This window comes from Antechinus flavipes, chromosome 4 (genome assembly GCF_016432865.1).
Source record: "Antechinus flavipes isolate AdamAnt ecotype Samford, QLD, Australia chromosome 4, AdamAnt_v2, whole genome shotgun sequence".
Lineage (NCBI taxonomy): Eukaryota > Metazoa > Chordata > Mammalia > Dasyuromorphia > Dasyuridae > Antechinus > Antechinus flavipes.
The window spans coordinates 41,679,498-41,823,676 of record NC_067401.1 but is presented as its reverse complement, the minus strand read 5'-3'; the positions used below and the strand labels follow the sequence as shown (position 1 = coordinate 41,823,676).

The 144,179-nt window shown below is 37.7% G+C and overlaps 2 protein-coding genes across 3 annotated transcripts in view; both read right to left on the bottom strand.

The window, feature by feature from the left end:
- ACP6 (acid phosphatase 6, lysophosphatidic) overlaps positions 1–122 on the bottom strand; it is a 19,143-nt gene extending 19,021 nt beyond the window's left edge. Inside the window, exon 1 of the mRNA XM_051992848.1 lies at positions 1–122. This exon is cut by the window's left edge and continues 230 nt beyond it. The gene's annotated coding sequence lies outside the window, so the exon portion shown is untranslated.
- Positions 123–75,455: 75,333 nt separating this feature from the next.
- Positions 75,456–110,586, bottom strand: GJA5 (gap junction protein alpha 5). Of its 2 annotated transcripts, XM_051992847.1 has the most exons (3): positions 110,386–110,586; positions 87,545–87,653; positions 75,456–78,381 (listed from the first exon to the last, which is right to left on the bottom strand). In XM_051992847.1, exon 3 carries the CDS (start codon positions 78,345–78,347, stop codon positions 77,271–77,273), a length of 1,077 nt encoding a protein of 358 aa, XP_051848807.1. In that variant the 5' UTR covers positions 78,348–78,381; positions 87,545–87,653; positions 110,386–110,586; the 3' UTR covers positions 75,456–77,270. The 2 variants fall into 2 exon arrangements, with proteins under 2 accessions (XP_051848807.1, XP_051848806.1); XM_051992846.1 differs by lacking the exon at positions 87,545–87,653.
- Between the last annotated feature and the right edge of the window lie 33,593 nt (positions 110,587–144,179).

The window sequence follows — 144,179 nt, the reverse complement described above, 5'->3', positions numbered from 1 at the left end:
CCGAGGGGAGCGTCGCAACAAGCTGGCGGACGCGGGCTCACCGCCGGACGGCTCGCGGGGGCTCAGCGGCACCAGCTGCGGCGGCTCGGGAGAGCCGGCATTCAGCTCGAGGCCCCCTGCTGTGCACTCACAGCGAGCGCTTAGAGGACCGACTCTCGAGCCGTCGCAGGAGACGTCCCGCCACGGGAGCGCAGCCCGCCGATCCTCCGCCGTCCAGCGGCCTGGGAGCTCCCCGCGCCCGACGTCTGCCACAAGGGAGCCCGAGAACGTGAACACCAAAACAGCCCAGAGCCGGTCAGCGAGTACAGCGGAGAATATCCCGGGACTGCACTTTCTAATAAGAGAGCGCCCACGCCCACACCAATAAACCGGCGGGGCGGGGCGGGAGCGGCCCACGCGCGGCCCGACGGGAGATGGAGTCCCAAAGCGGACCCCAAATCGGAAACTCCTGCAGCGGGATGAACTGCAACTCCCAGCAGGAAGCGCGCTCGGCCAGGCCTGACACGCGGAGGTTTTCCCCCAACACCCCCCTAGCTTACACTTGGCTCCACCCCTCTGGTTTGTCCTATGGGACTTTCCCCTACGAACTCCGCCCACTTCGCTTGATGTTTCTATCCAATGCCCTGCAACGGGATGAGAAAGGAGAGTCATTATCCAAGTGAAGGACAGATTGATGCCCCGGGCTTCAGCCAATAAGAAGTCACGCCTGATGGAGCGCTGGGCTTGGGAGCCGGGAAGAAGAGGAGCGAGCAAACTTCTCAGCACTTAGCCCATCAAAGAGATCAAAGGAGAAATACGCTGCGATTCAATGGACAGTCATTAATTGCCTATTTATAAACAATACGCTAGGGATACTGAGATAAAACGAGGCTCGCTCCCCTGCACTCTAGAAGGTCACAGTCCATCGGGGGAGGGAGAAGCAACGAGACAAATCCACAAATATTTATAATGCAAATTATATGTTGATAAATGGGAGGGGTTCGAGGAGAAAAAAAAAAACCTTTTCAGCTGGAAATGCGTGGGGTGGGGGGGTTGGGAAAACAGTGCCCGGTTTAGATTGGCTCGATTAATGTGGGAGACAGCTAGAACAATTTGTGAGGCTTTAAATGCCAAACCAAGGAGCACAGGGAATCTAAAACTATTCCTAATGATATACACCTTAGCGTGTTTTAATTTGAACGCGTGATACATTTCTCCTGTGTAGATGTCAGTTTCTTATTTCTTAAAATGTCACTTCCCTTTCCCTCCCCCCTTGACTTTTCCGTTTTAGTTCATGTTCGAGTTCTGCAGAGTAAAGTGATTTGCTTAGAGTCACTCAGCTAGTGTCAAGTGTTCGAATCCGAATATGAACTCGAGTCCTCCCGACTCCAGGTTGGGTGCACTTTCCCCAGCTTCCAGGTTAATTTAGGATAAGTCTGTGGAAAACTCCATGGTACTTCCTGTTTACTGTTGTCTACAGAATAAAGTCCGAACGCGTTAGCCCGGCATTCAAGGCCCTCCTCAATTAAAATACAACAAATGCTTTCTGGCTATGTGTCCCGTGACTTCCTTTCCCACCAGAGCTTAGCTAGAATATCCATTTGTCAAACACACTGGGCCTTCCTGCGCCTCCACGTCCATCTTTCTGCCTAGAATCCCTTCTTCTCTTCTATCTACCCAAAGGGATCCTGCTCACCCTTCAAGGCTCACTGTTCTGGGAAGCCTTACTTAATCATCTGAACACTACTTACACAGCCGACAGGGTACATACACTGCTTTCTTTTGTGATTATTTTGTACCTGCCCTATTTCCACTGTTGTACCATCTCCTTAACATCAACGACATCAAAAAACAACTTCGACAAAAATGCTGCAGTCTGCTGGATTCAGGGCAGGTGATGGGGAGAAACAAGACTGTGAACCAGGCATTGACACATCGGGAAAGGTGGAAGAATGTCTCAGGAGCTGTTGGACACAATCACCAGGATCTAAATTAGATGATAAAAGACAAGTGAACTTCAAAGGAGAAATTGCTCAGGGATTACAGAGTCTGGAAGTGAGACCTGCATTCAAATTCTGCCCCTGGGGGCAGCTGGATGGCCAAATGGATAGAACACTGGGTCCAGAGTCAGGAAATTCAAATCCAGACTCAAATACATAGTGGTTGTTTAACCCTGAACAAGTCACTTAACCCTGATTGCCTATTAAACAAAAAAATCTGTCTCTGATAAAAAAGCCCCTTAAAGGAAGAAGCCTATCCTCTTTTATACATTCGTATCTCCTACAAAACCCTGGTAGAATAGGAGATCAATAAATATCTGTTGAATGAAAGGGACCTTAGAGTAAATGCACACCACCACAGTGGGAGTAGTCCTGCTCCCAGAGCAATTTCTCAGAGGCCAGTCAACCTCACCAACTGCCAACCAACTGTCACCTACAGAGCAGGCAGACTAGTCTAGCTGCACCAGCAAGGGCCGCTGGGGGGCCTTGACCACCACCACCTTGACCATCATCTGACCCTGGTAGAGACAGCTCAAGACCCTAAATCAGTGGTTCTCAAAGTGTGGTCTAGAGAATCCTGGGGATCTCTGAAACCCTTTTAGAGGGTCTACAAATTCAAAAATAGTTTTTATTTCCAATATGGTAAATGTCTATAAATATAATCCAGATAAACAAAAATGCTTTGGAGAGATGCTCAATAATTTTTAATAGGATAAAGATACTGAAAACAAAAGTTTGAGAACCACTGCCCTAAATCAAGAACCCTGAGGATGGCAATGCTCAGTCTCACAATCATCATCCTAGAAATTGAAAGATTTGGCACATGATGGAATCTCTTTAAATATTAAGGCCTGATAACATTTTTATCACTTTTCCAGTGACAAAAATGTTGATAATTTCACATTAAAATGCTGGTCATTATATCTCTAGAAGAATGCCGAGTAAAGTATGGTTATAAAAGAGTTACATTCAGCTCCTACCCACCCACCCTCATTATCACTGACTCCCACTGAAGCTTCTGGTCTCTGATAGAACATAAGATTGTAAAGTCAGCCCTTCCACAGCTGGTAGACAGCTGACATCAGGGACCAGGTCAGCAGTGCTGTATTTTAAAAGCTGTTATACTCTACATCTGTTTAGGTACCTGCAAAGCTATTAAATCATCTTCCTTATTCAATAAATGACTTTGTAAAACTGTACATTGTTGTTTGGATTGTGTTTTTGTTATTTATTCCTATATTGTGAAATTTCCTCCATCAATATAAACTGAACAGGAAACTGCTTGTGATGTGTAGGTATGTGTGTATACACACGTATGTACATGTACATAGGCATAAATACATCCATACATAGATGCACGTATATAAACATATACACATATGTCTATATACATGTTATCTATGCATATATGGATACATATGTATATATGTGTCAAAGTTAAGTGACTTACTGAAGATCACACAACTAATGAGTATCAGGGCAGAATTTTTTTTTAATAGGCAATCAGGTCAAGTGACTTATCCAGGATCATACAACCACTCTATATCTGAGGCTGGATTTGAACTTCCTGACTCTAGGCCCAATACTCTGTCCACTTTGCCACTTAGCTGCTCCCAGCAGCAGAATTTGAATGCAAGTCTCACTTCCAGACTCTGTAATTCCTGAGCAATTTCTCCTTTGAGGTTCACTTCTCTTTCATCATTTAATTTAGATCCTAGTGGTTGTATCCAGCAGCCCTTGAAACATTCTTCCTCCTTTCCTCACATGTTAAATGCCTGGTTTACGCTGGTTTTCCTCCACCTGGCCTGAACCTAACAAACTTCAGCATTTTTGTTGATGTTTTGTAAAATACTTTAGCCTCCCAATTCCTTAATCAACTAAATTACATGCTCTATGTTTCCACTCCATCTCACTTCACTTCATCTGCATACAGAGATGGACACTCCTTTTGTCTTACTATTACCCACAAGGGTTCTATGATTAAGAACCATGAAATTACTACTTGCCATCTAGGGAAGGGGGTGAGGGAAGTGGGGGGAAGGGGGAGAATTGGAACACAAGGTTTTGCAAGGGTTAATGTCTTGAAAAATAAAAAGCTTTAATATTAAATAAAGAGAACCATGAAATTCCTTTAGAGGTGGATAAATGGATAGATGGCTTGTTGGGTTTGGAGTCAGGAATACCTGAATTCAAATCTGGCCTCAGACATTAGCTGTGGGATGCTGAGTAAGTCACTCAATCACAAAACCACTGACCTCAGGAAATAGTAAAATAGTAGTAATACACCTGCATCACATGGTCGCTATGAGGATTAAATGAGCTATTTGCAAAGCTAAGCAGTAGATACTATGTGAATGGCCATTTACTTCCCCTCCCCTTGAGATCAGAATTTCCCATCATGCCATTTCTTTCTGGACCTTACTCCTCTGGAACCACTTCTTCAACCAAGACCAGCAATCTCTCTTAGTCCTTCGTCCCTTGTCAGGCCATCATCTCTACTAGGGTTACCCTGCCTCCCTTCCCAACTTTGAATAGATACAACTCTAGACTCTCTCTCTCTCCCCTCAAATTCCAGGTTCTCTCATTCCTTAGCTGATGACTTCTCAGGGCATATATAATAAAAGACTTGGGAAAGACACCAGAGGTCAACCAGCCCAACCCCCACTTTTTCCAAGAAGCCTTTTCAGACATCTTCACAGCCTAGAGCAATCTCTGCATAGCCCAAATACCTATAATTGTCAACATCTTGTCCTGTATCTTTGTTATTCATCTTTTCACTCATCCATCATTCATCTTTGTCTCCCAACATGTCATAACTCCAGAATGCCCTCATCATATAATGTGCTGTATTATAGTATCTGAGTTTGCCTCTAATTTTCTCCACTACCACCATCCCCACATACGTATGTACATGACTGTGTGACTTTTTCTAATCCCCCCCCATCCCTCTACAGAATCTGTAATAAATAAAGCAGTAATAGACAATTGTTTCTAGTTTTGACTATATTTGTGATTTTTTTTTTTTTTTTGGCATTAGGAGGTCGTGGAGAGAAACTTTCTCTTCCCATGCAGATCAGAATTTTTCCAGCAACTTTATGGTCTTACAGAATTGCCTGAGATACTAAGAGTTTAAAGGACACGTTCAGACTTGAATCCAGCTTTTCCTGACTCTGAGGTTGACTTTCTATCCACATGATACCCTGCTTCTCTTGAGGATCCTAGTTATCATGTACATAGCACTATATTTGAATTCATTATCTCATTTGATCCTTAAAATAATCCTACAAAACAGAAACAAAAATGTGATTGCCTCCATTTTATAGATGAGAAACTGATACCCAGAGGTTAAATAATTTGCCCATTCATTGGTCACACAATTAGAAATATTATCATCATAGGTTTAGAAAGAGATCTCAGAAGTTTTGTGGTTCAACCTTACAGTTTTACAGATAAGGAAACTTATCTGTAAGAGTTAAGAGGCAGAGGGTTGGCCCCAGGTCACATAAGAATAAGCAGCAGAGTTGTGGCAGGGCTGGTATTGAACCCGAAACTCATTATTCCAAATCCAGTTGCTTTTCTTATGAACCTTAGCTGCCTACCATAATGCCCTGACCTACCTGATGAATATTTACTGTGCAACTGAAAAAATACTCTGCTCCTCCCTGCAAATATCGGAGAGGTAGAAGAGGAGACCAGATACACGAAATGGAAAGTAAAAGAAAATCTTTGATCAAAGTAACTGAGACCTAGGGTTTACATATTCCAAAAGTTGAGTTCTCTCCATTGTATGTATTAGCTCTTCATCCAGGACTACCATTTCCTCACCAGTGACTGCCTTCTGCTGTTACACAATAGAACCATCCTTGAGCCAAATGAAGAAACAGGCAAAGCTTCTCTTTGGGGATCCAATCCTTTCTCCTCCATCCAGATATCCACCCCTGCTGCTATAACCCCAATTCCCTTCTTCCACACTGTTCATCGAAGATGGATTCCTAGAAAAGTTTTGTTTAATGTGTTGCTTTTCTTTTTAAATATTTAAGGATGATAAAGTGGATAGGATATGATTTAGAGCTAGAAGAGATTCCAGATGTGTTTTATAAACAATGAAACTCTTTCCACCCCCCAAATGAAGTGACTTGTCTATGGTTACATAGATAATAGAGACAGAATTTGACCCAGGGCTGTTATGGGAACAGGAATCAGGAGACTTAGAAGTGTGCTGGAGCCAGCTCAAACCAGAAGAGCTGATTTTAAAATCTCTCTCTCTCTCTCTCTCTCTCTCTCTCCCCTCAGAAATCAGCAAACACAACAAAGCTGGGCAAGATTTATATTTTATTGATTGTCCAGATTTAAGAAAGTGATGAAGAAATGTTATTAAAGTGGATTTAAATTTAAAGGTATATCAAATATTCTTTTTTTGTTGTTGTTGTTAATGGAGAGCTAATTGTTGAACATTTACCAATACACTCCTGGCTAAAGAGAAGAAAATGTATATGTAATAGTGTCTGAATTGTTTATGTATTCATATAGATTTGTAGTTTATAGATTTTGGGTTGAAATCACTTAGCAGATTTTTAAAAATTTTACTGATGAAGAAATTCATGCTTACAGAGTTTAAATTATAAAGTCCCATCAGAAATATACAGTTGGGCTAAGGTTGAAACCCAGGTTTTCTGATTCCAAGTATGGGACTTATATATGCTATACTCTAGAACTCATCCTTCAGTATTTGTCTGCCTGTCTATCTCTATGTGTATATGTGTGTATATCTATATGTCCCCCATCCCAGAGTAATATGATTACTAGTGCCTGTCTCTTGACAAAGTCCAACCTTTTAATTCTAATATTTTTTCATATATATTCTATAGGCACAAAACATACACTATTATATTCTCTGAAAAAGCAAAGGTGAAGAAAACCCAGGGATCTATGGATAGATACATGATGGACTGAGCAAGTTGTAATACATGATCAATCGTCCTCCTGGAAGGACAGTCATGGTCTACACAGTTGGAGAGGTTATGTGTACCAAAAAGATCACAAATAAGTCCACTGGCATATAACAATGTCAATATCATCACAATGTCTTCTCCTTTATCTGATCTTTTAAAGGACTCTATGTTCCAAAATGACTGTGTTCCAATAGACTCTACTTGTGACCAGAGTAAGTTATTTTTTTCCACCAATGAGCTATACCATGACAGATCAGAAGAACTATGGGGAAGGAGGAGAAAGCCCTTAATAATGCTTCTCTTCCAAGCAAGCCATCAATCCAGTTTGGGGTAACACAAGCTTAGCCAAGTCTCCCAACTTGATTTGTCTTTTATTCTTTTTGTAAAATATTAAGGTACTTTTAAGCTAGCAATTTAGCTAGGAGTATATCATTATAGATGGGACTAGAAGGGACCTTGGCGATCACCTAATCTAATTCTCTTATTTTACAGATGAGGGAAAAAGGGACAGAGAGATTAAGTGATTTGTCTACCATCTCCCAGGTAGGAGGCAACAGAGTGGAATTCTAAATCAGCTCTTTTGACTTATCCAACAGCCTTTCTCCTTTACAAGATAGCAAGAGAGGAAAGGTTAAATGATATAAGGTTGAAGATAAGCTGTCATGGAACACATTCTTTTCTTCTTAGCGCCTCCTCTTACAATCCAGGAAGCTCCACTCTTTTGAGTGAAAATTAGGAATGAAAAGTGAAGATAGTAAAGTAGGAGTCCAGGTGACTATAATGCTGGTGGTACCCTTAACAGTAATAGAGAAGCTTGAAAAAGGAGAAAGTTTTAGGGGGAAAAGATAATGGATTGTGTTTTGGATGTGCTCAGTTTGAGACACTTATAGTATCTCCAGTTTAAGATGCCTAAAAAGCTTTTGGTTATGCTCAGAGGTGAGATATCGATCTGGAAACATCTATAAAGAACTGATAATTGAACTTAGAGGAGCTGATGAGATCACCAAGTAAGACAATATAGATGGAAAACAGATCCCTTCCACCCATTCTGGAGAATGATTTGGAACTATGCTCAAAAAGTTATCAAATTGTGCATACCCTTTTATCCACCAGTGTTTCTACTGGGCTTATATCCCAAAGAGATTTTAAAGAAGGGAAAGGGACCTGTATGTGCACGAATGTTTGTGGCAGGTCTCTTTGTAGTGGCCAGAAACTGGAAACTGAATGGATGCCCATCAGTTGGAGAATGGCTGAATAAATTATGGTATATGAATATTATGGAATATTATTGTTCTGTAAGAAACGACCAGAAGGATGATTTCAGAAAGGCCTGGAGAGACTTACATGAACTGATGCTGAGTGAAATGAGCAGGACTAGGAGATCACTGTACAAAGAAACAATAAGATTATATGATAATCAATTCTGATGGGCATGGCTCTTTCCAACAATGAGATGATTGATGCTGGTTCCAATGATCTTGTGATGAAGAGTGCCATCTATACCCAGAGAGAGGACTGTGGAGACTGAGTGTGGATCACAACATAGCATTATTACTCTTTTTGTTTTTTTTTTTTTTTGATTTTTTTGTTTGCATTTTATTTTCTTTTTCATTTTTTTCTTTTTAAATTTTTCATTAAAGCTTTTTATTTACAAAACATATGCATGGGTAATTTTCAACATTGACCCTTGCAAAGCCTTCTGTTCCAAATTATCCCCTCCTTCCCCCCACCCCCTCCTCTAGATGGCAGGTAGTCCAATACATGTTAAATGTTAAAATATATGTTAAATCCAACATATTTAAACATTTTTACAGTTATCTTGCTGCATAAGAAAAATCCGATCAAGAAGGTAAAATAAAGCTGGGAAAGAAAACAAAATGCCAGCAAACAACAACAGAAAGAGTAAGAATTCTATTCCCATAATTCTAAATCAGTTTGACTTACCCAATAGCCTTTCTCCTTTACAAGATAGCAAGAGAGGTTTTGGTTATGCTCTGGCTGTGGTCTACACTCAGCTCCCACAGTCCTCTCTTCTGGGTGTAGACAGCTCTTTTCATCACTGAACAATTGGAATTGGTTTGAATCATCTCATTGTTGAAGAGAGCCACGTCCATCAGAATTGATTTGGTTTAATTTTTCTTGTGCAGCAAGATAATTGTATAAATATATATGCATATATTGAATTTAACACATATTCTTACCATGTTTAACATATATTGGATTACTTGTTAAATAGGAAAGAATGGAAAGGGAGGGAATTGGAACACAAGGTTTTGCAAGGGTTAATGTTGAAAAATTATCCATGCATAACTTTTGAAAATTAAAAAGCTTTAACAAAAAAACAAAAAACAAAACAATAAAAGAAGCTCTTTAATATAAAAAGAAGGCTCTAAGGTAGAACCTTTGAATGTGGCCAAATGGGCATGAGATTGATGTAGGTTTATGGCAGGTGACTAAGGAATGGTCATATAGGCTGAAGGAGAACCTGGAGAGTGTCAGCGAAAACCTAAAGAAGAAAGATTATATAGGAGCAGGTGGTGAGCAACATTATTATAGGCTGCAGAGAGGTCAAGAAGTTTGAGTATTAAGAAAGGGTCATTAGATTTGGCAACCAAGAGCTCATTGGTCACTCTGGACAGGGCAGTTTAAATTGAATGATGAGGCTAGAAACCAGATTAGAGAGGATTGAGAAAAGAATGAGAAGAGAGGAAGTGTTAGATACCTAAGGTAAAGTTTAGCTGAGGAGTCGTCTTTGGACTAAAGGAGGACTTGAGGAACTTCAGAGAACTGAAACATTTGGATTTCTCGAAGCCTCCCCAGGACAGCACTAATTGGCGGTGTTTGCCTTGGGAGTTAAGGATGAACTAGCCAACCTGAGGAAAGAAGCTTTAAGACTCTATACCCTGTTTAAGGAGACCTTCGTGAATAATCAATGAGCAAAGCAAAGGACTTCTGGCAATCAGAAACATTGAGTTGCTCTATTTGCCACATGGGCTCTAATCCTGAGCTGCTTTCCTCTGGACTGGATGTGTGCTGTGGGAGAAGGCGTCAGGGACTTTTGAGAGTACGTTTGGTACTAACCATTCTTACTATACCTTCTTAGAAAATAGCCCTATCTAAAAAACTCACCAAAATTACCAAAAACTGTTATTCTAGCGTTTGCTCACTGGTGGGGGCTTGTGAGGTAGAGCATTAGACCAACATGTAGGGTAGCTACAAAGTCGTGGGGAAAGGAGACAATGGCTATTCTCTGGGGCTCTGACCTGCCAGTGCAAATGGGAGTCAAGAGAGCAAGTTCAAAGACAAAGGGTAAGAGAATCACTTCCTGAAATTTTTGTTCCAATACTAGCACTTTCTGTCTTTACTTTCACAAGTTCCAAAAACAGCAGTTAAAGAAAGGCTTGGAGATGAAGGGACAAGTAAAACAGAAATTACCAGGATCCAATATACTGGGGAGGGGCTATAAGAGAGACAGAGACAGAGAGACAAGAGTCAGAGACAGAGAGAAGCAGAGCAGAAACAGAACACGAACATGACCTAATTAAAGCGGAACTTCTTCGGTGATATTTTGTGATCTGCTAAAAGAACGCTTCTCTCCTTCCTTGGCACTGTCATGTGAATTCTGAACTCTCCAGAGTTCCTTTCTTGGGCTTTCAATGCCAGCCTGCTGGGCTCAGCATCCCCTGGCACGCTCTACCCATCAAGGAGCGCCTTTATTGCACTAGGAGGCATTCGCTGCTCCAGTTCTTGGGGGAGAGGGCAGGGTACATCAGTTTTTGGCAAGAGCTTGTAAATCAGGCAACAGTTCAGCAGTTACCCATTCAGCAGGATCTCAATTTCTGGACCCTCTGCAGCTCTCGTTCTCAAAAAGCTCATGATGTCCCCTCCCCGTTTTGTCTCTCTGTTGGTAGTTAATGGACCCAAAGAGTGAATGCTTCTTTGGTGGCCACAGGGTCAGGAGCATTTTCTGCCTACCTCTCCCCCGTCCCCCAACCCGTGCAATGGCCAGTTCATGGCCACTGGCTCTGCAGAGGGTGTAGGCAGCAATGAGTGTCACTCTGCCTTTATGAGTAATCACATTTCACAATGCACGGCCCTGCATACAATGTTTGGAGGAGTAGATTAACCATTGAGGGTATTTTTTTTTAATAAGAACTCCTAGTTCAGAACAAAAAGGGAGAAGGAAAAGAATGCTGAGAGAGAAAGATTTATGAGGGAGAGAGAAGCACACACACAAAAAAAGGAAATTAGAAATCAAGCAAGCAGAATATTAAAATAGACAGTCACATACTATGCATAATAATAAAGTTCCATGACTTCCCTTGGCTCAGGTTGGTTTCTTTAATAATTTATATGTCAACTTTCCTGCCCTATGCTTAAGAGGTAGATTGAAAGACTCTGAGTATTTTTTATTAAAGCTTTTTATTTTCAAAACATATGCATAGATACTTTTGCAACATTGACCCTCACAAAACCTTGTGTTCCGATTTTCCCCCTTTTCCCCCACTCCCTCGCCTAGATGGCAAGTAATCCAATATATGTTAAACGTGGTAAAAAATGTTAAATCCATCTATGCATATATGTTTATACAATTATCTTGCTGCACAAGAAAAATCAGATCAAAAAGGAAAAAATGAGAAAGAAAATAAAATGGAAACAAACAACAAAAAGAGTGAAATACTATGTTGTGATCCACACTCAATTCCCATTGAATTCTCTCTGGATGTAGATGGCTCTCTCCATCACAAGATCATTGGATCTGGCCTGACTCATCTCATTGTTGAAAAGAGTCGAATCCATCCGAGCTGATCATCACATAATCTTGTTGCTGTGTACAATGATTTCCTGGTTCTACTCATTTCACTCAGCATCAGTTCCTATAAGTCCCTCCAGGCCTCTCTGAAATCATCCTGATGATCGTTTCTTACAGAACAATAATATTCCATAACCCTCACATACCATAGCTTATTCAGCCATTCTCCTACTTATGCGCATTCACTCCATTTCTAGTTTCTATGAGTATTTTTTTCTTCCTCTTTCACACTCTCTGCGAATCGGGGAATCTGTTTCTACACTTTCCCCCCTAAGTCCCAAGTTGGGAAAAGAGGCACATGGGTTTAAGCTATAGCAGCAAAAAGGAGATGGGACCATTGCCATGGTTCCAGATTGACCTCTGCTTTGGGAGGCTGGCAAACAGGCTGCTGGGACATATTCAGATAGACGGTCATTGGAATAAAGGCAGGTTCTCATCGTCACATTTGGATGCCATTCAGAGATGATATCATATTCTTTTTGATTGAGTTTCAGACACTGCCTCCAGCCTCCTCCTATTGCAATCCATTCCACACACCATCCCCAAAGCCACTTTCTTAAAGCACTCTTTTGATCACATAAAAAACCTTCAGTCTCTCCATTGCTTAGAATTATAGCATATTTTTCATTTTGGCCTTCGAGGAACTCCATATTCTGTCCCTTATCTACATTCATTCAACATTTTTTCTAAAGTGCTAGGAGTTAAAGGAGGTTCAGATTTTGATAAGGGATGCTCCTTACGGCATCTAGTCTACAATCCCACCAGGAAATTAAGACACAAATACAAATACGTATAATACATATTGTAACCTAATGAATACATTGGTGAATTGCAAGATAAAGTGCTCCTGTACCGTGGAGGGAGGCAGTCATTTCCAAATTGGGAATCAAGAAAAAAGGAAGGTGCCATTTGAATTGCATAAGATTCACCAGCTCTCTCTGCTGGGAGAGGCAGGGGTTAGTAGGGGTTAGAATTCAAATCTTGACTCTGATACGTACTTGCTGTGTGGTTCTAGACAAGCTGCATGACTTTTCAGTCCCCCAAGCAATTCTTTAAAATGGCAAATTATCGAGAGGCTTGGATCTGCCTGCAAACAGACGTTCTTCCCAGGAGCTCATTACGTTACTGAAATCACAGATCTGGTTCTTGCTCAAAATAGACTTGCTCCGCTTGGCCCTAGAGGGCATAACAAGAAGCAACAGGTAGAAGTTGCAATTTGACAAACTGAGGCTAAATGCCAGAAAATCTTTCCGATATGTCACATGTTCTCAAATATACTTGAATATTCCTTGAAGACAGAAACCATTTCTTATACTTCTCTCTTATCTGTCTTCCAAACATCTGCATCTGGCACAGTACAGTGTCAAGGAAATTTGGCAATGTTCATAAATTTAGCAATGTGCTTAAGTGAGCACAGACTTCCATTTTAAGACTTAGACACATATTTTTTTTTTTAAAGGTAAAAAGAACAAATACTACTTATTGAGGGGGAAATGGATGAAGAAAAATCTGTGAACACCTTCAGATGCCAAGAGAAAATACTTAGAATGCATGCTCATGCTCAAGGGTGTGCTGTTAAATGTTTAGTAGCTGAGTTCTCCAGGAAAAGAATACTGCTCTCACACTTTTAAATTTATTCTGAATTAACACTTTCTTCGGTCTAGACAATCAACAAAACAATGAATCGAGCCCTAATTTGTAGTCTCCAATTTCTGATGTGCAAATGTTCACCCTGAAAACATAACAATAGGAGCCTATAAACTGGTAAGAGCCGACTCCAGAACAACCCATTCCATAATATCCTAATGGCTACCATCATTTTACTATTCCATCTAGTGAATGAAGTTACCTAGCTAGAAGTAGACATTTTAGTTCCATTAACTTTTACTTCCTAAACTTAGCTTTAAAAACATCTCTGACTATTAAAAAAAAAAACTCACTAACCTTAAAGATCACAAATTAGAATTGATAGATTTTTCTTAGAATGTGAAAGTTTACATACATACATGTATGTGTGTATATAGGCAAATATTTATTTAGGTGTATATGTGTGTATATATATACACACATATACACATGACTTTATAGTCTAGCAAGAAATATCATACATATATGTGTATATGACTTTATAGTCAACTGAGAAATAATATATATATAATACATATATATCTATACATGCAAGTAAAATCAAAGCCTACACAAAAATAATACAAAGTTATTTTGGTATTCTATACCCACGGACCCCTGCAAAAGAACACCTTTTCATATCTCTTCTTTGGGGGCAAGTTTGTTCCTCAATTTTGTAGTAATCAGTTCAGATTATTTTGTGGTTTTTCTTTCCACCTACGGTGCTGAAGTCATGGGTATTGTTCTTTTGGTTCTGTTTATTCAACTTTGCATCCATTTAACATGACTCCCATGCTTCTTTGTGTTCATCATGTTTGTTGTTTCTCACATTATAACAATATTTTCCATTATATTCACATGTCACAGTTTGCTTAGCCATTCTCCAGTTCTTTGCTATCTCAGAAAGGGCTGGTATAAATATTTTGGAGCTTTTCTTCTTGCCAATGACCTCCTTCGTGTATATGCCTAACAGTGGAGTCTCTGTGTCAAAAAATATAGCCATTTTTGCTCACTTAATTTTTTTGGGGGGGGGCAAGGCAATTGGAGTTAAGTGACTTGGTCAAAATCATATAACTACTAAATGTTAAGTGCCTGAGCCGGATTTGATTCCAAAGCTGACACTTTAACCACTTGACCACTTAGCTGTCCCTCCTCATTTTTATTATTACAAATTATTTTCTAGAATTGTTGTAATAATTCACAACTTCACAGACAATGCATTTGTATGATTGCCATTCCACAGTCCCTCCGACACTGATTATTTCTGTCTTTGTTCATCTTTGTCAATTTTCTGGGTATGAATCAAAACCTTAAGGTTATTTTGATTCACATTTCTCTTATTATTGATGAATTGGACACTTTTATATAGTTTACAATTTTTCTTAGTGAACTACTTTGATCACTTTTATCTTTGTTGTTTTTTAGTCATTTCTGACTCCCTGTGACCCTATTCTTGAGGTTTCAGACACTGGAGTGAGTGGCCATTTCCTTCTCCAGATCATTTTACAGATGAGGAAACTGAGGCAAACAGGGTAAAGTGACTTGTCCAGGGTCACACAGCTAATAAGTCCTTATGGTTAGATTTGAAAAAGGGACTCTATAAATCTTGTAGTTATTTTGAATGCGACTTCTCTTTCTATTACGGCCTCCAATAAATTGTTATTTACAATTAGGTGACCCAGTGGGTAAAGCAGTATGCTTGGAGTCAGAAAAATTCCTCTTCCTGAATTCAAATCTGGCCTCAAACACTTCCTAATTGTGTGACTCTGGGCCAGTCTGTTTGCCTCAATTTTCTCATCTGTCAAACGAGCTAGAGAAGGAAATGACAAACCTCTCCAGTATTTTTGTCAAGAAAATTCTAAATGGGATCATGAAAGATCAGATGTGACTGAAATGACTCAACAAAAATCTATTATTATTATGTAGAAATGCTGACACTTTGTCATCATAGATAAACTTTAATCTGAAGATTGGTTCTTTGAATGTGAGATCCTCATCAGATGATCCACAAGTGGATATAATGTTGGAGGATCTGAATCATATCAGTTCTTTAAAACAACTGGAAGAAAGAAGGAAGTTGCAGTTATATGAAAAGATGAATCACAGATATTTATATCAAAGAAAGGAGTTGGAAAAATGAGTTTTATTATAAAACTGGAGGCAAAAAATCCCACATTATTTCACAGGATATTTGCACATCACATATTTCAATATAAATGATAACTTTAGAGAAAGACCACTATGGAAATAATTGCAGTGTATTCACGAATAGAAAATAGTAGCGAAATCCCTCCAAATTAAATCAATATACACTGTATCTTGGTGACTTCAGTGAAAAGGTAGGAACATGTCAGATAGAAATGCATGGGAAAGCAAGATTCAGAAAGAAAACATAAGAAACTACAGATATTGATTATATTGAAGCCTCATGCAACTATTTTATGAACACTTGTTTCAGGAAAATACAAGGCTCTGGACACCAAATAATGCCATAAAAACAAAATACATTTTATTTTGCAACGTGTGCCCTGGAACTATTCTCCCAAACCTTCAATGGCACTGGCTGACTGTGTCCTCAGACACTTAACTACTCTTTACTATCAGTCTCCCTCGATATTCTAAATGTAACTTAGAGGAACTAGAGAGTGGTTCCTAGAGCTCTTTGATCATGGCTCTCTACATATGTGCTTCCCTTCTTTGAATTGATATGAATTAGTCAGCCAGACTTATTTAGCTCTTAAACAGGGAATATAATAATAACAATTGGTACCAAATATCTTCCTAAAAGTTTGTGACATCCTCTAAGTGTCCAGGGCTGGAAATGGACTTAAGTTTAGATCCCTGAGCAATTTGGCAAAGGGGCAATGACAGTTCCTAGAAATCTTCTTACTGGAGTCCTCTATATGTCCTCTGACAAATGGTATACTTTTCAGCTGGCCTCTGTAGCCCATTGGCATCAATTTCAAATAGAAATGGGGGCCACTAGACTATAGATAAGGATCCCAGATATTGACTAAGAAAACCACATATTAACATTATCTATATTCCATTATATTTTTATTTATTTTGTTAGATATTTCCCAATTATATTTTAATCTAGGTCATGAGATGAATTATATTCTTTTTCAATCCTCTGGAATCATGGTTGATCATTTCATTGATCAGAGTTAAGTCTTTCACAAGAGTTTATTTGTATAATATTAGTTTTATGGTATAATTTGTTCTCTTGGTTCTGCTTGTATCACTCTGTAACAGTTCATCTATATCTTTCCAGGTTTCTTTGAAACCATCTTCTCCTTCATTTCTTACAGCACAATAACATGTCATTACATTCATATAGCATCGTTGTTCACTTATTTAAAAAAAAATTTATTCTAAGTCATGTGGAGAGATGAAAGACCAAGCAGAAAATAATCAACACCATACTGAAGAAGTACTAGTTCCACTAATGAAAAATAAAACACTCTTTTGAGTAAACTTGTCAAACATTCAAAAACGTGACAAACATCATACTAAGTGCTTATGATAATGCTCGTTTGTTTTATCAATTGTTCTAGCTATAATAATAATAATCAATAACACTACTTACTTGAGTTATGTGCACATAAAACTGCTATTTTAAAAACTGAACAGAACAAGTATTAGAAAATAAACCCCACAAAGAAGACTTACATAGCTTCAGACTTAGAAGATTAAAAATTCCAACATAATTAAAGGTCTCAAAGCAAAAGACAAAACCCTAGAGAGATTAATGATTATGTTTCTAAATTACAACTAGAAGTTATGGTTGTGACATTGTGACTTTGTGGTAGAGCAAGAAGAAAAACTCCAGTGAGATATTAATGATTTGGTATTTCTAAATTATAACCAAACCTATGGCTAAGATATTATGACAAAGTTGTCATATGGGGTTACTAGTTGCTCCCCTTTTCCTACTGTTTTCTTGTAACTTCTCCCAGTCTTCAGGTAATTTGCACACCTAACCCTAGGGGAAGATGATGGATTTTGGAAAAGCAATTGAAAAGGCATGTAAATGATCTAACCTGTTAAAAAAATACTGTGAGAAGTGTTGAATACGTAGGGAGAATTCTATCTGAGTCCCAAAATAAAGAAGGGAGCGAGTGGTGGTTGTACCTCCTACTTGAAGAGAACCAAATGACATCACTAAAAAAGATAGGGAGAAGATATCTGGAAATGCAATAAATAAAATAGCAGGAGGATTAATGCTCTTTAGATAAATCCGAAAGAAGACTTACTTTTCCTTCTGAGTTGGTCAAGACTGGTTTTAGCAGTTGTAGCCTCTTGGAGTTTACTTTGCAAAAGATCAGTAGTATGTCAAACAGCCCTAGACATCAGAAGTCCTCCTGATTGGCTAGTTATTGTGCTACCCATTGTCCACCTACCCCTGTGAAAAAGGGGAGCTCTGGCATATTTAATCACTTCATGCAAGCATTACAGAGCCCTTGTTCACATAAGCAAGGAATTGAAAAAGCCAGTAAAAGCACAAATCCGGAACTTGTTCTTCATTGGCACTAAGTTATGTGGAATGTTAATTAGCATTGTCTTTTTTTTCCTATTTGGGGAAAGTGTCAACTCCATAACAGTATTTTAAGTGTGTTATAACTGCGCCAGTCTGCAGGTGAGACCCATCAGAAGGAGATGTTTTCTTTCTGTGCATTTCTGTCCACGAACTCAAGCACTGATCCTTTCTGTGTCTTTGTTCTGTTTCATGCCTTTTTAGCCTAGATTGATTGCAGAAGAACTTAACACTTGTATGCCAGTTCTAGACACAAATTCAGCTATTTCCAGATCTTAGCCCTGAGTAAGAACAAAAGGAGTTATACAGATCATTTTTAAAGAGGAAAAAACTCCATAGTAAAACACAGCCTTTCATCTTCCTTCTTCCCTTCCCCCAATCTTCCCATCTTCTTAGCTTTTCTTCAGAGAATGGGAACGTAGGAAGATTTTAACTTTGGTTACAAATTTATGTAGGAGTATTCAAAATTTTACTTTCTTTTTAAGTGAAAAGTAATAATAATTATCCACATTTGCATAATGTTTGAGGTTTGCAAAGCATTTTCTTCCTATTATAGGTTTCAAGCTGGAAAGAATCATGTAGTCCACTCTTCTCATTTTACAAATAAAGAAAATGAAATCTAATTATGTCTTCTACCAACAGATTCTATCCCCCATCTAAACCTTAGCTAGGCAAATTGCTCTTAAATACGGGCATTTCAAATACAAATTTTAGCCATCTAGGTTTCACATTAGCATCCTAAACTCAAACATAAATATATCATCTTTCCCCCCCAAATCTGCCTTTCCTCCAAACTTTTCTCTTTTGATAATGTTATCTTTTATCTCAGTTAACTAATCTTGGAACTAGCTCTTTGGCTCTTCCACTTTCTCACCATAAGGTCATTTCCTCAGACTCCAAGTCCTGTCAATTCTACCTCCAGGCTGTCTGTTCTATTTGTGACCCTCCACTTTGTCAACTCCTTTCTGTCACCATTGCCTCCATCCTAGCTCAGGAATTAATTTCCACCCATTCTTCTTTTCTGACTATTCCTCCTCATGAATTCCAGTTCCTTTCAAAATTCCCTAAACTCATCCAGAGTTCTTCTTTTTCAGTATTTCTGCTCACATTGTTTACCATGCCTAAAATGTATTCCTCTTACTTCTTTTACCTTTTTTTGTCAGTCTTGTTAAAACCCTATCTATCCTTCCAGTTTCCAGAAGGTGTGATATCTTATCTTCTATGAAACTAGAAATGATCTCTCCATTCTCTGACCTCTTCTGATTCTGACTTGGACCTTTCCTCTATTCTCATCATAAGCTAATTTCTATTAGAGTTAGTTGTGACTTTATCTTTTCTTCCCCAATGCATAGTTAGTTAGAATATCTGAAACTTGGAATAGATAATGTTTAATAGCCTCTACTCTCCTTTATATGGCAAAAATTTTCAGTAATAATTATCAAATGAGTAGAAATAATGGCTAAAAAATGCAGACAATTAAAATCTTATTTTGTTAAATTTCATGTATATCCTCATGTCAATAAAACAGTTTAAAATACAAATATTATGGTATTAAAAAGGAAAAAGCAATGGATAAATACTTTTATTTATATTAATATATTTTGGAAAAAAGGAAAAGTCTTATTTATGTATTGCTTATAAAAGTAACAAGATTAGTTTCTGTTTTCAAGAATTTAACTTTTAAACATTTCATCAAAATGAATATTTACAAAGTTATGTTCAATATAACAATATAGCCAGATTTGTTAATCTATCTCAATTGATCAAAGAATATTGTTCATTTTTAATTTTGAAAAGTTTCTTTTATATAAGAAAGTGTTTTTCACATGAAACAAAAGACATACAAGTAGAAAAAGCCTTACACATAAGGCTTTGCCAAAGATTCATTAAAAAACTCATTTCATAAACAAATCTTAATAAAACCAAAACATCTGCAAAAGGAATAATTTAGGCCACTGCTAAATCATGCCACTGATGCAAGGTTTTATTTTTTGATTTGTTTTTCAGTTTTAAAACAATCAATTAAAAAAAGAATAAATTTCCATTTTAAAGATATTATTCAAATTCCATGAAATATTTCATATTTGAACTGAAATTTGCCCTTACCAAACAAAAATATTACACTTTACAGTTTGTGCTATTTCACCATTTTCCATTTTAAACACAAATAAAAACTTCAAGTGGTTACACAGAATGAAAAAACAGTAAAAGAAACAAAATTTTCTATTTCTTCTTTGCAGTCACTGTGTTTTCACTGTTTATCTAGAATTTACTGGTTAAACATAGAGATATATATTACCATAGATTTTGAAGACAGAAATAGGGACTGAAATAAGTTTCATCCATTAGGAATAGTTTGGAACTTATTCCTTAAACCAAAACTTCTTAAACTATGAGTTGAAGCTCCATATAGGATCATCCCATAGTGGGGATTACAAAATTATGATTTATTATCAGTAAATGTTTGATTTGTATATCTATTTTGTACACCCAGAGTCACATAAAAATTTCTCTCATCAAAAAGGGTCACCAGTGGAAAAAATCTAAGAAGTCCTGCCCTACACTATGGTAGGTAGATGAATCTTTGTATGTCCCAGCAATTAGACACACAATACTTGTTTAAAACTTAGATCAACATTTTTTTTCAAGAGGAACATTTTATTACTGACTTTATTTAGAATATACAAAGCATGGTGCTAATAAAAAGGAGAATGAATTTTAGTTAATTTTAGTAATATTTTATTTAAATTCTCTACAGAAAATGCACCCTCTTATTGATACTCATTTCTTCACATTGCTTCTTTCAGGTTCTCCCTTTACCACCATTACTAAGGATCCTCTCTTCCTTTGAAGTTCAAAATTCTGGTAGTTCTGGTCTACTCATCTTTAAGATATTTTGCTTTTTGGGGGATGGTCCAGGATCTGGCTCAGAGGCTTTCTCTTCTCTTTAGCTGCAACCCTCATACTAGGGTAGTTTCAACATACACGCAGACACTCCCTCAACCACTCTAATTTCACAGTTTCTCAGTTTACTTGTTTCAGATGAACTATTCCTTCACCTCACCTTGGCCACATGCAAAAGATGGCCAAGACTCGGGCCATTTGACCATCACCTGCAATGGCACTGCTTCTGTCTTTATGACCTATGAAACTCCCTTATCTGACCATAATCTCTTATCATTCCATTACTTCCTTTATTTGAAATCCCATACTTAATTTTTACTGCACATTTTACTGCACTCAATCCCTTAGTTCTTTTCTGGCCATCACCCCCTCTATTAGCTACACTCTCCCTTCCTTTCCTATTCAGATCCTTTAGTGAACCATTTCAACCCTAAACTTTCCTGTTCTCTTGAGTCCTTTATTCCTTATGTTATTACCATTTTTTTTCCTGCCAAGACCCAGCCTTGGGTCACTTCTACAATTCACTGCCTAACTTCTCATACATCCTACTGAATGAAGCTGGAGAAAATCATGAAATCATGCTGACTGAATTCATTACAAATTTATAGTACATAACTTCAACTGAAGACTCACTGCTGCAAGGCAATCCTTTTATATCTCCCTAATTAATTCACTGTTGCAATACCACAGAGGCTTTTCCAAAACTTTTCATCTTTCCTCAAATCTCCCATGGCTCCTCTCAGCTGAGAGCCTTGCCTCATATTTTATTGAAAAAAAATTAGACCATTCACTGAGAACTCCTTTTTATGCCCTGCAATACCCAGATACCTTTTGTCACTGTCTCCCTACTCACACAATGAGGTGGCTCTTGCCACGGCAAACCTTCTCCCTGCACAAATGATTCCATTGCATCCTGTCTTCTCCAGCAGATCGCTCCCTCTATCAACTCTTCTCTCTCACATCTCCAAGCTCTCTCCCTGTGGTAACTGCTTCTCTTCCAACTATAGAGAAGCCCCATGTCTCCCCCATCCTCAAAAAGCTCTCCCTTGAGTCATCCATCCCTGTTGATTATTGCTCCATAGCGCTCCTTTTGTGGCTAAGCTTTTTGAGAAGCCTGTCTACAAAAGATCTCTCTACTTCCTTTCTTCTCTCACTGTACTGATTTCTAGTCTTTTCATTCAACTAATATGCTCTGTCTAAGGTTGGTAACAATCTGTTAATCGCCAAATCTAATGGTCTTTTCTAAATCCTCATCTCTCTGGACATCTCTACAGCTTGTGAACTCCCCTTTCCTCCTTGATTCTCTCTTCTCTCTAAGTTTTTGGGACACGACTTTCCCTAGTTCTTCTCCTACCTATATGAACAGTCTCCTTTGTTGGATATTCATCCAGGTCATTCTCCCTAACATGGGTGTCCCACAGGGTCCTGGCCAGATCCTTCCTCTTTTCTCCCTCTAGCTTATCTCACTAAATACCAAATCCAATTGAAACACTCCTCTACTTAATAAACTCCAGAGGTTTCCTATCACCTTCAGGATCAACTCTAAATCCTTGGTCTGCCATTCAAAATTCTCTATTTACTTACCCCCCTCTTACCTTTTCAGTCTTCTTCTACCTTGAACTCCTATATTGTATGATTCAGTGGTGACCCCCTTGCTCTTCCTCAAACAGAATGCCCTTCTACCTCATCTCTACCTCTCAACTTCCCTGGCTGCTTTCAAATTTCAAATTCCACCTTCTACAAAACCTCTTAATTCTAATTCCTTTCCTCCGTTTTATTTCCAATTAATTCTGCTTAGAGCTCATTTGGCATTGATTGCGTGCTATCTCACTCATTAGACTCTGAACTCCTTGAGAACAGGAATTGTCTTTTACTTTGTGTTTCTAGCACTTAGTACAGTGTTTGGCACCTAGTATGGCTAACTGATGATATCTGGGCAGATCTTTTCCCACGGACTCACCCTTGGAACATCATAGTTCTCCCCATTGAGTTTGTATCATTCTTGAGAGCAGACACTGTTCCTTATTTGACTTTGGGATCCCTAGCCTTTTTCATATCATAATTACCTAAGAAATATTTGTTGAAGGAATGAATTAATAACACTATCTCAATCTAGCCATCGCTTCATATCTTGATTACTGTACTAGCTACTAGTCTGGTATCTTTGTATCTATCCTTCCTCCATCTGCCTTCCCTTTCATACTAAATACCATCTCCAGTTAAATCTTCTTAACAAATCTTCTCACTTTTGACTCAAAACCTAGTGACTCACCACTGCCTTTATTTAGGAGTCTTGTTTCTCATTCAGAGGTTGAGCATCAAGCAGAAGGAGGGGGCAGCCTGCAAGATGACATCTCAGAAGACAGTTCACTCTTTCCTTAGATCTGTATCACTTTGGTTCAACTTCTTACTGAAAAAATTCAATTTCCCACTCTAGACCTGATTCTCAATTCTCCTAAGTGCCCATTCTGTCTCTTGAATCCTCTTAGAGCCAAACAACACTTGAATGTCTTGCATTTGCCTCTGGTTACCCTTGCCTGCTTTTACTCATTGCTTTCTAGCACATGATTCCTGATGTTCGAACCCTAAGTTATTGTTTGCTAGATCCCAACCAACTTTGTTTCTTTATATGCCTCAGCTTACTCTTGGTGCTGAAGTGGACTAGAGTCCAAATTCTCAGTCCTGTATTCCTCTACAATTTGGTCCCATTTTTTCTACCCAAGTACGTATCCCAGGAAACTAGCTAAGATGGGATAGGAGAAAGCATCCTAGCCCTAGATGATATAATAAACATGCTAGATTGGGAAATCTAAGAAGAAACCATAATGGGTCATTTTTCCAACTCAAGATCACAAATTCTGCCCAAAGACAATTGACCAGGACAAGAACTATGGAATAGGCGTGGCCAGGATCTTAGACACGGATTCTGGGTCCAGAACAAGGCTCTTTGTTATATCTTTCAGACCCACAGAAGGAACAAGGACAAATTTATTTCCTGCTACTTCCTAACAATGGCTACCCCACAGTGTGCACTTAATATATGTTTGCTGAGTTAAAATGTACCCAGAGCTGTCAGGATCTGCTGGCTGTAGTGAATTGTTGCATAGTAGAATTCTATGGTCACAACTTGGGAAACCAGTCACTGGTTGGTGCTAGGACAGAGATTAAAGAAAACTTTCTTTGTCTCAGTCTCAAGCTCCTACACATTGTGCCTTACTACTTAGGTGAGTTTTGTCTAGTTTCTCAGTGCCACAAGGGCTGTGACTGAATGAGGTCCATGGTAATGATTGAACCCTCTCTGGTTTGGGGATTGCAGAGATAGAAAATTGCAGCTAAAACATCATTTCTCATGCTCTGTGGGTGAGTGTATGTCCAGTTATGTGGGGACCTCCACACTCCCACCCCCCACTTTCTTCTGTAGCTTTGACTGTGCTTGTGACTCTTTCTGGATTTTATCAGCTTGTGTCATCTGCTTTCTCAACCCGGAATATGCTTCCATCATTCTAGCCCCCTTCTCCATTAATGAGCTTTTTCTAAAGACCCTTCCTTTTTTATTAAAGCTTTTTATTTTTCAAACCAGTGGACAATTCTTCAACATTAGCCCTTGCAAAACTCTGTGTTCCAATTTTTCCCCTTCCCCCATGTCTTCCCCTAGATGGCAAATACTCCAATATATGTTAAACATGGTAGAAATATATGTTAAATCCAATATATGTATACATATTTATACAATTATCATGCCCACATAAGAAAAAAAAGAGAAGCAAAATAAAATGTAAGCAAACAACAACAGAAAGAGTGAAAATGCTATGTTGTGGTCCACACTCAGCTCCCATAGTTCTCTCTCTGGGTGTAAATGGCTTTCTTCTTCACTGAACAATTGGAACTGGTTTGAATCATCTCATTGTTGAAGAGAACCACGTCCATCAGATTTTATCATTGTATAGTCTTCTTATTGCCGTGTATAATGATCTCCCGCTTTTGCTCACTTCGCTTAGCATCAGTTCATGTCTCTCCAGTCCTCTCTGAAATCATCCTATTGGTTGTTTTTTACAGAACAATAATATTCCATTACCTTCTTATGCCACAATTTATTCAGCCATTCTCCAACTGATGGGCAGACACTCAGTTTCCAGTTTTTAGCCACTATAAAAAGGGCTGCCACAAACTTTTTTGCACATGTGGAAGACCCTTCCTCTTCAAGCTATCACTGTGCTTTCTTCCCCTCCTGACAGGGTTTCTGACTTTCTGGATTTGGGACTGTGCTTTCTCCTTTTTGCCCCCCAATGCAAACAAATTTAGCTTCCTCTTATGTGATGTTTTCCCTCATTAGAACTTAAGCTCTTTGAGGACAGGGAATGTCTTTTTTTTTTTTGCTTCCCTTTGTATTCCCAGCACTTAGTATAATTTACTAAGAATGGCTTCTCTGGAGAGCTGCTGACAACAGGATCCTTGTCATTCTTTTTAGGAACACCTCAGTCCAAGGAGTGCTGAACAAATTTGACCTTCACTTTTGTATTTCTCTCTGACTTCTTTTCTATCCTTATTTTTGGCTGTTTTTATCTTGCCTTGGACCAACTGCTCTATCTTGGGACTGAACCCAACAATGGGACCCTTAATGTCCCTGTTCCCTTGCTTCATTCTCAGCTTTTACTATAGTTTTTCAATCTTACCAATTCTTCCTTTCTGGGCTCACACTGTTTGTATCCTTCAATTTAGTCAGGCTGATCTCTTCCCCTTATTTTTTGGAAATATGATGCTCATTACTACCGGAATGCCTTTGCTCATACATTACAGAATGCCTTCTCTTCTCTACCAACCTTACCAGTTCTTCAAGGACCAGCTCCATGGTTGCTTCCTTACCTACTCCAACCCACAGGATACTCTGTCTTTTTTATGTTGACATCCTATAGCCCTTAATGACTGCACCACATATTTGATTATATGCCATATTGTCTTGTTCTTCCATAATGTCATGTTTATCTTGTCTAATGAATTTTTAGGTTTGCTAAGGACAGTAACTACATTGCCTATGTGTTCATATAACATATCACGATGTCTTATATGTTATAAGTACTTAATATATTTTTAAAAAATCATATCAAGTTAAAACAAATGGAGGAACATGAAAAGAGTAAACCTCATCTATTGGGTCATTAGACTATATATGTGGCATATATTTTCAAGGTATACTTCTCTCCTAATCTCTTCTTCCCCTTACCAAAAAGCAGAGTTTAAGAGCATTAAAACATCTTCTCTCCAATACCTTAAGTCCAATAAAAAATGTTAAATATATAAATGTCATATTTTCTCTTTAACACTTCAAATTTTAACTTCAGAGCTTTAAGTAATGAACAATTGTTACTATAATAAAGACTGCTTTTTTTCTTTTTTAAGTAAAAGGGAGTGTTTTGTGTTTGAATAAAAAGCATACACATACAGAGAGAAAAACCTTATTGTGAAGAAAATTATTCTTTATTGTAGAACAATTCACAAACATGAGTCAAACACACTCCCTCTCTCTGCCAACCTCCCCCACTCACCTCATCGGGGTACTTGAAAACAATTCAAGTGTCAAACAGGTCTTTTAAGATAAATCAGTGGGTTACCCAACTATTCTTGGAATTTTTTTTTTTTTAGCAGAGTACAGGTTTCTCTTCCTTCTTTTATAAAGCACAGGTATATTTCATGAATAGTCTAGAACTAAAGCTACTTTATAATGATGTAAGGCATTAACTTTTAAAAACAATTGTAATAAATAGAATCCACTATTGGAATCCAATATGTGGAAAATATGGCTATTAATAATATATTTAACATTTTTTTATTAAACTTAAGAGAGGGGAAAGATGCTACAAATTTTGAGTCCTCACATTATTATTATTGTGTCGTGGATGTTTTAATCAATTAATGTTTTCTTTTTTTTTTTTCTTTTCTTTCTTTTTTTTCCTGAGACAATTGGAGTTAAGTGATTTGCTCAGGGTCACACAGCTAGGAAGTATTAAGTGTCTGAGACCAGATTTGAACTCAAATCCTTCTGCCTTCAGGGCTGGTGCTCTAACCACTGTACTACCTAGCTGCTCCTATTTTCTTTTTTCTTAAGCTATATTAACTATTACCTTTCCTTGAAATATTCACCTTCTGTCTTCGGGAAGTCTTGGAAGACTTGAGAAAAAGGGAAGTTTTGCCCAATAATTGGTTGGGCCTTTCCTACATCTACCAATTCTGCAAATTCATCTAGGTGTATATCATGGGGCATGAAAAATGTCCATCAATAATAGGCTCTTTGCCAAAAGTGCTTTAATACCTTATAACTGATGGTCATTCTGTTTGTACTATGCCATCTATTATTCCTAGCTCATCCATATTCAGTAGAAAAGAAGTGATCAGTGTCATTTATGCGGCACTGAACCATTTCTTGAGGTACAATCATTTTAAACATATTTCCATATTAGTCATGCTGTGAAAGAAAAACCTGATTATTTTTTTTAAAAAAGAAGAACCTTGTTAAATCACCAAAGGATTGTAAACCAACCTTCATTAGCTGCCTTTGATGGTTCACATCTCTCTTCTCCCTTTCACTGTAAAATTGAGAGGCAGTGCAGTACAGTGGATAGAGCTAGACTCGAGTCTAAATCCTGCTCCAGACACCATGTGACCCTGAGCATCTTATTTCACTACTGTAACACTCAGCTTCCACATTTGTAACGTGTACTGCATGTAAGTTCTCTAGCACTAACCTGATGGAATTTAATGGGAAGAGTGCTAGATCTGTAAAGAGAAGACCTGGATTTGAATCTCAGTTCTTCTACTTGATAACTGTAGCCTTAGACTAGTTAATTAATTCCTCTACACCCCAGTTTCTTCAGTTCTCAAACGTATGTTAAGCAGCCATGACATATAAGTTATAGTGCTGGATTCTTGGGCTATAGACTCTAAAATTAATCTCACACACAGCTCTTGCTCTTGCATGACTTATAGTCCACTAAGCTTACAGAAATAAGTTATAAGAATCAGGGGGCAGCAAAAGAGAGCTTTGGACCAATTGCTTCAGGGAAATGTGAATATTCTCAGATGCAGATGTCAGAATGGAGGAGTGCTTCTCCTCAGGTGGGATGCCTGCAGTCAACCTAGAAGGAAAAGAGCTTTGGGAAGATCCAAGATGAGCAAGGAGGACATCTCAAATATGGCAGACAATCAGGTTTGGTGACCAGCTTGTAGCCCAGTGGATAGACCATGGACTGCACAAAGGGGAGAAATATGAATTAAGGTGGGAAGGCAAGATTGAAAACAGATTGTGGAGGTCTGCAAGGTACCAAGTATATATGTTATTTTACTGGAAGGAAAGTTTTTCAACAAGAGGGTGCCATTGTGAGATTCTGACTTTAGAAAAATTATTTTGTCAGATGAGTAAAGGATGGATTAGAGCTAGGAGTAAGTAGGAACAGGGGGAAGGATTTCCTAATTTCAAATGCCTGGGCTGTTGCAATAGTTTATGTAAGAACAGCTAGCATTTATATAATGCTTTAAGGCGTGTGAAGTATTTTGCATATGTTATCTTATCTGATCCTTACTACAATCCTATTGAATATTTACTAGTTGTGTGACTGCATGCAAATCACATCACTCCTATCCACATCCATTTCTTCATCTTACAGGTGAGGATCATAATAACCCCCATCTTTCAGGGTATTGTGGATCTCAAATGAAACGTGCTATCCTTAAAATCATTATTATCATTATTACTATCATTATGCCTCTTTTACAGATGAGGAAACTGAGATTGAGAAAGTTCACTAGCCTAGGGTCACACTGCTATTAAATGTTTAAGATAAGACCTGAATTCCCCTCTTCTTAGCTCCAAGTCTGGCACTCAATCCACTGATAAAAGTCATAAGGGGCTAAGCGAAGTGAGAAGAGATAGATGGGAAAGAAGAGAAAGAATGAAATCAAGGACTTCAGTTTATTGGACATAGGGGAATGATACCTGCACTACCTACCTCATTGGATTATTGTGAGGAATGGACTTTGTTCAGCCTTTAGAAGTGTCCGTTATTAGCAGCATTGTGTGATGACCAACTATGAAGGAATTAGCTCTTCTCAGCAATACAATGATCCAACATAAGTACAAAGGATTCATGATGGAAAATGGTGTTCACAGAAAAAGAACTGATGGACTTTGAGTGCAGATAGAAGCATACTATTTTCATTTTCTTTATCTGTGTGTGTGTGTTTTTTTTTTTTCCTGAATGCAGATTGAAGCATGCTATTTTCACTTTTTTATATTTTCTTTCCCTTTTGGTTTGTTTCTTCTTTTCACTATATGATTAATATGAAGATATGTTTTACATGATTGCACATATATAATCTAAATCAAATTGCTTGCTGTTTTAGGAAGAGGTGAGAGAAGGGAAGGATGGAGAAAAATTTGGAACTCAAAATTTTGTTAGAATGAATGTTTAAAATTCTATTTAATATAATTGAAAAAATACTATTAAAAAGAAATGTCAGTTATTATTGAATAGAATGACTTGAAGCAACAAGAATTAATATTCTTTTTTTAAATTTTATTTTAAAAAATGTTTTGAGCATCACTTTAACTGTTATTCTGAGCAATACCTTGGGGAAAATATTTCAGACTTTTAGAACAGGTAAGAGAGATATATGCCCAGGCCTGGGACTCAAATTAAGACTAAAAAACTGGCTGCCTTCCCAAACTCTTTTTCCTTCCTACTGAGGCTGGCAGGAAAGGTCTTTTGGGGTCCTCTCCCCAGCCTGCTCATTACCTTGACCTTAAAGGGACAAGCCAGTGGCTGAGGGAGTTAGTACCCCTTCATTCATGTATACACCCCTGAGCCCCTTTCCCTATCAACCACTGCACCTCTCACACCCCCTGATCGTTTGTTCCTCAGACTAATGGACTAAAAGCACAGGACGGTGTCTGCCAGCTTTGCCTTTAGCAACAAGGGCAGAGGCAGCCTGCCCACTTCTGAGCCCGGCTAAGGAGGGAGCCCTGAGCTAAGGCAATGAATAAAGTTGGATTCTTTGGGGCTGCTTTAACATGGAAAGCCCTCTCTTCAAGGGCCGGAGGAAAGCTCCGAGCTCTGAACAGGAGCCTTTATTCCCAGCCTGCACTTTCCCTCTGGGTCCGTGGGAGCCGGCCCAGGGGCAGGTCTGGCTGGCCCTTGTCAGTCATCCGGGGAGCCTCTCGGGCCGGAGGCAAGTCTGCAGCCGCCTCTAAAACCAGACAGTGGGTGTCGCCAGTCTCCAGCTTTTCCTGCTCACAGAGGATCTGGAGGGTGGCTCTCCCGGGGGGCTCAGTGCTTGTCCCCCCCCCCTTTTCTCTTGGACCACAATGATAAAGTTGGCAGGCGGGAGCCAAGACCAGAGAAGGGAAGATAGAGACCTTTCCATCAGTGAGCTCCCGAGAGCCCCAAACTTTTTGATTTGCATAATTATTGCCCAGGAGAGGGAGCTGGGGGTCAGACTGAGACATCTGGGGTAAGGGTGGATGCAGATATATATATATAAAAAGCAAAGTTTCATCCATTTGGATTTACTCTGATTTTGAACTTGAGATGATTCACATGATCTGAGCTGAAGTTTACCTTTGCAATGCTTATTAAAAGAGAGTTTGCTAAGTAAAGTAATAATAAATAAATATAATAACATAAATATATCAAGTGAGATGTTAAGGGGAAATGTTTAAATTATTTTTAAAAGGTGAATGTTTTAAAGCAATTTAGAACTCTTTCCTTTCTCCCTTTCTTGTGAGGAGGGGCTATGGTGATGGGGAGGATCTGTGAGTTCACCTGTGGAAATCTTCTACAGATGGAGGCAGCTAAGTCTCAGTTGCCTGGCCATGTTGGGGAGGGGGGTTAAATTACTTGCCCCTGGTCACACAACTAAATATTGTTCAGAGGAAGGACTTGAACCAAAATATTCCTAACTCCAAGACTAGGTCTTCAATCTATAAGCCATGCTGCTTCTTTCCCCCTTTCAATATATTTAAAATTTTCTATCTATCCATATATGTGTGTGTGTATGTACATAATTTTAAAGACATACACATATACATATAAATAACAAATTATTCTTGTGTATTCATTAAGTCTGCCAGCCAAAATACTGAATAAATGAATCAACCAATAACAATATAGGAGGCAGACCTTGAAATGAGAAAATCTGGGACCTAGCTCCTTAGGCACTTCCTCTGGTACCCAGGTACATCATTTAACCTCCAAGGGCCTCCCAGTAGAAGGAATGGGGAATCAAAGGGTCCTGATCTCTGATCTTACTGATAGAAGAAGCTCCTAGATAAAGAAACTTGTGCTAATTCAGACAAGTACATTTTCTGTAACTTGAGTCTCAGAGTGTTGCCCTGAACGTTAAGCAGTTTAGAATTAAACAGTTAATATATACCAGTCATGGAAGTTGAACTTAGGTCTTCCTATCTCAGAGTCCAGCTTGTGACTCCTTATATCACACAGTATCTGAGGTGAATGGGTAATATCACAAAAAAAAAAAAAAGGAAAATTATAGAGTTGTTTCTCCTCCTCCCCTATTAGATTGTGAGCTCTTTGAAGGCAGGAAATATCTTTTGCTTCTTTTTGTATCCCTAGCACTTAGCATAGTTCCTGGCACATAGTAGGGTGCTTAATAAATAAATACTGATTAATTTCTAGTTAAGTAGGTCTGTGAAATATCTATAGAATGCCTACTATACTTAAGGTTTACTGTGTGTTTGGTATTGTGGGGGACTACAAATTCTTCTGCAACATACTTTACAATGTTGCTGCCAGTCAGTCAATATGCACTTAATAAGTGCCTACTATGTACTAGGTACTGCACTATGCTTTGAAGAAAGCCCCCTCCCCCAGGCAACAACTAATCTCTTCTCTCCAGGACTTCACAGTAGAAAGAGGGACATACAATGCACAAATAAAACATATGCAGGAAAATTGGAGGTAATCCACAAATTAGACATTAGGCTTATGAGGGATAGGGAAAGGCTTTTAGTTGGGACTTGAAGGAAGCTAGAGAGGTTGGGAGATGGAACATGGAAGACAGTAAAAATGTCTATGGATGTTTCTTGTGTGAGGAATAGTAGGAAAGCCCCCCATCATTGTAAGGATCAAATGGAAAGATGAATGCAAAACACTAAGTGAATATGAGTTATCATGTTCATTTCAAAGAAGTTTAAAAAAATGACCTGGTTGTCTTTCCTTTAAAAATGTCTATAATTCATATTGTTTGCTAATTAAGACCAATTTTACTCCCAAGTAGTCTGAATAATTGACGTTTTCCTCTACTCACAGCAGCACCAATTTCAGGCTGTTTTGGGATCATCTAGTCTGATGCCCTCATTCTGCAAATGAAGGAATTGAGGCTGAGAGAAATCAGGAAAGAAAAGAAAGAGAGAGAGAGAGAGAGAGAGAGAGAGAGAGAGAGAGATAAAGAAAGAAAGAAAGAGAAGGAAAGAAGGAAAGAAAGAGAAAGAAAGAAAGGAAGAAAAGAAAGAAAGAAAGAAAGAAAGAAAGAAAGAAAGAAAGAAAGAAAGAAAGAAAGAAAGAAAGAAAAATCGAGCAGATAAGAAAGAATGATGAAAGTATCTCAGGAAACTAGAGAGAGTGCTAGATCTGAGAAGATGTGAGTTCAAATTCAGCCTCAGAAACTTGGGCAAATTAATCTCTGTTGCCTCAGTTTCCAACTGAGGGAAATAAATAAACTGGGTATAATAATAGCATCTATCTCTCAGGGTCATTATGAGGATCACATGAAATAATATTTGTAAAGCACTTAGTATAATGCCTGGTACACAGCAGGTACTATGTAAATACTTATTCCCTCCCTTTCTTCTTTCCCTTGTTAAAGAGAGAACATGCTTGTGTATTGTGGTGAGGAGAAGGATGTAGTATTCACCATCACCTCCAGCTAGGTAGAGTTAGTCATAGGTGAGAAGGTTTTAATATAGTAACAAGGTATTAAACTAACTGGAAAATTACAGACAGAATCAGTGATTCCTTTATATAGTGTAAATATATTTTTCTGATGGGATTAAAGGGAGGCAATCTAATTGGACAAACACATTTTGATTTTGAAGGACTTTAAATAACTAAGCCTTGGATGAGTTTGTCAGTTGGAAGAAATTCAACTGGGAATCAGAAATGGAGGAGGGATTGGGCCCCTGAGAGAAAAGTACTTTTGGGTAAAGGGAAGAAGTTTCTCTTTCCTCTCTTCATCACCAGCCACACAGAATTGCAGGGGAGCTACCATTTAGTAAGAGACATTGCTTTCAAGGAAGAGAAAACAGTTTGTTTTCCATATCTCCAGACAGACAAAGGTACAGAAAAAGTCACTAAAGAGGGAAGTAGCTTTAAGAAATATTTCCTAGCAGAAGAAAAGAGAGCTGGCTATGGTCTCGAGAACTAGCTCTGGCAATCAAGAGATGAGATGGAAAGAAAACTGCAAGAGAAGAGAAAGGCTTCCTAGACTTACAATTCTGTAGCTGTGTATTGCCTTGTCATATGTGTGTGTGTGTCTTACTAGCACTGCACTCTAAATTTTTGTCCCTTTTCCCATGGATATTGTATATATCTGTGGGAGAATGTACCCCAGGTTTCTGGAAGGAAATGTTTTTAGATGCTGTTTTTACTAGACTATCTTAATAATGCTTTTGTTTAGAGATAATTTAATTTGCTGACTGACTATTCTTAGGATCTACATTGATGGGAGCTCATGAACCATGTTTGGAATGCTGATTCAGAAGATCACCCCCTAGAATAAAAGATATCAGCCATGCTCTGGGAATCCAACTTGTAAAATGGGGGACGGGGTTAAAACTGGGGAAGTAATCCCTAGAGGTAATGCTACATAAGGGAGATGTTTTTCTCCAGGCATCCTGTTCTATTTATGATTAGAATATTTTTATAATTTGCAGTATCAGTTAATGGCATATGGAAAACATCCATAGAATGCAGAAGAAAAACTATTTCATTTCCATCTATTGAAAGTCTATTCCTTTAAGGACCAATTCAGGTACTATAATATGTCAAAAACCTTTCTTTATCTTCACCCCTGTGACTAGCTAAGGATAATTCCTGACTCCCCCCTGAAATTTTCCCCTAAGAAAAACCAACTTGTCCCTACTCAAATTTTCCTAAAGTACTTTGTATGCATGTCTCTTCTGTCTATTCTATTCTTCAGGTCTATTTTACCTTGTATTAAAAATCTTTGTGTCCTTGGTTAAAAACAAACATCTATAATACTTTTAGTGGATTGCTAACTTTTTGAGGACAGAGACTGGATAATTGTTTTTTATCCTTGTGTCCAATGGCACCTGACACAGAACCTTATACATAGTAATAAATATTTGTTGAATTGAAATAAATTTAATTAGAGAGGCTACTTTGTGTTGACCTTTGTATATGTGAGCAACATTAGGAAGCATACTTTGGGGAAGAAAAAAATTACAAAAGAAAAGAGAGGAAAGAAAGAATAAAAATGTAAATCAAAGAAGTACAAAAGAGAAGATTCAATGAAACACAAGGAGGAAAGACATTCTTTTTGAATTTTTGAAAAGAAAGGAAATATTAGTCAAGAAACACAGCCCAAGTATATGTGATATGTATATAAAACAGACACCTGTTACTAAGAGGTTAATATATATTATGTATATAAAATATATTCATAGCACTTATTCTACCTTTCCCACATTTTGTATTTTTAAAGGATAAGGGGTCATAGGACGTTATTGCTGTTGAGACTGCTGCCTCCATCCCTTTAACTTTACCACAGGAGTTATATTTTAAAATTTAACATGTCAGAGCAGGTGTGTGTAATTACAAAGGGTTTCCCCAAAATAGCTGACGGCTGTCCACTTGGTGAGCAAGGGCCATCTGTCATCTCCTTTCCTCCTCCAATTGGTCAAAATTTAATTCTAAAGCTCACCACTTTATACTTGAGCACTTTGCTTGTGGTCTGTAGAGGGGGCCATCTGAACTTCAGAACTGCTAAAAATGTATATGTGATTACTTACATCTCTCCTTCTTCCTTCCCATGCATATCAGTCAATAAGAAATGATGTACTTGGTACAATCAAGCATCAAGAGCTGGTCCACTTTTCCATTCTTATGATCTACAATTCTTTTTAACAGTCCAAACTAGGAATCCTGGTTCTATTGAGCTTTAAACTAAAGAACCATTCAAAATGGCTTTTAATCAGCTTCATATACCTGGAACCATGCCAAAAGTTTCTTGTGGGTAATTTTAACTAACATTCATTCCAGAATACTGTCAGAGAAGGAAAATTACTTACTATCTCACACAGATTTTTCAAAAAACAATACCGACTTTAACAATCTCGATAACGATCTAACTGCCTGCTATGCACAGAATACTGTTGAGGAAACAAAGTTATATGAGATAGAATTGCTGCCCCCATGGAGCATACAATTTAGTTTCTAGTAGGATACACAAATTGTCATAATACAAAGTTAGTCATAAAAGAAGGGGAAAGTAGGTATTATGTTATATTTGGGACAGGTAGGGGGAGGTTTTTTGTCCTACCTGGAGAAAAACCATGGACAGTTTCATGGGAGAGGTGACATTTAAGAATATTTAGGGTTTAAATAAACAGAAATGGGAGAAAAGCCATTCTAAGATAGGGCTAACAAATATAGATTTAACCAAAGTACAAAGTCCGAATAGTAAGGGATTTCTATGGCAGAAGGTTAATTGGGCTGAATAATTCAATGCATTAAAAGGAAAATTGTGAGTTGAGGTTACACAGGTAGACAATAGTGAATCAGGGAAAGATTTTGGGAAGCGATGAAGTGGAATTAGGGATTGAGTACTGGAAATAATCAAGCATATAAGAATTAAAACCCTGTATCAGATGCTTCCTGAGCAAAGCTTTCTGGGTCTCAGTTTCCTTATCTGTAAAATGAGAAAATTGAACTTTATGGTCTCTAATATCCTTTGCCACTTTAAATCTCTGATGCTGTGAGTGACATGTTTAGATGGGTGCACACAGAAGATGATTCTGGCATTTACACAAAGGATGAATTAAGGAAACTATGGTCTTAACCCAAGTGAGTTGTAATAAAGACCTCCACTAGGCAGTTAACAAAAAGAGATGAGGATGAATGCAAGAACCATAGGAGATGTAGAAATTACAAGACTTGGCAACTTACTAGATGTTGGGGAGCAGAGGTGTATGAAAAAACAAAAGTCAAATGTAACACAATTTTGAACACAGGGGAATTGTGTGGCCACTGTCAGGAATACAGAAACAAGACAATAATTGGCAAAAAGACAATATATTTAGTTTTAGAAATGTCAGACTTGATTTGTTAATGAGATAACCAGGTTAAGTATCTTGTGGGAAGTTTGGAAACACAAGTCTGTAACTTGTAAGAAAAGTAATGACTGAAGAGAGAACCAGCTGTGTAGAGTTTGTAGTTGAAACTGTGGGGGTAAATTGGAGAAATGAAAGAGAGGAAAAAGAAAGAAGCTTTTGGAATATCAATGCTAAGTGGTTAGAAAAATGTGGCCTATGAAGGAGATGTAGTGGAAAAGTGGTTAGAGAGATAAGACAACCAAGATGGCAAAATCAAGGTATCCAAAAGAAAGAAATGGCCAAAGGCACTGAAAATTTCAGAGGGATCAAAGAGAATGAGAACCGAGGGATAGATTTTGGATCTTGGGCTAAGTTATTTCATTTTGCTAGGTCTGAGTTTTTCATCTGTTAAACGAGATTGGTATAAATGATCTCTCTGGTCCCTTCTGGCTCTAGTATTAGGTGATTTACTCTCTCCTGTATTATTTCCAGCTACTCTTCCACATATACTGCAGCTTTCAGCCAAAGTGGATTATTCACATTACTCAAATGTGCCTGTGTGTTCCAGCCTCTCTGCATTTGCTCATGCTGTTCCCTCTTCCTGGAATGTCCTTTTCCTACTCTGGTTTTCCTTGCTGAAACCTTACCCATTCTTCAAAGCCTGTGTTAAATATCACCTCCCTCATGGAGCCTTTAGATGCAGTTCCACAAACAACCCCCCTGGCCATATTTCATAGTCTCTCTTTCACCCCAAAAGGTAGAACTCTTTCTTCTGATTCCAGTCACACTTCTGTCTATACTTTTTTTTGGTATCGTTTATCACAGATTACTTTGTATAATGACTGTGCAGAAGGACTTCTCTTCCTTGCTAGATTGTAGGCTTTTCAAGAGTAGGGATTTGTCTTACTTCTTCTCCCACTCCCATTCCCTGCCACTTTGCAACAACTAGCACATAGTAAGTACTTAATAAATGCTGGCTGAATTAACACCAGTGCTGGAGTGTCATTTATACTGGCTTGTTGTTTGTCCTTCTTCTAGAAGGGGACCATGACATCAGGGAGGTGGTTCCATGACAATGCAAATGAATTGGATTTAAGTGGGGGAGAGCTGTGTGAGGTCACCTGCCCCTTTCCCCTCCAGAGCCATCTGGATCCAGTGACTAGATATAAATCCAGATGACTGGAGATGGCCTGGGATGAAATGGGAGACCTTGCCTTTTTAAGCTAAGGTCTTTCACAGGTTCCAATTTGACTGAGGCAGCACCCATTCAGCGATTAAGGCTAGGTAGCAACTGAGGCAAAGAATCTCCTCTTTCACCTAGTTCAAAAATAAAAAAGAGAGAGAGAAAGCAATCGAAATAAATAAACAAACAAATAAATAAATCTGGGGCTGAGGAAGACCCTCAGGATCTCTGGCTAAAGCAGAAATGATTGCTATTTGCATTCAATCTGAGCTAAGGCTATCCTGACCTATATCTGGCTACTGGACCCAGATGGCTCTGGAGGGAAAGTGAGGCAGGTGATCTCACACAGCCCTCCCACATTCATTTGCATGTTACCGTGTCATCTTCCTGATGTAATGGTCCCCTTTGAGAACAAAGAACAGACAGCACCTCTGTGTATAAAGCTAGACGATTTCTTCCCTCCTTTCCTTTGTCTCTCCTTCCTTCCTTCCTTCTTTCCTTCCTTCCTCTCTCCCTCCTTCCTTCCCTTCCTTCTTGCCTTCTTTCCTTCTTTTCTTCCTTTCTTCCTTCTTTCCTTCCTTCCTTCCTTCCTTCCTTCCTTCCTTCCTTCCTTCCTTCCTTCCTTCCTTCCTTCTTCCTTCCTTCCTCCTTCTTTCTTTTCTTCCTCCCTCCCTTCCTCATTCCCTTCTTCCCTTCCTTTCTCCTTCTCTTCCTCCCTCCTTTCTTTCCTCCCTTACCCCTTTCTCTCCCTCCCTTTCTCTCTTTCTCCCTCTCTCCCTTCCTTTCCCTCTCTTTCTCCATTCTTTCTTCTTTTCCTTCCTTCTTTATTTCCTCCCTCCCTCCTTTCTTTCCTCCCTCCCTTTCTCCCTTCTTTCTTCTTTTCCTTCCTTCTTTCCTCCCTCCCTTCCTTTCTCCTTTTCTTCCTCCCTCCTTTCTTTCCTCCCTTACCCTCTTCTCTCCCTCCCTTTCTCTCTTTCTCCCTCCCTCCTTTCCTCTCCCTCCCTTTCTCCCTTCTTTCTTCTTTTCCTTCCTTTTTTATTTCCTCCCTCCCTTTCTTTTCCCTCCTTGTCTTCCTTCCTTCCTTCCTTCCTCCCTCCCTCCCTCTCTTTCTTTCTCCCCCCTCCCTTTCTCCGTTTCTTCTTCCCTTCTCTCCATCCTTTCTTTTTTCTTTCTCTCCTCCCCTTTTCTTCCTCTGTCCACATAGGGTATCATACTCTTATCTATAGATTGGGACCCAAGCAATGACCAAATGGGGCTTGGCCTAGGGCCTGTTGGTGGCCAATGAAAATCAGATTGATTTTGTTTTAAGTCATGATCCTTAACAAAGAAATCTAGCCAGTAAGCCCCAAGATGTCTTGGGAGAGTATACTGGCTATATCTAAAAAAGATAATGTCACCCTGAAGTCAGGAGGACCTGAGTGGAAATCTGGTCTCAGACACTTTACATTTCCTAGCTGTGAGATCCTGGGCAAGTCACTTAACCCTAATTGCCTCAAGGGAAAAAAAAAGATAATGTCATAGAATGTTGGAAGAACTTCACAAACATCTCATTCAACCATATCTTTTCTTTCTTTCTTTCTTCTTTTTTTTTTTTTAACAAGTAAGCAAACTGAGGCCTAGTGATGTTAAGTGAACTGTTCAAAATTCCAAAGGTAATAAACACAAGATACAGAATCAAGGTTCCTTCCTCTGAACCATGCTCCCCTCAATGTTAATACAATGAATTCTTTTATAGAATCAATTCCAAACTAATAGTCAACAATAAACATCTATAAAGTGCCTACTTAAAGTTAGAGTGTAACTTATTAGGCACTAGGAACATAAAAACAAATATTCAACAATCTCTTGCATTTCAGTTAACCTGAATTATTAATAGTCCCTATAAAATAACTAATTTTTCCTGCCTGTTTTCCTTTACTTTTCCTGTTCTCTTTCCTTTAAATGCCTTCTATACATTAGAATATAAACATACTAATTGAAACTAGAGACTACTCTTATGTTTTTGTCTTTCTTTGTAAATTTCAGCCCTTAGCACAATGCATAGCACATAAGTGACAAATTCTTGTTCATTGGTTAATCCCAATCTCTTCTCCACCTAGACAAAGTTTACCTAGCCTAGTTCAAAGTTCAAGCTTAAGAACCAAGATTCATCCTTCAAGACCATCCCAACTGAAAATGATTGATCCTTCTTTCAATTCTAATAGCATCTTTTTTTTGTACACGTTTTTCCTTGAATACTTGATCCCTTTCTCTCCACCTGACATCCCAAGCAGTAATCTCCATTTTAAAAAATAATCTATCTTTCCCCATCTTTCTTCCCACGTTCTTCCCTGTGACCTACAAACACTCCCATTTCTCCCCTATCCTTATATAATACTTCTGGGTTCACTCTTTCTACTCCTACTCATACTGGAAAACTGGTTTCACAGAGGATTACTAATTACTTCTCTCCTCAGAGTTCATGGAATAATTATTAGGGGCTGGGATTTCTAGTAATGCTGCTCAAAATCTCCTGTTTGGTGTTCTCCTCTTTAGCAATGTATCAGTAGAAATCTATTAACTTTTTGAAAAGGGATTTATTAAGAAAGTATAGCAAATGTTGCAAAACAAAGTGAGCAGAATTAGGAAAACATTGTACATAATAACAGCAAGATTGTAATGATAATCAACTGTGAAAGACTTAGTTACTGTGATTAATATAACAATCTACAACAATTACCAAGGATTTCTGATTTAAAAAATGCTATACACCTCCAAAAAGAAAACCAATGAACTCTTATGAAAGACAGAAGCATATTTTTTTCATTTTATTTTTCTTGCTTCTTTCTTTTTTGCAATATAAATAATGTGAAATGTGTTTTACATGACTTCATATATATGATGGGTATCGCATTTACTGTCTTTTCAATGGATGAAGAGAAGTGGAAGGAGAGAATTCAGAATTGACAGTAATTTTTTAAAAAGAGAAACTATGAAAAGAAAGCCTTTACAAAACAATATCTTCCCAACCAGGATGCATTCTCTCTTTCTTCATGTGAGATCTGTGGGGAGACTGGGCTCAAACTTCAGATTAGCCTCCATTCTTTACTCTTTCTCATACTACATATTTAATCAGTTGCTAAGATTTGTCATTACCTCCGAAACGCCTCTTACATTCATCTCCTTTTCTATACTCACATGGCAACCATGACACTAGTCAGTGCTTTCATCATTTCTCACCTTGTTTATTATAATAGTTTTACAATCAGTATCTCTACCTAAAAACTAGTCCCTCCCCAATCCATCCTTGTTAGAGATATCAAAGTGATATTGCCAAAATAACAGTATCAACCAAACTCACCTGTAGCCTATTTAAGATAATCATCCATCACTCTATAATCTGAGTTATTGCCACATCGTTATAATCAACTCGTTATAAGCCAGATAAATGATGTTTATTATTTACATGTTTCTTTGTAAATTAATTAATATATAGATCAGATTTGAGCCTACAACCAGTTAATCAATTTTAACTTTAAAAAAAGGATAACCTACTTTCCCATTAGCAATTGCTCGTCTTCCTTATCTTCTAGGCTTACTTGGCTGTGCATTTTTTCAGCCACATAACAAATGACAACACAAAAACATTTGTAATCATTTGCAATGTTTTGACTTCAAGAATGATTACAGGCAGAATCACCTTTCACCATTATCGAAAGTATGGATTACCTCTTTTCGCCTCTGGAAAAATAGTCCCACTATTCAGTTCACTTGGCATAGCAAAGTCTATTCTTCAAAATTTTCTTCATCATCTTTACTAGTAAACATTACAATTCTCTCCAGAAAATTTATCTTAATTCTGTTTCTCTTTATCTTTCTGCAATTAACATTTTCTCTTGAATTATAATTAAATTGCTATTTCTCAAGATTCTAAAGCTGTCTGAAAGATACAGTAATAATCTCTATAATTTAGATAATTGAAGCTGACACTATACTAAAACAGCAGTTTGTCTATACCATTCTCCAGATAAACTAACTCCATTAGCTTCCTATCACTTCTAAGATCAGATATAAACACTCCTGTTTAGCATTTGAAGTCCTTTCCAACCTGGTTTCAACCCATTTTTTCAGGCTTATTATGCATTGTTCTACACTCTGTGGTGAAGTCAAACTGAGTTTCCTGACATTGCTCATAGATGATATTCCATCTCCCATCTCTTAGCCTTTGCATAGACAGAGCTCCGTGACTGGAATGCATTCCATCACATCTGAGTCATTAGTGCTTCCTCTCAAAATACCTTTGTATTTATTTTGTATCTGTATACATGCACATGTTGTTCTTCCCAATCGAAATATAAGATTATTAAAGGCAAGAATTATCTAATTGTTGCTGTCCTCAAATGAGAGGTGCTTCATAAACGCATATGATAAAGTCATATGATAGGTACTTTATAAATGCTTACTGATTGATTAGTGATCCCTATTAAATTTCTTATTAGATAAAGCCCAATATTCTGGTCTACCAAGAACTTTTTTGATACTGATTCTGTCATTTAGTTGATTAGCTATTTTCCCCAGCTGTGAGCTACTTGAAAAATTGATAAGCACATCATCTATACTATCATCCAAGTCAGTGATAAAAATATTAAGCAGCACAGATCCTTAGGGCATGTCACTAAAGACTTTCTGTCAAGTTAACATAAAAACATTAACTATGACTGTTTGAATCAGTCCATTAAATCAATTCTAAAACCTTTTAGAACTATTTCTAGCTTCATCTTAAGATTTTCCCTACTAGATAGCATGAAATGTTTTATCAAATGTTTTCCTAAATCTTCAAGAGCAAACCTATATTAGTAGCATATCCCCTAATCTTTTCTCTAATCCTGTCAAAAGTTATCTTGTCAAAAAAAGAGAAAATAAGTGAAACCCTTATTTGTGACAGATAGAGAGACAGAAACACAGAGACAGAGACAGAGACAGAGATAGAGACATCAAAACAGAGAGATTTACAATAGAATAATGCTTATTTGGTCACAGACTATTTGTCCAGGACTTCCCTTTTGTGCTTCCTCATAGTACAATCCACTTACAGCAAACCCTTAATCAGAATGCAATAAAAATCAGTTTATCTTTATCAGGAGACAAAACTCATTATAAAAGTACACATAGCAAATAAAGCAAGACTTAAGTAGGGAAGATTTAAGCAATGCCAGTTCACCAAGCAGTGGTGAGGCAAAAGAGGAGATGAGAAAAATTTACCAGGTCCCAGTGAGGCAACAAATTCTACCTAGGCAGATCACTCCTTAGATGGGTTAGTGAGCCAGAAAAAGCTTCAAATGCTTCAGTTTGGAGTAACAATATCTTTCCTTTGCAATCAGCTAGTGCAAAACTAGCTGTTACCTATATTCCCTATCCTTTCCTTGCCACCCCATGCTTCTATTCCCTATGATCCCTCAATCCCTCCTTCCAATTAATATTAGTGCCTTTCCACTGAAGTAATATCTAATTTATCCTATGTATAACTTTTTAAAATAATAACTTTTTATTTTTCAAAACCCATGCAAAGATAGTTTTCAACATTCACCCTTATGAAACTTTGTGTTCCATATTTTTCTCCCTCCCTTCCCCTAGACAGCAAGCAAACCAAAATAAGTTAAACATGTGCAATTCTTCTAAACATATTTCCACATGTGCTGCACAAGAAATATCAGATCAAAAATGGGAAAAAATGAAAGTAAAAAAAACAAGCAAACAATACAGCAAAAAAAAATGAAAATGTTCTGTTATGATCCACATTCAGTCCCCATAGTCCTCTTTTTGAATGCAGATGGTTCTCTCCATCACAAATCTATTGGAATTGGCCTGAGTCATCTCATTGTTGAAAAGAGCCATGTCCATCACAGTTGATTTATATAATTTTTTTTGTATATCATTTTTTGCATGTTGGAGGCAGTTAGAAGGCTCAATGGATAAAGCACTGGATGTGGAGTCAGGAAGACCTGCATTCAAATTTAACCTCAAACACTTATTTTCTGTGTGACCCTGGACAAGTCACAATCTCTGTTTGCCTCTGGCAAAGGAAATGGCAAATCACTCCAGTATCCTTGCAAGAAAACTCCATGGACAGTACTGACATGATATAGTCTATGGGGTCTCAAAGAATCTGACATTACTGAACTACTGAAACAAAAAGTCTGCATGTTGTCTTTTTCAATAGATATTGAGAACAAAGATTATTTTTGCTTTTCTTTGGATCTTTAGAGCTTAGTACAATGCCTGGAACAAAGTAGGTCTTTAATAAGTACTTTTTGGAAAGTTTTGGAAGGAAGAGCCAAGGAAGGTAGAGCCAAGAGATTGCCTGAGCTTTCCCCAATTTGCTTCAAAAACAACATTAAATCAAGCCTCTAATTGGATCCTGGAATGACAAAATCTACCAAAAATAGATTGAAACATTTTTCCTGCTTAAGATAAATTGCCTATCTCACTTGAGTAAAAAAGCAGTGTTGTCCAGTGCAGACAATGTCTGGACAAGCCAGTGGAAAGCATTTAGCTGCAGCACAGATCAGCAACCAAAACCCTTCAGTCCTGGTTCAGCTGGCTAGTGGCACACCAGCACAGCTGTGAGACCTCCAGAACAGAAGGCAAACTGCCAGCCCAGAAACTTACAACTCAACAGGCGTAACTAGGCCAGATTACCCCAAAGCAGTCGGCAAACTGCAGGATCTGGTACAGAAAGCCAGTGTCCAGGCCCCTAGCTCTTAGCACTAAAAAGCTTGCAACAATACCCTTTGTGCCTGTGGAGCAGAGCTCAACTTTAAAAGTCACAAAGTATATTTTAAAAATTAGTAAAAACACACACACACACACACACACAAAACCAGAAAAGAATTCTGACCATAGAAAACTATCATGGCAACAAGGAAGATCAAAAAACAAACTCAAAAGAAGACAACAATATCAAAATGCCTAGATGAAAAGCTTCAAAGGGGATATCTCCCAAGCTCAAAAAGCCTTCTTGGAAGAACTCAAAAAAATTTTAAATACAAAATTCAGAATAAAAGAAGCAGAAAAAAATGAGAAGAGAGTTATGTAAGAGAGAGTCTAAAGTTTGAAAAAGGATGGATGAAAATTGACTGAAGAAAACAATTCTTTTTAATATATATATATATATATATAACTGGCCAAATGGGAAAAATAATCACTGAAGGAAAAAAAACTCCTTAAAAAGCAGAATTGGCAAGAATTGAAAAGGAAGTACAAAAACTAACTAAAGAAAAAATTACAACTGGGCAATTGGAAACTAATCATTCAATTTGAAACATCAAGAATCTGTTAAACAAAATCATAAGATTGAAAAATAAAAGGAAATGTAAAATACCTCATTGGAAAAATAACTGATCTGAAAAATAGAACCAGGAGAGATAACTTAAGAATTTTGAATTACTTGAAAGCTATAATAATAATAATAAATAATAATAATAATAAAAGAGTCTGAACAGCATCTTTCAAGAAATTATCAAGGAAAACTACCCTGATATCCTAGAACCAGAGAATAAAATAGTCATTGAAAGAATATAATATACACTGATCACCTCAAGAAAAAGGTCTCAAAATGAGATTCCAAAGAATATTGTAGCCAAATTCAAGGAGAAAATATTGCAAGCAGCCAGAAGAGAAAACCAGTTCAACTATCAAGGAATTATAGTCAGGATTACACAGCACTTAGCAGCTTCTACATTAAAGGATTGGAAGGGCTTAGAATATGATATTCTGGAAGGTAAAGGAGCTTGGCTTACAACCAAGAATCAACTACCTAGCAAAATTATGTATAATCTTTCAGGGGAAAATTGAACATTAAATGAACTAGGTGGCTGTCAAACTTTTCTGATGAAAAGATCAGAGCTGAACAGAAAATTTAATCTTCTAGTATATGACTCAAAAGCAGCATAAAAGGGTAAACAGGAAAGGAAAAGGCATGTAATTCACTAAGTGGATTACACAATAAGTGGACTACTGTTTATATCTCTGCATGGGAAGATGATACAACTCCTGAGAACTGTATCTTTATTAGGGCAGTTTTAAAAAGTGCTTAAACAGAGGGTATGGTAAAAGTTGAATTTGATGTTATTTTATAAAAAAAAAATTTAAAACATTAAAAAAGAATTGTACTGGGAGAAAAGGGAGACAGAATAGAGTAAATTATATCACATAAAAAGGGGCTAACAATCTATTATAGTAAAGAAAAATCCTCTACAGGGGTGAACATTATTTAAATATTACTTTCAATGGATTTAGCTCAAAGAGGGAGTAACATACACAACCAATTGAATATATAAATTTATCTTACTCTATAGGTAAGTAGAAGTGGAAAGTGGAAAGAAAAGAGAGAAGGGTTGGTAAAAGGAGTACAGATTTAGAGACGCAGTTGTCAGAAGCAAAATATTGGTGATGAGGAAGAAGGTGAAAGGAGGAAGAAAAGTATTAACAGAGGGGAAAATGGATGGAGGGAAATACACAGTTAGTAACCATAATTGTGAATGTGAATGGGATGAACTCTCCCATAAAACAGAAGTATTTAGCAGAGTAGATTAAAAACCAGACTCCTACAATATGTTATATGAGAAATACTCAAAAGTTGGGTTTCCACAGAGTGCTGCAAGCTTCTGTTGTGCTACAGTTTCCCTGATTATTCTGCCTCAGTTTTCCTAATGGTCTTGCCTCAGTTTCCCTAAATTGTTCTGCCTCAGTTTCTCTCAATTGTTCTGCCTTAATCTCCCTGGCTTACAACCCCACTCCTGATCATTAGGACTGATATAGTTTAGGGCAAGTTACTAAATTTATAAATTATAAATGTATAAACTCAAGATAAGGGGGAGTTCAGATTTTCTGGCTCCTAACTCCTCCTAAATCATCAAGAATTTATGGTTGTACCCCCTCTACCTGTCAGAACAGTATTGATGTCTCTGCCTGGACATTCCTGCTCACCAGAGTTTGGACTCTACCCCTCCCTGCCTTTGTTTAGCTACCTGAGCTTAGATATATATATATATATGTCCAAATAAATCCAAATAAAATATTAAAAACTCTCTAATCTCTATCTTTCTCTGGCATTATACTTGGAGGTGAGAAGTTAAGGAAGATTAAGATTCCACAGAATAATTAAGTGATCAATAGAAGCCTTGAACAAACAAGGAATTGGGGAGCTAAGAAGGCACAGTGGATTCTGCCAATCAGAAAGAGTCTCGTGGTTTTGAGAAAACCATAAACCTAAGATAATAGCCCATCCAATCCAAATTAGTTGGGGCCAATGACCTGAATTGACCAAATCACTATTGGATCTGCTAATAGGCTAATTGAATATTAAACAAAGCACCCTGTAAGAGGAGTTTTCCACCATTTTTGAAGAAGGGATGTATGATGAGGAAGGGGGTACATGTTTATACATATTTAGGGGAAAACATGTAGTGGGTATATCAGAAAGACTGCAACCTGGAAAAGAATGAGCCAATTCAGTCTCTGAAGAGAGAGACTGTGTTGAATTAACAAGTCTAAAGCTTCTCCCAATTATGTGCTCAGTGTTCCCTCTTCCAGGATTAGAGCCTGCTTCTGGCCAGAAATGCTAAGATGATTCATTGAGATTCTTCTTTAATAAATTTTCCTCAATATCTGATTTTCAGTGTCAAGAGTGTATTTCTAACAGTTGTTTACAAGAAACAGTTGAAGCAGAGAGATGCACACAGAGTAAAGGTAAAAGGAGCAAAAAATAATTATATTTCAGCTGAAGTTAAAAAAAAATGTTGGGTTAGCAATCCTGATCTCAGACAAAGCAAAAGCAAAAATAGATCTAATTAAAAGAGATAAGAAAGGAAAGCATATCTTTCTAAAAAAAAAAAGCTACCATAGACAATAAAGTAATATCAAGACTAAACATATATGCATCAAGTAGCATAGCATCTAAATTCTTAGAGAAGAAGTTAAGTGAATTATAGGAAGAAATAGACAACAAAACTATACTACTGGGGACCTCAATCACAATCTCTCAGAACTAGATAACTCTAACTACAGAATAAACAAGAAAGAAGTTAAGGAGGTGAGTAGTAGTTTTGAAAAGTTAGAGATGATAGACCTCTGGAGAAAATGGAGTAGAGATAGAAAGGAATATATCTTTTTCTCAGTGGTACATGCCACTACACAAAAATATTGACCAAGGGCATAAAACCTCACATTCAAATACATAAAGGCAGAAATATTAAATGCATCCCTTTCAAATCATGATGCAATAAAAATTATGTGTAATAAAGGTCCATGGAAAGATAGATTAAAAATTAATTGTAAACTAAATAATCTAATCCTGAAAAATAAGTAGCTCAAACAACAAGTCCTGGAAACAATAATTTTATCAATAATGAGACAAAATGCCAAAATTTATGGGAGGCAGCCAAAGCAGTTTTTAGGGGAAATTTTATATCTCTAATGCTTACATGAATAAAATAGAGAGCAGATCAATTAATTGGAAATGCTAATAAATGGTTTTTTGTTGTTTCAATTAGGAAAAACTACATTCCCCAATAGCCTCCTGTTGATAATATACTATATAATATTATTGGATTGTGGTATGAGAACCTGACTTCAAAGTCAATGTCAGAAATTTACCATGAGATTCCAGACAAACCTTAATTTCTTTTATCTCTGAAGTTAAAATATCAATTACATTTACTACAAAGGTTTGTGATAAAGACCAAGAGATTATGCAAAATACTTTAGAAATTTAAAAAATGTTATTATTTATCATTTCAAATGATTTTGCAGAATGATGTCTAATTCACAGCTCCAACAAGAGTGCCTATCTTTTCAAAATGTTTCTAACATTTACTACTTCCATGTTTTGTTGTCATTGCCAATTTGCCAGGTATGAGGTGAAATCCAAGAGCTTTTTTGTTTAAGAATTTCTCTGATTATTAGTGATTTGCAGCACTTTCATATGGTTGCTAATGATTTGCTTTTTGAGAACTCTTTACTTTTATCTTTTGTCTCCCGAGGTAAGATAAGAACAACAAAAAATATTTTTGAAACTCTTGTGGGTTTTTGTTTCTTTGGAAGATGAAAAGAAGGATGAAAGAAAGAACAAGACCTTTATGTTGAGGGGTTGGGACAGTGAAGTTTGACAACAGAGACAAGGCAAAGATGCTGTTCTTATTATTTTGTTTCTGTTTTCTCTGCAAAGGAGAATGACCTTTACCTAAATGACTAACATGAATGAACTTCATCATTGGGTCCTGAAGAAATTGAGAAATGTGATCGCTAAACCACCATATGCAACATGTGAAATATTATGGTCATTAAAAGAGGTACCCTAAGTTTGGGGAAAACTAAATGTCCAGATTTTCAAAAAAAAAAAAAAAAGGCAAAGGAATAGACTCTGAGAGCTAACAGACAATTTGACTATCCACAGCTAGAAATGCATTTCTAGCATCTATGGAACTGCTAGGAAGTTTGTGTTCCTATTTTCTTGAGCTAGAACTCAAAACTGCATTTATCTTCAGAAATAGCATTATACATTGAGGTTCACCCATTCAGTACCCCTAATCTCCGTATAGTTCTGTTAAGGAATAGATGGAATTTGGTGGACTAGCTTGGAGACCAAGCTAAATATTATGTATAATATTATTTCCCAAGTCTTCCCCACCTTTTAAAAAAATCACTAGATTCTACCATTTAATGAAGCAGTTATCCAATATGTCTCCTTTTCTCAGCCAAATCCATAGAAAAAACTATCTACAGTCACTTCTACTTTTTTCTCCTCTTTTGCTTTTCAACTCTTTAAAATCTGTCTTCTGATCTCTTAATTCAACAGGAACTACTCTTTCCAAAGTTACCGATAGTCTCCTCATTACTAAATCTGATAGCTTTTTCCTTGATCTTCATTCTTCTTCACCTCTTTCATATTGTTGGTCTTGATGGTGTTTGACACTGACAAATTACCTTCTTCTCCTAGATATTCTCTCCTTTCTGATTTTCTATTTCACTACTTTTACTTTTCTTCCTATTGCAGGGGGAAGCAAGTTTGATAGGGAAGAATGATCTAGACACCAGACTGATTTCTCAATGGAAAAGGCTTTGTTGTTGTATAAAGCAACATGGGATCAAGAAGCATCAAGAAGCACTGGTTGATCTAAGGGAGTACTGAGGATGAGTATATTGTAAAGAAAGGTAGGACTAAGGGGAAGATGTTTACTTTTTGCTTACTAGTTAGACCCTCTAAAAAGAGATGTTTACTTCTTAACCACTGGCCAAATTTTGAAAAAACAAGGCATTAAAAACATGTAGCAGGACCCAAGTTTCCTGGCATTCTGTTTACTAGTACCCAATCTCTTTAAACCTGTCTTATTTACCACAACCCAAGTCCTCCATATTTGTCCTGGTGAGCAACAACTTGCTTTTCTTCCCGCTGCCCCTAACTATAAACAGAGGTCTTGCAGAGGCTCATTCTACTATCTTTCTGAACACTTTTTTGCATTCTCCTTTGCTGTTTCATCATCTGTATCTCACTTTTTTATTTACTGTGGATATATTCCAAAGCTCTTTTTTCACTTTACTTTCTCACTTGGAGATTTTATCAGCTCCCAATTTAATTACAGATTTTAATTATTGAGTATTAATTATATAATATATATTATTAATTACATTTAATTATCAGATGACATGTGCATGTATATATGTGTATATATAAGTATGTGTATGTAAGCTGATAATTAAATATGTGCATATGTATGATATAAAGAAAGGATATATATGTATATGTATAATATATTCAGCCCATATCTTTTTCCAGAGCTACAATCTCTCTATCAGAAATTTTCAATTAGATATCCCATAGAAATCCTCTAACTCAACATGTTCAAAGCAGAACTAATTATTTTTCTCCTGAAACCCACCTTTCTTTGGGACTTTGTTATTTCTGTTGAGGGCACGATCATCCTTTTAGTCACTGAGGTTCATAACCCAAGTATGATCCTATGCTCCTCATTCTCCATCATTCCACTCATTGCAATCAATTGCTAAATCTTCTTGTTTCCACCTCTGCAATAATGTTTCCATCTCCTCTTCTCACCACTCATATGACTTTCAACCTAGTTCAGCACCTTACTACCTTTAGTCTCTATTATTTCAATAGTTTCCTAATTTAGCTTCTTAACTCAAGTATCTCTCCACTCCAATCTATTCTCCACATAACTGTCCAAATATCACCTTCCCACTCAGTAAACTCCAGTGGGTCTTTATTGTCTCTTAAACCAAATATAAACTCCTCCATTAGGATTTTAAAGAATTTCCCAATTAGAGCACTTTGTGGGAAAAAGCCCTTTGGGTCTTAGGTAACAGAAAGAAATAATTTAATATTAATGTTTTTCATTCATTTCTTTTATCCTAAAAAAGCCTTTCACTTGTAGTCCTGAATTTCCTGTTTTTCTAAATGTGCAGCATGGAGCTGGCAATAGGCAAAGCGCTGTCAATTTTTAACAACAGATAATAGAATCCAAATTCTAGTGAGTTAGATCAAATGAGATACTGTATATAAAGTGTTTTGTAAATCTTAAAAGCACTACATAAAAGTTAGTAATAGTGGTAGTGAGAGAAATTAAAGATGTTTTCAAGGATTAGGAGATGGTGGTAAATCCCTAATGCTTTAACAATAACACTGTGTTGTCTCATAAACGGTCCCCTGGTATCACAGTCAGATTGAACACTGGGCAAAGGGAATAAAAAGTGATTTGGTTCTGAGTTTTTAAGAACTGGAAGGCCCCATAAGGATCATCTAGCTGCACCCCCTAATTTACCCATGAGGAATCATTTTATCCCTTTCTATTAATCTTCTATGTGTGCTAGAACATGGGAATCTAGATGTGCACAGAACATAGGTGTACATAGAAGAAAGTAATAGGTATTGACATTCTTCCAATGATCTTTAGGGAGATTATAAAGTGTTCTTTGGTCTTCAAATTTGGACACTCTGAGGAGCTGTTTACAATAAATAATACAACCAATGAATCTCTCTAAAGTAAATTATTCTGAGCAATGTGTTGTGTTTCTATTTAATCCACTGCTTTCTGTGGAAGGTGCTACCTATTGTCCTTAGGGGAAACTTGGGCTTAGATTCTTTTGTTATTATGGCATTCTATAAGTCACTGGGAATTTGGTGGTTAAAAAAATGAATCTATGTAGCTTAGAATCATTGAAAGTGCTAATGATCCCACATGTAATATCTGTATAGCCCATGGGTACATATGTACATATCTGTGTGGAATCCAATTATATGGGTTTCAAATGAATATCATAATCTGGGCAATACATGTTGTTTTCCATCCACCTTAGTTTCTCAATATTAACAGACCAAACTCTTTTAAATAACAGGATTTCATTGAGGAAATTTTGTAATGTTCTGGGGTTCGATGCAGATAGTGCAATATCATCAGCAAATAAGAGCCTTTGGCGAATTTGGAGATAGGAAATCCTTCCCACTTAGATTTTCTGCAGGATATCCTTTTCATCCTGGAAAACACCCAAGGTTAGATATATTGTTTCTCCATTTTATACCTGGCACAGGAGCATAAACTTGGAATTGGAAGCCCCCACCCCACCCTACCTTTCTAGTCTTCTTAATTTAACGATCCCTTCACCTCCATGTACTCTTGATAAAATGATACTGTCCTTGCTTTTTCACAAACAGGACCCTTTATCTGTCAGCTCAAAGCTTTTTTTCTGACTGAACCCCATGCTCAGAATGTTCTTCCTTTGCATCTCCACCTCCTACCTCTCCTGGCTTCCTTCAAGTTCCAACTAACATCTCATCTTCTATATTGAGCTTTTCCCAATTCCTTTTAATTCTAAAGTCTTCTCTCTGCTGATTATTTCCTTTTCATCCACCACATAACTTGTACATATACATGTGAGCTCCTGGGGAACAGGGACTCTTCTTTTATCCTTTGCATTCCCAGAATTTAGTATAGTTCCTGGCACATAGTAATGAATGCTTATTGATTAATTGATTGATTAGTTTAATAGATAAATAAGAATTGTGAAAGCAGAATATATGGCCTACACAGCAGATTTAGTTGACAAAATAGAAAAACTTGAATCTATGATTACAAGTCTGTGTGAGGAAACAAAAGTGACAATAACTGATTGAGAATTGATGCATGTGGAAGTAGAAGACAATCTCAGGGAAAATAAAAAATAAAAAACAACTTCAAAAGAAAATATGATTTCCATACAGGCAAAACCGATTGATCTCAAATTGCATAGACAAAGAGATGCAAAGATTGCATAGACAAGCTAAAGATTATAAAATCTCTAGAATAACACAAAAAGTCAAAAAGTCTGAATACTTTAATGTAAGAAAGAAATAACACAGGAAAATTGTCCAGATCTGAACACATAAAACAAAGTACTAGGTGAAAGAACCCCCAGATCAACTCCAAGGGAAAAAAAGAAGCAAAAGTGAAAACATGCTTCAAACTCTAAAACACATTTGAGAAAAGAGTGTCATAGAGAATTTGAAGGAGGATAAAAACAAAAAAAGCTTTGGAGGGACATCTAGGTGGCTCAGTGGATAGAGCACCAACTCTGAAGTCAGAAGGACCTGAGTTCAAATCTAGTCTCAGACACTTAACACATCCTGGGCAAGTCATTTAACTCCAATTGCCTCAACAATAAATAAATAAAGCCTTTGGAAAGCTATTTTTAGTGAGTTGGATGATGAATCAATTATAAATATAAAAAGATTGCCATGCTACAGTGAAGATGCAACTCTAATCATGTAACATGAATTTGTAGTGGACTTAACGGGCAGGATTTCATGATTTCTCCAGCTCTATTCAACAACATGAAAATAAGAGTGAATGTAGCTGATCATGGGAGTAATTCAAATTTGAGACTTAGAAGGGCATGATAGGATAAAGAGGTATGGGACTCAAGAGTAGAAGATAGCATTTGTGTAAACTTTCCTCTCTAGATATTTGGTCACATCTAGCTATTCAATCCATCCATATCTTTTAAAGTGTCATTTCCACTTAATTGCACGACATATTGAATTGGCAGAGTCTGATTGGTCCATTTTTTATTGTTTCTTAGAAGATTCCATTATAAAAATATCAGCAGATATCTTTCAGTTCATATTTATTTGCTATTCATCTAGTTCTATCTGTAATTACTCTCAGGATGATGTGACTTAATTGAGTCTAATGTCAACTTCTCTGTAACCTTGAGAAGACCTGCCTTTGTCTAGCATATTAAGTCTTCCTTCTTAGAAGAAGGGAGTTTCTGTTTACAAACGCCATTTTTCTCACTCTAAAATTAATTAAATTTCTATTTGTGTCCTAACTCTCTTGTCTCTAGCCTTCTATATCTATATTTTTTTTTTTAGCTCCAGCCACTCATAGGTTAGAAGTTGGTTCTAATCCAGTTAACACTATCATTGTACTGAAGCATTTTTCTAAATATGACTTTGCCTGCTTTCCTCTTCCTAATCCATTTTGTGCCCCACTAATTGTCCATCTGCAGTTCTTGTCTAAAATATATGTATTTATGAACAAATTCAATGGACTGTTCATCCAAATGCATATCATAATTAGGGCAATATGGTATTTTTCATCTGCTTTGCTTTTCTTGTGAGGAGTTCTAGACTCTTTTGAATCACTATAAATGTCACTGAAGACAATTTTCTAAGGCTTGATGCAATCAGCACAAGATCTCCCAAATAGGAATGTCTAAGGAACCTCACCATCTATATGGATTCTCTATTCTATGCATCTTTTGTGCAGGAAATGCTTATGTTCCCTCATAGCAGCAAGCACTTGGATAAACATATATATTGATATTTTGTGGAAAATTTGATATTTATAATTATGGAATCAGAGAAGAAAAACATCCCTATGACTGATCTATCAAGAAATATTGCTCCATTGTAACATATACATAGGAGATATCTTCTTAGAAGAGAACCTTTTAAGCTACTTTTTGATTTACCAAGAAAAATATGTATTTTTTTCTAATCAACAAACACTTCACAGAGCAGGCTTTTTTATTAGCCACATTTCTCAGTTGATTAGGTGACTGTGAAATGTGGTTTGTTATAGAAAATCATTTGCAATAGATTTTTTTTTAATCCAAGATGCCTTTGATGCATAGATCATCTCATTTAAAATGTTGTAGGGGTAAGAAAATTATAAAGCAGCTCATCATGGGTATCTTTTTGGTCACCTTTTATTTGTAATAATTTTAAAAATCTTTTCCATTATTTTTTGCAAATTATTTCTTTTCAGAATATCTTGAAAACCAATCTCTGACTGACATTAAAATTATGTCACCTCTAACACATTCTACACACATTTGATTGGATCTGGATGTTCTTCCAGGCTTCATTTTCTTAATTACTATATTTTCTACAATGCATATAATATATAACATACTATGATGTAGCTAATAAGTAATAAGGTGGTAAAGTTCAAACATAGTGGCAGGTTAACTTTAATGTCCTTGCAGTTTTAGCCTTAAATCTATCTTAGTTGGGTTTCATGCCAAATTTTCTGTAGATTTCTTAAACCTTTTGCTGCTTTTTTTTTGTTGTTGCTATTTTGTGAGGTGATCTCATAATCTTCTTTCATTTTCTTCTATAACATTTTGCAATGTGGAAAACAATGAGTTTATTTTCTAAATTTATATCATATTTAAGTTGCCATTTTTCTGATCAGCAAAGAGATTTTTAAGGTAGTTTCTGGGATCTCTGTTTTTTGTTGCAGCAATAATTTTACAATGTTTAAAATCATCTAAGAAATAATACTAATCACAGTCAGTGTTTTCGCTCTTATCCATTTTCCATTTTTTAGAGCCAGAAGCTTAATTAAACAGGTTGGGTTGAGACTTTTGTAATTATATATTTAACCTTCCCATTTTTATCTTTTCCCCCTTCCCCAAAGTGTCCTCTTATATAGTCTTTATATTGTATTTTCAACACCTAGCACCATGGCTTAACCAAAATAACACTAAACTTTTTTTCCTGAGGAGTCACAAACATATAATATGAACAAAATCCTATTGTTCATTAATTACATTAAAAACAAGATTCTTAAATTTCAAAATGAAATTAATAAGAAAGAAACTCAAACTAAGATCACCTGCCAGAAAGAATGATGGTTTCCTACAAACCATGTTAGTTTGATCTTTGCTCTATCCAGTCGAAAACTTGACGATAAATATATATCCCTTATTCTGAATATAATTCTTCTAATTAATGCAGCTTAAAGTAACATTAAGTTTACTATTAACCAATGTTGTTGTTCTTCATTTGTTTTCAGTATGTCCTACTCCTGTGACCCAGCTGGGATTTTCTTGGTAGAGGTACTGGTGTGGTTTATCATTTCTTCTCCAGCTCATTTTACAAATAGGAGCCTGAGGCAAACAAGGTTAAATAACTGGCCTAAGGTTCCATAGCTAGTAAGAGTCTGACCATAGATTTGAACTCATAAAGAGGAGTCTTCCCCACTCCAACCATACTATCCATCTCGCTGTTTTACTCTTTTTTTTCCAAATAATTATAACTTTTTATTGACAAAACCCATACCTGGGTAATTTTTTACACTCACTTCTTTTTACACACTTTTACACTTGCACTCACTTCTGTTCCGACTTTTCCCCTTCCTCCCTCCACCTCCTCCCCCAGATGGCAAGCATTCCTGTACATGTTAAATATGGCACAATATATCCTAGATACAATATATGTGTGCAGAACCGAACAGTTCTCTTGTTGCACAGGAAGAATTGGATTCAGAAGGTAAAAATAACCCGAGAAGAAAAACAAAAATGCAAACAGTACATTCATATCCCAGTGTTCTTCCTTTGGGTGTACCTGCTTCTGTACATCATTGATCAATTGAAACTGAGTTAGATCTCTTTGTCGAAGAAATCCACTTCCATCAGAATATATCCTCATACAGTATCGTTGTTGAAGTATATAATGATCTCCTGGTTTTGCTCATTTCACTTAGCATTAATTCATGTAAGTCTCTCCAAGCCTCTCTGTATTCATCCTGCTGGTCATTTCTTACAGAACAATAATATTCTATAACATTCATATACCACAATTTACCCAACCATTCTCCAATTGACGGGCATCCATTCATTTTCCAGTTTCTAGCCACTACAAACAGGGCTGCCACAAACATTTTGGCACATACAGGTCCCTTTCCCTTGATAAGTATCTCTTTGGGGTATAAGCCCAGTAGTCTAGCTGTCCTACTCTTAACCAATACATGGTTGAAGAACAGATGGGAAGAAGCTATCTAGCAGTAGTTTACATCTCATCTCAGTAGCTTTCACAATATAGTTTGATATAGTTTTTTTTTAATCTGTTGCTTGTTGCATTAGTACTAAAAACCAATGATATTCTCCCATAGGGCCATAAGGAGGATTGAGCCTCTCAGATTTGTGAGGGATATTGGGAAATCACAAGCATAAAAATTTCATCCTCTGTCTTGAACCCTTTGCTGGCCCCATTGCATTGTGAGCTCTCTGAGAACACCATTTTTGCCTTTTTTTGTATCAGTATTTAGCACATTGCCTGGCACATAAGCACTTAATAAATGTTCATTAGCTATCTACTGAATCTCTGATGGGCTACACAATTGGCACTAGCAAAGACTCTAGGTTTTTATATCCTAGAAATAGTCCTCCAGAGAGTTGGAATGTACCCAGTTGCTACCATTTGGGGATGATCCCCTACACTGGAAATTCGGTTGGCTTCCTATTGGTCACTGGATCAAATCCAACCTATCAGACTGGCTTTCCAAACTGGCCAACAACCTGTTCCTCCATGCTGTTTTCTCCTTTTTTATCTCCGTTTACTCAGGTTCCACTGGCTATCTCTATTATTTGACTTGGTTGTTTTCACTTTCCTGTCTTTGTTTTTCCTGATCTAATCTGGATCTCTTAGGTCTCCTCTGCAATGAACCAGACTTTCTCCCTCCCTTCCTCTTTCTCCTTCTTCCTCCCCTGTTATGGACCTCTACCTTGCCCTCTGGGATGGGTCAGCACCAATCAACTTCAGTTGGTGGAAAGAAGGGTTTCATGAGGAAAGAAAGCCATTCTCCTCCTATTTTCTCCCAGCTCCAGCATCTCCAGGGGCTGAGGTTCGGACTAAGGACAAGAGTCTTGCTCCCTGGCTGTGGAATTTCCATTGAGGACGTTTCTGTCTACAGCAGTTGTTCAGCATAATTTATTTTCAGAAGCGCTGTAATCCCGAAGGGTCAGGGGGTGGCATTGGTGGACTATATTGGGCAAAAGAGGTGAGCCAGCCCAGGAAGGCCTGGCTAGGGGGAGGGGAAAAGGGAGATGAGCTAGCAGGGGGCTTCTAAAGAAGGGAGGATTTCAGGACTCTGGGGAAATGTAAGGCCTTTCAGTTTAAGAGCTCACTGGGGAGAGTACCGACCTTGACATCAGTAATGACGCCTCCAAGAAACCTTGATACTATTCCTGATTCAAACATACATGTGCTGAGGGCTGTGGATATAGTGTGAAAGTATTTTGCTATTTTTTCCTCAGTTTATCCCTGTGCTCTAGGAGCACCTGTTGTTAAATGAACAATATCTGTTTCTTTGTTTCCACACTTATTTTTAGTCCATTCCACTCTCCTCTTCCCCTCTCCCCACAAGATGCTATGCATTAAAGTTGAGCCAAGCAGATTTGAGGGTCCGTCATAATTTCCATTATTAAAGGGAAGCATCTGGGTCACCTATTTCCCTTGGTATTTATTTTGTACTGTCCTGTTCCAGATTTATATAGAGACATGCAGAGCCTTTCTCTTTCTCTACTTCTATAGGTCCCTTCCTATCGCTAATCCATCCCCACCACCCAGCCCCCTCCCCCACAAGTAAAAAAGAAAAATCCAGAGGTTTGGCTCCATAACACTGACTGACATGCTTAACTAAATCAACTGTGTCTTTATTTCTCATGGCTCCCCCAAAAGTCTCCTCCACAGGGGCATGGCCCAGGGGGCAGGGAGTAGAACAAATATTGGCCAGTGTCAGGAAGTGTGAAGATGTGCAGTGCTTGAAAAGCCTGGGGTACTTTCCTTTGAAGTCTGCCATCCCTCGCTGTCACACACTATCAGCTCTGCCAGCTTAAAGGTCAAGATGTCAGAAGAAGCCTTTTGCCCTCTCTCTCCAAACAGCTGAAGTGCTTTTAGCTGTCTTGAACTCAACACCTCTGTTCCCCTGCCAAGGCAATGGGAAAGGAAGGCAGCTGGTCCCAGCTGATTGCCCTTTGAATGAAAGGATCTATCTCCCTACATGATTAGAGCCAAGGTTTTCAATCTTTATGCAGGGAAGGGATATTTTCCATTGTTCTTAAGCTTGAGGTTTCCAAGGATTGGATGGGTACTTTGCAATATCAGGCAAGCAGAGATGGAAAGGAACTCAAAGACAGACAATGGAGCCAATCAGCAAGGTTTTGGGATGGGGCATGTTTGACTAGATTATATTGTTGCTGCAATAGATTTAGTTAAAACCCTGTTGCCATCAGCCTTGGATTTCTACTTTCTCAGGTAGTTGCTATTGCTGCTATTCCACGTAATGGGTTTGACCAAGGGGAAGAGGAAGGCAAATGATTTCTAGGCAAATGAAATTGGGAAAAGGGAAGGAACAGGAACTGTGCAAATGAATGTGGCCACTTAAGACTCCAGGGAAAGAGAAGATTGGGAACTCAATCCAATTTAATAATTGAATACTTATTGCTGGAGTCCCAGAAATGAGTGGGGATCTAAAAAGTTGGAGCTTCTGTCTTCAAGGATCTGTAGTCTAGCTTGTTTGACAAAACCAGCTCGAAAGACTAGAAAGACAAGATGATAGTTCATGAAGTGTTGGACTGAAAATAACAAAGAGCAGCCAGATAGCAGAATGGATAAAGTGCAGGATCTGAAGTCAGGACTCATCCTTCTGAGTTCAAATTGTCTTCAGATACTAACTGTGTGACCCTGGGTAAGTCATGTCATTCTGTTTTCCTCAGTTTCCTCATCTGTAAAATGACCTGGAGGAGGTTGCAAATTACTCCAGTATCTCTGCCAAGAAAACCTCAAATAGGGTCACAAAGAGTCAGACATGACTGGAAAGTGACTAAACAGTAACAGTAAGTTGTTCTGAGCAGTCAGGAAAAATGGGTGTTGACTGTCATTATCTGGAGAGGCTTCATGGGAAAAGTGGGCCCTGAGATCACCTGAGAAGAATTGACAAGGTTCAGAAAGTTCATTAAAGGGGAATACATTCAGAGGAGAAAAGGTAAGGAAGTAGAAATGAGGACACAAAAGCTCAAATGAAGAGCTGGAAATAGAACAGCTTCTTCCAGGCTAATTCTCTGAGGATCTATCCTTCTACCTGTTGTTAATTGTAGAAATTTCCTTTAAGTCATAGGATTATAGATTTAGAGTAAGAAAAGACCATCTAATCCACCCCCTTTATTTTACAAATTTATTTATTTATGAGACACATAAAGATTAAGTGATTTGTTCAGAATCACACAGTAAGTACCAAAGATGGGACTTGAACCCACTTGTGAAGTCAGGCTAACCTGACTTCAAATCCAGAACGTTAGCCACTACACTATACTACCACTCATTCTAATTCAGGGTTCCCAAAACTTTTGGTGTAGTTTTAAAATTCTTGTATTAACTTATGTGAAGGAATACATATATCTATGCATGGATATGCTAGTTATATCTCTTTGGTTATTAATAGGTAACTGTATTTAACAATGAAAATACTTTGCAATGTGAATCTGCCTTTTTTTTAAATCAATGTATATACTTTTCTAAAATTGGAAACCCTGAAAAGCATATCTATTCTCTTGCTTGTATATTCAGTTCCTAATTGGGTAGGAATTGTTTTTCAATTTTTTGGGATTATCCAATACATATTTTGTTCTTTTTCTCTATTATTTGTGTCATAGAAATATAGAGTTGTAATGTGGGAAAGAAACTCAGAAGTCATTTAGTTTAGCTGCTACCAAAAGCATGAATCCTGTCTTCTGGTCCTCTACAAATGATCATTTCATACTTTGCTCAAAGACTACTAATAAATGGAAACCTATTACTTCCTAAGGAGCTCCATTATTCTACTTTGAGGACAGCTTTAGTAATAGAATCATGGAATGTTTACAATTGGAAGGGACTTCATTGGCAATCTAATCTAAACTTAACCCCTTCCCTCCCACTCCCTGGGATTTTTTTAGTTTGTATTAATATTTTCGCTCTTTTATCATTATAGTTATCTCTCTTCCCCTTTCAGAGAGCAGTTCCACATGCCAAATAGTGTATTTTTGGACAGGAAAAAAGTCAGTGAGACTGATCAACACATTGAAAAAGTCCAAAAGAATGATTTCTTGCCATGAAGTGGTAGGTTGGGGATATCCTCTCATCTCTCTTCATTCAAATCTTTATATTTGATCTTTATAATTTTGTTACATTCATTTTTGACTTCTTAGTGTGAAATCTTTTCCATTTACAGTATGGTAGTTACCATGTATGCTATTTTCTTGGCTCTACTCACTTCACTCTGCATCAGTTCATATATCTTTCCATACTTCTCTGTATTCATCACACACATTTTTTCCAACACAGTAACATTCCATTACTCTCATGTCCTGCAATTTATTTTAGCCATTCTCACAATTAATGGACATATAATTTGTTTCCAATTTTTAGATATAACAAAAAAATGCTGCTGTAAATATTTTGGAGTATATGGGGACTTTTTTCTAATTAATGGCTTCCTCGAGGTATAAGCCCATTAATGGAGTCCCTTGTCCAAAGGGTATAGACAGTTTAATCATTTTATTTGCATAGTTTTAAATTGTTTTCCAAGCTGGTTATACCATTTCATAGTTCCATCAACGAGGCATTAGTGTGCCAAATCCCTGCTATAATACAACTGACAAATGGTTGTTCAGCCTCTTGCTTGAAGACTCCAATAACAAAATACCCACTCACTCTGGAGATAGCCCATTCCCTTTTCTCAAAAGAAAACTTTTTTTGACACCAAGCCTAAATTTGCCTCTTTGCCACTTCTGTCATTACATCTGGTTTTGCTCTTTGGGTTCAAAAAGGATAAGTCCAATTTGAAAGGCAGCAACATATAGTAGACAGCATATCTTCTGCATCTGGAATCAGGAAGACTTGGCTTTAAATCCTATCTCAGATGCTAAATGTATAACTGAGCAATTCAAGTGAATTGCTTTCCATGTCTCAGTTTCCTTTTCTGTAAAATGAGGACATTGAACTTGGTGACCTCAAAGCTCTCCTTTAGTTATAAATCTGTGACCTTGTAACCTTAATTACTCTTCCACATGACCATTCCTAAAATAGTTGAAAATAATTCCTATGGTTTACTCTTCTGTCCAAGTCTTCTCTTCTAGGTCAAACACTTCTACCTTCCTCAAGTAATCCCCATATAACATGGCTAAACACCATGGTGGTGCTGAGTATAATCAGCACAATCACCATCTTCTTAAACTGTGGCTCTCAGGGGTAAATACGTTGCTCCAGATGTAATGTAACCAGGGTGAAATACAAAGGAATTATCATCACATTTTTAAAATAGCCTCCTTTTTATTATAAACTTAAGAATCATCAGCAAACATGAGCATTCAGATAGGTAGATAGATGATAAATGATAGCTAGATGATTGATAGCTAGATGAGAGATGGGAGAGAAAGAGAGAAAGATAGAGAGAAACTTGTAGATCTCTAGATCTTTTTCAGACAAGCTGCTATCTAACTAAGCCTTCCCCCATTTTGTCCTTGTGAGAATGATTTTCTTAAGATGGGGGTAAGACTTTTTTATTTTGCCTAAATGAATTTCATCTCATTAGATTCAGTTTAACGTTCAATCAGTAAAATTCTTTTTTAAATTCTATAACCCAGCGGACCAGTATCTTTCCCAAAGTGTGGTCTCCAAATTTGATAAATATGCTATCTTTATTGAATTAATTGATATACAGGACAACTGAATGGAGACTTATTGACAAGTTGACATTGACTCATTAGTGATTACTCTTTGAGCCTGAACATCAACCAATTAGAAACCCACCCATCCCTTTCTATCACATAGCCCACATCTTTCCATCTTTTTATGAGGTAATTCATCAAATGTCTTGCTAAAATCTAGGTGAACTATATCTTAGAATTCCTCTGATCAAAATGGAAACATGCTTAGTCTAGCATGACTTGTTCTGGAGGAAACCCTGCCGATTTTCTTAGGTAGGAAATTTTGTCTGGTAATGAGACAAAAATCTTCCTCCTTATAAATTTTCATCTCTGGTCCTTGTTCTGCTCTGCAGGGTCAATCAAAAGAAGCCTAAGCCTTGTGTCACATGACAGCTCTCCACATATTTGAAGACAGCTATCTCTGTCCCTGGGCTATTTTTGCTAAAAGGAGCAATGCAGAGCCTCCTGTGCTACTATTTGTTATCAGGTCTGGGTTTAAAAAAAAAAAAAAAAAAGCTTGTTAGAAGAAGAGGTGGGATGTATTGACTAGTGTAACAGAAGGAAAGGCTGTCAAGAGCTAGGCCTCTAGCTAGCTCTGTCCCCTCAGGAAAGCAACTTCAACTCTCAGAAAAAGTGTGGAAGTTGGACTAGTTTGTAACATGGAGTTTATAAACTTTTACAAAATATATTTTGGTAGCTTCAATCTAAGTGTTTCCTCTGTAATCCTATGGATTTTATTTCATGTATTTAAAAATATTATTACAAAGAGAGACTCAGGTTTTCACTAGACTATCCAAGGAATCCATAACACAAAAAAGATTAAGAACCTCTGAACTAAATGATCTTAGTGTAGATATTATTTTAAATATTATGTTATATCATATCACATTATATCCTATCCTATCATATATCACATTATATTATGCTATGCTATATTATACACCATATTATGCGATCAAATTGGGAGCAGCAAGGTAGCACAGTGAATAGTGTGCCATGCCTGAATTCAGGAAGATTAGAATTCAAATTCAGCCTTGGACATTTATTAGCTGAGTAATCCTGGGCAGAACACATAAATTTCCATTTGCCTCAGTTTCCTCATCTGTAAAACAAAAATGCTAATAGCACCTACTTCCCAAGGTTGTGGGGATAAAATGAGATATTTGTAAAAGCACTTAGCATGGTATCTGCCACACGGTAAGTGCTATATCAGTGTTAGTTATTCATCATTGTTCTTCTTGTTTAACAAATGAAGAAACTGATCTCAAAAAAAAGATCAAATGACTTTACAATAAAACAACAATAATAGCAATAATAATATCTAGCATGTACATAGCACCTCAAGATTTGCAAAGTTTTACCAATATTATCTCATTTGAATCTCACAGAAACTCTGGAAGTAAATGCTTTTATTATTCCTATTTTACAAGTGAGAAAACTGAGGCAAATAGAATCCCAAGGTCACACATTTAGTGTCTGAGTCCAGATTTGAACTTGATCCAAATTTTCTCTGGCTTTATATTTCAGATGATTTGAGAATTAATTCCCCACCTTGTTCTCTTCTTCCCTCATGTACATAGAGAGCAGAGAGTTAGGATATACATTTAAACCCTAGGCTTGTCTGCTGGACTGGGGGGAAGGGTAGTGTGATGGCTTAAGAAGGATTTTTTAAAAAGTCTTTTCAAATCCCTCCCTCCAGTGTGTGCTGTTCCCAGAGGTAAGCAGCTGGCATAGCATCTGCTTTCAGAAGCAAGAGTCCCTGGGACCCCATCCTGGCTGACTCCCTTGCTAATCTTATTCCTTTTAAGGGTGAGAGCCACAGACCCAAAAAAAGAAAAAGTTCCAAGGCATGACTATCCCAGAGATGGAGAGCTGGCTAGCTGGCTCCCCAGGGGGACACTAAATTTAGACCAAATGTTGAACTTGAATATTCCTTATAAACCCTCTGTGCATTTGGGTTTCACTGTGAACCACCTCTTAGAAACGTTTGCTACTAAAAGGCCCCTGAACTTCATCTTGGCTGTTCCTGAGGGCAATGAACACACCTGAGAGGGACTCAAGATTATGCTTTGTTCCAACAGTTCTTTGATGAAAACCATTCTGTGCCACAGTTTCTCCAACCCTAAAATGAGGGAGTTGGACCCAATGGCCTCTAAGATTCCTTTCAACAATAATCCATGGCCCCATGTCATGCCTTTAGTCTTCTATAAGCTGAACATCCCTAGTTCCCTTTAACATATCCTTATATGGAGCATCTTGGTTGCTGTTCAATTTGTCATTGTCTTATTAAATGCATTTAGTGTCCCAATAGGCTGTAAGTTCCTTTTTTGTCTAGCCTAGGTCACCTATCAGTGTTAGAGCTGGGAATAGCATCTAGGTTTTCTGATTCATACTTCTGTTCTCTTTCAGCTAAATCGTACTTGACGATGCATTTAGCCCACTAGTATCCATTATAGACAAAGCACCATGACAGGCATGAAAGCGAGTACAATTCAGATACGCAGGTTATTCTGTATTGGCAATAGGCTGATGCACATCTTTTTCATCATGTAGTTTTCCATTTCTTGTGTTGTCAGTTCCACACTTCTTCTACACCACTTCGTTGTGGTGTAGAAGGGCTGCTATAACAGCAGAATCTAAGCTCTGTCAGTTTGGACTAAGCTAGAAAGGCTTCGAATGCAGTTCTGGCAACAGACTGTGTTTCTGTCCAAAGATCAGCCTAGCTAAATGTGGAGAGGGCCATCATTAGCTGTTTGGACAAGTAATAAATCTTTTTATTGTATCAACCCATGTAACAGACAAAAACACAATTTAGTTCTATGTGGCTCCTTCCCACATCCGTAGTGATGGAGATAGAATGGTGGAAATGGTGGAAATGGGGACTACGGATTCTCAAAGTCACATAGTTATTAAATGGCTATGGAAATTAATGTAACTATTAATACCAGATTATATATATTATATACAAACAAAAAATTTTAAAATGCATTTAAAAATCTCAGTGGGTTTGCTTTTCCTGTGATGCCAGTTTCATAAATATATAAGACTGAACATTTTTTAAGAGGCAGTCATGCACAGAATACAATGTGAGTTGATGAGAGTTGATGAAGGACCTGCCTTCAAGAAGCTTATAGAATACTAAAGAGAGAAAAACATTATGACAGGTAATTGTAAGGCACATTATTATAGAATATTGGCAATAGAGAATTGCAAAAAAAAATGTGCTTTATGAAGGCTGAGGGGGAATCATGAAAAGTTTCTGGGAGAAGAGTGGCAGAAGTTGAGTGGGATTTGAAGCTTGTTTATTTCATTTGCTTATGTAATAATTGGCTGACCTTTAAATATAAAATAGTTTCTTTCCAGGGCTAAGATTATTTTTTGGTAATTGTGCACAGTTCAGTTTTATTTTACTTTTTCTCCACTTAATAATATTTTATTTTTTCAACCACATGTAAAGATATTTTTCAATATTCACTTTTATAAGATTTTGAGTTTCAATTTTTTTTCTTCCTCTTTCCCTGCTTTCCTCCTCCCAAAGACGGCAAGCAATCTGATATAGGCTATATCTTTACAATCATATTAAAAACGTATTTCCACATTAGTCATTTTGTGAAAGAAGAATGAGAACAAAAGGGGAAAACCACAAAAAAAAAAATAGAAAAAAGTGAAAATAGTATGCTTTGGTCTGCATTCAGACTCCCATAGCTCTTTCTCTCGATGTGGATGTGGATTTTCCATCATGAATCTTCGGGAAGTGTCTTAGATCAGTAAGAGCTAAGTCTATCAAAGTTGATCATTATACAATGTTGCTATTACTGTGTACAGTGTTCTCCTGGTTCTGCTACTGTGTACAACTTTCTCCTGATTCTGCTCATTTGATTCAGCATTAGTTCACATAAATCTTTTTTGGTTAAATATAAAATATATATATTTTTAAAAATGGATAGAAATTCAAGAGGTCAAGATGGGGGAAGATGGTATTCTGGGTATAAGGAGACTTGTGAGCAAGATCCCTAGTGATAAAAGGTTGAGGCAGGATTGGATGGGGAAACAAAGATTAGTTCAGTCTGGCTGGAGCAAAGCATCATAAAGATAATATAACACTGGAAAGGGAAAGAAGGGAGAATAAGATTGTGAAAGGCCTTAAACATTAGACTCCCAAAGACTATGTACTTTTCTCCCAGTCGATAAGCATTAGATACCTACTATGTGTATGTATTGTACCATTTGAAAGAATATTCAGATCTAATACTACTTACCTTCATGGAGCTTACATTCTAACAGGAGAAACAATATGTACATTGATAGGTATATATAAAATATATGTCAAACAGACATAAGGTAACCGGAGGAAATGAGAGAGAGACTCAACCAGCTGGAGAGATGCAGAAAAATGTCATTCACTAGGTGGTACTTGAACTGAATGATAAAAAAAAGCCAGGGAACTGCAGACATACAAAGGAGAAGGGAGTACACTCCAGGCATGGTGGGATATCCAGTGCAAAGGCAAAGAGAACTATTTAATAGGAGGCCAGTCTGGCTGCACCATAGAAACAGTTTAATTGTAATAAGTAGTATTTATGTAATAAGTCTGGAAAGGTAAGATTGGGCCAGGTGGCAAAGAACTTTAGAAGAAAAATAGAAGATTTTATATTTGTTCTTATAGGTAATGAGCAGCTAAATGACTCAGTGAATAGAGCACTGGGTCTGGAGTCTGTGGGACTCCAGGTAAGTCACTTAACCCTTCTGCCTCAGGTTCCTCATCTGCAAAAAGAGAAGGAGAAGGAAAAGGCAAACCATTCCTGTATCTTTGCCACAAAAGTTTCAAAATGGGGTCATGAAAACTCAAACATGACTGAAAACAACTGGACAACAACACATAGATAATAGGGAACCAATGGAATTTATTGAGCGGGAGAATTACATGATCAAGTCTGAGATCAAGCATTATTATTTTGGTAAAATTCTAGGTAAATAAAATCCTAGGTAAAGGATTGAGAGAGGCATGAAGGTGAGTTGGGAGGACATTGCAATAGTCCAAGTTAAGAGATGACACGAGGGCCTGAACTAGAGTATTGTTCAGAAAAATGGAGAAAAATACTCCTTTGGTAAGAATTCTTTATGAAAGTTATAAAGAGGACCAAAAAAACCCAATGAGATTTGACAACTGATTGAAAATGTGGGCTAAAGAAGAGTGAGGAGTCAAGGATGGCACAAGTTTGTGACCCTCATCAATAAGAGGGAATTTGAGGAGAGGGGTAACTGGGGGTGTGGAAGGATGATAATGACTTTTGTTCTGGGCATGTTAAATTTCAGTTGTTGATGGGACATCCAGTTAGATGGTGATGCAGGTCTAGAACTCAGGAGAAAATAGGTTAGGAGCAGATTGAGAAATCTGGGGGTCCTTTGCATAATGATTACTGAATTATGGGAGCTGATGTCACCAAAGGAAAGAACACAGGAAAGAAAAGAGGATATAGTACAGTGCCTTGGGATAAAATCTATGGTTCAAATATGTAAGCAACTGAAATAAATTGCACATTTTGGAAAAAAGGAGTGACATCATATTATATTTATGCATAAATTATTCTGTAAGGGATATTCAGGGTGGATGAAAAGGAGCAGAGACTAGAGGCTATTCCAAGAGGGCAAATGAGATATGGGGAGGACTTGTCCTAGGGTTGAGGAGTAATGCCTACAAAGTCTATCAGCTGCTCTAGTTGACTAGTCATGATGTGGGGTTTGACACCAGATGTTACATCTTTCACAAAGGAAAGATGAGAAAGAAAAAAGAATTATAACTAACTTCAGGATCACAGACATGGGAGACAAGTCAGAGTTTCCTAGAATTCAATTCAATTTAACAATTTGGTAGCCACCAAAAGTTGGGACTTGGTCAGGTGAAGAATTCACAATGGCCTTTCTCTTTGGCAAATGGGAGATTTATTTAGGGAAACAGATTACAGACAAAATAAAGAGATACAATATGATGAAGTCTTCAGTGTTAGGTGTGGTTAGCAGAGGAATTGATCCCTGAGGTAGGCAGGGAGAAGGCTTTGATACAGATCAATTTAGCTCCATGATCCTACCCTCTGGAAATATTGTCCAGTCTGGATCCAAGTTATGTCAAATCCCTGAGACTCAGCTTCAGGAGGGGTCTTGAGCAGTCTCATGTTACCATTCCCGGTCAGAAATCCCAGTTAAGTCCCTGAGGTTAAAATTTCTCTATAAAATCTACTAATGGGCCATCCCATGGTTGCTGCCTCTCATGGAGTCTTTTCCCTTATCCCTCCCCATGCCATGTGATATCTCTCCCAACTCCACTATGCTTCCCAACTCCACTTCTCATAGATAACTAACTCTTTTAGGCTCTAAGTCCCTTTCAGGATTTAGCCTGCCAGCTAAGGGAATGCCCCAACTTTATGAGATGCTCACTTTTTATTAGGTAACTGTGAGTTCCTCTGAGGAATTTGTCTTTCAGATGCTCTCTGATTTCTTCCTAAATTCGAAAATTCTAAAATGAATTCTTTCATTTTACCATTCCCGGTGTCTATTTTATCCCTTCATTTTGTCTGTAACCTATTCCCCTAAATAAATCTACTTTTTGTTGAAGAGAATAGCCATTGTGAATTCTTCACATGGCCAAAACCTAAATTTTGGTACCTATCATCATCTGGTGTCTACATCACTCACATCATTTTGGTTTTTAAACCACATCATGATAGACACCAGGACTGGTAAAGAAGAAATCGAGTTGGGAGAGCATAGAAAGGCAAGTTCTTCAAGAGGGACACATAATTACCTAGTAGAAAAGGAGCACCTCATGAAGTTGGGGAATGCCCTTAGGTGACAGGCAAATCCTAAAATGAATTTAGCATCCTAAAAGAGTTAGCTATTAGAAGGAAAAGTGGGATAGGGAAGCACAGGGGAGTTAAGAGAGATACCACAGAGGATGAGGGAGGGAGGGATAAGGAGAAATAAACGATGAGGCAGATTGTCATGGCTAACTGACCCAAAGAAAGGCAGCAGCTATGGGATGGCCCACAAGTAGATTTTATAGGGAAAATTTAACCTCAAGGGATATGACTGGGATTTGACAGGGCATGGCAAAGTGAGATTAATCAAGATCCCTATTGAGGGAGGGTCTCAGGGGACTAACTTGGATTCAGACTGGACAACCTCCCCAGAGGACGGAACCATGATGCTAAACTGATTTCTATCAGTGCCTTCTCCCAGCCTGCCTCAGGGATTAATTTTTATCAATTCCTTTGCTAACCACACCCAAAATTGAAGACCTCATAGGTCACAAAGGAAAGATGAGGAGAAAAAAGAATTATAGGTAACTTCAAGGTCACAGGCATGGGAGACAGGTCATAGTCTCCTAGCATTCAATTCAATTTAACAAGCATTTATTAATTAAATGCCAAGTACTAGGAATGCAAAGACAAAAATGAAAAAAAAAAAAAAACTTCCTGGTGTTTATATTCTGATGTGGGGAAGTCATAGGTGGGGGGAATACAACATGAATACCATTAAATACATTCAGAGGCTCTACAAAATGAAAACCAAGATCATTTCCTATGTACAAACTAAGAGGGATCAAGATCAGCTTTGTATAGACACCTGAGAGGAATCTTAAAAAGAGCTAAGAATTCCAAGAGGGGAAGTGAGACAGCATTTCAGCATGAGGCACAATGTATGCAAAGGCTTGGAGATGTGATCACAAGTTCTACTGGAACTTTTTTTTTTATTATTAAAGATTTTTATTTTTCAAAGCATATATTCGGACAATTCTTCAACATCAGCCTTTACAAAACCCTGTTTTCCAATTTCCCCCCCTTCCTCCACACCTTCCTCTAGTTGACAATATATGTTAAATATGGTAGAAATATATGTTAAATCCAACATATACATACATATTTATACAATTATTGTGTCTCCCAAGAGAAAAAGTGAAGCAAAATAAAATGCAAGTGAACAACAACAAAAAGAGTGAAAATGCTATGTTGTGAACCACACTCAATTCCCACAGTCCTCTCTCTGGGTATAGATAGCTTTCTTCATCACTGAACAATTGGAACTACTTTGAATCATCTCATTGTTGAAGAGAGCCATGTCCATCAGAATTAATCATCAAATAATCTTGTTGCCATGTATAATGATCTCCTGGTTCTGCTCATTTCATTTAGAACCAGTTCATGTAAGCCTCTCCAGGCCTCTCTAAAATCATCCTGCTGGTAGTTTCTTACAGAACAATAATATGGAATTGTGTCTTAATTAAATTTTATATCTAACCAAAATGGATACAGATGTTTAAAAAGTTTGTTGAATTGATAGTCACGTGAATATTCTTAATCCTCTGGAAGGTATAACTAGATTAAGAATTCATGATTGTCCAAGAGGGCTGTTGAAAACCAAGACAACAAACTTTCAGGAGCATGGAGATTGTAGAACCACAGTATCAGAACTGGAAAAGACTTTAGAGGTCATGAAGTTTGTTTCCCTCATTTTGTGGAAGAAGAAACAGATCTAGAAAGAGCTAGTGACTTGCCCAGGTTCACACAACTAGTAAGTAGCTGAGGCAGGATTTGAATGAAGTTGTCCAGGGTGGGAATGTTTGAAAACAGAGGAAGATGTCTGGGTTTATTTATAGTTGAAGAGTTGTACAGATAAGTTTGGATGATCCCAGAATTATTGGAACAAGATGTCAGTGTAACACAAAGGATCTTTTGAGCAATGCTCACTAGAACTTTGAGAAGAAAACAACCTTGTAAATCAAAATTCTTTTCGGAAGATTCTATGCACTCACTATTCATTATCATATAAGCTTTCCTGTTTGTCCATGAAATATTGATGATGGTAATAGCTGATATTTGTATAATACTTTCAAATTTGCAAAACAAGTTAGATACATTATGTCCTTTAATCCTCACAACATATTTGGTAAGATGGGTGCTACTATTCCCTTCTTTTTATAGATCAGGAACCTAAATGACATTTCCCTCCTTCTCTCCCTAAGTATAAGTCTAGAAACTATTGACTTAGGTTCATGTTTGAACATATGAATGAATGGGAATGGGAATATGAATGAATCTTTGTGTGTATGAGTATAGCTACTGAGATTAATGAAGCTTAATTGACAGACTCTTGATTAAGGGCTTCATAATTAAGATTCTTACATGCTAATAAATCTTTGAAAATTAGGATTCCATGGCTGCTGTTCTTTCCTAATAGCTCCCTCCTCTGGTTCCTTACACAATCATAACAGGTGGAGTTGCTAATTTGATATAGTTAATCTCATCATCTCTTACCTGGACAATTATAATGGCCTCCTAATGGATCTCCCTGCCTCCAGCCTCTCCCCATTCCAAATCATCTTTCACTTATCCATCTTGCTCTCAAACTTGATCATGTAAAATTTCCTGCTCAATAAATTCCAGTGGTTCCCTATTACCTATATATAGTTATTCAGTTGTTTCCAGTCACACTTGATTCTTCATGACCCCATTTTAGAATTTTCTTGGCAAAATCATGAAGTGATTTGACAATTCCTTCTCCAGCCCACTTTACAGATAAGGAAACTGAGGCAAACAGAATTAAGTGACTTGGCCAGAGTCACACAGCTAAAATGAAGAAATTAAACCAGATGATATCTTGGGTCTCTTCCTATTCTTATATCTAATGTCTTATAGTCTTACCCTCTTATACATGTGTACATACATGTATATGTGTACATATATGGACACACCTATTTATATGTTATACATACATACACACATGCATGCATAGTGCAAACCTACATGGTATTGGACTCTAGATCTAACGCTCTATGCACAATATCACCTAGGTAATAATAATAGCTAACACTTATATAGTACCAACTTACAGTATTTGCTGATTTCCAAGGTATACATACACTCAGCTCTTGGAAGCAAGTTTGCACAGGCTCCAGCATACTTCTGTTTGTAACCTTCTACTCCTGAGAGTTGGACGGTGGTTTAGTCTGGGTCATAGATATTAGAGGTATTTGCTACATGCTAGCATGATACATGGAAAGATGAACTTGAGACATGAAAACCTGATAGACACTGTATTCCTGATGCAAATTATTTAATCTCTTTTTATCTCAGTTTCCTCTTCTGTAAAACTGGGTTGAAATCACATTTGTAAGTGCTTTGCAAACTTTATAGCACTATATAAATACTAGTTATCATGATTAATATATTTTTCTGCTATTTACTCTAAATAAATTGTCCTTTTTCACCACCATTGTCATGTGATTAATATGGTTATTTATTGGTTATTTATAGAGGAAAGAATCCCAGAAGGCAAAATAGGGGCTCAGAGAAATAATTAGTATGGATTAAGCAAAATAGGTTTTAAGATCTATTATCTTAATGGATAATTATTGAGGTTGGTTCTATATCTTTTTACAGCTTAACTTCTCCCTACCCCTTTTGTTGTTGCTAGTGTGTCTGTGTGTTTCTTGTGTGTGTGTATGTGTGTGTGTGTAACCCATGTCACAAGGTCTAGGTGCCAGTTACCATTTGTCCCAGAGTCCATCTGCATCATACCAGTCCTTTCCCTCAATCAGAAACAGATTTCTTCCTGTTTCAAAATCTTGACTTCCCTTTTGGACCACTCCCTAATAAAACTGGGGCAAAGTAAGAGTTTCTTCTTCATTTTAAAATCAGATACCCTGTAGTAAGTGCCACATATATCATAAAATGAATACTTGCATGCCATGGTGAGCAGAATACTCTAGCATTAATAAAAAAAAAATTGAAGTCTCTTTCTTTGACTTGTATCCAAGATAGTTCCTTAGTATCTGGTTCTATCCACTAAGTTTTTATTTCTTATTTAAAGGAGCTCATCTGCAGAATAAAGATAACTGACTGACTTCTCCTAGAATGATCACATAAGGGGGCAGCTTTGTCACCCTCAGAGCTAAACCTTAGAGAAAGTTTAAGGATTATATGAGTTATAGGTAAGGAGGGAACACATCCCAATCACATCCTCTTCTAGATGCTGACTTTGATTAGAGGGAAAATGGAAAGACCAGGAAATGGGTGAGATGCCTGAGAGAGGAAATAGGTCAAAAATAGGAGTTGTTAACCCATTGCCTTGTTTAAAAAATATTTTAATAACTGTATTTTATTATAATTGGTTTCCTTTGTAATCCTACACATTTTATGCCTTTAAAAATATTGTTCTGAGAAAGGTTCACTAAACAGTCCATGATAGAAAAGGTTAAGAATCTCTGGAATCTCTGGGTGGTGGAAGGATTTGGCTGGAAGCTCCAGAAGACACATTTCAGAAATGTTCCTGGGGCAACCCTGCATAGTTGACTTGTGTTGACTCACTAAGAAATAATCAGAAATGATGTCTTCCTATTACCACGGTATGAAGAAGAGGCATAAATTGTGAGCAAGGAAGACATTCATTCTACAAATTCTTTGAATTTCTGTTTCTAGAACTAGATTTGCCATATCTGATCCTCACAGAACTGCCTTACTATGGGATTAAGGGTCAGGTAGAGGGTGGTAGGCCAGCTGAAGGGTAGGAAGCCTTCCATCTATCAAGTATATTAAAGGGATATTCAGTGTACTCTCAGTCAGCTGTTTAGATCCACAGGAGTTAGGAAAGAATGTAAAGTTAAACTGGGTTACTCATCTGGGGCAGTCACTAGGGCAAATCAGCCCAGAACATTCCCTCACTCCTCCTCACCAACCTTCAGCTTCCTAGAGAGGCTCCAGAATTTTCTCCAGCCTCAATAATCACCATCTTCCTCATTATCATCCATGCCAATAAGAATTTCTCTGGAGCTTCCTGGACCTCCATTATTTCTATGGGCAGATAATATTAACCAAGAGAAAAATCCATGATGTTGACAATGTGATGTAAAATGTGAGAACCTGATATAAAGACCTTCTGATAATTCTAGCACTAGTTAGGAACTGGCTGAACTTCTAGATATGTGACTCTTTCTGGCTTTGAGTAATATCTCTATATATAGGACCACCCATATCCAAGCAGTGAGATCACATTAGGAAAATATCACAGTGCAAATTGTCCTTTCCCCTAGGACCAATAGATTAGATAATATATAATGAGAGATTATATAGATTATAGTGGAACAGTGGGAATAAACTTTTTTTCCCTAAGAATTTCCTAAGAAGAAAAATAAGGGATGATAGCTGGTTTTTCTTATTTGCAAAATGAGGCTGTTGGATTAGATGATCTCCAAGGTTTCACATAAGCATCTTGTGACTAGGAAATGCAAGGATATTACCAAGGAGGACTTTAGAATTTCTTGTCTAAAAAATGGGCTTTCTGATCTTTTAGAACAGAGGACAGAGACTGTTTTTTGCCTTTCTTTGTATCCCTAAGACTTGGCCGAGTGTCTGATATTTAGTAAGCCCGTAAGAAATGATCCTAATCTACTCTCCTTCCATTATCTTCCTCCATTTCACTCCTCCTTAACCTAAACTTGCTACCTTTCTTTCTTGCCCCAGAAATCAGCACAATGGTTACCACATAGTAGGTGCTTCCTAATGCTTGATGACTTTGATCTCTTCAACCCGCCAAAACAAGAAGAATTGAGGCTGATGACTTCACACAGTCTGTCTCACTTACATCCAACTCACATATACCCTTGTGATGTCATTGATTCTCTTCAAGAATGATGTACTATAACAATCAATCCTACCTCTAAGACTTTGCTCATGCCGTCCCCTCAATTGAAATGTTCTTCTCTCTTTTTTTCCACCTGCCTAATTGAAACCCCAACTTCATCTTTGAAGTTTACTTCCTTGAAGCCTTTTTCAGTTGCTCTGTCCCATACTGAGGTCCTCTTCCTTGAACTCCCTTCAAAGGTAGAATTGATAAACCAGCTTAGTACTTTGTTGTTCTCAAATGAGTCCATGTTTATTTGAGTTCTCTCTTTCAATTTAGATCTCTGAGGACCAGGAACACTTCTGTATTCACCCAGGATCTGGCAGGATTTCTGAGCTCATGGTGGGTGTTCACTAAGGACTTATCAGAAACAGAAGTCCAAATGCTTCTGTCTCTTATCCTTTCATTTGGAGTCCATCATTGAAGGGACATACAAAGGAAAAGATGTCAGATTAACTTTTATTAAAACAAATACATAATTCAATGCCTTTCTCTTTGTTTAAAAAAATTCAAACGAGGAGAAACTTCACAGAGTTTTTAATTCAAGAATAAACAATTCATAAAACCAAAGACAGAGAAAAAAATAGAAACTCCCCCAAATCAAAAGAGCATCAAGAGATAAGGAGGAACTGTGAACCAAAAAGTTGCATTTGAAGCCAGAAATAACCAGCTCTTTCTTTATATGGTTAGGTTCATAAGCCTTGTCTTTTGACCCTACCTCACCATATGTATCATATGTAGACCCAGTTTGGCTAAAAACATGGTGGAACTGGTGAGTGGGGCTCACAGCTAGAAAGAAGAAGGCAGGAAAGCAAAGGATGCCTTTCCTCTTTGAATATCAGTGTCCAGTTTTGAAAATCCTCCTCCCTAGGGTGGTAGCTACCCCAAGGGATGACCCAAGCAGTCAAAACTGTGCAGTTCCAAAGTTCTTTTATAGAACACACTGAGTTTAACAAGTAGGTGCTTTAGAAGAAAAAACAGAACTTCCATATCCCCAATCCTGCCAACCTTTTTTTTTAATTTATAGCAATAATATTTGGATTAACCTCTGAGAAATATGATATCCCTTTAGAATTTTTTTTCATAAAGATGTGGAGATACTGGTCATTTTAGTTGGTGATCAATATTCCAAGGAAGGATCACTGGTGGGGGAACTATTGACATGACCTTTGCTTCTTGGGAATGATGGGACATAGGAAATGGTCCAGAATAGGGAGAAGAAAGAACAGTTTCTAACAACTGATGGCGATGCAAAGGAAGTTGTAATATGGATGGTTTCAAAGATTCAAGTAAAGTCAATTTGTCCGGTAAACTAGTACAGGGGCAGGCACACTAGTAGAATGAACATATCCCGGGGTAGATGACATAACCAAGAGAATATTTCTTTCTGATATCACAAAATCAGCCATTGGTATAAAGGCACTTGCAAAACTGAAGCTGTTGACTAAGATTAAGGGTCCAAGAGCCCATTTTTAAATCAGGAAGAGGAAAGGGACATAGCAAGACAATGTGTGGGCTCCTAACCTCTACCCAAAGGAGCAGCCCTGTGGAGATAGCACCTTGGGAAATACAGTTGATCAAAGCTGCCCAGACTCACTCCATTGGCTGATCTGTTTGGGCTACTCCTGGATCTCACAGACCAACCTCAGTGGGAACAAATAAAGCTGTAAAAACTAAAAAGACTCTGTGATTACAGGCATTTCACCAAGACTTACCAAGGTGATACTCGTAAAGGTATGGTAAGCATGGGGATGAGGAGGAACAGCCCAGGTTCTGATGACTACTCTGGGCCCTCTTCCATGTTCTCGGCAAAGTGGGCAGTGTGTCCTTTGTATGGTGGCATAAATCAAAATCTTGGAACTTGAATAATTTTGCAACGTGTCCTATCCCAAATCCTTCCTTCTCCCCAATCTGCCCCACTTCAGCTTCTTGAAATGTCCTTACTGTGTACCTTCAGTATGTGTGAAAATGAGGAGAGAGCTCTTACTACTATCCCACAAGCACTACAGGTGCCGTGCCCAGTTTTCCTCTTCCTTCCTGTTGCCCCATTTCTGGATAAAGGAGGGAGGTTATTATGACCAGAGCTCTCTCAAAAATAAAAAATAAAAATAAAAAACCCAAAACCCAGCATGGCAGCAAGGAAAGGAAACCGAAGGCCTCCTACCTAATGCTTAGGCTCAACATGGACATACATCCCCACTCCCAGGTCTGCCCCACCACAACGCCACGCGCCCCTTGGGACTATCCTGAGCATGGTCACACTGAGAGGTCATCTGACCTAGCCTTGCTGCTCGCCTTGCTCAGGCGACGCTTGTCAGTGTGGTAACTATGGGGAAGACGATGGGCATTGGGAACCCCATTTGCCATCTCTGGCCCCTCCGCATATTGCATGTGCAGAAAAGCCCTGCCTGCAGCCTCCTCCCGGCCCTGGACTTGCTCCGTTGCCAAGTTGTCAGTATTCTGCCGGGAAGCAAGATTATTGCTGAAATGGCTGCCATAGAACTTCCGATTGGGGCTGCCCTCTACACACTCATTAAAGTCTGGAGGTGGCGTGCAGTTCTGGACCCCTCCTGGCGGAGGCGGAGGAAGGCTGGCCTCCACCCTGACGGGGCAAGGCTGGGCAAAGTGACGCTTGGCTTTCTTCCAGCCCAGATGGTAGAGTTCCACCAGACTGAGGCAGAGAGACAGGCCCCCCACAGCCAGCATGAAGACGATGAAAACGTTCTTCTCAGTGGGCCGAGACACGTAGCAGTTAACGGGGTGTGGGCAGGGTTTCCTGCGGCAGACGTGTAGGGTCTCCAGGAAGATCCCATAGAGGAAGTACTGGCCCACAATGAAAGCCACCTCCATGGCGGTCCGGATGAGGATGCTGCAGACGTAGGTGTTGAGCAGCGTGCCCTGAAGGATGATCTTTCCATCCAGCTCTTCCCTGCAGGACAGCTCAGCCTTCTCTGTCTGATACGCATAGGTGTCCGCGCCTTTGGACTCCTTGTTCTTCTCTGCCTCCTTCAGCTTCCGCTTCTCCTCCATGCGGACGGTATGCATTGCGTGGCCCATGTACAGCAGCGACGGGGTGGAGACGAAGATGATCTGGAGCACCCAGTATCGGATGTGGGAGATGGGGAAGGCTTGGTCGTAGCAGACGTTCTCACAGCCGGGCTGTAATGTGTCACACTGGAAGTCGGCTTGCTCGTCCCCCCAGGAGGACTCGGCCGCAGTGCCCAGCACTAGCATGCGGAAGATGAAGAGCACGGTCAGCCAGACTTTGCCGATCACCGTAGAATGTTTGTGGACCTCTTCCAGGAACTCCCCGAGGAAGCTCCAGTCACCCATCTCTTCTCAGCGGCAAGCAAGAGCACCGCCACCTCTGCAGATAGGAGAAGAAGAGGAGGGGAGATCTATTGAGAGCCAGGAGACTACACAAAAACCCTGAGTGAGTCATTATGGTTAAAACTCAAAATCGCCACTTATTTATCATTAAAATTGCATATATTTGAATCATTAATAGCGCCAAAGTACCATTCCCATGCTTCATTGCGGAATGGAGGTGATAGGGAATTGGCAAGGGTTATGACAACTATGGTCAAGCTGGAAAGATTTCAAGTTGGAAAGACTTCAAGTTCCAGCCTGGTGACAGATGTCCTATTTCTCATTTGAGAACCAGGCAGTTAGCTAAGTTCAGAGAGACTTGTTTCCACAAGCTTTGATAGGAGCTGATGAGATTTCTGAAACCTATGAAGGTATAGATCAGTCAAGATTTGCCTCTCTGGAAAGTGTACTCTCACCAATGAAATCATGGATCCTTGAAGGAAGACGGTAAAAAACATCAAGAGTTTGGGCACCTAGGGAGTGCTTTGCTGATAGGGAAGACTTCAGTGGAACCTACAGCTTGGGTGGATAAGGTAGTCAAATTCTAGGAAGATATTTAGCAATAATATTTATTTTTTCTTTTTTAATTAAAGCTTTTTATTTATAAAACATATATATATGTAAATTTTCAACACTGACCCTTGCAAAACTTTGTTCCAAATTTTCCCCTCCTTCCCACCCCCTCCCCCAGATGGCAGGTCGTCCAATATGAATATGTTAAAATGTATGTTAAATAGCAATAATTATTTAGATGGCACTTTTAGGTTTCGTTATATACATGCACATGTATGTGAATGTGCATGTACATGTGTATATTTAAATGCATATATATATATACATATACACACACATCATTTACCTCACAGGGTTGTTATATAAAGATATATCCCTATATGCATACCTATTTGCATATAAAAACACAATTTATGTGTGCAGAATATATATACATACACATCATACAGATGCACATATAAATATATGTAATATTTAGACTTATATGCATGTTATATAGGTATGCATATAGATACAGATTAAGCTATAGATATCTCTTTTGAATCATCATAGCAATGCTTTTATTATTATATATCCAGTACTCTACAACTACATCATCCAGTAGCTCCTAAAGCACTAAGAGTTTTGGATGCAGATGGTAAATGAAAGAAAAGAACAATGTCCCAGTGTTGCAGGGAAAGGCAGTTGTCCTTTTCTCTGTGAAGGTATTGAAAATGGTGGAATATGGCCTTGGGAGTGGCGCTGTTGATTTGGTGGTTGAGAGAGTAGCTTAGGAGTGGTCACTGAGAAAATTTTTTAACTGTTGTTTTCCCATCAAAAATGTGACCTGATTTTTTTGTTGGAAAAAAACAAAGAGGAAGAGTAGAGCATTGGAAGTGAGTTCAAAGTGTAGTTAATTAGTCAACAAATATTTATTGTTTGTTACATTACAGTTTCTGTGTTGTGAGTGCAGGTGGTTTCTATATTTGAAACTAATATGAAAGTCAGTGATTGAATGAATGGGTAGTAAAGCAAGTATAGAAAAAAGCAAATCTTGTTACACACTGGGTCTGGATGTATGTAAAGGGACAGGGTTGTGATTTAGAAACTTGTTCCTCTCCCCACTCATTCCTTCAGTCCTTCACTTCCCAATACAATCACATGCAACATAGACCAGCCCAGAGCAGATCCAGCTGGGATAATCAGATTCTGTCCTGTACCATGGAATCTGAATTGGAAATTTCAAAACTCTGTAAAATTTATTTCCATGAATATCTAGAGCAACACTATGTAATTACACAAAACTCAAGCTTTGTTTTAACCACATACAATTTGGCAGGTTGGATGGACAGTGTATGAGATGCTCCCCAACAAAAAGAATGAGATAATAAACAGACTCCAGCGCTGGCAAGTCAGCTGAGAGAGCTATGGGTCTCTGCCTCGTGGCTCCACCTGAAGGCTCACTAGCAGCAAACCAGGAGTGACTGTGAAGGATGTGGGAAACACAATTATTTGGAGTACCTGAAAGCTGCCTGTTCTTTTGGATTTGAATCCATGGATCTCCAAAACTTGGAGATCATCAGGTTCTATTTACTAATTTTGACAGATGAGGAAATAGAGATTCTGAGTACAGGGCTTGCTCAAGGCTTCCTCACAGGAAGATAAGGACTGAACAGGCAAGCTTCCATACCACAAGGGTACAGACGCTAAGCCAATTTTTCACACTTCTCAACCTGTACCCGTTAAATGCACTCCCAGAATGCTTTGATGGCCCAACCTCTCCAAATCTATAATGGCTGGTGTCAAGCAGCATTAGCACCAAAATATTTATGACATGGACATATATGTGTGTGTACAAACACACATATATGTCCATGTCATAAATATATATTCATCTATATAGATATAGATATACATATGCTTACACATACACTTACACATACACATGTACATATATAACATGCCAGAGTGGAGAATGATTATTTCCAATTTTTCCTGCTTTTTACTTTGTATATAATTGCCCATTCCTGTCTTATATTCTGAGATTCTTTTGATCAGTGACATCTCTTACTTTCTTCTATATTCCCAGCACCTAATACAATGCCTGACACATAGTTGTTGTTCAGTTGTTTTTCAGTCATGTCCAATTCTTTGTGACCCCACTTGGGGTTTTCTTGGCAAAAATACTGAATCGATTTGCCATATCCTTTTCTGCTTCATTTTACAGGCAAGGAAACTGAGGCAAACAGGCTTAAATAATTTGTCCAGGATGACACAGCTAGTTAGTGTCTGAGGCCAAATTTGAATTTGGGAAGATTAATTTTCCTGCCTCCAAGCCTGGCATTCTATGCCCCCAGTACATTAGTAGGATCTAAAATGGTTATTGACTGATTGTTCTTACTTCCTCTCACATGCTAAGCAAGCTGTATTAATTCCTCTTCATATTTTCTATATCATTTCCCATCTATTCCAAAATCATGAGGGAGTTTTTCTTTGGAAAAATATCATAATGAGGGACCTTTGGTTTAACACTTACTTGTCTTTGCAAGTGATAGCATTGACTTTCCCATTATTTAAGTGATCATAGAAAGTGGTGTCACCATACCATCCTTGTTACAGGACGTCTCTTCCTTCCCCTCCCCACCCCCAAACTGGAGATGTCTTTGGACACCGTAGGTACAGGAGCATAATGTTTGCCCAGTCTGAAGAAATAAAAACTGCTATCAGGAGGCCTGGATTCATTTCTTGGCTTTGCTATTAATATGTCCCATGCCTTGGGAATATCTTCCTTCACTGCCTTCTTCAATTTCCCCAGGTAAAGATAGAACCAATAATATTGGGTCATCCCTCAAATACTTATATGCATTTCTAATTCTCAAAGTGCTTTGAAATTCTTTCTGAATTCCTGTGAGGCAGCATATTATTAACATAGGAGTTCCTCACTTTAAGTAAACCAAATATCTGCCCATATGGATTTATATAAAAGATAAATTAAGGGGTGCTTTGCTTAATAAAATCCTACTGCACAAATATGAAACAGCTTTTATCATTGCAAATGTTTTCATCTCTCTGGTCCCAGGAGATCCTCACAACTGAGTTAAAAAGTGGAGTTTACGTCAACTTACAAATGCAAGAAGTTCACAAAACCAGTGATTTATCCAAGAGTCACAAAACTAGTTTGTGGTAACATTTGTTTATTGTCCCCCCCTTTCCTCCCCCTCCCCACACCATCCCCCGCATACTATTTGAATCTTTATTCATTGTTTATGCCACTGATTCATGTCTGCCTTCCTCCTTTCCATTCCTCACCCAGAACCCTTTTCAGAGGAAGTCTGCTTTATAAGAGTTCCTAATAAGATTCATTAAACTATCCAGCTCCATGGTGTTTTTATTGTTGTTGGTGGTGGTATTTTTTGCCTTGGGAGAAAAGAAAAGCAAAAAACATTTATTAAGTGCCTACTATGTACCAGTCACTGTGTAAGTATCTGCTAAATATCTCACTTGATTTATACCAAAGCTTCTTAAACTGTGGGTCACAATGGGGGTGATTTGTTATCAATAAATGTTTGGTTTCTATAGCTATTTTCTATACCTATATATATATGGGGTAATATAAAAATTTCTCTGGTGAAAATAGGTCACAAATGGAAAAAGTTTAAGAAATCCTGATTTATACAAATCCTAGAAAGTAGGTACTTGGTCATACAGTGCTATCCAAAGGGTCTGGAATCAGGAAGACTTGATTTTTAAATCCAGTGACTTTTTAAATCCAGGATCATATAATCCAGGACCAATAATTGTCAAGTTTCTGAGGCTTCATTTGAACTCAGGTCCTCCAGACTTTCGAAACCTTCTATGGAAGCAGAAGGCAACTTGGATCTTTAGTTAAATTGATGTAGGAAAATCTTGCTTTGGAAATATTCCATTTTTAATGCAAAAGGATAGATCCTTATAATTTGATCTTAGAGAATTGTGTAGAGGATTGAGTGGCTACGTAACTTGCTAATGTTTACATTGACAGATTGGTCACGGAGAAGCCTTGAAATCAAAGTCCATTTTCTGTATCCTATGCCTCTTAGAGACATTTATAGAATAGGATTCAACTTATGAACCATCCTCTAGGAGTTTATTGGTTAAAGGAAAGTGAAATAAACTGACTCCATTTGCTAGGCTAAAGATCGGAAAAAGTGAATTGATTTGTCATGGGTCATACATTCAGTTAGTAAGAGAACTCAGAAAAGAAAATTAAAAAAATATATATATATAATGCCAGGACACTGGATTTAAAATTGGAAAGAAATTACTTTCTTTGTCAGAGACTCACAGAGTGAGAACTGGAAGAGACCTTAAGGGTCATCTGCTCTGACCTCTTCCTATTACTCCTCATGAGTAAACTGAGGTCTAGAAGTATTAAATGGTTTGTCCAGTGTCATAAAAGCTAAAGGAAAAACAGAGCCAGGATTGAAACCCTACTTTGGACTTCCAATCCTGTTTTCTTTTCCCTATACCCCACTCCTTTCTTAAGCTTGCTGAGCAAATCTGTCATTAGGGAGAATTTCAAAGCCATTATACTCCACTGGGGACAAAAAGAGGATGGCTCGCTCACTATCAGACCCCAGTTCAGGAAAATCACTTCCAAAGCTGATTGACTTAACTGCTTTCTGTTCAATAGGAAGCAGTCCATTATTTTTAAAGCACTCTGGGCATTTGAGCTTAAAGCTGGGATAAGAATCATTCAGCCTGAAGCAGCCGCCTATACCTACTGATTTTTTTTTTCAACCTGTTATAATTGTCTAAAAATGCCAGATCGGCTCTACCTTGGAAGTGGCCTTTTCGCCATCATATCCAGGTAAAGTGGCTTCAGATTTCACTACTGACCTCAGCTCCAGCTACTGGATGTGCTGATAGTTCCAGTTCAATCATTTTTCTTCAATTGTAAAGATCTATTGTTCACCAACAGCTGGGAGATGACTATAGCAGAAAGTGGAGTGTGAATGACTCCAGCATTTGAAAAATAAAACCATATGGCTTAATTATATAATAATAATTTGAAATCCTAGGGATCTAATTGGTCTTTCTGCTTCACATTTCTGCCCTCTCTGGTTACCAAAATGATTTTCATAAAGTGTAATCAGGTCACTCTCTTACTCAATAAATTCCTCTGGCTCCCTATTACCTCTCATATTAAATATCTTTTTGGTACTTAAAGTCATTCATGATCTCACTACAATCTACCTTTCCTCACTTGTTACACATTATTCCTCTTTACAAATACTATGGTCAAACCAAGTTTATTTTCTTTTCTTTCCCCATGCATTCTATCTCCTGGACCTGCCTTTCCATAGGTTCTAACCCTCCAATTTACTCTTTCCTTACCTTCATCATTTTGAATCTCAAATCTCCTTTAAGCTCAAGTCCCATTTTCTATATAAAACCTTTCCTGATTTCTTGAATTGTTAATGAATCCATCCCAACATTGACTTTGCATTTTTAAAGTCTTATTCTAATGGGGTAGAAATGAAGGGCGGAGAGGCTGATAAATGAGATTCTGGTCCTGGGAGGCTGCACACAAGGATGATGCTTGCTATCAACCATTGCAAAGCACTTTCCAAATATTATATCATGTGTACCTCTGACAACGACCATGAGAGACAGGTGCTATTATTATTCCCAGTTTACAGATAGGAAACTGAGGGCAGAGAGAGGTTAAATGACCTGCCCAAAATCACACTGCTGATAAATGATGAAATCTGGATTCGAACACGGTCTTCCTGACTCAGGTCCAATGCTCTATCCATTGTAACATTCAAGTCATAATAATGACAACAACAACAATAACTAATATGTAACTAACTAATAATAAAAATAGCAATAATAACTAACAATAACAATAACTAACATGTAACAACAATAATAACTAACTATGTGTCAGGTGCCATATTAATTGCTTTATAAGTGTTATTTCATTTGATTCCTTAGTACTTTTGTTATTCCCATTTTATAGATGAGAAAACAGAGGCAGAATTAAGTGACTTGCTCAGGGTCACACAGCTAGTAAGTGTCTGATTTGAACTCAGAGTCTTCCTGTCTCAGGTCCAATGCTCTATCCATTGTGACATCCAGGTCATAATAATGACAACAACAATAATAACTAACATATAAATAATGCTTACTATGTGCCAGGTACCATGCTAAGTGCTTTAATAAGTATTATTTCATTTGATGACACAATAACCTTGGGAAGTAAGTACTTATATTAGTCCCATTTTATAGAAAACAGAGGCAGGGTTAAGTGATTTGCTCAGGATCACAGAGCTAGTAAGTGTCTGAGGCTGGATTTGAACTCGGGTCCAGTGAAATGAACACAGGTCTTCCTGATTCAGGTCCAATGTTCTATCCATTGTGACATCCAGGTAATAATGACAATAATGACAGCTAATCTTTATGTAGTACTTACTGTGTGCCAGGTACCATGCTAAGTACTTTATAAGCATTATCTCATTTGATGCTCACAACAACCCTGGGAATTACTGTTATTATCCCCATTTTATTGTTAAGAAAATAAAGACTGGGTTAAGTGACTTGCTTATGGTAAGTGTCTGAACTCAGGTCTCCCTGCCTCCAGCTCCAACTTACCCACTGTGACACCGATGTACTTTTAATTAAAAACAATAACTACAACCACCTCCCTTCTTACCTGTGGGTCTTGGCCATGACCTAAGACATAAACGTGGTATAATTAGAAAGACATTGTGAGCCAGGATGGAACTGGGTTCCAACTTTGTCCCAGATGCTCACGAGCTGTGCAACAATAGGCAAATCACTTCACCACTCTGGATCTGGGTTTCCTAAGTTGGAGACTAGGGATAATAAGACCTTTCAAATTCATACAGGCTGCACTGGGCTGCTGCTGCACATTCAAAGAGCATGTGGGAAACTTTAAGGGGTAGGCAGACATCAATCCGCTGTCATTAGTGGGATCCTGCCTGTCCGGCTCACTTCCCCGCGGAGTGATGCTTTGCTTTTTAAAAAGTACCAGTCAGCTACCTCCCGACCTGCCCCCAGCTCTTCCATCCCAGAGCTCATCTGGGGGCCCAGACTCCAGACACTCCTGTGGACCTTCTTGCTTTCAGACAGTGGTCAACTAATTAATGTCCCCAACTTAGTGGTGGTTAATGACTTAAAATATATCTCTCCTGGGGTTATTTGCATTTTAATAAGGGCTTCTTGAATAATAACAATAATGCTAATAGCTCGGCACTTTTAAAAATGATTTCTTGAGAGCAGACCTGTGAGATCAACAGTGCACATATTATTATTCCCATTTTTATTTCCACAGTCATTATCATCCCTGACTGATAGGCATCTTTCCCTGGATGTGCCATGGGCATCTCAAACTTGCCATGTCCAAAATGCACTTCCTCCATATGTCCCCAAGCCCATTCTCCATCTAAACCTCCCTATTTCTCTTGTGGATACCATTATCCTTCAATTGACCCACGTTCTTAATCTTGGGGTTTTTCACTGGATTTTCCCTCTCTTTGGACCATCCAGTGATAGGAAAGACAACAAAGTTGGAGCCAGGAAGGACCTTAGGAATCACAGTATCCAACTGTCTCATTTGACATATGAGGATTCAGGAAAGTTAAGAGATTAATCCAATATCACACAATTTGTAAAGGATCTGAAATGAGATTCCAACCCATGTCTTCAAAGTCCAGCCCTTGAGGGAACCTATTAAGATTTAGAAAGTGCTTCCCAAAAACAGCTTCATAAAACTGATAACCCAACTATTATTAGTTCCATTGTAGGTATGAGGAAACTCAGACTGAGAGGTTATGTCTAGGAGACTGACTGATCACACAACTAAGTGTTGGAATTGGCATTTGAACCCAGATGTCCTGACCCCAAAGATCAACTAGGTGGCAGGGGATAAATCACCCGGAGGACCTGGAGTCCAGGAAGATGCATCTTCCTGAGTTCAAATCTGGTCTCAGACACGTACTAGCCGTATGACCCTGGGCAAGTCACTTAACTCTGCTTGCCTCAGTTTCCCCAATTGTCAAATGGGCTGGAGAAGAAAAATGGCAAATTATTCTGGTTATTGAAAATGACTAAAAGGCACTTGATTTTTTAACTATTATCTGATGTTGTACATTTTTAGTGATGGAATTTCAGCACCTTGATGGGATGGGGAGCCAACGGAGTAAGGTATCTAGCTCACTCATATCACTCTCTGTGGCTCTCCACTGCCCAGTTTCTCTGTAGATTTGTAGACACCAATGGCTGCTTGGTTCTCACTCTCACTCTTAGCAAGTGGGGTACAAAAATAGGCAAGCAAGACAATCCTTACCTTCAGAGAGCTTTCATTCTAATATTTTAAAAAATAATGTTAAGAGTAGCTCAAAGAAGATTTAGGGAAGACAAAGGGTGATGGGAAAATCACAAAGGAAGATGTCTGGAGAGAATTCATGCTTGAGTGGAGTGAAACATGACTGGACCATTTTCTAAAGGTGCTGGAGATGGAATCATCAATGAAGAAAGGAAAGTTCAGGGAAGCATTAAGTTGATGAAGGAGAAGGGTTTCAGAAGGAATCCAGGACTGAGTGAAGTGAAAGTGACATGGCTGGGAAAGGGAGAATTCCTTGGAGTATTTCAGTGTCACGTACTCTTCTGGTCCAAATTTCCTTTGCAGTTACTATTCCAGGTCTATCTTCAGGCCAGTGTTGATGGTGGTCCCACTTGATGCTTTGATATATTCTTAGCTGCACTTGAGAGCTAGGGTGAGAGTAGGGGGGAAAGGTCATGAAATTTCTCCTTGTCAGCTGCTGCAAGGTATTGTCCTGCTTAACCTGCTGTAAAGAATATATAGATTTCCAAAACCAAAAGAAAATGTTCCCTTGTAGCTATAATTTCTATTTTGTCAACACCCTGCTGGCTTCCCAGTCCATAGGCAATGGCTAAAGCTCCTGAAAAAGTGGGAATGAGAAAGACCAGTTCCAGGAGCCCAACAGAAAGCCAAGGGGCTGTTAATCTGTGATGGGGTTGGCTCTTCTGCTAGAAGAACAAAGGCTGCATCTGCAGGCCTTGTGCCCTGGAAGTGGCAGGGACTGGAATAATTCTCAGATAAAAATTCTCCTGGCAAGTTCATCAACTAAAAGACAGAACTCCCTGGGGAAGATGGGAAGCAGCATTTAGGAGAATCGTGGGAGATGAGAAAGCTGTCCTTGGAGGGAGTGTGTTGCTGATAGCTTTCACCCTGCATCTGAATATATAGGGACCTACAAGGGATAAGCCCAAATGATACTCTTCTGGGAAAGATGGAGTGAATGATAGCAGACATCCTCCTAGACAGCGATCAAAGAAATAGATGAAGGAATGTCAGAGACTTGTATTCAAGTATTGTCCCTGACACATTCCTCCCATACGAGAATCATTTATCTTGTCAATGGCATCCCCTTGACCTGACTTAAGGGACAGCACAGTAAAGACAGCCTACTACAGGGTATTGGATCTGGAGTCAGGAAACCTCATTTTCCTGAGTTCAAATCTGGCTTCAGTCATTTACTAGCTATGTGACCCTGGACAAGTCACTTAACTCCATTTGCCTCAGTTTCCTCATCTGTCAAATGAGCTGGAGAAGGAAATGGCTCCATCATCTCTACCAGTGTATCTTTGCCCAAGAAAACCCCAAATGAGATTATGAAGCATCAAACACCATTGAACAGCAACTTCTTGATGAAATTTTAAAACAATAGGCCTGAGTTTGAGTTCAAATTATTTACTAAGTGTGTGACTTTTTAAAAATAGCTTCATTTTCTGAGCCATGATTATTGCAAAGAATTTAAAAAGGCAATAGAGTGAAAGAAGACCAGGTCTAAGAAAAATCTGAGCTTGAAAATTGGCCTTGCTATTTACTGCTCATGTGATCCTGGGCAAGAAATCTATTTGAATCTCAGTGTTCTTTTTTGTAAAATTAAAAATGTTGAATTAGATGAGTCTTAGAGTTCCTTCTGGGTCTATTATCCTGCTATGCATGAGAAGTGTTTTGTGACCATACAGTATATAAATTTAGCCTGTTATTAGTTTTATTATCATTATTAGAAGAGTGCAGAGAAGGTTTCCATGCATTCGTTACTTAAAATTTCAATTTTATTATTTCAGCTTTATTACTTAGGTTTAAGGCAATATCCTTCCACGGTTTAATGGAAAACTCACTGGACCAAGAGTCAGGAGACCATGTTTCTTGATTCAGTTGGGCCCTAGTTTGTGTGATACTGAACAAGTAACTTGATGCCCTTGGACCACTGATTTCTCAACTCTAAAGTAAGAAGGGCTAAGACTAGAGTCCCAACAGACCCCTTTCAGGGTTAACAATGGATCATTCTATGTTTTCTTTTGTCTGGACTTTCAATTTCATTGATAATGGAAATGTCTCACTAGAAGTTTAATAGTTATCAGGGGCTCAGAGTTATAGTTGATATGTGTCAGAGACTAGACTTGAATCCAATTCTAAAGCCAGCTGTTGACTAAGCCTTAGATCCAGGACAGAATGATTTCTCTCAAAATGCAAATTTCCCTAAGAAGTGATGACACAGCATACTATTTTCAGTTAATAACCTCAAAGTACAGGGGAATGAACATTGAACTAGGAATCCAAAGACCAGAATTCAATTACAAACTCTTCTACTTATGGGTTATTTAATTCTGACCAAGCCACTCTCCAAGGTTCAGTTTCTTTATTCATAACATTTTTACTACTTCTTAGAACAATCTCTGCAAGGCCACTTTCCCAACTTCTCACTCTAATTGTTGGTTTAGTTCCCTGAAAGATGATTATTGATTCTCCTCAAGAATTGATGGAGTTTCTTGTCCTGAAAATCACAAGCCCCCACTGGTGTGCTTCCCATTAATTTTCAGTCACACTTAATTAAGTTAGAAAGAGTACTGACTGAGCAAGCATAGCATGGACAATTGTTATAGAAAAAGTCCTCTCAAAAGTGGGGGTGTACAGAGAGAGGACTATGGGAACTGAGTGTGGGCCACTACATAGCATTTTTACTCTTTCTGTTATTGTTTGCTTGCATTTTTGTTTTACTTCTCAGGTTTCTTCTTTCTAGATCCGATTTTTCTTGTGAAGCAAGATAACTATATAAATATGTATACATAAGTTGGATTTAACATATACTTTAACATATTTAACATGTATGGGTCTACCTGCCATCTAGGGGAGGGGGTGGGGGAAGGAGGGGAAAATTTGGAACAGAAGGTTTTGCAAGGGTCAATGTTGAAAGATTACCCATGCATATATATTGTCGATAAAAAGCTATAATAAAAAATAGGGGTGCACTCTCTCCTTTTCACATATAAAGTCTTAGAGGAGAATGAGCTCATAAGTACAGTAAAATCATAGTGAGGCACAAGTGTAAGAAATCTGAGTGATAAAGGGATCATTTATACTTCTTGATTACTTGAAATATTTTTCTCCCTTAATCTACTCCAAGACCTTCATTTTATAAAAGAAGAAAGGATTGAATGAAGGAAGGGAGGAAACAAGAAAAGAAGGAAGAAAATAAGAAAGGAAACAAGGAAGGAAGAAGGGAAGAAAGAAAATATTCATTTATTCAGTACCTACCAAGTGCTATATAAATTACCTCATTTCACCCTCATGAAAACTCTGGGAGGTAGATATTATTATCCCTATTTTACAATTGAGGAAACTGAGATAAACAGAGGCAAATAACTTGTCCAGAGTCATTCATGCAGTAAAATATTTGAAGCCAGATTTGAATTCAGTTCTTCCTGACTTGGGAGCAGCTAAGAGGATAGAGTCCTGAAGTTAAGAAGACTCATCTTCCTAAATTTAAATCCAACTTCAGACACATAGCTATGTGACATTTAATCCTGTTTGCCTCAGTTTCCTAATCTGTAAAATGACATGAAGAAATAAATGGCAAACCACTTCAGTGTCTTTGCCAAGAAAACCCCAAATGGAGTCGCAAAAAGTTGTACAGAACTGAAATGAGTGGACAATAACTTTCTCTCTCCAGGCCCAGCTATCCACGGCACACCAATTTCCAAAAATTGATACTTAAACACCTGCCTTGCCTAAAGTTAGAAGTATGGTAAATAATAGAACTGAGATTTGAGCTCAAATTATCTAAATAAATGCTTTTTTGATCTGTACCACACAGTGCCTTGGACATAATAGGAATTAATTCGTGTTTTCATATCAATCTGAAAGAAAATCTCTATTTCCCTGCCTTGAGGCCCTGTTCCAAGAGTATGGTGGTAAATATCTATCACCTCTTTAAAAAAAAAAAAGAAAGAAGAAGAAGAAAATATACAAATGACTTTCAAGTTTAATCAGCATTACCACTTTTCTCATTGCTTTCTTAAGTCTAGAAAATCAACAAAACATTAAATAAGCCCTCATTTGTAGCATTTGCCAACTTCCAAGGTATAAATAAATGTTCACACTGAAAATTGAACAATGACTCTAAAGAGCCTGGCTCTAGCACAGCCCTGAGACTATGCTGTTTGACAATTTTATAAAGGAATTAAAGTATTGATAACAGTTTTTTGGTTTTTGTTTTATTAAATAGCACAAAACTAGAAGGGATCCTTTACACAAAGTTCTTGAAGACAATCTAGAGAACAGCCAAATCAAATAAAATTCAATTTTGAAGGGATAAAAGTAAAGATCCATACTTTGGCTAAAAAAACCAAAACCCAACTACATAATAGACATAAAATCAGGAAATGTTCTTGTGAAAAATCTCTGAGGGTTTTAAAAGTCAGGTACTGACTGAGTTTGACTTATTATGTAATTGATGTTTTAGTGAATTATGAGGAACTATAATTATTCACAAAAGAAAGAAAGAAAATGAAAATCTAGTTTCTGTTTAGAAATTATATGCTTATTTAAATTTTCATTTAAGGAAAACCAAAAAAAAAGTGCTCACCTTCCCATCACTTTATATCTATTTTGCTTCTGCTTATCTGTGCATATATTTCGCATCATTTGAATGTCAACTGCTTTACTAGTGTCAACTCCAGTGCCCAGCACAGTGCCTGACAATGTTTGCTGATTGGCTGACCAATCATACCTCCTATTTTATCTGCCAGAATATTCTTGGTATGGCAATTCTCTCCACTGATGCAGATGCAGAAACTTAAAAAGTTAGAGTTGCTAGAAAATTAATTAACAAGTTAAATGATTTATCTGTGGCCCCACATCAGTATGTGGTAGAAGTAAAACTTCTAACGTCCCATTTGGTCCTCTATCACCTATGCCAGTTTGCTTTTCAGGAAGGGCAGGGGAATTCTTTATTAAGTGACTTTTCAGAAGCCTTCATATACAGAAATAGCAACATGTTCCTCACAACAAAGTTGAGGAATAATATTATCCCTATTTTACAGATGAAAAAAACTGAGGCCCAAAGAGGTTAAATGACTTTTCTAAAATTTCACTGCTTGTAATGCTAGAACAATGACTTAAATCCAGTTCTTTCAACATCAAATGCACCACTGTGTCATTCCTATTATGACAGTAAAGATGAAACATAGCACTGGACACAATTGATACATTCATTTATTTCATTTATTCAACAAATGTTTATTATTTGAGTGCCTCTTAAGTATATAGAATTTTGGAGGCTATCAGGATGGATAAAATTCCTTTCTACCCTTAGAAAATTAATAGTCTAGTTGAAAAGGGAAGAGGGAGGGAAGAAAGGAGAGAAGAAAGTAGGAAGGAATGACAAAGAAAAGAAAGAAAGAAAGAAAAAAGAAAGAAAGAAAGAAAGAAAGAAAGAAAGAAAGAAAGAAAGAAAGAAAGAAAGAAAGAAAGGAAGGAAGGAAGGAAGGAAGGAAGGAAGGAAGGAAGGAAGGAAGGAAGGAAGGAAGGAAGAATGGAAGGAAGGAAGAATGGAGGGAAGGAGGAAGGGAGGGAGGGAGGAAGGAAGGAGGAAGGGAAGAATAAAGAAAGAAAAAAGAAGGAAAAGAAAGGAAAAAGAAAAATAATGAAGGAAGAAGGGGAAAAGGGAGAAAGAGAAAAAGAGAGAGAGAATTTGAAGAAAGAGAGAGAGAATTTGCTAAATGAGTTAGGCAAACAGTCTATCTCCTTAATGTAGAGGTTACTATAGGTTATTAAACACTGCTTTTCCCTTTCTAGGAGCAGTTAGCTTTCCCTTTCCTTAGCTGGTGAAGGGTCCTTCTCCTTAGCACTCCAAATGTGGAAAATTGTGGAGAGTTCACCAAAAAGGAAAAGTGAGTGAGAAGATAAGAAATTTAAATGGTCTGTCAACTCTTCTGCACCCACACATTCTTTAACACCTTCAGAGATAACGTATCAAGGCTGCTACACACATACACAGCTGTCAGCCTTGAGGAAGGAGGCTTTAGCAGAAAGATTAAGAGGAGAAAGAAGAGAAAGGAAGGAGTAGAGTGAGACAGTAGGAAGAAAAGTGAGAATATAAAAGTGTGAGAAAGAGAAAAGAAACAAACAGTGAAAAGGAAGAAGAGAGAAGAAAAGAGACAAAATACAAGAGTTCCAGTCTCTTTATGGGGTGCCTTGCATGCTTCTCTATTATATAGACCTTTTCATAGGACATGGGCTACTGACACTCTGGGCTAGTTTACATAATCCAATGGAGTTTGGGATTCCCAGACAAAGACTATCATCATGCAGCTACGTTTCAGATTCTCTTGGGGTACAAGAGTAACCCTGTTGTAAAGAGAATACAATTCTTCTAATTATTACTGTAGCACTAAACTTGTACAATGTTTTTCATCTATGGAAAAGTGGTCATTAACATCATTAACTCTTCAACATAAAACATTTACTTAATAATAAAAAATCAACAATAATTGATATATCACTTACCTAACATAAGAAAATGCCGGAATAATTAATCCATTATGGTCAATCTATAAACCTGGTGTACTCTCTCACCAATGCAATTATCTATAGGAAAAAGTGGGCATCTATATAGAGAAACCTAGCAAGGAATTGCACGAGTGAGGATAATTCAAATGCTCAGGATAAGTTGTGATTCTAATCTTCAGTCCTGGACCTTCCAGGGTTTCTTCGTAAACAATCTATACCAAACAAAGCTACTTCTCCAATAAATGTTCCTTTTTTTTGTTCTATTATCATGACAAGCAGTTCTCATAAGCCAGAGAACTGAAATGCTCCATAGGTTGATCCTCTGGGCAATATAGACCAGCAAACCAACTCGCTGGTTCTATATTATCCAATTGGTTCTCAGTATTTTTTATCTACAAAGCTATTATTATTGTTGTTGTTGTTGTTGTTTGACTTTCATTCTTGAAGAGGACCATGACATCAGGGACATGATGCCATGACATACAAGTAAATTTAGATTTAACTGAGGGAGGGCTGTGCAAGATCACCTGCCTCACTTTCTCTTCCAGAGCCATCTGGGTCCAATGGCCAGAGATAGATCAGGATGACTGGAGCTGGCCCTGGATATGATGGCTTTTTAAAGCTAAGGTCTTCAACAGGTCTCAGTTTGACTGAGACTATACCCATTCAGTGATTGAGTCTAGGTAGCAATTGAGGCAAGTAAAATCCCTTGGGTTGGCTATCTGGGCAATGCAGATGAGCCCAGTTAGCTCTCCACCCTACTCAACTGTTGTTCATTGTCCACTGGGTTTCAAAAATATTCAAGTACTTGAAAAGCCTTCCCTTCTCCTCCCTCCTCTGCCTTCTGCTTCTCCCTTTTAAATCAGAGAGCAGTAGATTTCAAGGAGTATCTCTAAAAGGCTTTATATTATGTTTTCTAACTTGCTTCTTCCATCTTCTCTTCTGCTGGTTTTTCAATATATTCAAAAACATCAAACTGGATTCTCTTGATACTTAGTGACTTGCCTACTTTGTTAGTTATAAAAGCAACAATATTTATTTAATTACATCATAGATTTTAAACAATTATTTGATTTACTACTTTATCAGGTTTAACTTCTCAAACTCTAAAAACAGTTATAAGCAAATTAGCAGAAGGACCACAATGGCCTGTAGTCTCAAGCATTTCTCTGTCTTCAAATATATCCTTTCAGTTCTCTTTTCAGTCTTCCTAGCCATCTATTTAATAGAGAAGTGGTAGGGGTTTTCCCACACTTAAATTATATTAATTTTTTCATAAATAAAAGTACTTTTTCCTATCCTTTTCCCATCCAAATTGCTTGTATATGAGTTAATACTTTACATCTTTCACGTTGATTGATTTTTTTAAGCAAAAGCCTATTTATGCAAAAACTTATTATCAAAGTCCATTCTCTGCCTCTAGTAGTCACCAGATATCTAATATGTGAAGGGGAATAATATTTTATCAGAAGAAAGAGAGTGGGAAAAGGAAGTAATATTGGATAAAAAAAGAAAATCAAGGGAAGGAAAACTCTGGCAGAGAGGTGATGGATTCAAATTGCAAAATAAGACAAGTGCTTTTGAACATAATTAGTGCCGGAATATGTTTTGCTTAACTACTCATATTTGTTATAAATACTTTGTTTTTCTTTCCTTTTTAATTGTTCATTTTTAAAAAATGTTTCCCAATTACATTTTGCTCTGGTTTGGTCTATACTGAGAAATGTTATGACCATCATGTGGTCTGCAGGCCATATCTCTGCTTCACAGCATTCTTTTTTAGAAAGTATATATATATATAATGAAATTAAGGGATTGTGTTCTATAATTACTCTTTTTTTAAAGATAGTAGAAAGGGAGATTAAAAGAGAGATGCTGGATTAATTAAAAGATTTTTTTTTAATTATCCGGAAGTCATCAGTCACTAATCTCCCATCCTCTACAAGTTTCTCAGTGCTCAGTCTGACATTTCTTATGAGTTCCTCAGAAAAAAAAAATAAAAAGAATTCCTGCTAAAGGATGTGATACTTGGCTTGGCTGCCAAGAAACCTTATTTCTAACTCACTTAAGATTTCAGAAATACCGCCTAGAATAAACGAGAAATATTTATACAATGGAATGTCTTAGAATTCCAGAAAGGAAGTTATTAAGGATGATTCTCCATCAGAAAAGAGGAAAGATGATTGAAGGAAAGCTGTGGGGGTAGGGAAGATTCTTGTTGGTCCTAAAAGCAGGAAATAAGAAAGACCTTTCATCTTTGATTCTCTGGCTTGCACCCAGATGCAGTCAAAAGGAGCCCCAAATTGCTACCATCTGACAGCTGCTCAAATGTGAAAAGGTTTAGAGACAGGTGTTGTTGATCATATTGCTCCTCTTCAGGAGGGTTGTTCCTCAATCTTCGCTGAGATACTAGACACACGTGGAAGTCTTTTGATTACAGTATTTCCTCTACTCATCCTACCACCACTGTGGTTTTGTGTCATTATTTTTCACCTGGACTACTGCTTCCCTAATCCAGTCTCTCTCTTCTCCAGTATATTTTTGACAATATATCCCAAATGGATATTCCCAAAATGCAGATTTAATCATGTCACTCTCTTGCTCAAAAAGCTTCCATGGCTCCCCATTATCTTTAGAATAAATTTAAACACCTGTGTCTAGTATTTTAAGCTCTTCACAATTTGGCTCTAGTCCATCTTTCCATAATTACACAGGCCCTCATATATATTGTGCCTCACCTAATTTAGTTTTCTTGCTGCTGTTTCTTGTTCATAATCTTCCATCTCTTAAATCCATGCTTTGCATAAGTCATTTCTGCAGGTGAAATCCTTTGCCTTCTCTTCTCTGCATTTACATCCCTCCTACCACATGCCAGGTACTGTGCTTTACAAATATTATTTTGTTTAAGACTCACAATTTAATGAGGTAGGTAATGTTATCATCCTCATTTTACAATTAAGGAATATAAGATAAACAAAGGTTAAACAAAGCTAGGAAATGTCTGAGGCAGGATTTATATCCATTCTGCCCCCTAGCTGCCTCTTGGAATTCTTGACTCTCTTTAAGACTCAACTCAAGTATCAAGGAATCTTTCCTGAGAGCCTCATAATTAGTTCCATCTCCCTTACCCCCATTAAAGTATATTTACTTTGCATATGTTCTGTATTTAATTATCTGTGAACATGTAGTATCAAGCAGATTTTTGGTTCCTTGAGGACAGAAATTGTTTTGGTTCTTTCTATGTATCTGCAAGGTTTAGCACATAGTAGGGAAGAGACTGGACCTGTGAATTCACTGAGTTAGGGAATTCCGAAGTGAGAAAACTCTAGGAACAACACAAATCAATACCTTTTATGCCATTTATAACCTTAACAAATTGGCTGGAGCACAAAGTATTTAGGGGACTTGCTTAGTCACATAACCAGTGTGTGTAGCAGGTAACATCTGCCCCCCTGCCCTGCCCCCAGCCGATCTTCCAGGCTTCAAGATTAATTCTGTGTATTGCACCATGGCTTTTTCTATCCAGAGCATCGGAGCCACTTAATAAATACTTTGATTGGTTGTTTAATGGTTGATTAGGCACCATGCTAAGTGCTGAAGATCCAAAGACGAAAATTAAAATTTTGAGACCATTTTCTGACAGAATTCCTGAAACTATGGAATTGATCAACTTCTTATCTTTTCTTCCATGATGATAAATCATAGTTTGATGATATCTAATCACAAATTGAAATTTGTTTGATTTTATGTTTTTAATTTATTATAAACAAATTCAGATGGCTTGTAGGACCCCTTTTTTGGAGAACTTATATCCTACTGGAGAAAATGAATATGTACAAAAATAAGTAGACATAAAATATATACTTGGTAGTTTTAGGCAGAGTTGAGTAGTAGAGCACTAGCCTGGGCACATTAGCAAAAGCTTTAAACAAAATAAAAGCCGTGTGAGGACTGCAAAGATACTTGTCTGGAATTCTCAAAATGAAGCTGGGGTAGAATGTGGGATAGAGTTAGAGGAACTCTTCCTATGTACAATGAGTGTGAAGCTAGGAGTTATTTATTGAATTTCTTTGGTATTGTTCCTTGGGGAGCTGGCCCTGTACTTTGAATAGAGCCAGAAATAAGATACAGGTTTCTTATTTCCTAGTCCAGTGTTCCTCCATACATTAATCTGTGTTGTCCCTTTGTGTAGCCTGTACTTCCAAAGGAAACAATTTCAAGCAGTGCCAGGATTAGTATGTACCCAATGCCTGAGTCACTCCTTCCATTCCACATACTACAATGCAGTTTTTGGTAATCTCCTTCCCCCACCTCACCTCAAAATGGAGGACCAATCACAGCCTTCAATGATGTATCCGACATTTTAAGTCTCAGAATTAATATATACAAACAAGCACCTCACATCTTGTAAGGTTACCCAAAGGAAGGTTCTCTAGTTGCTTCATGATAATTAATGTCTTTTATTGAAAACTTGCTATGTGCCATAGAGGAGGATCTACAAGATGTCTAGTATTGTGTGAGTCCAATGGAGGAAACATTAAAAATATAAGATATGTTCTTTCTCTTATAAAAGCTTTAAATAGAGTTTTCTGTCTTCCCAAGAAGATGATAAGTTCCTTAGAAAAAGGAGCTTTTATCTTTTTTATCTCCCAATATTGGACATTTTATTGGACACAATATTGGACAGTTATTGAATGAATGAATGAAAAGTCCCATATGTAAAAGTCCCATTAAAGCTTCTAGATAATTATGGAGAGAATAATATTCTCCTTTTCTGGTTGAGAAGAAACTTTATTTCCTGTTGTTATTTCCCCCAGGGCAAGACACATCAGTTCTTAGATTTCCAGTTGAGAAAGGTTTAGATTTAGTACCTACAATCCATATGAATAGAAAAACACTCCTTATACTGGGATAGGGAGTAGTACTATGGCTGGTTTTGCCTACTCACTACTCAAGTAGTTTGGGAGCCCTTTTAATTTTGTTTAATTCTATAAGCATTCACTGATTATTCTCTGAGACTATAAAGAAGACACAATTGCTCTTTGAAAAGAAATTTCAATCTAGCTGGAGAGATAGAATATAGATATGAATGAAACAGTTATATAATAATATGAAATAATGTTAGCACAGCAAGGAAGGCAATACAGCTGAATGATGGGGGATAGAGATCATATCTCAATATTGGAAAGAAAGAACTTTAGAGATCATCTAGTCAAACCACATTATTTTATATAGGAGGAAACTAAGTTCCAAAGATGTTTTTTTTTTTTTAAATATCCAAGGTCATATCAGAAATAAGCAACACAATTGGCATTCAAACTCAGGTTCTACAACTGGAAGTCTACAACATATATTATTTCACACTATCTTGAAAAATATATGTGTTTTTCTCCCATTTTAACAGAACTAGATTCTGATATTGAGAGTATAAGGAGAAGCCAACTTGTTTGAAGGTCACTCAACAAGTCAGTAGAGGAACCGGTCTGAGGATCCAGTACTTAAGGTGCCTCCATGAAAATTCTGAGTCCAAGAGGTAAAGAATCCACTAACTTTTCTTCTGCTTCAAAGAGCTAGTCACTTGGCAGAATGGTTATCATTGAAGATCTCATCTAAGTTTGCCAAAATTAGATTATAAATCCACTTGATAATAACTACATCTAAATTTATATCCTGCCACAGGTTCTCAATGATATCTGGAAGATTTCTGGTCCTCTATAAAATTTATTATTCATAGGAATATTAACAATGACAGTAATGAACTAGGACATTGTTGTGCCTACTAACTAAAAGGCAGGATTCTGTGTGGAAGACAAGTTCACTGCGGATCTCCAAATAAGAGGATTCATTCATTCATTCAACAAACATTTATTGGGTATCTGTTATATACCAGGGACTATGATAAGTGTTTGGAGCATAGAAAAGCAAAAAGAAAAATGCCCCTGCCAATAGAAAGCTTATATTATATTGGGAGGAAACAACTTCATTCACAAAAACTAAGTACAAAATGAATAGTGAATCGCTATAAGGCAATTTCATCCATTCATTATTCATCCATTCGGGATTCTATGAGGCAGAGGTGAGAAAAGAATACAGAAAGGAAGGGAATGCTGTGTTAAGACATAGAGAAAAGAAATTTTCTGTCATGTCTAAGGACTAGCAAATGAGCCAATTGGGCCACAATATAGAGTTCATGAAAGAGAATAATGTGAAATAAGTCTGGACAAGTAGGCTTGACATGGATGATCAAGGGTACAGTTTGTATTGTACCCCCAAAACAAGAGAGAGGCATGGGAATTTCATGAACTACGCTCTGACATAGTCATGATATATGTTTTTAACAATATAAATGTGGTAGCCATGTGGAAGATTGATCGGCGTGTGAAGACACCTTAGGTGAGCAGACTAATTGGGAGGTTACTGAAATCATCCAAGCAAGAAATGATAACAGTCTTGAACTCTATTGGCGGTGCTGATGTGAGAGAACAGAACTGGACAGATACGAGATGTATCATGGGAGTAGAAGCTACAAGACTTGACAACTGATTAGGTAGGATCAGTCAGGAACAACGCAGAGTTAAGAATGGCTCCAAGATTGTAAATCGGAGTGACTGAAAGGATGATGGTGTTCTTGATAGAAATAGGAAAACTAGGAAGAAGGTAGGGATTGGGAAGGAGAGATGGTGAATTCTGTTTTGGATATTGAGAAGTTAAGATGTTTTACAGCATGTCTACTTGGTGATGTAGAACGGGAGTTCAGAATAGAATCTGAGAATTCTTGGGTATTATGGGAGGAACTGGATATATAGATCTGTGTCATCTGCACAGAGATAAGAATTGTGGGAGCTGGTGAGGTCACCAAAAGAGAAAGTGTCAAAAAAGAAGAGGAAAAGACCTCTTTTCTTATGATCCTCTATCATCAAAGGAGACAAAAAAGCATCTAGACAAATTGGAGGAAAACCAGGAAAGACCAGTGTTGTGGAAACACAGGGGGAAGTGTCTAGAATGAAAGGATGGTTGACAATATAAAGATTAAGAAGGATGAGGACTGAGAGAGAGGCACTGGATTTGGCAATTAAGAGATCACTGATGGAGACTGAGATTTTTTGATACAGTAAATGCAAAATTTTGTTTTGTTTAATTATACATGCTTATAATTAGAGCTTTGTTTTTCTTGGTTTCTCAAGGGGAGAGGTCAATAAGAAGGAGAGAAGGAGAATCTTCATTTAAAAATAAAATTTGATTTAAAAAGTAACACTGGAAAGTTCAGTTTCTATTACCATAGTGCCTAAAGACAATCGCACATACACAGTAATCCTGTGACATGAAAAAGCTTTATAATAAAGCTTCAAGCATATTTATAATTGTTTCACTGCATATCTATCAAGTTTACTTTAATGTTTTTCTTTTTATCTCTGATTTACTTTTCTTTCAAAACAGAGAAACAGAGAATAATTATGCAAATACCTGAGTTTGGTCCACAGCCATGCCCACCAACCTTCATTGACTATTGTGCATCTCATTCCCATTCACTAAACAACAGTGATTGACCTAGGGTTACACAGCAATTAATAACAAAGTCAATTGGACTCACACTCTGCTCATGTCTTCCATCTTTCAGAAATTCTTGGCTTAGAATCAAAGAAGCTTTAAGGAAGGTTGCTGCTACATATGTGTTTATGAGATAAAGACTAGAAAAGGCAGATAATTTAGAAATGAACACAAGATTGTACTTTCATTTAAGGCAGAGATTCTTTAAAAAAAGGATCCATGAAGAGATTTCAGAGAGTCTGTGAAGTAACCATTGTATCTTCTATTTAACCCATTTACTAACAATTGGGCCACCTTCCCCATTATTTCCCCAACCAAAACTTGTATTCTATCACTAAACTCATCCAGCATATTAATAGATGATTTTTCATCTTATCTTCTGGGAGGCCAGACCTCCACCTCAAAACCATGTTGTGTATTTTTAACCCTGCCTTTCCAGGTCCCCTAAAAGCTTTCCTTCATTAAAATATAAGATCTTTGAGGGCAGGAACTGTTTTGCCAACTTGCTTTTGCAGTTTGCAGTTTGCACAGTATCTGGGACATAATAAAGATTTAATAAATGCACTATCTGGATATCTGCCTGATTACCTGTTTTCTTTCCATCCTCCTTTTCCTTCCTTCCTTCCTTCATTCCATCCTTCCATCCACTCTTTGCCTTCTTTCCATCCTTCCATTCTTCTTTTCCTTCCTTCTTCTTTCCTTCCTTCCTTCATCCATCTTTCCATCCTTCCTTTCTTTCCTTCCTTCATTTCATCCTTGCATCCTTTCTTCCTTCTTTCTGTTCCCTCCTTCCTTCCTTCATTCTTTCCCTCTCTCTTTCCTTCCTTCCTTCCTGTTTATCCTAACAAAGTTAACCATTTATTTAATAGGAAAATTTATTCTGCATAGAGCTTAAGTAGAGTCAGAATAACTAGGGTCTTGCCATTCTGTTAGCCTCTATACCCCATTAGCAGGAGTAAGTCTTCAAAATGAAAAGCTGGCAGATAGTGGACTTCCTTCCCTCAGGTGTCACACTTCAGGGGAGTTCTTCTAGGCCAATTCTGCTCCCATCTGTGGCCTCCTAGTATCCTTTAAAAAAGTCAATGTCTTCTGGTCTCTTTGCAACAGAATTTTTCTTACTAAGTTGATTTGAGGGTGTTTCATGCCTCTTGATCTAGCCAGGTTTTATGAAATATAGGCCACTATCAATAGTCACTTTGATGGCTTTCATACCAAGGGAAATACTATTCTAAGTTTATTGCCCAGAATGTAAGAGAGAGGGGAATATGCAGTTACAGTGGGCAAATATATGAGTAATTATGGTACTTTGTGAGACCAGTGGGTATGATTCTTGTGTTTGTGCCCATTGAATGAATGGCCAACAAAGTCATATGAATAATTTACATTCTTTAACTGTTTTTACTAATCTCCTATTAGACTTAGAGTATTTCCTTTTTAGCTCATGCCTTTTTTGGCTCACCAGTTATATGTACTTTTCACAGTATTAACTAAAGTTGTATTCCCTAATAGTGAGGATTCTCAGATTCCTCCACCTATATGATCATTTGGTTAGAATTCATACATAGAAAATCGTTTCCCTTTTTTGCCACTTAAGTTGGGTGGTGTTTACTTTCCTTTCTAGGTTCCATGCATGACTAAATAGCAGGCTGTAGCATTCTAATAATGTCCAAATCTGTACAAGAACAAAAGGTAGAAACTATGGTGCATAAGGAGTCCCTTCCGGGCTATAATGTACATCACTAGTTTCTCTTGAGTCCTTTAAGTCCCAATTGGCCAACTTCCTGTTCAATAAAGTCTGAAATTCCTCATCTCTATCTCTCTAAAGCCCTGGCTTTCTCTAAGACTCAATTCATGTGCCATCACCTGAATCTGGCATCCATGGATAGATTTTAGAGAATCTATGAAGTTAGATGAGGAAAAACATTCCATTTTTATTTTTCTCTATTTGAGGGTTAGCACTGAGGGCAAAAATCATTGAGTTAGCAAAGAGGGTATCAGCTATTATTCTGAGAAGATTTCACCAGATTGCCAGAGGGGTCCATCAAAATGTTGCCTTTTCTTATGGGAGGAAGCCCTTCCTGATCTCCTAATTGCTACAATCTCTCTCTCTCTCTCTCTCTCTTTTTTTTTTTTTACTTTTAGCATAGGGCCTGGGCACATAATAGGCACTTAATAAATATTTGTTGACCATTACATAGATCATAAGGAAATAGTTGTAACAGCTCCCTTCTTAATTCTCAATCTTTATTGGTATTTCTACATAGGTGGATGCAGGAGTAGAACTAGCCTTATCTGGAAATAAAATAAGTACTTTTCTACATAGAATGATTTTAATGGTCAAGTCAATAGGATCTGGGTGAAAATTCCCCCCCAGATGTTCAGTATCTGAGTGACGCTGAGCAAAGTCATTTAACCAATGAGCTCCCAGCTATTCATCCTTAAAATGGGAATTATATTAGCACTAACCTCACAGGATTGCTATTTGCAAGTCTTAAAATGGGGTCTAACCATGAACTATGACTATTATGAAACCCAAATGCAGCCCCAGCTTTCTGACTCCCAGCTTAAAAAGCTACTGACTCATTCTCCCAGAAGAAATTGCCTAGAAGGAAATAGTCCATTCTCCATATAGCACCTACTGCTTGGACTTCCGCAATGGGAAAGCCTTGACAATGAGATCTCAAAACAGCCTGGGGAGAAACAAAGAGAATTTAGTAACTAGAATTGTCTTCAGATTTTCCTGTAAAGGTAGATAGCACACCATGAGGTCAGTTTCTTTTGCCCATTATTTACTATTGGAGGAGAAATGATTGACTCATAAAGGAACCTAGGCTGTCATTCACCAGAACCCTGCTGCTTCTGATAATGGGCAGGAAGTTTCCTTCCTGAGGAGGGTGAAACTTTCCAGGAAAATTAAACATCTTTCTTCTTGGCAAAATTTGTGTCACAGGTGAAACAGATGAGTGTTGGACATCCCACCACCATCTACACACAGAGACTGAAGAGAAAGCCCCTTCAAATTCTTTTCTGGGAATCTTTTTGGGGGACAAATGATCCTGGGACCTAGGGCTGGATCTCCTCTACACAAAAAAACAAATCTGGAAGTGTACCATTCTCTTTTCTGATTGATTCCTGTAGAGAGGCCCATCTTGAATCTCGGATATTGCTTCCATTGGCTCACTGGAGTATTTTGGTTGTAATACAGTCACGAAGAGATTAGGATGCCCCTTCCCCATTCTCCTACCTTGCCATTGCTTTGGGCTTTTCATCAGTAACGTTGTCTAGCCTAGTATGACTATTCAGGACTGTATAATTTAAATGCTGGCATACTGAGGGCTGGCAATCTAATCCCCGATTCTTTGAGATGGCCAATTTTAAGGACAAAAATATCCATCTCCCCAATGCCAAGGCCAGGCTCTAGACAGGGGCACAGAAACAGACACATTCATATTGCATAAAGCCCCCCACCCAGCCCAGCCGTGGCTGCCCCCATCTACTTCATAGGCATCCTGGGAATGTTAATCAGACTAAGTGACCATGCTCTTAACTGTCACCTGTCACCCTTTCCCCCTCCTATGTATAGCAATGTGATCCCCAGAGCTAAAAAGAGAAGAAAAACCCCAAAGCAATACTTCTTCCTCCAGCCACCTAGATCTACCACTCTATTCATAGCTACTGCTTGGCTACAGCCAAGAACTGCCAGTATGGAACTCATGGTCTTGTGTTTGCTGCTAGTACTCAAGTTTTTAAACAGAATGGGAGGGAGTAGAGTCAGTGTGCAGAGACCTGCTCTGCTCCAGGAAAAAGTAGGTTGAAAATAGCAGATGCGGAATGGCATCAAGCTTTTTGCATACTTAATTTTTGTTTTGTTCCACAATAAGCCCTCCAAATCTTCTACCAGTCTAATCTGACAAATTTTATCTGACATTGAGCATTGCATACTCTGGTGCTCACTGGCTGTGTGAGCCTGGACAGCCTCAGTTGTGACGCCTGTAAAATAAAATGGTTAAATTATGTAACCTTTAATTTCTCTTTCTGTTCTAACATTTTGTGCATCTATGCGCCTCTAAGGAGGGTTATACAGAAAAAGAAAATTTTAGAACATCAGTGCTGGAAAGAACTTGAGAGGTCATTTTATCCAACAGCTTTCATTTTAAATATCAAAGGATCTAGAGCTACAAAGACATTGAAAACCTTCTAGTCCAAGTGTTCCCCATACAGATAAAGAAATCAAGACTTATCTCCTTGAAACAGGAAGATCTGGTGAATTCTCCAAAGTCCCACAGGTAACAGAATATAAAACTAAGATGCAAATCTAGGACCTTGATTTTGAGGTGCCAAACACCTAGCCCACAGCACACCTAAGGGCTGCCCAACCAGAGTCAATGAATTGGGAAATATTTAACAAAATAAAAATTCAAAAAAAACAAAAACTCAAAACAAAAAAAAAAGTTAACAGGTGGTTTCCTAAGTCAATATGCAGCCTACAGGGACCCTTATGTACAATTCAGTGACCCCCTTTTCTGCATGAGTTTTGATAGTACTGCCCTACACCATAAATTACCCTTCTATGAGGGGACTAAAATTTAGAACATTTAAATAACTTGCCCGCCATCATACAGCCAACAAAAGGCAAAGTATGGTGAATATGCCAGGATGGAACCCAAAGAGCCCAATTGCATCATTTTTTCCTTTGTGCATTCTTTGACCACCTTTATTAGTCTGCTTTGCTACTAATTACTGAGTTCAGAGAAGGGAAAAAATACATAGAAATAAGCTCCAAACTAGCCCCACTGTTTCCAGGAAGTCTTTGGTATAACTTGTTTAGTGTGATCCTCAAATATATTAGAGATAACCTTGGAACCTAAAAGCTGACCAGAGTCACTTTGATGAGTTAAAGGGAGAAGGGAAGGGAAAGAGAAGGGAAAGGGAAAGGAAAAGGCAGGGAAAAGGAAGAGAAAGGGAAGGGAAAGGGAAAGGAAAGGAAAAGGAAGGGAAAGAAAAGGAAAGGGAAAGGGAAAGGGAGGGGAGGGAAAACAGAGGAGAAAAGAGGACAGGAGAGAAACAAAAGCATAACTGTTAAGATACTCTGGCAGTAAATTTCACTTAACCAGAAATCTCCCTAGCAGAACCATCACACAAATACAAAACAGCAAACTTGCTATCCATGATAAAAAATCTTGAAGATCAGAGAGATACTGACAGTTCTTCAGAATAATCAAGAGAAAATTAACTAGGTTCATAGAAGATTTAGTGCTCAATATTTAATTTTTATGATATTTGATTTCTCTAAAGTTTGTTAATGTGCCAATGGCATTCATTCATTCATCTCACAAATATTTATTGAATGCCTATTATGTCCAAGGGTCCCATACTCTGTGTTATGGAGGATACCAAGAAGAATAAACATGATCCTCAGACTATTATAATCCAGAAAAGTGGATAAGCATAGATACATAAATAACTTTAAACAAGAAAGGACATGAAATAAGAATGAGAGAGATGCATCTTGCCAGAGGAATTTACACAAGTGAGATAGATATCACTTTCACGACGAACTGGTACAAGAGGGCCTTAAAAGAAGGGTAGAAATTTTATCGGTAGAGTTGGGAGAAAAGAAAGAACCTTTAAGGCAAAAGTACAACCAGAGCAAAAGCTGGGTAGGAAACTTCAGAGCATGTTCAGAAAACAAGTTACTTACACCACAGAATGTATAAATTCAGAGCTTTCAATTGATCTGAATATCTAATTAATTAAAACAGCTAATCCATTTCACAAATAGAATAGATAATAATGTATATTGGATCATAGAACTATAAAAATGGATGGGATCTCGAAAGTCACGAAGATCTAATCTCTACTCGGAGTATGATTCCTGCCTATGACATTCCTGGCAAGCATTCATCCAAGCTCTACTTGAAGATTTTCAATGATGGGAAACTCACTACTCACCACAGCAGACTATTGCATTTTGCACAGATCTGATAGGATTGTTTCCCTTTACATTATAGAGAAATTGATCTCTCTGTAACTTCAGCTCGTTGGTCCTGGCTGAGATCAAATAAGTGTGATCCTTCTTTCACAATTATTCCAAGAAAACTATTATGTCACCTTCCCCCTCCCCAAAGCTTCTTTCCCCCAAGATAAATATTAATCATTGCTTATCAATGATTATCCTTTTTTTGCCTAAGAATAGTTCTAGGGAAAGTGAAAGGGCTGGTATGACTGTCCCAAAGACCAGTGTTTCCTTTCAATCCACTAAGCAATTGTCTCAGAATAGATTTCACCCTGGTGACATGTTACTTTTTTCCCTTTGATGAATCAGGGGAAAAAATGACTTTGAACCCTACTTTGACTCATTCTGGCTTAGAGACACATGAAGGAAGATAATCATTCTGGCTAGAGAGGTGGTGAACATCCACCCGATCATGAAAGACTAGTCTAACAAAGGCTCTCTGTAGAGCACCAGGATCACAGATAGAAAAGGGGAGCTGTCAGCCTTCTTAATATCTGGTTGACTGTTCATCGAGTCCCCAAATTTCGGAGCTAGAAAAGAAGTCCAGGACTCCTCTAGCGTCCTACCTATTACGGGCCTGAACAGAAAGACAGCCTTTATAGCATGTTCAATGGGTGGTAATCTAATTATCTGTCAATATATAGGCTCCATGATTTAAAAAGACAAAAAGAGAAACCAGAGAAAATAGATAGCTAGTGTAGATATAGCGCTCTCTCTCTCTCTCTCTGTATATATATATATAATATATATATACACATATATACACACACATATATATATACACATATATACACACACATACACATATGTATAATTTTGGTTTATATATGGATTTATTTATATAATAGATATTCATATATCTATATATCTAAGCAACTAGGTGGTATAATGGATAGAGTGCCAGGCCTTTAATCGGGAAGACTCCCCTTCCTGAGTTCAAATCCAACTTCAGACACTTATTAGCTGTGTGACCCTGGAAAAGTCACTTAATCCTCTTCGCCTCAGTTTCTTTATCTGTCAAATGAGTGGAGAAGGAAATGGCCAACCATTCCAGTAAAAGTCTTAGAGGATCAGATATAACTAAAAATAATGGACTAAATTATAACATATATATGTGTATGTTTATCTATATCTATATATCTATTTTATGTATCTATATTCATGTATATATAGAAATAGGCAAAATTGGATCTCCTAAATCCCCTGCCCAGAGACAGGACCACTACATTAACTCTGTGATACAAGTATTAGCTTTTTAGAGGATCGGGCCTCTCAGGAGTTCAGCTATAGATATGCTAGATTCTAATGTACAAACTGAGATCCTTACATCTGCTCTGCAAGGACTCCTCCTAGAAGCATAGCCCTACTTTTGGATTTCAAACCCAGAAATGGATCCCAAGTGCAGGAGTAGATGAGAAATAAATACCACTGAAAGACAGAACTATGTGCTTCATGTCTTTTTGTTCTTTAATTCATAAACTTCCAGGACAGGGTCACACATAGAGAACTGGAAGGATTCAGGGGGTACTTAGTTCAACTTAATCATTTTACAGTTGAGGAAACTGAGACCTTGGGAAGTTACATGACTTGTCCAGAGTCATACAGGTACAGATGAAGATTAAATCCAGATCCTCTGATTCTCGACTTTTGCTCTTTCCACTGTGCTACACCATGGGCTCTACAATATACTCTATCCTTTGCCTAGTAATCATAGCCCTAGCATATTTTGAGGGCAGACTCAAGAATCGAAGAACGTTAAGAGCCTGAGAGCAGTTTAGAAATCCTCTAGGTCCCAGCTTCTTAAACTGTGGGTTAAGATTCCAAAAGGGGTCTCACAACTGAAGGGTGTGAGTCATGAAATTGTGATTTGTCGACAGGAAATGTTTGATTTGTATACTTATTTTATATATCTATTCATCCAGGCTCACATAAAAATTTCTCAGGCAAAAAGGGGTAGTGAGTTGAAAAAGTTTAAGAAACCCTGATATAGTTCAACCTCATCAACTTGCAGATCAGGAAACTAAGGCCGAGGAAGATAAATGATTAATGCAAAATCCTAGTGAATTAGAAGAGTTAGATTCATAACCCACATCATATACTGGGGAACCTCGAACTAAAAATCACAGAAGTCTAGAACTGCAGGGGAACTTAGATGTGACTTAGTCTCATTTTACAGATGAAGAAACTGAGTCCTGAAAGGAAATGATCCGTACTTGGTGACACAGATACTCAGAAAACGTTAATTCTTGAAAATTTTCTGGTAAAGGGCGTCAGGAAACCTGGTGCCATGCTCACTTTGTTATTGGGACCTAGCCAAGTTTGGGGCTATGTACCAATGGGCGGAAGTTCAGGGACAGGGCACGGCCTCCAAAGTCCTCCCGCATGAGACGGCACACAATTGAAAAGGAAACTTTCAATGGGGGCTGCTTTAGGCTTCCTCCGCCCGTGTGCGGCTCCGGCTCCTTCCCACTGGCTGCTAAACGGCCGGTTTGATTTCTCACTCGCCGCTGCGGCTCAGCAGGGACATGATCCACTGCAGGAAACGAAGCAGGGAATATTTTTAAACCATCCACCGTGCCTTAGGGGGGAAACCAAAACACTTTCATGGACACTCTGGAAGGCATTTCAAAAAGCTTCCATGCCTAGAGGAAGCATCGGAAAATAGACTCCACTTTTCAGTGGTTTTTGATTTTTTTTTTTTTAAGGGAACTCTCCAACGCAGCTTAAAACTTCCTGGCCCTGAACCGTAACCTGTGTCTCAGATGCTTCTTATTTGCTTCTCATCTATTAGAGATGAGCTTGGATTTCAAGTGTCTCCCACCGTAATTTCTAGAGCTCCTTATAATGGTAAGGGTTAATTCCTCCCCTGTTCCCTCTAACCTTTCCACTTTATATTAACAGTCATAATCAACTAGGAATAGTAATAGTAATAGAACGCTTTTTTTTTTAATGATCACAGGAACACTTAAAATCCTGTCCAGTTTGGGAATTGATTTCTCTCACCACTGGCCCATGCCTTATAATTCTCTTCCTCCCCAAGTCAATTTTATTCTTACCTGATTTTTGTTCTTTTCAAGTTTTCGTTTTCTTCTCAAATTTTTTTCTTCCCTCTCAAAAGCTTTTCCGACTTCTAATTGGTCTTGGCTCTTGTTCTTCTCCGTTATTCTTCTTTGACCCTCTCTTTTAATCTGTCTCTCTCCCTCCTCCCACTTCTTCCTACTCTTCCTCCTCCCACTCTCTCTCTCTCTCTCTCTCTCTCTCTCTCTCTCTCTCTCTCTCTTCTCTCTCTCCTTTCTCTATTCTCTCTCTCTTTCTCTGTTTGTCTCTTTCTCCCTCCCTCCTCTCCCTCTCTCCTCCCTCTTTCTCTCTCCTCTCTTCCTTCTCTTCCTTCTCTTCCTTCTCTCTCCCTCCCTCCTTCTCTCTCTTCTCTCTCTCTCTCTTCTCTCTCTCTCTCTCTCTTCTCTCTCTCTCTCTCTCTCTCTCTCTCTCCTTCTCTATCTGTCTCTTTCTCTCTCTCTCTCCTTCTCTCTCCCTCCCTCCCCTCTCTCTTCCTCTCTCTCCTTCCCTCCCCCCCCTCTCTCTCTCCTCTCTCCTCTCTCTCTCTCTCTCTCTCTCTCAAACTTTTCTCCTCATTTAAAAAGTTATTGCCCCCACTCCACTTGCTTCTAGTTTCTCTTCTTTGCAATCTCTTAGGGATAGAACCCGCCTTTGACAGCTGGGTTCCCTGAGCCCTTGGAGCCACTGCTCTCTGTGTGAGCTGAGTGTACGCCTCCCTTAGGACATGGGCAAGGCTTTCCTGGAGTCCTGGAGGCTGACCTCTTCTAGTTCCTTTTATCCAAGACCCCTCCCCTCACATATACCTGAAGAATATTGGAAGCTCCCCAAAACCTCCCCTCCTGGCCTTGTTCCTGACAAATTATGAAAATGACACATTCTTTCAACATACAGTTGTTAGCGGGCACCTGCTATGTGAAAAACCCCAGGCTAGGTGCCTAGAGGTACACAGAAAAAGCTGACTGATGAAGTCAGTCAATAAAACATTTCTTAAAAGGGTTTACCATGTACCAGGCACTATATCAACAAATATATGCTAAAATAAGCCAGTCATTGAATGTTACTTTTCTAAGAGAAAGGCCAGCGAACTTTTAAAATCTCCATTTACCAGGGAAGACATCAATCCAGGTCATTTGCCTCTAAAAATGGAACTGGATTTCAGTTACTGAGAGATCTTTCTCTCCTTCCCTTTTCTCCCACATATCTAGTTCCTTGATTGAATCAAGCACAAATGAATCAATAACTTGATGCATGTCATCGGTTGATTCTGCTGTAATTAACAAATTGAAATGAGATAAATCAGACACTAAAGATCCATAGAATTTTAAAAATGTTAAGAGGGCAGCTAGTCCAGCCTCATCCTGCTACAGCTGCAGGAGCTGAGGCACAAAGAGGGGTCCCACGGTGAGTGGTAAAGCTACGAGTAGCCCTTAGGTTTCCAAATTCCCAATCCAGTACTCTTTCTACTATGCCAGGCATGTGTCTTATGTCCATGTGCTTGCCACTTCATGGCCTTGGCAAGAATATTAGAGATTCTAGTGGCATTATTCACAGGTGGGTAAACTGAGGAGTTGAGAAAGAGAAGACATGACTAAACAAGCAAAAATAAATGTGTCAATGACAGCAGAATCCAGGGATCTTATTTCCCCAAACCCAGCGGTTTCATTCTCAACTACTCAGAAAACTTTGCCCATTTTTTTGGTTTTGCTTTCTCATTCTTCTGAAAGAGAATTTAATCCACACTGTCATTTGATGCAAGTTATAGTCCTGATTACATAGTTGTCTTTTCTTACAAAAATTAAGTATATAAAACATGTATACGTGCATACATGCATGTTTGTATACATATATAGTGTGTGTGTATATACATGTATGTTAACTATGAATATTTTTGAGGCAGCTAGGTGGTACTAAAGAATAGAGTTCAAATCAAGTTTCAGATAGTCACTATGTAACTCTAGGTAAATCACTTAACCACTATCTGCCTCAGTTTACTCATTTGTAAAATGTTTTCAATGATAACTCCTACTTTTTAGAGTTGTGAAAATAAAATAAAATACTATATGTATGCAAAAGGCAGCTAGGTGGCATCATAGAGCACAGAGAGCCAGATCTGGAGTAAGGAAGACATCTGAGTTCAAATCTGACCTCAGACATTTACTAGCTGTATGAATTTAGGCAAGTCACATCATCCTGCTTGTCTCACTTTCCTCATTTGTCAAATGAGCTGGAGAAGGAAATAGCAAACCATTCCCGTATCTTTGCCAAGAAAACCCCAAATGGGGTCATGAAGAATTAACATGACTGAAATGAACGAACAATAAACTTGTGTGGAAAGTGTTTTCTAAATCTTAAAGCTATATAAAGTTAGCTGTTCTTAATTTTTTCCGTGTCCTTTAGAATCCCAGAATTGGGAGCTCTCAATGCTATTCTAGTCTAACTCATACTTGAGGATAGAATTATTCCTAAGTCCCTCACTAGTAAGATCACCTTCTTCTGGAATTGCTTCTGTTTATCAATAATCTGAGCTTTTGGATGGAACTCTAATCTCATCAAGGTGAACAATTCCTCCAACAGTACAGCTAGCAACTATTTCATGACTCTCTGTCCTTTGCTACTTGAGGTCATGCTTTCCTGAGAATCCTCAACAGGTACCCATTCAACTTGTCGATGCCCTTCTTCAACTTCTCTTGACCTTGTCCTTCAAGATAATGGCTTTCTTAGTAATTCTACATATTTTATTTTATGCATTAAAAATATTCTAAATAGGATCCATAGACTTCACAGTGGGAATTAGACATACAAAAAAAAAATTAAGAATCCTGTTTAATATGTTCCTGGCACTGGGATATAGAGGTAAAAACAGCCTCTATCCTTGAGGAGTATCCATTCTAATGGAAGTGTGACCCTGGCTAAATGATCTAATCTCATACTATATAATAGGATTATTAGCAGCATCTATCTAGCAGGGTTGTTGTATCAAATGAGATAGTATCTATAAAGTACTTAGCACAGGGTCTGGCGTATAGTGTTTAATAAATGTTTATTTTCTTCCCTTGTTCTCCCAGATAAATCATATATCCAAAAAACCCATTACACAGAAGATATTGACCTGCATTGGTAAAAGGAGTTTCCTCACCATGAACTTCCTAAATCAATGAAATCATAGATCTGATTTTAAAAATATCACATTAGCCTTTTGGTACCATGCTGTTGTCTGATATTAAGTCCACAATTCACTAAGAACTCCAGATCTTTTTCACTCAAAATGCCATCAAGCCACATCTTTCCCATCTTGTACATGTACAGCTGATTTTTTTTTTTAACTCATGGAAAACTTATGCCTCCACACTACCACCCTCAAAATGCCAAGTTAAGATCTAAGCCCTGGAAGAAACCTCGCAAGTGTGACTTGGTGCCTCTTTTCAATGCAGGAATTTCAGGATTATGGAGTCTTTGAAGTACCCTAATATCTCAAACAAGGAGATAGCCCCTTTGGTGGGGACGCTTTGAAATGGAATGAAAATGCTGAGTGACCAAGCTGCCAAAACATGAAGGTGTAAGTTTAGCTAGTAGCCAATATCAATAGTGTCATTTGAGATTCTAAAGAGGATTTTCTGTTTTTCCACAGAAAACTTAGAAAACAAAAGATTTCTCTATATGGCAGCCTGGTGGTATAATGGATACAGTGCTTGGAGTCAGGAAGACCTGAATTTAAATTCTGTCTCTGACACTTATCAGCTGTGTGACCCCCAGGCAAATCACTTAACCCTGTTTGCCTCAATTCTGTCATCTGTAAAATGGCAAACCTCTCAGAATCTTTGTCATGAAGAGTCAGACCAGTACGACTGAACAATTATAATAATGTGCTCAAGGAGAGACTAAAATCAAAGATGAGTATAAATAACCTAATCTAGTAGATTGAGAAATGGAAGGACAGAGAAATATAATGTAACTTGGTACAGAGCTAGGAATAAAATTTAGTCATATTGTTTCCTGGTCCAGTTTTGTGGTCCCTAGATCATGCCAGCCCATGAAAGCCAAGCAGCTGTCCAGTTACTCCACTCTATTTAAGATGGCATCTTGTACAGGACCAAAGCAAGGTTGCTTTTGCTCAGCCATCAAAAGTCTGATTTATTCTTAATCTATTTCCCTTTAAGGCTGGAGATGAGGGGACTGACAACTATAAGGCAAAATTCCACCATTTTGAGAAAAATCCTACATGTATTTTATTTCACTTTTGCCAGAACACTGTCTTGAACTTTTCCTTTTCTCCTTCTCCTCCTCTTCCTTAGCTACTTGGCAGGACCTTTCTGTCAAAGCTTGGTCGTCACTGACACAGTCATTTTCTCAATACAGTGAAATATATCTAGATTCTGATTAGTACAAATAATCAATCACTTGAAACAGTCATATGTAATCAAGTCAGCACTATTCAAAATTTTAATTCAAATTCAAAATTCAATTTCAAAATTTGCATAATTAAGGTAGGTGGTGAAGTATCACTCCTGAACTTAGGAGGACTTGTGTTCAAATCTGGTTTCAGATATTTAACACTTACTAGCTGTATGATCCTGGGCGAGTCACTTAACCCCAATTGCCTCAGAAAACAAAAAAATTTAAAAATTGCATAATTATGCAAAATATGATAAATGGCTCCAGCCAATGGAAAATATACAGAGTATGGATTCAAATTATGCAACCTATTCAAGGGGAATTCATTTTATTACCCTAATTGGAATCTGACTGAATCAGAGTAGGACATTGGACTCTTACTTTAGCAATAAATCAATAATCAATAAATAAATCAATAAATCAAGAAGCTCCAGATCAATGGAAATATGGAGTGTAAATTCAAATAATGCAACCTATTCAGGGATTCAAGGGAATTCGTTTTTTTATAATGTTTGTTTTCTAGTTGAATCAGAATAGAATATTGGACTGTTAGAATATCAACCAATAGATGAAACATTTATTGATTGCCCACTGTGATCCCAACACTATTCTAAGATCTTTGGGGGACTAAATAAGTATTTGACATAGTCTCTTGTCTTCAAAGAAGAGTATCACATGCTTCTGTTTAGGGAGAGAAAATCTGTGCTTTGGATAGACTCCCCTTTTTCTTTACCTTCAAATTTTTATCCCATTTCTACCTATTGAAATATTCCTTCAAATGTTTTGCATAACTTTGCAAATGGTTTCTTAATTGTGGGTTGGGATAAGGAAGAGAAACTAGAACTCAAAATTTTTTGTCAGTTTCTTTTTTTTTTTTTTTTGAAGCTTTTTATCTTCAAAACATATACGAGGATAATTTTTCACCATTGACCCTTGCAAAACTTGTGTTGCAATTCTGCCCCCTTCTTCTCATCCCTCCCCTTAGATGGCAAGAATTCAAAAAATGTAAAAATAAATGTATTTTTTTGTTTTTAATGTAACTGGAAGAAAATATTTAATAAATAAAATAAAACAGAAATATTCCTTCAAGAGCTAGCTTAGACTCTCCATCCTATTTTCTCTGATTACTGCAGGTGAAGTGATCTCTTTCCAATAATATCTCAGCCACTCTATTTCATTTTTCTTTTTGACATAATCCATTTCTAATTGTATTAGAATAATTCTATCCATCTCATCCACTTTCTGGACTTTAAGCTGTATGCAAGTAGGAGCCTTTTCTCTAAACCATGTATCTCTTAACCACACCTAGCACAGCTATCTCTGAGTAGGTGCTACTTAAGTATCTCTTCCTTTAGGTTAGCACCAGAAAATTTCTGTCTGGGGAGCTTATTAAGCAGTAGCATGAGTTACCCTGGAAAGTAATACAATATCCTTCAAACCCTTTAAAGAAATCTGTGCTACAATGTACTTCTCTGTCCAAAATGTTTATGGCTTGATCTTCCCTAGAAATAGGCAGATGATTGAGGAGACATTGTAAAGTCTTTTCTAGCCTAAGAATTTGTGGGTTTCTAATTTTCTTTCCCAAGACACTTGGGTCCAGATGTTAAAAGGGCACTCTCCCCTTATGCCTTCTCCGCCCCGTATATGCTGCAGGTAAGTAAGTCCTCCTGTTGTCTAATGGCAAGAGCAATAATCCCCACTGACTCACTGGGAAGGCATAATGGGTAATTGGAGCCACGATTAGCCAGCTGAGGTCATGCTTTTCAGTCAGTGCAGTTTGGCACCCCATTATAAGTAGAGATGCAGACACTACAGGCTTAAGCAGTCCCCTTTTAAATCTTTTCCCTTTCAGATACTGGCTAAAATGGATAAGTCTCTTTTTGCCAGAACACCCTGTTCCAAGAAACGGAAAATGAAAGAAACGATCCTCTGGTATTCTGAACAATCCCGTGACCCTTTCATTTTGTCTGGGCGCTTAAGACAAAATTTCAGAGGTCTTCTTGGGAAGACTGAAGGCAGAACGATTCTCCTGGGTCTTCCTGACTTAGAATCCTTTAGGGAGAGACTTGAGCTGTGTCCCTAGGAAGAAAACCTTAGCAAGCAAAATGGGTTTGGGATAATAGGAACGATAATCACTCAAAGCCTGATTCTTTTCCCAGTGGTATTGTGCTAGACCAGTCTACTTATATCTGATTTGACTGAGCTAACAACCATCTTTAGCACAATCAGGCTCTTGAGACATAGGTCAGTAAAGCTCATCTTATGACCTTCATTGAGACCTTTTCCAGAGGGACACACAGGATGACAGCTCAATCTCCATGCACACTGTGAGTCCTTGATTAAGGTATTTTTGATCTCTGCATTCAGGAATGGGAGATTACTGTAAATGACTAGGTTTCCTCCTTTCTTCTCACATAAATGATATAACCCTGATTTTTTTTTTACTTTTTATTTACTTTTATTTATTTTTAAATTTTAAAATATTTATATTTATATTTTAATATTTATAGTAATAAATAATTACAATTATTTATTAATTTATTTTATTTAATAGCATTTTATTTTTCTAACTCCATACAAAGACAATTTTTAACATTCATTTTTTCAAATTAAATCTTGACTTCCTTTCTTAAGATAGCAAACAATTTGCTATAGGTTGCAATCATGTATTTTCATATTAGTCATGTTGCAAAAGAAGAAACAGAAAAAAAAAGTTATGGTTTCCTGCTTACTTTTCAAAAGAAGAAATAATAAGTTTCATTCACTCCGAGGTTTTTGGGGAGTCATGGGGGAAGGGGTTGTTGTCACTGTTTGGTCGATTAGTCATGTCTGACTGTGACCTCATTTGGGGTTTTCTTGGCAAAGACATTAGAATGGTTTGCCATTTTCTTCTCATAAATCAATATTCTCAGGAGCATCCTTGAGTAGAATATCCCCTGATTCTATAGATGTTGGTTTGACCCCAACTCAGTTGAATACTAGGAATATGGTAGTTAACATTCCCCCATCACTACCTCAAGACCAGGATGGACGTGGACTATACAAAGAGTCCCCGTGAGTATCACATACACGATAAGAAAGACTATATAGTATAACTCTCAATGCTCAACTAGCAATTGTTTACTTCTTATTATTTAATCATGTCTGACTCTTAGTGACCCCAAGGACCAACTATCCATGGGGTTTTCTTGGCAAAGATACTGAAATGGTTTGCTATTTCCTTCTTCAGTTTTAGGCAGGAGTTAATTGACTTGCTCAGGGTCACACAACTAGTAAATGTCTGAGATCAAATTTGAATTCTGGTCTCTCTAGTTTGACTCTAGACGCAGGGCTCTATTCACTGTACCATTCAACTACCCCATAAATATTAAATTGGCACTGGGGATACAAGTACAATGAAACAATTGCTATTCCAATTTGCAGTGAATTTATATCTTAATGGGCCAGCTCAAGACAGCCATAGAGAGACATTCAAGGCAAGAAGAGTGTCCACGATTGAGGTTTGTCTCTAGGAATAGGCACAAAGTGAAACAAGAGGATCTAACTTTCACCCTTGTTTGATAGAGGGCACAAATAAGAAAGTGGTGTCTCCCATCTTCAACTGAATCCAGCAAGATGGCAGTCTGAATTCCAAATAAGATACAAGCTAATATTGACAGACTCCTCAAACCAAGACCAGTGAGATCAGCATGGACTGCCAGCCTTTCTCTTCGCTTTGTCTTCTGAGCCTGAGGAGATGTTCCCAAGCTTTAGAAGAGATTAGCTCCTCCCAGTCTCCAGGCCAGATCTGTCATGTCCCACCATCTGCCATCTTTCATATCTTTAAGACACTGTAGAGCTTGGAATACAAATGGGATCTTACCCAGATGGCATTGTTCACCGTGCTTTGACTGGGGCTCAGCCCTTCCCCTGGCTCCCAGCTCCTTAATGTGTATTGGAGGAATTTCGAGGCTATCAGAAAGGAAGTCAAATTGTTTTCGGAAAACAATAGCAAAGTAACTACAAGTCATTAGCTTCCTCCCTGGGGCCCCAAATCAAGCTTGTCAGAGTAACTGAAAAGATTGGCAGTCCTGTTTACTTACAGTGCTCTGGATAAGACCCATGAATTAATTCCTGTGTGTGACTTTCTGGAATGAGAGGAGGTGAGTCATGAAAGTCAGAAATAGAAAAAAGCCTATTAATACAGTAAAGATTTAATGATAAATAGATCAATAGACAGACAAGACAGATAGATAGACAGGATATATAGACAAGATAGACTAGATAGATGGATGATAGATAGATAGACAGGATAGACAGAATAGGTAGATATACAGACAGACAGGATAGAGTAGATAGGTAGGTAGGTAAACAGATAAGATAGGTAGCTATATACATAGATATTGATAGACATATCGTCTATATGTACATATATCATATATACATCTTTCTTTCTTTCTTTTTCTTTTTCTGAGGCAAGTGGAGTTAAGTGAATTGCCCAGGGTCACACAACTAGGAGACATCTTTCTTTGCATATTGCTTCCCATAGTGAATTGCCAGCTCTTGAAATCAACCTTAAGTTATCACCCTCAAGGAAGAGGGATTCTAACAAAGGTATCTATCCACATATGCACCAGTGTATATAGATGCATATATATATATGTACACACATACACAAGTGCACACATATACACAAAGAAATACATATTACATATCCCTAGAACTCCCAAGCAGAGTCATTAATCAAGAGCTGAGCCAAAGAAGAATCCACTCCCCAGAAGACCCCAAGTTTTCACCCCTCCCTAGCCCAACTTTCCCTTCCCTCCCCAACCATTAATGCCACTTACAGGTGGGACATTCCTTTTACTTTGCTACACATGGTCACAAACTATGTGGAATACTCACTAACTCTTTAACTCCTTTACATGTGGGAACCTAATCCTTGGGAATTAATTTTTTGAAAGGTTATTTTTCCTTTTGCTTTTTCTTCTGTCATTAAAATTTATGTTTTATTATTTTTGAAAGGTTATTTTAATCCTCTCTTGCAATATGATTATTAGTGATGGCTTTGGGTTTTGTGGATGCTGGCAGGAAGAAATTTTATTTCATTCATTTACTTTTTCCTTTTAGGTTTTGTTTATTTTAAATATATTTTTGTTTATTCACTATTTTCATGGCATTTTAAAGTCTTAATTTGTGTCTTGTTTGGTTTGTATCTGTTGGGACTTTTGCTTCTTCACTCTAGAAATTTTATTTTATTTTGACTTTTCTGTACTTAGAGCTCCCATTTTTTTGGCTGCATTTTCCATTTTTGTATATTTTCTCATTAACCACTGTAAGTTTTGTAATTTTTATTCCAGGGGAAAATCTTCTTCTATTTCCAATTTTACTTCCATCTTATTGGACTGAATATTAGAACTAGAAATAGATTAAAACACTAAAGTTATTATAAAAAATATTGAAAAAGAATGTGAAAGACTTAGAGGATTGCAGAATAATATGTGGTAACATAAAACCAGATAAGGTCACCCAGGGAAGTACACTATGAATTTCCTGTGGAATTTATAGCCACCTTATATTTTAGAACTGATGATAAATATTTGCAAAAAAAGGCCACAATAAAAATAATTTCAGCTTATGCATCAGTGCTGTTTTCTAAGGATGAAAAGATAAGTAAATTCTATAAAAAACAATAAGAACCTTCAAATTAAAACAAGATATCTTATGATATTTGATGACTTAAATGTCAAGGTGTGAAAAGGTCAGGATGGTATGAAATACATGGAAAGGAATATTCTAAGAAGAAATGAGAGAAGCCAAGGGCTTGTGAACTACATAGAAGCAGGGCTCCTTTATATCCTGAAACCTTTCTTTAAGAAAAGAATCAGGCCTCTTTAATGCAGCACTCACTTCACAACCTGCCTCATGCAGAAGTGTGCAAGAGTTTAACCTGGATCTCAGGTGTTATATGACTGGAAAGCGGCTGGAATTTTCATGGGCCAATGAGCTAGACTTCAGAGAGATTGTCTTATGAGTTTGTTGCTTTAAAAGATCATTAAGAGCTAACTGAAAGAAGTATAATGTTCTGAGGGATTTTTGCTTCATTTACACTGATGATAAACAGATGCAAGAGGATAGAGGAGTCAGAAGAATCCGGTGGAAACTTTGGAAGGTTTTGAGTTACCTGAATTTTCACAATGAGAGATTTCAAGTACTTTCTGTTCACCCTGTAGTTGATAGTTTGGATGGCAGATGTAGAAATTATTGTTTTCAATTGTTCAATCATGTCTGACTTTTTGTGATTCTATATAGCATAGCACAAGAGACTCTTCCATCCATTCAAGCTCACATTAATCTTAAATTAAAGACCAAGATGGATGGTTATTACAATTAACTTTTGATTTCCTATGTCAGCATTCCAATCACCTGTGATGAGTAGAATTTCTTTTTCTGGTCTTATTTCTAGAAGATGTTATAGGTCTTCCTAGAACTGATCAACTTTGGCCTCTTCATATTAATGGTTGAAGCAGATTTATATTACTGTGATGTTGAATGATCTACCTCGGATTTGAACAGATATCCTTCTGTAATTTTTGAGATCATACCCTATTACTGCTCTTCTCACCCTTTTATTGACTATGAAGGCTACTCCATTTCTTCTACAGTAGGATGTGTAGTGATTGCTTGAACTAAATCCATCCATTTCCATCCACTTAAGTTCTTTGACACCCAAGACATTGTTTAATCTATCTCTTGTTTGACCATAACCAACTTACTTTGATTCATAGATCTTACATCCCAGGTGTCTATCATCATGAAGATGCATCTGCAGCTTAGCATCCTTTCAAGTTTGGCTCAGTTGCTTTATTAATTCTGTTGCTACTTGTAGTTGTCTGCTATTCTCCAGCAGTGGAAGAGCTTTTAAATTTTAGGGGCTCATTTTCTTATGTCATCTCTTCTATCATTTTAAGACTGTCTGTGGGGTGTCTTGACAAAGATACTGGAGTGATCTGTGATTTCTTTCTCTAGCAGATTACCTTTTATCAAAACTCTACTATAACTTATCTATCTTAGATAATACTGCATGGCATAGCTCATAATTTTACTGCGGTAACAGCCACTCCATAACAGAAAGGCAATGTTCTAGGAGGGGATAATAGAAGTAAAGTTGACCAAGATTATCAAAAATATTTCTTGCCAGGGAACTCAAGGACTCTATCTGGAATATCTATACTATCTCCAAAGTGGATACCTGAATCCAACAGAAGAGGGAAGAACAGGAAGAACAACTTTGAGGAAGGGCAAGCAGAGAGATCTAAGTAGGAGTAAATCACAGATAGTGAGCAGAATCCAGTGCTGTACTCAGGAAGAAGGAGTATTCTGAATGTCTTTCAGCTGTTTCTTATTATTAAAGACCCTTTTCTCTGTGGAGATGTCTGGTCTTGGTGAAAGTTTATCTTCACCTCACCTCAATCTTCATTGCTCTTTGATGCCCAGTAAAGTAGTTAATACCATCTGGCTCCAGGGTATTACTGACCTAACATTGGAGGTATCTAGGAGAAAGTGTCAACCATCCCCAAATTTCAGCAAGATTATTTCTGACATACCTTTTCACCTCTTGCTCTTTTCACCCTTTTTATGATCCAACAAATGTTTGTGAAACTTCTTCCAACCAATGGATCAACTTCCTGCATAGGCCCCTTTTTTGCTTATTCTATTATTTTGAGTATGATTGGTTCAACAACAGAATTGAAATGCATCAGCAATTATCTAAGACAGAAAGGCAATTTGGGCAATTACCTAACTACTTTACATTCCTACCTTCTTGAAAACAATGTAGTTTTCTTACATCATGGTGCTGCCTTTTTTCTAGATTTTTCTTTCTGTCATCAAGTGCCAATGAAACAAACACATCTGGGAAAGTATTTTTCTTCCAGTTGTGCCTCTTCTCCTAAGTAATCTTCCTAAGCAATTTTTCCCAAGATAGTCTCTTTGAAGTCCATTCTAAGTAGCTCAGTCTTGTAGAGAAGCTCCCTTCCCCACACCAATCTCCTACCAAACTATAGGCTGCTGCAGTCCATTGAGCCAACTCCAATGGGGATGGATTTGGTGGGGAGGCATTGATGCTCTCTGTTTTTTATCCTTGAAGAAAAATAGTTCCAACTTTAAGAGTCTTTCTGCACATTCCTGTAGAAGACCACAGATATTAGGGAACTCTGAAAAAAGTATATATATAAAAGCAAAGATACTTACAATAGACTGTTAATTCAGTGTGATTAATGAGATAATGGTTTTCTAGTTCACATATAATTAGTACTTAATATGGTGATATAATGGTTCTACAATTGGCACATGCTCAGTGTACTATAGTGATGTAATTGTACTAAGGTATATAAAGGCTGAGAGGACTTTAAATAAGCAGATTCAAGAAAGACTCAAGTGAGTGTGTGCTTGAGCTCGATGTCAGACTCAGACACAGACATAGAGATCCTCCAGAAAGCCAGCCTGGACATTACACATTCCCATTCCTCTTTGGGAATCTCAAAAGTTATTGTTTTGTTGTGAGAGTAGAACACAAGCTTTTTTTACACCAACATAAGGATTTCTAGCACCACTGTAAGTCTAAAAATGACCACAGATTTTTCTGTAACTGCTTTCTAGCATTTGCCAGTCCCATTTCTGTAATGATTTAAATACTTTGCTTTTCCTCCTGTGCCATAGTCTTTTTTCTCCCCTCTCCCCTTTACCATGCTTGTATGAATGGATTTTGTAAAGCCATTTGTTTGATGGTTTCTTAGTTGTGGAAGAGACTTCCAGCTATTTTTGCTTATTTCCCCCTAGAGTTTTCTTGTGACTCAAGTTAAATTTTCATTCTTTCTGTTTCACTATGCCTGAAGAAGTGGATCTAGACAGGGAATTATCAGATATGTTGATTTTGAAAGATAATTTCATCCATTTCTTTGAGGGGATAAGGGGGAGGAGAGTTCTTATCACTGGTACATTTAAAGTTCTCTAATCTACAGGGGAAGTATCAGCTCTGGACAAATGCCACCATTAGCATAGGATGCCAAGAAAAATCAAGTTTCCCCAAAACATTGAGCCAGAAACCTGAAATCAACTTCACCAAAACCACTGCCAGCTATATCTTAGTGATTCAAAGGAATACTTTAAATAACCAGGAACCATATAACATACATTGAAAGACATTAAAACTGTGATACTGAACATAGTGAGTACCAGATACATTGCAAAAAATTAAATAAACTCTATTCTAATAGACAGAAAACTACGTCATATTGATGTAGGAATTATTCCTGAAATAAATGTCTAGACAGAGTCAACTAACTGGCTTTGTTAAAGCAAAGATCAGAAATAGTAAAAAGCAAGAAGAAGAATGCAAAAAAGACATGGCATACAATTGACTAACTCAATAATGAACCATGTAAACAAGGAATTAACAATGATAAATGGAAAATGGACATCTGTAATGACATTAACACTGTATATGATAACTTTATATATGGTTCAGCTATTGTAAAACTATTGCCACAACAGAAAGACCAACAGAACCCAGAAATTGCCTTAATCAGCAACACTGATTTACTGCTGAGCAGTAATTGCAGAAAGGTAGCAGTCAGAGGCAACAGGGATTTAGAAGATAAACTAATTTGTAAGTTCTTATGAAGTAGAACAAGAAGAAACTATGATCAGAATCATCTTGTAAATCAGAAAAACAAAGCAGTATAGGGTAAAGCCAGCTTTTTAAACAAAGTCATCCTAAAACATTTAAAGATGAAAATTAGAACGCCAATCATTGGCATAAAAATGGAAGAGATTTATAGAAATCATTATAACAAATGTTTTTCATCATCAAGGATTGTAGAACACTACACTGAGACCCAACATCATAATCCTGGAAATATGTCTAAGGGAGGTAAGACATGCCACTAAAGAGAAGAAAGATAGAATTATAAGATTATAGGTTTAAGGCTAGAAGGGATCTTGGAAGTTATAAGAAAACTAAGTCTTAAAAGAGTTTAAATAATTTACCCAGCACAAAGGTGTAATTAGTGAAAAAACCTGGAAAACAATCCAAATCTTCTGATGCCAAATGGATCATGCTGGAAAAGTAGTTGGATTGGACCAATTCTTAATAGAAAAGATCTATGCTGGAAGAGACAAGTCAAATCAAGTCAATGAGCATTTATTAATTGTGGTAGGCACTGATTGTAAAAGTGCAAAAAAAAAAAAAAGCAACAGGAAGGGAAAAAAAATTACAAAAGTGTAGGAGGAAAATCTCAGACATAAAAAAGGTAATTGTGAAGACATCAACAACCACAGGTTTATTTGTCTGATCTCCATCTATATAAAGTATTTAAACAAGCCATTTATAGTCTAATTGAAGATGAGGATATTAATAAGGAGAAAGTAAGCTTTCGAAAGTGCTTTTCAACACTGGGTCATATCTTTATCATTTTTCAACTGATTGAGAAAAGTAGAGAATTTAACATTCTATTGTTTTTTGATTATGAAAAAACCCATTTGATTCAATAGAACAAAATGTCATCTTAAAGGCTCCTTCTAACAATGGATCTCTAAAGCCTTCATGAATATCACTCAAGATTCCTTAAAACAAATCACAGGAAAAAACCTTCAATAACTGATTCATCAGATTATAAACATTAGGTAAGGTATAAAACTGACCGAGTCACCAAGGTTATTTACCACTGTGATAGTAAACATTCAGCATAGGGTCCAAGTTAAAGAGGGTTTTTTCCTGTGTGTGATAAGATATGTGTGGATGACACTGTTCTAATTAAAAGCCCCAGTACATTGTCAAGTTTCCTAGAAGGGATCAAGACCTTGGCCATACAAGAAAGAGCAAAAGAATAAAGAATGTCTATAGCCCTCAGATTATATCATTTGTTTTGATGGAAAATATACACATAATAATAACAATTTGCATTTATATAGCCCTTTAAGGTTTATAAAGTGTTACAAGTTTTCTCATTTAATCTTCATAACAATTCTAGAAGATAGATGCTATTATTATCCCCATTATTCAGATGAGGAAACTGAGGCAAACAGTTTAAGTCACTTGCCAAAGATCACATATCTAGTAAGTGTCTGAGACTGTTTCTAAGCTCAAGATTTCCTGATTTCAAGTCCAGTGCTCTCCCAATGCCACCTAGCTGCCAATCAGCATTGTATCTGGAACAGACCTGTTCAGGTCAAAAAAATAGAAAAACTTCAAAACAAAGAGCATGGCTGATAATGAGACTGTTAAAAGAACTTTTAAAATCTTCAGGGATGATTGGATTTCCCAACACAAGATGAGACTGTTTTAGTTCTTGAAAAACCAGCAAGAATCACTGGATTCCTTGAGATGAAAAATTGTTGATGAGACTTTTGCAGTACTTCAGAGCTTACAGGAATTATTGGATTCCCGGCACATGAACTAATGGACAATGGAATCCTTTTGGACTATTTCTAGGACTTATGGACATGTATATATTTTCAGGTTGATTCATGTTATTTGTTACATTACTAGTAGCCTGCGTTATATTGCTATGTGCTTATGTATTTTATGTATTGCAAGAATCATTGGATTTCTTGAGATGAAAAATTGTTGATGAGACTATTGCAGTACTTAAATTTTCATGTTGATTCATATTATTTGTTACATTACTACTAGCCTGTGTTATATTGCTGTGTGCTTATGTAAATTATGTGTAATGCCTCCCATATTGATGGATTTATGTATACCATGTATATCTGTTTCAGGTTCTGGCCCAAAACATCTTCTTGTAAGAACAGATCAATAATCTATCAACTCTAATGAGTTAGCAGTTTGTAAAGATTCCAACATCTCCTCCTTTCTTTTGTTTTAGAACATAGGGTGGTCATGACCTCCCTGACTTCTCAAGGAGGTGAGAACCCCCCAGAAAAGGTGATCATACCTTCCCTGACATCTCAGGAAGGGAGATGAAAACACCAAAGGATTCTGAAGGGGCTCACTTGAAACAGGTACATATAAATCCATCAATATGGGCCAGAAACTTGAAACAGATATACATGGTATATATAAATCCATCAATATGGGAGGCATTACACATAATTTACACAAGCACACAGCAATATAACACAGGCTAGTAGTAATGTAACAAATAACATAAATCAACCTGAAAATATATACATGTCCATAAGTTCTAGAAATAATCCAAAAGGATTCCATTGTCCATTAGTTCATGTGTCCAATAATTCCTGTAAGCTCTGAAGTACTGCAAAAGTCTCATCAACAATTTTTCATCTCAAGGAATCCAGTGATTCTTGCTGGTTTTTCAAGAACTAAAACAGTCTTATCTTGTGTTGGGAAATCCAATGATTCCTGAATATTTTAAAAGTTCTTTTAACAGTCTCATTATCAGCCATGCTCTTTGTTTTGAAGTTTTTCTCTTTCTGTTTCATCTCAGGGAATCCAATGATTGTTGCTGGTTTTTCAGGAACTGAAAGCTGAAGATTTTAAAGTTCTTTTGACAGTCTCACTGTTAGCTATCTGATTCCTTCTCCATCTGTGGAAATATAAGCAGACCCTCTTCCCCAAGCAATTAACCTAGCTAATTCCCTTCTATTTACCACTTTTGGGATTTCTCCTCATCATCTGGTAATTACATTGGAGCTGTTTGCATTGGATATTGCCTTGTTGTCTTAAAAGGCCTGTATTCTCCCCAACTGTAATCCTGATTGCTTTTCTGTTGGTTGATGACATCAGAGTCCTGAATTTCTAAAGTCTCTCTGGGTGTAACCTCAGCTGCAATCATGCCCCACCTGTCCTTTGATTGATACTTTGGAGCTGGGCTCTGCCTCTCATTCCTCTGGGTCAACCTACATTTAGAGGCCCAGTGAAAGCCTTGGTTACATTTTGGACATGAAGTTTGGGGATTTCTCTCACCCTGTCTTCTCACTCTATCTCCATTTCTACATTGGGCTCTTAGATGTCCAACTTTTCCACACTGAAAACATCAACGAATTTCTCTAGAAGTCCCTTGCCAAGAGGGACCCTGTCTTTTCATGTTCATAATAAGCATTTGTGCCTACTGTGGCACAGTGTCTTATGATCTCCTCTAAAGGAGCATCTTTGTCTAGCCCCATATAATCCTTTGGCAAACCTCATTGGCATTTTCCTTAGCCAAATGTCTAGTCATTATTTCTGTTGCTGCATTATCTCCAATGGTTCTTATTACAGCTGTTTGCAAACGTCCCACAAAATCAGCAAAAGGTTCACTGGGACCTTGCTCTATTTTTGTAAAAGCTTTATTTCCATCTTTCTGTCCAGGGAGAGAATTCCAAGCTTTTATTGCAGCCTTAGAAATTTGCTCATACACTGTTATGGGATAATAAATCTGTTCTGAACTCTCTGCATACTGACCTTCACCTGCTAGTTGGTCAAAAGCAACTTGTACAATAGCTCCTGTTTGCCTATTGCATTGGCAATACATAATTCTTGCATAATCTTACATAATTCATGAAAATCCGAAATTTTGTCCTGGTTCTAGACATGTCTTAGCTATGGATTTCCAGTCATTTGGGGTTAAGATTTCATAAGACAAATTATCTAGTAACATCTTCACATAAGAGGATGTAGCCCCATAAAGAGTGCAACCCTTTTTCAAATCTTTAATTTTTTCCAAATTAAAAGGAGTGTATTTTCTCTCTTTTTGACCTAAAGAGACAAGCTTTTCAATCAGAGGATATGCATTTATAAAATCAGATATATCTTCTCCTTCATTTTTTGCTTTAAATTAATGCCTCTTCTAATCTTGTCATATTCTGCTTCACAGGAGGCACTGATTGTATTTCTGCCTCTCTCCCTCCCCCTTCTTCCTCTACCCAGGAAGGGTTCATTGAGGGGGGAAGGTCATGAGATGTGGAATGACCTAATTCCTTCTGCTGTGAAGTATCATACTCAGAATTGTACTTAACTCCATTCTTATCTGATTCTTGCTCCTTTTCACCTAGTATAGTTGGCACCTCTCCCTGCTGGTGTTTCTTTTTTTTCTTTATTTTAATACTTATAAAATTTCCTAAAGCTAGTTGTATTAAATTATATGTATTAAGTATGTCTTTGGAAATTGAGTTAGGCCCATTTTTATTATAGAATTGACAAAGATCCTCTCCTACCAATTTCCACTCGTTTAGATCTAATTCCTTTTCCAGAGAGAAACAAGGACATATGTGATTTACAGTTTGTAAAAGTTCAGTGATCTGCTGTAAAATTATTATTAAACCTTGACTTTCCATAACTTTGACAATGCTCTCTAAACATTTTCCTTGAACAGAAACAGAAGGCTGTTTTCTAAACATCTGTCCCGTCTTAGCTGAAATTCTACTTTAACTCTTTTAACAAAATGTCTTTGTTGCACTTACCCTAATTTCTGGGTCAAGAAGACTTTTCCACTGGATCAGGATCAGAGGCTTTTCCATTGGAATCATTTTGTCAGTCCCACGTTCAGGGCGCCAAAATATGGTGATCTTCTTTTAAAATAAGTCTCTCTGGGGGAGAGAGCAGGTTTCTCAGGGGAGATTTTCTTGGAGGCAGCTTTAGTATTAGTTCGGACCAATAATTACCCCAAATGCAGCCAGCTGGTAAAAATACAAACGTTTATTTCTCCTTCCAAGTCTTGTCTCTTTCCTTGAGCCCGGATAGCTAGATTCTTAGAGGCCTATCTCTCTGCTTGGTTCCAAAAGCTCCCTCCGAATGTCTCCAAATCCAAAGGTTTTGTCTTTCAGCCTCTGCCTCTGCTTTCTTCAGCCTCCAGCCAGCACAAAGATGGAATGAATCTGTTTTCTCCTGCCTTCTGAAGTAATTCTCTCCTGGCTCTAGCTCAACTCTGACTCGTGGCTTCTTCTTCTCAAAATTCTTCTTCTGCTACCAGCCAGCCAAGTGGAAAATATTGGAATGAATCACTCTTCACTGGCTTATATATGACTCTTATGAGAGAATGGGATTATGGGTTTTCTCCCATAGTGCTCTTTGACCCTAAGAGCTTCAAGGGAGGTGTGAATTCAGATATCTCATATTAAACCCTGAAATTTCCCAAACGTGTGAACTCCAATGAGTAAAGGTGCAAACACAAGCATTGTATCAATTAGTTCTACTTAGTACTTTGTTTCAGATTCTGGCCCAAAACATCTTCTTGTAAGAGCAAATCAATAATCTATCAACTCTAATGAGTTAGCAGTTTGTAAAGATTTCAACATTCTTTGATAAATCCAAGCTTCCTATGGAAATAAGGGACTATCTTCTTAATAGCAAGGAGCATTCTACTCATGTTATTGAATCTCAGTGAGACATGGGTGTGGTCCATAAAAGGCAATTGCCTCTGAAGCATGAAAAATTGCTATTTCACAGAAAGCAATGGAGAAATTGATGGTAGGTGTGAGCAGGCTGCAACATATAATCAATAAGGAACTTAGAAAAAGACAAGAAATAAAAGATATTATCAAGGAAATATGTGATAAGAAGAGGAAAAGGTCTGATCCCATGCTAAAGAATAACAAATGGACAGCCAACATGTTACACTGATATCCTCACCATGTCAGGAGAGAAACCTCCAGTAGGGACTCCTGATGTTTAATTTATAGAAAGACATGAACCAGAGTTACACAGCATGGGTAACCCATGTCTGGATTACAATTGGAGTCATTGTGTATCATTGTGTATCAACAAAATCCATTAAATGAGTACAAAGTACTCCAAAAACAAAAATGGGGTAAGCCATAATTCCTGCTTTTACCACCTAGTTGGAGAAGAAAACAAACAAAAATTAAAAAGGGGGCATATGATAAGGGACTTGATGAAGAATCATAAGCAAAGAAGCATATTGCTGTGAAATTATCATGCTATAATTTGTCTTTTTTCATAAATTAACATTTTAAACACCTTTTGTTTTCTTAAAATAGGATATAATCTAATAAATAATTTCACAAGGAATATAAATCAGAAAGAACCTTCATGGTCATCCAAGACAATCTCATTTTATAAATGAGAAAGTTGGAACCCAAGACCAGACTGCCAGACTTGATTCTCCCACTGTTTAGCTCAGTAGTTTCTACTACATCATACTGCCTTCACACAGGAAGTTGTTGTCAGAATCTATATTTGCTGAGCCCCCTCCAAATGGCCATTAACCATGCCATGAATCTCCCTCACCCAGCCTCTCTCCTAATAAGGAAGCCTCTGGAATGTCAGACATTCCTTCCCAAGGCTGTTCTGTAAAGCTTGCCTGATTCAGGTAATAGCCATGTTCCTCTTTCACATATTCTACACAGACAGTCCAGGAAATTTGCTCTCATTGAGTACAGAGAGGCAATCCAAAATCAATTTCCAATAGAAACTAGGAAGAAAAAAATGAACAGAATCTCATTGGGATTCAGTGCCTTATCTGTAAAATGAATCCCAAGTGATCTTTTAGGATCCCCTTCCTTCTCCATAACTTATAGTTATAAGGGAGTTACCTATAACACTAAAAGGTTTAATGATTTGCTCAGTAATCTGTGTCAAAGGCAGAACTGTGCCATGTAAATTTTATTATTGTTTATTTTCATTATTATTATTATTGCTATTCCGTTCTTTTTCCCATTGGTTTCAAATAGCAACAGTCTGAGACAGGTTGCTATCTTGCAATTATTTTTCATATTTATTATTCTACAGAATATTAGTCAAATAATTAAAACAATTTTTAGATTTATAGGCTCACTGAAAGTATCTTTGGTACAACTAATAGCAGATGGGAAATTTATTATTACTGTGACAATAAATTGCATTATCAAGTTACATCAAGTCAACCAAGACTTAGTAAATGCCTACTGTGTGGTAAGCACTAAACTAGATGTAATCAAATATTTAAAATATAAAAATCATTCTCAGCTAATGGGGCATATAAAGACAGACGGCAGGCCACATTTAGCCCATGGATCATAATTTTCCAAGCCCTGTGCTAAATGATTACTTTCAAAACTCAACTATGTCTACATGAACCCAATTTGTTTTCCCCAGAGTTACTTTGGTGCCTGATGATTCAAGGCATGTCAAAGATAGATAGGTAATAGGAGGCCCTGAGAAACCAGATCCAGCCATCACAAAAACAAACAAAATTCTATATACACTTAAGAAAGATGGTGAAAGATTAATCCTTTCCCCAAGGAAGTAATTGATCCTGACTTCAGAGGAGATGCCCAGGCAAGGATTCAGAGCACGTATGTAGGGTATAATGTATGGTAAAAATGAGAAGACCCAGGCTCTACCATTTACTAGCTGTGTGACCTTAGATGAGCTATAAGAACAATTTGTCTGTCTGGGTAGATGTGGTGAAACAAGATAGATGATAACTGCAAAGAGACTTAGACCACTATAGAAAATGTAAACAGTCATTTTATAGAGAATGGTATACAGTCCTATAAACTCAATTCAACACAAATTCATTAAAATTTAGTATTTGCGAAACATGCAGGTGATTAGTATAGAAAACAAAAATAAGAATAATCTCAACAAGTACACAGGAAAATACATAAAAGTTAAGTCAAGAAAGAAAAACTGGAAGATTTCAAAAGACTTCATAGAAACCCTCACTGAAGCAAGGCAATCCTTTTTACACTTTCCTAATTGATTCACTATCCTACTTATCACAATGACTTTCCAAAACCTTTCCATCCCTCCTCACTTGCAGTCCTTCCTCCTCCCCGTTTCAGTTGAGAACCTTGCCTTATATTTTTCCCTTTATACTTTATTTGAATAGGACTTTATTTTTTCAAATACATGCAAAGATAGTTTTCAATATTCACCTTTGCAAAATCTCGTGCTCCAAATTTTTCTCCCTCTCTTCTCCCCTTCCCAAGACATTGTGATGACTGCCTTAGCACCCTGGATACCTTAGAATCAGCCAGAGTCAGGATAAGCAAAAGTCCTTAGTCTTTATTCTTGATCTTCAGAGGTAGTATTGAATTGGCTTGAAGCAGAATCTCTGTGACCTTCCTTCTTCATCTCCTGCCCAGAAGTGATCTTTGCTAGTCTTACTCCACCCCCTAGTCCCTCCTACAATTCTCTGTACCAATGATCAAGCCAGCACAGGATAGTGGGAAGGGCCATTTTCTAAGAATATGCTTATAGAGTATTGTTCAATTGGTAATTAGCCTTAAGTGCTCCAACTCAGTGCATCCACTCAAGAGTTTCAGCCCTCTACATCTCCCACTTTCTTTTGTTTTAGAACACAGGTGGTCATGCCATCCCTGATTTCTCAGGAAGAGAGGTGAAAGCACTAAAAAGGAGATGATCACACCCTCCCTGACATCTCAGGAAGGGAGAGGAAAAGCACCAAAGGCAAGTGGGGATTGCTAGCAGTTTTCTGGGCTGAAGGGTCTTATTAGAAACAGGCATGCACAAACCCATCAGCATGGGAATTATTACACAAGCACAGGCTCAATGTGGTGTAACAAACATGAATTGTACATGCAAGAAGTGATATAACAAACAATATGAATCAACATGGTGTAAAAGATTTCCAGAAGTCCTAGAAGGAAGGTATGTAAACAACAGTCACACATAAGTCTTCTTCAGCAGCCAATAAATAGTCTAAAACCAATCTATTGTCCATTGCTTCATGTGCCAGGGAATCCAATGATCCCTGCAAGTTTTTGAAGTCCTGCAACAGTCTTTTTATGTGTTAGGGAATCCAATGATTCCAGCAGATTTTGAAGTCCTGCAACAGTCTTATCATTTCTCAGAAAATCCAATGATTCCTGAGGGCTTTCAAGTCTTATCATGTCTCAGAGAATCCAATGATTCCTGAGGGTTTTCAAGTCCTACAATAGTCTTATCATGTCTCAGAGAATCCATTGATTCCTGAGGGTGTTGATGTCCCTCAACATGAGTCAAACGCCATAACTGCCATGCTCTTTTAGTGGTGAGTACAGTCAGCAATGGAACCACCTGATGTTTCTTGGCTCTTCTCCTTCATTTCAAGGGTCTGCTCTGTCTCTTTCCAATGAACAAGGCAAATATGACTCATTGGCACCTATCTGATTCTTTCTCCATCTGTGAGATACAAGCAAACCCTCTCCCCCAAGCAGTTAACCTATCTGGTCCCTTCCATTCACTACTTTCTGCGTCTCTCCACATCACCTGGTGATTACCTAAAGATAGTAGAGCCACTGGCACTGGACACTGCCCTTCCGGTGGATTATAAAACCTGTCTGCCAGAGCCAGCGCATCTTTGTCAAAAATCAAGAAGTTAATAGTATAAAGGACTAGATTTAGAAGTTCTCTAGGGTTACAAGTGGCTCCCCCTTTCTTTTGCTTTTGGAAGAGCTTCTTAATGCCTCTTTCTCCTCTTTATTATTGCCTATCCTTGAGGATTAAAGGGTATGCCAGTGGTATGTAAAATCTTATACTATGCACAAAACTGTCCAAAATGTTTAGAAGTATATGCAGGTCCATTGTCTGTTTTTATTGCTTGTGGCACACCCATAATTGCAAATGCTTGTATAAGGAATTCAGTGACCATTCGGGCTGTCTCTTTTGCTGCTGGTATTGCAAAAGTGAATCTTGAAAATGTGTCTACCACAACATGGATAAAAGACAGACGACCAAAAGATTTATAATGGGTCACATCCATTTGCCAAATTTCATTGGGTCTCAAACTACATGGGTTTTTTCCTGGAGGCAGTGTAGGAGCATGGAAAGGAATGTAAACTGTACAGGTTTTTACTATGCTCCTAGCTTCCTCTCTTGAATTTGTAAATGTAAAGCTCAAGCAGCCTGATGATATTTAAAATGAGATTCTTGGACTTCTTGAAATAAAGGAGTATTGGCCAACATAGTTAGAAGGCTATCTGCCTTTGAATTACCATCAAAAATAGGACCTAGGGTGCTTTCTCACTTGCTCTTGAAGTTCCTTAAAGAGCTGGTATATATTAGAGGCTACAAATTTTAGTTGGGCTGTGGCAATTCTTTGTACTACACCTACTGAATAGATTGAATCAGATATTATAGTTATATCTCCTGGATAATAAGTAAGAGCTAAAATGAATCCATACAATTCATTCTGCTGAGTGGATTGTAAAGGAGTTCTGACTACTCTATAGTAAGTCACGAGAGTATACAGCGCAAATATTATGTTTGGATGCATCTGTAAAGATAGTTGGTCCTTTAAGAAGAACTTTAGAAACCTTCTCTTCAAGAATCCATCACCAATTATGTAATAGTCTAATTATCTTTAATGGAGACCCGTGTGTAAAATTTGGAGCCATGGCTAATAAAATTTGCCACTCTGGGATGGTTTCACAGCACGTATTAATTTGTGCATTAGTATAAAAGGTATATATCTTGTCAGGTCTTGTCCCAGATAATTGTACTGCTCCCTTAATAGCCTTTAATAAAATTCTAGACACAAGCACTGGGTAAGGAGTAAGGCTTGGTCTGGTTGTGTTCGGAGGTTCACCCACTCTGTCACACTGTCTCCTTGATGAAGGACTGCTGTGGGTGCCTCTTGTATAGCAAAAACTGGTATTTCCAAGAGTTTTGAGTGACTCTTTCAACCACATTGCCTTGTTCATTGGAGAGAAACAGAGCAGACCCTTGAAATGAAGGAGAAGAGCCAAGAAACATCAGGTGGTTCCATTGCTGACTGTACTCACCACTAAAAGAGCATGGCAGTTATGGCGTTTGACTCATGTTGAGGGACATCAACACCCTCAGGAATCACTGGATTCTCTGAGACATGATAAGACTATTGTAGGTAGTCAAGCCTAACACTGGACGCATCCATTGGATATCTCCTATCAATTTCTGAAAGTCATTTAAGGTGTTTAGCGTCTCTGTTCTTTTTTTTTTTTCAATAACTTTTTATTGATAGAACCCATGCCAGGGTAATTTTTTACAGCATTATCCCTTGCATTCACTTCTGTTCCGATTTTTCCCCTCCCTCCCTCCACCCCTTCCCCCAGATGGCAAGCAGTCCTTTACATGTTGAATGGGTTGCAGTATATCCTAGATACAATATATGTGTGCAGAACCGAACAGTTTTCTTGTTGCACAGGGAGAATTGAATTCAGAAGGTATAAATAACCCGGGAAGAAAAACAAAAATGCAAGCAGTTTATATTCATTTCCCAGTGTTCTTTCTCTGGGTGTAGCTGCTTCTGTCCATCTTTGATCAATTAAGGCTCTCTTTATCGAAGAGATCCACTTCCATCAGAATACATCCTCAAACAGTATCATTGTTGAGGTATATAATGATCTCCTGGTTCTGCTCATTTCACTCAGCATCAGTTCATGTAAGTCTTAGCGTCTCTGTTCTTAAGGAAAGTTCTTGTACCATAAACACCTTAGGGTATACTTCATATTCTAAATTTTGAAAAGGAGCATGTCTTTGAAATTTTTCTGGAGTTTTTACAATTTGTAGTTCCTTAGTGTTTCCATGGTCTTTGGTAGACATGCTTCTAACATTTGTTCCTCAGGTGCACATCCCAATATATCATCCATGTAATGTAATAACATTACTTTTGGAAATGCTTTTCTTACTGGAGTAAGAGCAGCAGCAACATACATTTGACACATAGTAGGACTGTTTTTCATTTCCCTCTGGCAAAATTGTCCATTCGTATATTTTATAAGGCTCAGCTAAGTTAATGCTGGGCACTGAAAAGGCAAATCTTTTCATATCTTTCTTATCTAGAGGGATAGAATAGAAACAATCCTTAGTGTCTATAACCCAAAGAGGCCATTCTCTAGCAATTGAATAGGAGATAGAAGTCCAGGCTGAAGAGTTCCCATAGTTTCCATTTGTTCATTTACCTTTCTTAAATCAGTCAACATCCTCCATTTTCCAAATTTCTTTCTTACAACAAATACTGGGGAATTCCAAGGACTTAGAGAAGGCTGTAAGTGTCCTTGGTCAAGTTGCTCCTGTACTATATCTAATAAGGCCTGAATTTTATTGCTACCTAAGGGCCACTGTTCTATCCACACTAGTGTATCAGTTTTCTATTGAATAGGACCAAGTGAAAGTGCTGGCAGGACTTCAACAGCAGCCCTTCTAAAAAACCGAAGTACTCATTTGTAATCCTAATTGTTGTATAATGTCTCTTCCCTACAGCTTGATGGGGATTTTTTCAACTATAAATGGAGTAAAAACTCCTGTTTCACCTTCAAATATCCATCTCAAAGGGGTAGCACTAACTTCAGCTGCTATTGATCCTCCTACATCAAACATGTAGATGTCTGCCTTAATCTTTGGCCAGTGACTGGGCCAGTTGGCACCTTTAATGACTACACCATCTGCACCAATGTCTACCAATCCTTCTAATAGTAGGCCATTTATATAGACAGTGAGCACAGGTTGGTCAGCTGTCACAGCTGCTGTCCAGTATATTCCTGGATTTTGCGGTCTGGAGTCAGAATCTGGGTGACTATCACCAGGTTGTTTATTAGGATTTTGTATCAGTAAACCTGATGCTACTACTTCTCCTGGGTGATAAGTCACACATTGTCTACCTGTATTAGTGACAGGGATATTATCTACATATTCCCCAGTTTCCCACATCAGTATATGGATGGACACTTTTTTGTAAGTGCTCTCAGGAGGTGGAATGGTCAAGCCTACTGTGCTTGAAGGCAAGGGATCCATAAGCTGGAGAGGAACAGATTTCACCTCTCCAGGGGGTATCTCAGTTGTCCCAGCTGCATACAACTCTATTCTCCCCAATTGTAATCCCTTTCTCCCATCATGTTGCTTCCTGGAGGATGATTGATTGTGTAATCCCTTTCTCCCATCAAATTGTTTCCTGGCTGATTGGTCATGTCTGAGTACTGAACTTCTAGGCACTCTCTGGATGTAGCATTGGCTGCCATCATGCCCCAAATATTCTTTGTCTTGGGCCCTGGGGCTGGGCCCCTCATCCCATTTCTCTGAATCAGTCTACATTCTGAAGCCCAATGGAAGCCTCTGTTGCATATTGGACATGGGGTATTGGGTCTTGTTCTCCCACCCTGTTTTCTCACTCTATCTCTATGCCAACATTGAGCTTTCAGATGCCCTACTTTACCACATTGAAAGCATTGACAAGTTTCTCTGGAGGTCCCTTGTCAAAAGGGACCCTGTCTTCCCATATTCACATCTTGGGAAGTCTGCATCATAGCCTGGCTATAAAAGGCATTTGTGCCCACTATGGCACAGTGTCTTATGATCTCCTCTAAAGGAGCATCCTTGCATAGTTCTAGTATAATTCTTCTACAAACCTCATTAGCATTTTCTTTAGCAAGTTGCCTTATCATAATGTCTGTTACTGCATTTTCACCATTAGTTCGTACAACAGCTGTCTGCAAACATCCCACAAAATCAGCAAAGGGTTCATTTGGTCCTTGTGCAATTTTTGTGAAGGCCTCTCCCTTGTTGTTTTTACTGGGGAGAGAAGCCCATGTTTTGATAGCAGCAGCAGCAATTAGCATATGCTGCTATGGGGTAATTAATCTGTACTGAAATTTCTGCATAAGAACCTACACCTGTTAGTTGGTCATGGGTGATTGGAGGATTAACTCCACTGTGACTATTTAGTCCAGCTTTTATCCTACAGAGTTCACTATATTCAGAAAGCCACAACAAGTTCTGTCCAAGTTGTAAGCATGTCCTTGCTATAGATTTCCAGTCCTAAGGGTTAAGACTTCATAAGCCAAATTCTATAATAACATCTTAACATAAGCTGAAGTAGCCCCATAAAGAGTGCAAGCCTTTTTCAGGTCTTTGAGGATTTCTATATCAAAAGAAGTGTATCTTCTTTCTTGACCTTGAATCACAGGATACATTTTTAGTTTCAATTCAGATATATCCTTCCCTTCCTCTGTGGCTTTAAGTACTGCTTTTTGCAATCTAGTCATAGGAGGGGGTGATTGCTGGGGGGATGGTGCTGGTGGTATCACTGCCCTTCCCACTACTCATCCCTCCTCCATCCCGGAAGGTGAAGTTGATGGGGGCATGTCAAGAACCAGTTCCGGTTTAGGCGGGGTTGAAGCTGCCTTGTAAGAAGGAGAATCACCATGACCTTCACTATACCCTTCACCATGCCTTTCATCCTTACTTAACTCCCCATTGCCCTCCAGCGATATTGCTATAAATCTGTTCTTTGTCTTCCTCTTTTTCCTCACACTTTCTCATCTGGCTGTTCTGAAAATTTTTCTTTTTTCTATAACTTGCAGGATTCTTTAAGGCCAATTGTATTATGTTGTATATATAGAATGTTTCCCTAGAAATTGAATGAGGACCTTTATCATTGTCATAATCACATAGTTGATCTCCTACCAGGTTCCAATTATCTGGCCCAATATCTTCTTCCTTTAAGAACCAAGGAGATGTGCGTTTTAATGTACCCGAGAGTCTAGAGATCTGCAACCAAGTTATAATTAAGCCTTGTCCCTTGATCAACTTAAGCATGCTTTCTATAGTGCCCTCTCAAGAAGGGAGTGGACATGGGGCTGGGGCGGGGGCTGGGGGAGAATCTTTTCCTAATATCTGCCCCACTTCAGCTAGAAAAGGCTGTTTAGCCCTTAACAAAGTAAGTTCCCTGTTTGTCTATTAAAATACTCACCCTATTTCTTGGTCACTGGAGACTTCTTCAATGAAATTAGGGTCCTTGGTCCCACGCTGGGCACCAAATGTGAAGATCGAACTAGCCCCTGGATACCTTAGAATCAGCCAGAGTCAGGATAAGCAAAAGTCCTTAGTCTTTCTTCTTTGTCTTCAAAGGTAGGATTGAATTGGATGGAAGCAAAATCTCTGCAACCTTCCTTCTTTGTGTCCTACCCAGAAGTGACTGTGACTAGTCTTACTCCACCCCCAGTCCCTCCTACAATTCTCTGTATACATCAATTATCGAGCCAGCACAGGATAGAAAGAAATTTTTGGCCATTTTCCAAGCATATGCTTATAAAGTATTATCCAATTAGTAATTATCCTTAAGTGCTCCAACTGACCTCAATGCATCTACTCAAGAGTTTCAGCCCTTGATATTTGGTATTGATAAAAGTGCTGGCAGGTCTTCAACAGCAGCCCTGCCTAAAAACCAAAGTACTCATTTGTAATCCTAATTGTTGTATAATGTCTCTTCCTCACAACTTTATGGGGATTTTTTCAACTATAAAAGGAGTAAAAACTCCTGTTTCAGCAAGCAATATGATATACGTCAAACATGTGCAGTTCTTCTAAACATATTCCTATATTTGTCATGCTCTTGCCTCATATTTCACTGAAAAAATGGAGTTCCATTCTCCAAAAGCTATTTCTACTTCTTCCTCCCCTCCCTTCTTCTTCCTCTCCTGATCATAGAATATTCAGATATCTTCCATGACTATCTCTATCATCTCAGGTTTACATGAAGAGAAAATCCTGTTCCTTTCCAAGGTTAACTCCTTGGCATTCACAAGTGATCCTATTCCAACCCATCTTCCTCAGCAGCTTCCTCCTCTATCACCCATACTTTCTCACAAAACTTCAAAGTTTCCTTTTCTACTGGTTATTTCCCTGCTGCTGACAACACATCCATGTCTCCTTCACCTGTAGACATCTATCATATTTTTTTTAAAAGATTCTCACTTGATTATTCATCCCTACTGGCTAACAGCCGATATCTATCCGAGCTTTCATGGCTGAACTTCTTAAGAAAGCTATCTACAAGCAATGTCTTCACTTGCTTTCCTCTCACTTTCTTAATTTGGGGTAGTCTGGCTTCTGACCTCATCATTCAACAGAAACTACTCCCTCCAAAGTTATCAATGTTCTCATGATCACCAAATGTAATGGCCTTTTCTCCGTCTTCACACTTGTTGATCTCTCTGCAGTTTTACATACTGTTGATCACCACCTTTGCTTGTATACATTCTTCTCGCTAGGTTCTCCCAATAGTCCTCTTTGCTGGCCCTCCTCCTACCTGTCGGAGCTCCTTCTCCTTCTCCTTTGCTGGATTTTCATCCAAGTTTCACCCACTAATATTAATATCCCCCCAAAGCTCCTATCTTCTCTCCTCTACTTTCTTCTCTTCTTTTTTCTTTTTTCTTTTCTCCTCTTCTCTTTCCTTCTCCTCCTTTTTCCTCTATTTATATCTCCTTTCTTCTCCTCTTCTCTTTTTTCTTTTCCTCTTCTCTTCTCCATCTATACTAGTTTAGTGAGCTCATCAGTTCCTACAGATTCAATGATCATCTCAATGCAGATAATTCTCAGACCTATTTAACCAGTCCTAATGTCTCTTGATCTTCAGTCTCACATCCCCCACACTTATTTCAATATCCCACACTGGATATCCCATAGATACCTTGAACTCAAAATGTTCAAAACGAGCCTCATTATCTTCCCCCTAATACTTTCCCCTCTTCCAAACTTCCTGATTACTATCTAGAACACTATTGAAGTTTCTTGAGTAAATAAATAATACATCAAATTTGTGCTTTAGGAATATCATTTTGGCAGCTGTGCAGAGGATAATTTATTGGAGGGAGGAAGACTGAAAGCAGGGAAAATAATTAGGAAGCTATTGTAACAATCCAGAGAAATGAGAATCTGAATTTGAGTGGTGGCCATATGAATGGAGAGAGGGAAACAAATGTGAGACATAGGGTGACAACTTATTGGACACAAAAAGCAAAGGAGAGAAAAGAATAAAGACTGACTCTAAGATTACAAATGTAGATTATTGAAAAGATTGTGCGGACTTCAAAGAAATAAAGAATTTAGGAAGAGAAGTGTATTTGGAGGGTAAAAATAATGAATTCTATTTTGGTAAGGATGAGATGGCTATGGGACATTCACTTCAAAATATCCAAGAGGCAGCTGGTGTTACAAAACTAGAAGTCAGGCAAGAGACTAGAGCTGGACACAGATCTAGAAGTTCTCTATGTGGAGAACTTTATGAAAGTTAAGGGTATGGAGAAAGAGGGTATAGAGAGATATGAGAAGAGAGATGTGGCTGATAAGACATGATATAAGACTTTATAAATACTTTTTTTTAAAATTGTCGATTGCACTGGCTCCTTCAAGTTACTATTTATTCATTGGAGTAGCTACACTTGATACCTTCATATAAATAAAGAGATTTGCTTCTCCCCACTTAAATCCCCTTGAAACTAATGCAGTACACCCAAGAAGTGTCATCCTCCCTGGTTAGCAGTCTTTGCTCTCTTGAAGAGAGGTTCGCTTTTAATTGTAGAGAACAACCTATTTGGTGATGATATTTTTATCTTCCTGGAATCAGGACCCTTTAATATCTCTGAATCATCTTTCAAAACCAATACCAAGAACCTGTGGGAACAGGCAGAATATGTTTTTACAAAGCAAAACAAACCAAAAAAAAAAAAAAAAAAAAACACAGCGTCCCTTGTCCCTCCAATCCCCAGACACAAACAAAACAACATACAAAAGGAAATGTGCTGAGTGAATGGTGAAACATTAGGGAAGATAAGAATGACCTTGACAAACCCTGAGAAAACCTTCACAGATCTTGGGAAATGATTTATGTTGGGGGAGGAGATAAGCTTAAATCTTACCCTCCAACCCCAACTTCACAAAAGATTCCCTTTCCCTGACCTCCAACCCAAGCTAACTGCCTTAAGCAGTCATCTCATTTCCCTCCTTTCCTTTTGTGGATTCTCAGACATTGCTGACTATGTGGGTATTTACTCTGCCCATTATGTGAGAGTGTATTATAACATATATTAATTATATATCAAATTTATATGTAGATATAAATTTATATACAAATTGTTATTATATTTATATATTAAAATAAAAATTACATATAATATATATTATGTAGTATGTAAGTAGTAATGCAAGAAAGACAATGACTAAGGAAATAATAAGTCAAACTCACCAGAAACCAAAATTATAGTTGTTATTCATAAACTATATTAATATATAACACATTACAACAATAATAGTTAACTTTTATATAGCAATTACTGTGTTTCAGGTACTGTGCTAAGGACTTAACAATTATTAAATGTGATCCTCACAATGACCCTGAAAGGTAGGTTCTATTATTACTCCATTTCACAGATGAGAAAACTGAGGCAATCAGGGTTAAGTGACTTACCTAGGATCACATAACTAATAAATGTCAGGCCAGATTTGAACTCAGGCCCAGCACCTTATCCATTGTGCCATCTACATTATTAATCAGCAAGCATTTATAAATATATTTCTTCAGCAGCAGCAGCAGCAGTCTATCTATAGTGCTTTAATATTTGCAAAGTGCTTTACAAATATGATCTCATAAAAACCCTGGAAGGTAGGTGCTATCATTATCCCCATTTTGTTGTTGTTTCATTTCACTCACATCTGACTCTTTGTGACCTAATTTGGAGTTTTCTTTGGCAAAGATGCTGGAGTGGCTGACCATTTTCTTCTCTAGTTCATTTTATAGATGAAGAAACTGAGGCAAACAGGATGAAGTGACTTGTTTCTGAGGTTGGATTTGAACTCAGAAAGATGAGTTTTCTTGATTCCATACCCAGACCGCTATTCAGTGTACCATTTAACTACACTTCCCCATTTTACAATAGGGAAACTAAGGTAGAGATCACACAATGAGTAGGTGTCTGAAGCCAGATTTCATCATATTTCTTCTTGAGTCTAGCACCCGATTAACTATGCTACCTATATATTAATAATACAATAATGAAATAAGTGTTATATGTTATAATGAAATTTAATATAATATAATGTGGTAAAACCAAAGAGAAGAGGAATTCCCTTTTGATAGAGAAATTCCACCAATATTCGTGGCTATGGTTAACATTGTACTGATTGCAGGCGCTCTAATGTACCACAGGGCATCCTTGCTAAAAATCTATTGAAAAAAAGAGATCTGTGTTTTAATTCACAAGGGAGAAACAAAATAGACAAAGGCCTCCTTCAGAGGTAGACAAACACCTCTCGAAATTTACCAGTACATGTATTTTGAACAACCACCATAACTATATGATGAACTTGAAGAGAAAGAAGGCAATTGAGAAACCATGCAGCCATTTCAATACTTCCTATGCCTTGTATGCACTCCCATTCTCTCTTCCATTTCATAGAATGTAAGCTTCTTGAAGTTAGAGGTGGTTCCATTTATTGTAGTTGTATTCCCAGTGTTTGGCATATAGGAGAGTCTTAACAAATGCTCATTGATTAATCCCAACTTACTCCCTGCTGCAAAACCCATCTTTTTAGCCCCAATATTTTCTAATAAATGAATGAATCAATTTTGAAAAAGCATTTGAGTTTTATGTACCGAACATTGGGAAAACAAAGTAAAGCAAGATGGTATATAATTACAAATTGAATATAAATATATAGTTATAATGAATATAATACATAGTTATTCTCTGCAGAATG

Bases quoted from the DNA above. Each gene is read 5' to 3' on its own strand.
- GJA5 (XM_051992847.1), bottom strand. From the start codon at position 78,347: ATGGGTGACTGGAGCTTCCTCGGGGAGTTCCTGGAAGAGGTCCACAAA.